Raw genomic sequence first — 120,270 nt, forward strand, 5'->3', positions numbered from 1 at the left:
GCCATTTAATTCTGGGATTTTAAAATCCTCAAAAACCCCCAAATTGAAACACTTGCAAAACACAGAATGATGATGTACTACTCTAATCACAGAGGTCCCAAGCAATAGGTTCCAAGTACAGCTCATTATGATCACAGACATCGATCTGTTTGAACTCTGCATCTAATCTGATGTACACGTCCTTTCAAAACGACAAAAACATTCTGATTTCACAGCCATGACGTTTGAGTCAGCTTTTAAAAAATAATTAAATGGAAAATGGGCATCTGCTAACAAATAATGGCTAAATCTTATCCCATACCAATGCGAGGCTTTCAGATGCTGCTTTTTTTTTTTTCAGACAAATACTGAGATAAATTTTCCTAGCTCCTTATGCGTCTTGCTATTGGTTGTCATCTCTAATATAAGCCTATTCTCTACCCAGTTACCAACTATGTATTAGAGAATTAACCACGACTGCTAAGGTCACACCAGGTCAACTTTAAAGTGATAAAACCTTAATGGAGTAAGGGATCAAGAATGTCACAAAATCTCTTCTTTCTGTTTTCTGCATCTCTGGAGAAATACTTTAAATTTCACTAAGAAATACTTATGTAAACACACTAATCTTTTCATAGTATTTTAAATATAGATAGTTGAATTCTAAATCCAGTTGATACAATACTTCAATAAAATAAATAACATTAAATAATGATGTTGTGCATCTTAGAAAAATTGTACAAATCTACTATCCTAATATGTATGTATGCTATTATTCTCAGAGAGCTCTAAGCAAAAAGAATGTTGCATTGCTGTGTTTGTTAACATATTTAATCATTTATCATACAATAAATTACCCCTCTTTTGTTTATTAAGATTTATCTAAAAGCTGGCTAGAAAACCAGTGGCTCTAATCTCTCTAATCTCAACCAGTGATTTTGTTGCCTTGGTATCTAACTAGCAGAGATCCTGTAGCTAATACTTTTGGCATTTTTAAGGTATGATTTATAGCTATATTGGACGAGAACTTTAAAGACAGTAAGAATTTTACTAAGATATTTTAGTTCTGCGAAAAGAGTGCTTTTTTTTGGAAAGAAAAAAAAAAAAAGTTGCTGTTTGGAAAGAGCATGTTTCTCCTTGTAGCTTTCAACCTGCCAGCCTTGTTTCCCTTCTCTAGCTCCTCTCTTTGGCTTAAAATCGCCCAGAACCTCACTAAACCTCACCAGGGAGGTTTCTAAAACCTTGGTTCGGTTATGATGCCTTAATCTCTCATGGAATCTACAATTGATTTCTTAACAAAATCTGTCTTTCCCATTGTGGAGGTTTGGTTTCTACTACAGACCTTGCCCTGTCTTTTTTCTCCAAATCAAAAGCATAGCTAATGGAGTTAAATTATGCATATCTTTTTTTGAAAGGCCACCATTAACATCGTGATGTTCTTACTAGTAAAAAAAAAAAAAAAAAAAAAAAAAAAAAATTATTTTAATGGACTGACTTCTTGGCTGACAGTTTTTTCAAAAGCTCCGTAACTTTTTTCATAGGCTCACTCTTTTCTCCCTTTGTGTCAATATATTTGTACCAACATTACTGTTAAGCACTTTCATTTTCTGTATTGATATTTCTATTTTTTGCCTTTGACTGTCTTTGTCCTGTCTTTCATTTAACTTCCATTTATCCCATTACACCGCCTGTCTCAGTGCTCACAGTTCATCTCCTCCAACCATTTCTTCTGTTTTGCAACTACTACTTCTGCAGAAATCCTTCAACTACGCATCGACCTTCTACTTCCAGTCAACCAAACTCTTCTGATTTCCCCTGTGCAAGTCTCTTCATTAAAATCATATACAGTCTATGTAACTCAAGGTGTAGAACTATCTTATTGTTGCCATAGTGCTGTAAACATGTTAAACACTGAAATGAAGGGATGGTGGCAAGACAACACATAGCAAGGCCAAGAGGCTTGAACAGAAGGGTTGTAGTAAGTATTTATTACAATAATAAGTGTAGCGCCACCTCAGACCTTATCACTTCCCCCTCAGCTGACCCCATGGCAGCCCGTGCCCACGCCAGGAGCCGGCTGTCCCCGTGCCCTGGGGCCGCACTGGGGTCACCGGGCCCTGACACGTGTCACCCCGGCACCGAACGGTGCGCGGGAACGGGGCCGAAGCGGTTCTGCTGCCTAGGGCCTGGCAGCAAGGGCTGAAACGTGGCTGCCCCTGTCCCTGCCCCCGTACCCAGCAGCGCCGGGAGGCTGGGCCAGGGCTAAGGCCGCGGGGGTGAACCAAACTGCGACGGCGGCCGCTTCCCGGCCCCACGGCAGAGCCGGGCGGGCGGCTGAGCCGCAGCCCCGGGCGGCAGCCGGTTGCCCGGGCGAAGGCGACGCCACGCAGAAGCGAACAAAATGGCGGCGGGCGGCGGGGCTCGGCGGGGCGGGGGGCTGCCCGGGGTAAGGCGGCGGCTCGGGCACCGGGAGGCGAGCTGGGCAGGGTGGTCCTGCCCGCCCCCACACATCACTTGTCCTCGCTGCAGGTGCGGAGGGCGCCCGGCGGCCCCGTGCCGCCCGCTGCCGGGCCCGGCCTGCCGAGCGGGGAGCTGCCGAGCGGGGAGCTGCCGAGCGGGGAGCTGCTGGCCAAGGAGGCGGAGTACAAGTAAGGGGGGCGGGCGGGCCTGGGCACCTCAGCGTCAGCCCTGACGGAGTTTGCAGTTCGTCCCCAGGGTCTTGAGTCCCTCAACCAGCTTCCCCAAAGCGGGCAGCCGAGAGCACCGAAAAGCGCGGTTTTAACTTTAAGCGCCGTGCTCAGGCCCCGCGGGCGGGCTGTGTGCTGCGCTGGGCCTCGCTGCTCACACTGCATGGAAAGCTGAACAGTGAAACAGGCAAGAACACAAGCTTATTTTAACCTGTACACACAGGTAGCCACACATTTTAGTTATCTGATTAAGTAGCATAATCATATATGACACCTTCCCCAGCCCCTGCTACTAAGTATACTGAAGGTAAGGACTGTGTTAACGACTGAAAGCACTGAGGAAATAAACATGTAAAATGTATATTAAGCAGTGACATGATAAAAAACAAGGACACCCTTTACCTCTCAGATTTATAGTCTAAACCTTACTATTTAATGGGTATAGGTGATTTATTACTGTTGATTTGACAGAAGCCCAGGAAACTGTAGAAACATAACTTTGTTAATACACTGAAGTATATTTCAGTGTTCCTTTGTAGGATTTATTAAAATTTCACCTAGTTCAGAGAGAGATACTGTCAAGCTTACATTGATTTCTTTAAAATCTTTCAAAAAACTCAGTGACAAGCATTCTTATGCTTTCAGGCGACTGAATGCAGAATTAGAAGCAAAAACAGAAAAACTGATGCGTCAGGCTGAAGAAGTAATGGTGAGTATACAGACTGGTACATAACTCAGCCTTGGTTCACATGCATAGTGTCAAGTTTCAAAAGAAATTATCTAGACTATGACAACTAAAAGTATTTTGGTTTCAAATCTAAGCTTTTAATTATTTATTTTTTTTCAAAATTGTAAACACATCCCAAAGTAGTTTTTGTGTAATTCATCAGGTAAGTAGATGTTCACATAGATGCATAGAGCATTTGTGCAGATATATACATAAAATCACATAAAAAAATTGTTTATGATGTTTAAGAAAAGTGTCTGTAGAGGGTTCTATGTCTTAAATACTAAAAGTGTTTTGAAACTAGGTACTGTTGCAATAACATCTTAGTGAAATAGGATCTACATTATTCAAGCTGAAAGAAATACAAAAGAATAAGCAACATGAATAGAAAATATGTAGTTAGTAAGAAGGAAACAGAAAATTTTCCTGTTTATTGTCAGTATTATCTTTTAACATTGGTGTGGCTGTGTACCAGATAGAGTCAAGTTTTTATATGAAAATTGGACAAATTAGGGAATGGGACCGGTATGGTTTATATGCAAAACAGTCGGGGGAAGGTGTTTTGCATACTGGATACATTCATTGTAAGTGCACCCACTCACATAAATAAGGCTTAAAAAGCAAATTATTAAGTCTTCTGGAAAGCTATACTTACATGCACTTTTTCTCTTGTTGAAACTTAGTTTTTATGCCCTCTGAAAACATTCTCTTGAGCTGTGGTAAGCTGGGGCTAACTGCCTGGCATTTGCACAGGAGCAGATGAAGCATCCAAAATAACATCTAGTCCCTTTCCTTTAATAAACAGCAACAACAAAACCGCTTTATTTTTTTTCCTTCTCTAAATACAGCAGAAGATCAAATATTCTTAGGACACTTAATATACCACATGGCACTGCCAGATCACACAGATTTTTAACAAAAGCAAAGCAGTCTAAGTTAAAAAAAAGTGCCAAACAGGACAACTGCATTTTGTTCTGGATTATGCTTTCTAAGTGTAACTTAGCAACATAGGAGCTGTCTGAACATTCAGGCTGAATTGTTCTCTAAAGCACATACAACATATCAGTGTCCAATTATGGTCATATTGCATTAATAAAGATTTATTTTTAAGGTTTATTGCACAATATGGAAAAATGAAAATTTGTTCCACCTGCTGTGCATTTACTATTCTTATATTTCCAAGAAAAAGAAGGGAGGGTAACAGCATCTCAGATGATGTTAAGCTGGCCAAAAGTTTTACAGGCAAAAGACAATTACATGTTGTGGAGCAGAAGTAAATGGTGGGGGATAGCAATGGCATTTTAATTTTTAGCCATCTTTTCATGTGTTTGAGAAGTTCTTTTCCACGGTAGACTATGGTTTCCATTCTATTCCATAGTACACTATAGTTGTGACCTGTGATTTATGAATATGTAATTCATCTTTAATTGATTATATTCCCACAGAAGTGACTACTTTTTTAATTTTTTTTTTTTTTTTTAATAAAGAAAAGCCAACGGGAGATGCTATCTAGACCAGTTTCAGTACAGAGTAAGTCACATGAAGACAACAGACAGAGGTACGTGCTTTACAACTGCTGCATGTAATTCATGGGGATTCTTTCACGCTGATCCTGCACACCCTCACTTGCGCTCTCGTCATGCTCCTGTTTGATTTATCTTTGCAGCATACTAGAGTGGTAGAGTCTAAATTTTTTCATTTATTCAAAACAATTGATACTAAGTGTTTTTCCTTGTTATTTTAAGGAGGTCCTTATTTTGCTGAAAAGTTCTATTTATCATGCTAAGTAGTGCTGACATCTGTAAAAAAGCAAGGTAAGGTAACAGGTTTCTTTGTAGTGCACAACAGTAGACACTCAGCAGTAGATGGTAGATGGTTTTTAACCAGTTCAGCTGACAAAGTGAAGAAATACATGTTCGCTCATGTATAACTTGGCCTAAATATTCCTGGGACAGGAAGAGCTTGATAAAAAAAACAAACACAAAAACCAGACAGACAAACATTCAGCTGCCACCCTCTGGAACCTGGATATCATTACATGTTCCAGGCTGACACCTTTGGTCTGGCTGAACAGACGGACAGCTGTGGGTTTGGGCCTGGATGTTCAAACCCGCTCTAGAGTGGATACACAGCCCTCTTTACTTAGTTGCTCAGAGGCATTATGATTTGCTTACTTGTTAAAGATTTGTGTATTGATAGTACAGGAAGGGGATGAATTTAAGATAGACTAATACACATTTTATCAAGGATCTGGTCTGGTAGAGTCCTAAATTTATGATGCCACTAATCTGGATAACAAAGATACAGGGGCACACTACAATGTGCTTCAAATGTTAAGCTGCTGTTGGGGAACTATTTTGAAATAGTATAAATGAAAGGCTGCTAGAGATGATAAAATAATTACTTTTGTGGAGAGTATAATTGAAAATAAAAAGGTTTTTTATGAACTGAAAGAGTTTTTCAGTACACAGAAAGGTGCGACAGGAAGTCTCTGACAAAAGCCTGGCTATACCAGGAAAAGTTTGCTACTATAGTTAGAGTTATTCCTAAGCTATTTTAAAGCCATATCTGTCAGGTGTAGAGAGGAAAAAAAAAAAGAAACTCCATGTATTATCAGTATAATCATACTTTGCAAGCAAATTCTGGATCTTACTTTAGTTTTATGTTTTGTCAGATGCATTTTGAACAGTAAACAGAAGGTTTTTAAGCACTTCAAACTGGAGTTCAGTTGTGGGGCTGTTTTATGAAGTAATGTGATCAGAGGATTCAGCCCTGCAAAGGGAGTTTACAGCTTTGATGATTTATATTTGAAATAAACAGGAGTGCTGGAAGAATTAACAAATATATTGGCAATCAGCATGTCAGAGTAGCAGCTGATTTACCAATTACCTACATAAATTAAAACACCTCAAAAAAAAAAGCAGACTGTGTTCTGGTAAACATTTGTGTGAGAGAATTAAAATCCCATGCTGTAGTGAAAAAAGTCAGAAATGTGTGCTAGGAATTAGGCACACTGATTATCCATGAGTGAACATTGAGGCCATTCAATTAGATTAGTTCCAAGTATTTAATTAAATTTTTTTTCTTTCAAAATTGCACAAGCAGATAGGCTATAAATCTAAAGGAAGCACTTGAGATGTTTTTGAAATATCTGTTTGAAATTTCCATTGATTCCTTTAAGAAGAATTAACACTAAAGCAAATTAAAAGAGGGGGAGAAATGGAAGCAAATAGGTCGTATCGGGGCGGGGGGGGCGGAAAAGACAGGTTAAGAGAAAAAGGATGAGTAAGCAAAGTAAAAAAACAACAAAAAAATCTAAGTTGCTCTCCCAATCAGTGTATATTTTAAAATGAGTTGTTCTGAAGCTTTATAGTATAATTTTTGCAAAGGAGCTTGAATCAGATAGAGACAAAGCAGCTCCAGCGACACTGCATTGAAGTCAGCTTTTGTTTACACTTTCCCTCTCCGAGCAGCGCCAGGCTCATGGCGATGAGAGCTGCATGCGCATGGGCAAGCGCTATAGGCTTCCAATAGGATTAGCAAACACAAAGGGTTTGCTCATGCACATGCATCTCGTGTTTACACGCAGATATGGAATTGTTAAACGTTAGCTTCTGTTTCAGTGTTGTCACAGTCCTCTAGCTACTTATTTCTATACCTTTCCGGGATTTACACATTAATTTCACTTACCAAACAACTATAGAATTGTATTATGAGGTTTTAAAAATGAGTTGTAATGCATGGGGAAGAGGAAAGAAACCATTAAGGTTAAATAAGTTTGAGGAATTTAGTGAACAATGAGGTTTGGGATTTTTATGCTTTGCTTTGTTTTTTTTTTAAAAAGAAGGCCTAGAGACAACAGAGTGGTAACAAATTAGTCTATTGATGGAAAGAACATTATTGTTTTCTCGACTATAGAAAGTGTTGTATTTTCATATTTTTCAGAAGAGCTGCTATTTCTGTGGCAGCAAATCCTCACCTTCTGCGTGCTCCTAAAGCGAGCCAATAGGAAGGACGAATGAGGAAAATAGGGTAGATAGACAAAAACTAATCATACTATTCTTGAAGTCTGTTGCCAACCGCACACAGACAATTTCTCCAGGTTTTTTTTGGATTAATAAAACCTGGAGCTTTGTGCAGATAATTCTTGCTGATGAATGGATGTCTGTGAAATTTTTAAAGGCAGGATCTAAACATTTGCTCAAATCAGCTTGGCAAAAAAATGAGGTCACTTGATGTGCCTGAAATTTAATGTTTTGGTTTTGTTTTTTTTTTTTCAAATCTTATATAAGCCAGCATTTTAATTGAAGTTAAAAATTATAAAGGGTAGTAAAAAAGTCACCTTTCAGTGCAATAACACCAATTCACATAACTCATTCTGAAAGCAAAAAAGTTATACATATGACAAGAAACTCGACCTGAATAGTACACAGCATGCTAAAACTTTCTGCTTGTTTCCAGCAGATTTAAAAAATAATAATTTAACCTGAAGTTCAGTTACTAAGCAGCATGGTTTTCAGCCAAATAAGCAGATAAAAAGCTGCCTATTTATTCCTGGGTTTTTTTTTTTTAATCACCTGTAAAATGGATACGATATTTGAAACATGTATTTCAGATAAAATTCTGTGAGGCTTAATTTACGAATTGCTCCCACCTCATATTCACTTGGTAGTCCGTGTCAATTGACTTGATAATAGTCAATCTGAGCACACCGTTTCTCTTACGATGTAGAGGACACTGGTTTATAACTTCATTTTCTTTGTATTAATTCAGGGATTTGTATGTCAGGCAGGTGTATTAACCAGTGAGCTGTTGGTGATCTTTGGTGACTGTCAGCCTCTCTCGTTGAAGCTGATAACCCTCTGCATACTGGCTGAGTACTCCCTGCTACAGAGAACCACTGATCAAATCAGCTCGTAGTTGCAACAATCGCCTGCATTGCAAGAGTCGAGATTCAGGTTCTGGTACAGAAGTGAACTGTTGTATTAGACATCTTGGACTCACCAGGTGACTTAGACAGCAAATTAAGTAGAATGGAAAGGACAGAGAATGAGACTGAATCTATGGCTGGACTTAGTGTATGTTTGCACCTTAGCTATATTGTTTATTCTAGACATTTAAAATGTTATTGTCCTGATTCTGAAAGAGGGCTTTGAATTTTTATTGTAAAATGTTTATTTTGTTATATGTGTTCACTGAATTTTTATTTTTATTTTCTGCAGGGTTCCACTCTGTCCTGAAGTTTCCTCTACACACTCACATGCTGAGGTATCAAAGTCAAAACTATCCTGGTTAATTTATCTTCTAGTATGATTTCCACGTATTACTTCTGGTTTTGAGGCTGTGCTACACTGGGGACTTAGATGGGTGGGAAGCCAAAAGGAAATGATGTTCCAAGCAGCTCTACAGGGACAGTGTTACCAGGGTTTCTCAGCGCCACTGGTAGTTAAGTGGACTTACATCATGTTTAATTTTTGTGTTCTGAGTTTCCTCATCTGTAAAGCACTGACAGAAGTGTTCAGTGTTTTGAACATCAAATCAAAAATTCCAGGTGCCAAATATTAGAACAAAATTTATTTATTCCTTTCTCCCCTTCCCTCCCCCCCCAATATAATACTACAGGCAGTACTACTGTCTTCTAGATGTAATAGTAAACAACTAGTCAAAATAACTGAATACAGGAAGGGAAATATAACAGAGAAAGGAGATTAAGATTAGGAACAAACACAATAGTCTCTTATTCCAATTACATTGAATCTTTTAGGAGGTGAGCTAAAGCTTTGAAAAGATTATGTTCAGTTATTTATCAGAATACAGCCCAATTTTTGAATAATATTTGAGTGAAGGTAACAAAAATATTGATAGATCTTTCTACAGGGAATTTATAAGATTAAAGTAATGCGTAAAAATAGCATGTTTTGGAATGTATGCTAAACATTTTTCAAAGAAATGCAATAGTTAATATCTTCATAAAAGCTGAGAGCCTTGCTTATGCATGAATTTATTATGAGTGTGTGTTCAAAAGCTCCTACAAGCAAATGACTACTGCATGTATTATAATTCAGGCATATGGACATGAAAGTTGCAAGATAAAGACAAGTGCAAATAAAACTGAAAAACTGTGCTTTTGAAAGTTTGAAAAGCATACTTTCCTTGAGTCTGAATATATGAAAAATAAAAACTAAATAACCCACAAAAAGCACTAGAAAAAAGTAATTCCTAACTTATTAAAAAGAAAAATAAATCACTTCTTTCTGAAAAAAATTTGTAGGTAGCAAACATGAAGAAATGTGCTTCCATGCCCACGGCTCAGAACAGACCATACTCTGGAAGTAAGGGGAAAAGAACAACTTCAAGGTATCTTATACACATCTGTCTGTTTGTAATAAAATATTTTAGTCCTATTTTTGTCTATCGGGTTAATTTTATTCATGTACACTTCTACGTTTATATATATTTGTATAAAGGTATTAAACTTTTGGGGCCCTCCTGAGCCAGCTCCACCATGTAGCTGTCTCTTTACTTGCATAGAGCACCAAAAAGTATTAGTGAACATGTGTGATTAATATTACAACAATGAAACTGTTGCTTTTGGCTCAAGCACTTCTCCAGGCTGGCAGTTAATCTCTGTTAACTCCTTCAGTGAAAGGATGCCTAGTGAGTGCAGTGTGGGAAATAGATCATCGGAGGCAGCAGGAGAGAGCGCACCGAGGTGGTGCAGACTGATTTGTGATCAGACTTGGGAACCATGCGGACCTCAAGGGTCTCCCCTGTTTGGGTGAATCTTGGGCTCACAGGACAAGAGAGAGTCAGTAATAGCATCACAGCTTTCAAGGGTTTCAAGCTGAAAAGTTTCAACTCCGTACATAGCAAATTGAAGGTTGTAAAAGAAACGGAGATCTGGACAAGACAAAAGTAGAGAAATGCATAAAATCCTTGGAGCGAATTAAAACTGCCACAGGATATGAACTAATACCAAACTAGGATGAAAACTGTCTGCGAGGTGGCAGAATCTGGAATTGACACAGGCCGAGGTGTCTTTTGGGACTTGGGAGTCACTTGTGGCCCCTTTGGACCTCCCTTGGGCAGTTCAGGGGGGGTGTTGTGCTGGTACCATATAATGAGATTTAGAAGTGCAGGTACAGGAGCTACAGGGTGAACCCAAAGTTGTGGGAGAAAGTAGCTAGAGCAACTTTGGAGGCTGCATTAGGATGAGGATATATTGGAATAAAAACTTAAAGAGCTTCAGATCCTGTGGGAAACAATGTCATCTTTTTATAAAAGAAAAAAAAAAAAAGCTGAGGAGACACCCTGCATAGTAACTGTGTCACACACCTTGTGTTTGGTTTTTTGAAAACTTCGGTATGCAACTTCTAGGATCACTGAAGTTTCCTTCCTAGGCCAGGCAAAGTGATACAGAAATTGTGGTAGTAAGGTGGGATTATAGCTAGAGAGGACAGAGTTCTAGAACAGTTAATACGCAGGGGAAAAGACAGAATTTAGAACAGAGGATAGTAGCTAAAGCTAAGAGAATATTCCTTTGTTTTTTTGTTTTACTCTGATATAGTTATGAAGTTGTTGGATGGAAAGACAATGCCAAAGTCTTCTCAGTAGAAAATAGTACTCTGCCTCCTATCTTATAATGTGTAAAATCCTGTAATTGTTTATGTGGAATACAGTAAAGCTGTCTCACATAATGAAAATAAGAAACTGCCATCAGTGCATCTTTCAGACAAATGTGAGCAATGGAGTTGCATTAGGTAAATAACTCTGTATACCTTTAAAAATAGCAAATACGCTATATTTTTGTAATTTTTTTGTTTTATAAATTTAAAATCTAGGCTTTGCTCTTTTTTAGTTCAAATATAAGAAACCTGGATGTACAAAGTGCTGATGATGTTGCAGTACTGGACGACTGCATAGATTTTTCTTTAGCAAAAACAATAAGCAAAACAGAAGAAAAACTAGAGAGAGAAGGCTTACCAGATTGTCTAGATGATGATATTATTCCAAATGCTGGAAATGAAATCAGAGCAGGTAGGTTTCTTTCCATGCTTAAGTACTTTTATGCTTACTTCCTGACTGTTAGAAATGGGTTCTCCTGGGGAAAAAAATGACAGTTCTAGAGCTCTTAAGTTAAAGGAAAAGGAAAAGGCGGCTTTTATTCTTTATGTAGTCCTAGAGGAAGATCCAGTCACATACCAATAATCATTGGAAAAAATTAATTCTTACATTGATTTCCACCTTTGTAGGAAGACATACGGCTGGTTACATAGGCTGAATACGTGCATAACATTTGATTCATTTGCACAGGGAAATAGAAATACGTGATGCTAAGCTTGTATTTCCAAAAAAATGAACTTCAGTCCTTTGCACAGACTCTGCCTTTAGAGGAAACAGCCTTTTCTCAGATCAATGCTGTAGTAATCTTAGTAGGATCTTAGTAAATGGAGTAATGTTTCAGCTACAGTGCTTGAATGAGAATCCTCCAGATACTGTCCCCCTCCTAATGCTGTGTTTATGTTTGTGCTAGAAATATAGGGTGTTTCAAAAAGATTGACCCAATTTGAAATCCCTATATCTTTAAAACAGGGTCCAGCTCTTTGAAATATGCTATAGAGTATGAAAGGGGATCGCAGCCTTTGCCAGGGAAGCCAAAGGCATGATGCACATCTGTCTTCTTGGCTCTGGTGTGGTAACAGTGGGTTTGTGCAGTTTCTTTACAATGCTAAAGCAAGCATGAAGTCAGAGATTCACTGCAATAGTATGAAATACCCAAAACGTCTTGTAATCTAACAGCTTGATGTCAACAAGCATGCCAGCACAAAAATAGCTTGATTCTAACCTCATATGATTCTGTGCAAGTCTTCCATTAGTAAGTCTCCCAAAACAGAACCTCAGATACCTTTTTTTATAGTTCTTGTTCCTGAACTAAAAAGAAATTGCTTTGGACTGCAATGGAAGCTTACACCAAAATAATCCAAGTTAACTCAAGGAGAGTTATTACTGATATCTAGCAATCAGGTCTTGTAGACCAAGAGCATGTATTTGAGTATTGATAATTGTTTCTGTAATGTTAATGAAAATATTCTGGATATATTTTTGCTTTATAAATTTCATATTGACTATTTAGGACACTCTGAATTCCTCCTTAATGTGCTAAATAAGTTATTGCAGAGTATGCTAGGAGCGTCAAATTCCCAGAACAGTTAGAGTTTACACAAGGAAGTAGAGGCAGCTACTTCCTAAGAGGGGCAGCTAATAGGGCCTGTTACAGAGTGGGCTGATCCCTTCATGGGAATCATCTCCTAGGAAGGGATTCCTGAGGCTTATGTGCCTGTGCTGGACTTTATAGGCCAACACGCTGAGAAGGTTCCATAACATTGTTCTTTCCCTGAGCCTCTTGAACTGCACTTCCTGGACTTGAGTTCCATATCTTAATTTCACATTCACAGGTTATCACAGTGCAGCCATTTTTCTGCCAACACAGGAGCTTACACATTACTTTTCTCAGGAGCCTGTTCTGTGGGTTATAACTCAACTCTGCAGTAGCAAGCAATGATCATAGCACACAGACACATAGAAGGCTGAAGATGAAGCTCTATTTATATCTAATATACCCTCACACACATGAACAAAATACCTGAATGCGTTGTCACACAGGAGTTCAAGACACCTTTTCTTTCTTGTAAGGTATCAGAGCCTCCCCAATGTCCTCTTCTCAGTCACCAAACTGTTGCTTACTGTATAACCTAAGACCATCCTAGGAAGTGATACCCCTCCCCCTTCTCAGCCTCATCAGGTGATTAAAATTGACCAATTAGGAAGATAATTGTGTAATTATCTTTACCTCTTGTGAGAATTCAAAGTGATTTTGGATCATAGAGACCTCTCTAGGCTGGTGTGGTTTTATTTGTGCTCTTGGATTTTCAGTAAGGTTTACTGCTAAGCACTGTCTGAGAAGATAAATTGTCTGAGGACTAGTAACTAGAGTAAAAGAGGAAACAAAATAGTAAAAAGAAACAACCAGTTTTTGTATGTAGTGGTGTAGTCCTAGAGTGACCTGTCACAGAGCTGGCATTGTGCAATATACAGAAAAAGAATCTGGAAAAAAAGAATGATAGCTGTTAAAGAAATGTGTGTCTGAAGCAATGATTTTAGGATAGTTAAAACTGACATTGAAGGGTTGTAGAACAATCTCATGGCACTGAGTAAGGTGATAGAATGGAGGTTTATAATCAGCATTAAAGAGTGCAGAGCAATGCTGATAGAAAAAACAACTCTAATCACACCTACTTCTGAGTTGGACTTTGTTTAGTTATCACTAATTAGGATGTCTCTAAAAGCTTAAACTTATTGCTTGTTCATGGTGGAAAAGGCAATTTGATTGTTAGAAATCCTTTGGAAGATAACAGAAAGCAAAATACTGCACTGTTGTCATAATGCTATTATATAATTGATGCTACCCCATCTCGAGTATGAAACACAGTTCTGCACACCTCAAAACAAGGATGTAGAACTATGAAAGATAAAGGAAAGGGTATATATATATATATATATATATACATATATATATATTAGCAATTAAAAGTGTGGAACAACTTGAATTTGAATCTTCAATTTGAAAACAGAAGAATTGAGGGCAATGTGAAAGATTCTGTAATGAAAGCAGTAACGGCAAAGGGAAAGCTGTCTTTTTGTAATGCAGACACTAGTAAATGCCACATTAAGTTGGATTTAAAACAAGCTATACAATACATAATTAAATTAGCCAATTCATTGCCACAGGATATTTAAATGCCAAATTACAATATGTTTTATGAAGAAAATCAAACAATAGTGCAGCAGTACATGAAAGAGTATTAAACTTGATGGCTTCAGTGTGGTCTCCATGTCAGGATAGCCACTAGTTCCCAGAAGCTGGCAAAGATGGAACAGGAGGGAAAAGGTAGATCTGACTTATTATTGGCCTCTGCAGAGTTACAACTTATGCTGCAGCTGACAGTTGATAAGAGAAGGTGGGTGAAATAAAAATCATTCCTGTTACTGCAAATGTACACGTCCCCACCCATCCCCTCACATTCAGCTCCAGGTACTCCTTCTGCACTTTTTGCTTTTCCCCTCATACCTGCTGTGGATAACGGTTGTTCCTGTGTTGCTCAACTTAATGCTCAGAACTGCTCCTGTGCTCTGTGCCTCGGGAAGCTCAGGGGGAGCTCCTGGTGAATGACCTGGGGAAAGGGTGGGGGACAGGGAGAAAATGAACACACTGTTCACAGCTTGTTCTGTCATGACAACAGCATCTTTCTTAGCTGTCCAAGAGCAAGGAAGTACTTCATTTGGAAAAAAAAAATCTGGTTAAGTTGGCTTAATTTTAAACTATTATTTGAATAATGTTAGGAGGGGTATTTACCTATTAGGAAGGGGTTGCAGTTTACATTGAATTCCTTCTTGTGAGCAGTTTAAAACTACTTTGGGTGTAACTACACAAATTGCAGCTACCAATTGATTGCAATGTAGACAGACCCTACAAGATAGTTTTCTTGACTTCAGTCTCAAGGAATGCTGCAGTGTATAGCGTAGTATGGTGAAAGTTTCCAACAAGATTCAATTTTGAGAATTGTGATTCTTTTTAAAGATGTTGAGTTCATTCATTAGAAGGAAAAATCTATAATAGCTTTGCCTAAGAATGAGAAACTTGCAAATTTATTTAGAAATCTTAATTTTTATTTGACTATTTCTCTTTAATAATTATAAACAGCATCATGTGTTTTTAAAAACAAGATGGAAGTGGGTTCTTACCTCAGTCTTGCTTCTCTTCTGCATTGAATAATGAATACTTGTGATATGAAATGTAACTTTTTATGTTCACAGAACCTCAAATCAGATTTCTTAAGGCAAAGTTACGTGCCATGCAGGAAGAGCTGGACAGTGTACTGTGTGAATGCAGGAAGAAGGTAGGAGCTGAGTTTTCTTATCTATAGAAACAGCGTAGGTTTCCCTTTAACACAACCACAACGGAGTTTCCTCACCTTTCTTTTTCAAGTATGAAGAGCAAAAGTTTTATTTTTTAAAATTTCCTAAGAATTTAGAGGCAAGAATGGTAATTTCTGTATAAATGTGATCTTGGGCTAAAAGCTTATGGAATATACTTAATGAAAAAGAATTTGAGGTAGGAAAGAGCCACGGGGAATGAAGATGTGCCCTGGTGTAGGGACACTGGTGCTGCAGGGTGCCCTCGCCAGCACGGCTGGGGAGAAGGAGAGCCTGTCCAGAGCCTGGGAAGAAGGCGGAGGATGTGGTAACAGTCAAATACAGACTTCAGCATACAGAGAGAACATGAGTGGTGCCCAGAGCTGGGTGATGGGAAGAGAGGGATGTTTAGGGCAGAATGAGAAATAAAAATGCTTGAGAAATTTATTTAGGGGTTTGGGGTATCCTTGGTGGAAAAAAGTGTAGAAACCACTGATCCATGATCCACTTTAAGTAGAATATCATAATCAAATCAGAAATCAGATTTTCTCCATTCTCAAGATCACACTTGCTGCAAAGGAATTATATATTTGGGCAGGTCAGATGGAAGTGAAGGCAGCGTAAAGCTGCACTGATACTGTACTGTTAGAGCGCACTACAGGTGAGTTGTGTCATCTGCACTGTCTGGCAATATGTTTTCAGGTGAGGCTCAAACATCTCTTGAACTGTAAAACCTGAAATAGTCTGTGTCTGTGTGCCAGAGGGATCACCTGTTTTTCAGGCATTTGTAGTCAAGCAAGGTTTTTGAACTAACTTTCAGTTTTGCACAATTAGATAATTCTTAGTTGTGATCTCTTAACTTCAGAATGCTTTTTTCCCCTGTTCCCCAGGCCCACATGTGATGATGACATTCAGAACATGTGGCAAACCACCTATATGTTTTGTGTCAAGCTTTTATTTTAGAGTTAAGTAGTAGGGTGATATTAAATAAGATTTTTGAGACATGTACATGAAGATAAATTTTTAGAAGGAATTAGATTTTGATATTCTGTATCCATACTTTATACTTTATTTATTTTTTTATCAATATAGTTACTTCTACATTTCAATATTTCTATGCTGTGATCAGGAGAAAGTTGTTACGTTAGATTTTAAAGTGATTTTCATTTTCAAGTCAAATATGATTTTGTCAGTAGCTATTGAACTTAATAATTCCATGCCAAAAATACTATGAAATTCAATTACTGTAGCAGATGACAGAAGACAACCCTGTACCTGCTCTTCTATCATTTCGAGCACTAGTTTCTCCTGTGTGAAAATAACTTTACTACATTCAGAACGTGACAAGTATTTCACATCAGCAAAGCCTTGAGGTAGAGTCTGGGTTTTGTCCAACTCACAGTTCAATTAGTATAATGAAGCAGTAAATCTGGTTTAGATATAAAGCAGTGGGAGTTCCTGGGGTGCGTGTGGTCACGGGCACCTTGGGGTAAGGCACAGAGATCTCCCAGGTGAGAAGCACGTTCTCCTGGGGCCGAGTGGACAGGAGAGAGACTTGTTTTCATAGAAACCCCATTTCTGTATGTGCCTTGATTTCTTTTTCTTAAAGAAATTACGGCATAATCTTTCTCTGAACTAACCTACATTAATATTCACTTATAATGTTTAAAAGGCCATAAAATATAAAGGCCTTGAAATTATAGTGCTTAATGTGAGACGTAATTGGCAGTAGGTCATGAAGTTAATACAGGACTCACTTGATGTTAAGAGAATCCTGAATTTGAATACCTGATGTATCCTGGATCATGAGCTTGCTTTTAAGTCACAACCGGATAATCTCCTAAAACATAATGGATTGATTTATCAGTAATTACATTATCTTCTTTTCCCCTGAATTTTTCCTAATATGTGCATTTATCTATTCTCAGTGTCACAGAATATCTACATGCCACTGTTATTCATATTATTCTACAACATTTTGAGACTTAATTCTCAAAACCTTTGAACTATGAGAAATAAAATGTTTTACATATGAGACAGTTCCAAGTAAGAGACTGCAGAAGATTAAATGAGAAAAATGTTACTGTTTTCTGAAGTATGGACCTGGGAAATTGGTGTTCTGTTTTCTTAGTTAGTCCTAAGTGTTTCCTGTCTTAAAATTGTTGTGAAATCCATGACGAAGGATCTAAACATTTAAAAATAACATAATTTAAAAAAACATTATCTCTGCATCTACAATATGTATATTTTAACTGCCTTTTATTTACAAAACATTACAATTGTATTATGCTACTGCTTTCTCACAATAATTTAGTTGGGTTTTTTGTTAATTACTGTCAAACAGGATGATGAAAATCAGAGTTTAAAATCTCGGCTTAAAGATACTGAAGAAGAAAATACCAGACTGCAACGAACAATCAATATGCAACATTCGCAGACTGAAAAGTACAAAATGTTGTCACAAGAAGCAAAGAAAAAATGTGAAGGGTTACAACAAGAAGTCATTTCGCTAGAAAAGGTACCGCAGATGTTAGTCTCATTTATCTCATAAAAAAAAAAAAAACAAACCCTCATCAAATCACCCTCTATACCTGAGTTTGATGGATTCATATCCAATGATCCCATTAGTGTTTCAATCTCTGATAGCAGTTTTAGAAATTGTATTTTTTAAATGGTCTGATCACCTTTTTAAAGGATGAAATAATATATTTTGCTAATTGCTTTTCTTCTGCTCCTACAATCAGTTATTTCTCTATTTGAGAATTAAATTCTTGTGTGAAAGACCTGGAAGAGACAAAACAACCTTTTCAGAGGTCAAATTCACAAAGGAATCTTGAAGAATACAGGGAAATTTCATTTTTCCAGTTTTTACTATGAATGTTATAAATTACTTCTGGTAATAAGCATTTTATTGTAAACTGTAGAACCTGGTGAACATTTTGAAAAGAACCACCTGCAGCTTATACTGGTATCTTCTGCAGGCTGAGGCAAGGGAGCGTCTCTGTTCTGGAAAGCGCACTGTTTGGAAACCAGCCGCTCCAGCGCAGGCAAATGCAGCGGAGCAGCATGTGTTTTCCTTTAATGACTTGAAGTGAGAGAGGTCGCCTTCAAAATAGTGTAATGCATATAGTATTGTGTAATACGTGTACTGTAACCAGGAGAATGTGTCACTTGAAAATTTGGGGAAAAACACAACTTGGCCTAACCGAGTCTCATGATAGTGCCATTAAATAATACTATGCATTTGTATAGGCACGCTTTCATCTTAGCGTTCCGTAGTTCTGGCTTTTTAAAACTAAGATGTTCTAAGTTTGTGTGGTTTTTTTGTGCAGCTACTTGGAGGTTTTAAGTTCCCTTAAATAAGTACCCTCGTTGTTGATTCTGTCAGGAAAAACGTTCAATAGCAGTACTAATACTCCCCACTGGCTCACAGTAAACAGGGCTGAGAGACTTACCAAGTCATGTATTCCATTCTCTTAAACCAAGACAGGGCAGATGATACCTAAACTATCCTGCACATACATTTGTTTAACCTCTACATAAAGCCACCGTGGTGGCAATTGCCACCAGTACTTTGGACAATCTGTGCTGACTCTCGTACAGTCACAGTTAGGAAGTTTATCCCAGTGTTTAGGAGATGTCTGTTGTGGTGAGAAGTTTATTCACTTGTCCTGTACAGCCACCATAGCCAAAATATGGTCCCTTTCCTCACTTGTCTTTGCTCTGGATCTACCATCCTTGGTCACTTCAGTTATTCCTAATAGGTTGTGTTCTCTAGAATTTCTCAAGGTTACTGATCAAACACGTTAATGACACATAGTGGTAATTCTTTAAAATACTGAGGAGGCAAAACAAGGCAGGTATATGTAATGAGCAGTTCTCTGCTAATTCAGAAGTTATTTTGCATATCTTCTAGTGACATTCATCTTACTCTCCTCTTTTCATCATCTGTTTTGGAGAAGATTCAAAGCTTCCCCAAAATACCTGTTCCAGTCATAAAATTACCATAACTCTTTGCTGCACACACTTGTCAGGTAGCGTGTGTTTCTTGGATAAGTGATGCAGAAATTAGCAGTAACCACCACAAGAGCTGGTGTGGAATTGAGGAAATGGAACACTTACTCACTCAGAAATAAGGCTGAGTGTGAAAAGTTAACAAGCCCCTTCTCTACCCTGATTTGGTTAAAAGAATCTTTCTGCACCCATTACTAAAAATTTGATACTATTTTTTTCAAGTGTCTGTTTCTTTTTTACAAATTACAAGATGTGCTCTTTATGCCAGAATTGTTTATTTCTTCTACTTTGCCTTTTACTTATATTCCCTGATCTTTAAAAATCTCACTATTCTGTTCCTCATCCTGCTCTTTTTCATGTCCCCACTTAGAGCACTGTGAGATACCATCACCCGAGACAGGAGGGAACTGGTTTGATTGTTGCCATAAACACTTGTTGAACTGTTTCCTGCTGGATGAAATAGTTGCTGCCCTCAGCCATCTGCAGGAGGCTGTTGTAACTGTTTGTTGTAATTGCATGTAGTAGTCTCTGGGGAAAAGAGGTAAAATGAGTAGGGGGGAAGAGGCAGCAGGGAATACCAGACACCCTTCCCAAGTCTGCAACAGCGTGGACATACCAGCACTTAAAAATCTTTGTTCTGACTGAGCGTGCAAGGTTTTCAGTCACTCCTGTCGTCTGACATGATAACTCCATAATTATTCTAAGAGAAGTTTAAAACAAAGGTGAGAAAGATCCATTTTCAAGATTCCAAAGGAGAAGGGAATGTTACAACAGTGGAATTAATGGTCTTTGAGGCAGAGCTTATCTGCAAGCCAAAGAAGTCCACAGACTCTTAAGTTTTCAAGGGTGGGCCTTGCTGTAAATCTGTTGTCTATTCAGAATTCATTAAAATACCATTAGTCATAATGTATGTTTTTATCTTTTGCTTCTGAAATAGGAACTGGAGACTCTAAAGCGTGTCCAAAAGCAGGCCGCCAGCAGCCAGAGTGCAACAGAGGTTCGCTTAAACAGGGCCCTGGAAGAAGCAGAGAAGTATAAAGTGGAGCTGAATAGACTTAAACAAAGTGCCAAGGTACAGTGGCTTAGGAAAACCAGTTCCAACTGTAAACACTCTATAATGATAGAATGAGACAAAAGGCTTGATCAGCTTTGTAAGTATTGTGTCTCTTACAGACAGTTCCAAAATTAACTTAGAACAAGTCACCAAAGGGCTTGAGAAGTTCGCTTGGGACCACACAATTGGAACCTATGCAGGAGGAAGAAACATACAGAATAAAGTTAGAGGCATTCTGGTTTTCCCCATTTGTGTGAAAATTAGCGTTTAGAAAAAGGGCAAAGTACACATACACACCTAATACATACACAGTCAAACCGTGGCAGTTCTCTTTGAGTTTTTACTTTATTTTTAAAGTTTTGATGTGGAAATATTTTGATTAATCCCATTTCTTTTCAGAAATGTCATGTATGGCTACTGTTTGTCATTTTGTTATGCAACGTCAAGTTTCTTTGGTTAAAGCACCACTGTTAGAAATAATCCATTTCTCCTCTCTTCCCACGGTAGGATATAGCTAGCCAAGAACTCAAAACCATTGAAGAATTAAAAGCAGAAAACAAGAAACTGCAGAAACAAAAAGGAGAGCTAATGACAGGTTTTAAAAAGCAGTTGAAGTTAATTGATATTTTAAAGAGACAAAAGGTAAGGACCAGAGTGTTTCTGTATTTCAGTTAACGACCTCTAGGTAAATGTGGCTGTTGCCAAGTGAGGTAATTGTGTCAGCCAGAGCCCCAGGGCTGGCAGGTTTCAGTGCAAGGGAGCAGCAGCCTCACTCCTATTTGTGCATCTTGCCAACGTGTTGCTTTATAGTGAGGGCTGATCTTCTTTTGAAGTGACTCCATCCCTAACTGGGAACATGCCCTGTGTGGTGAAGGATTGCTGACAAGCTCTAGGACTGAGAGAATCTACTTGTTCAGGAACAAAATACTGTTGAGGTCATGACGGCAACTCCCTGTGGTGCTGTGTCAGCAGAATCCATTTTAGCATGCAAGATATTTTTTGGCTATTTTTTTTTCCTCCCAACATATTAGTTGTCATATCAGCAGCTCTAACAGGTGCCCTCTCAGGAGTGAGCCATTACACTTGAGACCTACATTTGCAAAGTGTGTCCTTCTCTATTAACATTGCTTATTTTTATTTCTGTTCTGAGGTGTTCTGTACGTGTTCAGCTCTGCCAAAGTGCGGATCTCTTCATCTGCAAGCCAAAACAACAAAAAAAATCCAGCACCTATCCTAGGTGTGAATTTACCAGATTGAAGGAGGGGAGTTGATCTCCATCCATTTATAATTCCTGGAATAACAAGATGCAGAGTTGATCTTGGGGATCTACCCAACAGAAAGAGCGCAAGCGCAGGCTTGGACTGGCCTTTCTAGCCCTTACAGTTTATTTTGAGAATGAAAAAAATACAGCATTCACTTGAAATAGACTCTCTACAGAAGGTAGCTCATTGTCCTCTGGAACAGGAATTCACTGAAATGGGTGTCAAAGAGCAATATTTCTGTTTGAACCAAAACCATAGTCTCAGATAAACTTCCCTAAATACGTTTTAGAAAAAAATATGAATACTGTATCAGAGCTGCAGATAGTAGAGGAAGCCACTTACCTTATTAAAAAAGTGATTTACTCTCAGAAGGAGGATGCTGTTAGTTCTCCTTTCAGAACAGATGATCAGAAGCAGTTGAGAGAGAAAGGTGCTCAGCTGCCTGTTATAAGTGCAGCAGCAGGGCTGGGGGGGGCAGCCAGAGCTCCCCTGTGCTCAGTGCCCCCCAGCACCCGCACAGCTTCCCCCTGCTTTACACAAGCCTGTTGTGGAATGAATGAGGAAAACCTGATTTGGCCCGTTAGTGTAGTGCCCAAAGGTATTAAATATCAGTAGGAGGACAAGTTGCAGCTGGCAGCAAATGGTGCTGGTGTTCCAGCTGGTCTCTTCTGACCATTCTCCGCTGCCTTCAGAGAATTTAATATACAATCTTAGTTTTAAAAGGGACTAAGGGAAGTTACTCCAAGCTTTACGGAGCTGGAGGGTACAATATACTTTGTTGTCTTGAAATTACAACATGTCTATATATAAAACAAACCCACAAGACTCCTTGTAGGTGTGAATTGTTTCCTGTTCTTCAAAGCATAACCATTTTATTAAAACTTGCAGTAAAAAGTATTTAGCTGGGACACCTTCCTTTCCACTTGGCATAGTGACGAGTAAAGAAATGATACTGCAGTGAGGGCATGAGGACATGTGGCACAGCTGTGACCTTTGCTGTGACATCAGCTGGAAGCAGGGAGTTTTCATTGGTAGTTCTCTGCAGATACACTCACCATTTCTTTAGTACTTGTTTTCTCATCAAACCTTGATAACCCTGATGACACTTTTCCAAGCAGTTGCATCATTTGAACAGAAAATAGCCTTGTTATACCTCAAAGTTCTTTGTTCCTTTCAGTGTTCCATTTAAAATAATGTGCTATATCCTCTATGATGAAAATACAAATTCAGACTACTGTATGACTTTTAAACATATACTTATGTACAGGGGCTGTATGTGTATATATGTGCCATTACGGACCATAGATGTATGGTGTGATACATGGCAACACAGCTACTACCCCTGGTCAGGTCCAGGTATTTCTCATTAAGCTGTAGTACAGTTACTCTTTATCTTACGCTAATTATTAATTTAATTAACACCATGGTGTTATATTCTTTCATTAAAATGCTCATTTAACATCACACATATTAGAGGCTCTACCATGCTCAGCCTTAATGATGTATTTGATTTGTAATAGCTTTAAATTGAAGCTGTATATTGATCAGCTCAAACGAACGTAAACCAGTTTTCTTATACACGTTCTTTGGAGGTCACAAGAGTCATCACACGTTCAACAATTTCCATGCCTCATTAAAACTGACTTTTTCTTTTTTTAAGCAATATAAGAGGAACTAAGAAAAGCTGTTGGTCCTGTTTAGCATAATGCTTGGCATAAAATTTATCACATTATCCCTACACTATAAATTTTTGCAGAAAAATATGAAGAGCAGCTTCAGCTTAACCAGGTGAACATCCATCAAAACCACACTGCAAAAAAGAATGAGAGATTTGAAGCCTCTTTCAGCTACCGCAGTTATAAAGAATGTTGTATTGGTCATTCACGCTATTTTACCTTCTGCTCCTAATTTTTCTTTTTTTTTTTTCTTTGTTTTTAAGCTGCATATTGAAGCTGCTAAGATGCTTTCTTTTACAGAAGAGGAATTCATGAAGGCTCTTGAGTGGGGAAATTGATTCCATAAAAACCCAATTTGTTTGAAAAACGAGTCAGCTGGTACATTATTTTGGTCTATTTATTATTTACATCAGCTGGTACATTATTTTGTATATGAAGGCTTGTTAACAACAACTGCATGTCCCAGTGAATTTTGTTGATTTGGCTTATATTTGTTTAAGTTGTTTAACTTTTATAAGTCTATGGTGTGTGTTGTGGTATCATATGAAATACAAATTTCTAGTGAAGTTTCAGGCCAAACTGTCCATTCTGTAATGAGCAGAGAAGCACAGACTGTGCAAGGAATGTTCCAACAAGTGAACTGTGTTACCGCTTGGCTCTGTTTTAGCATTTAAAACTATACGTTATCTAATGTAATATTCAGTCCAAAGAAATTGGGGTTTAGTCTCAGAAGATTCCTTGTTGCAACAGAAATAAATTAACCACTGATGCAGTTGAGAAGAAAATGCGGTATCTTTTTTAAACCACATGGTTGGAAAACCGACCTTGTCTGTTCTCAGTAAGAGATCTCCCGTCAGAGCCAGTTGGTCTAGCGTCTAATATAGGGACCAACAGTTCTTTCATAGAGATGACCATGACTTGTTTCAGCTGTTACCTCTTACACCCTTGGGGACAAACACATACATGAGACTTGCCCCTCACTATCCAGACAGACTCCATGATCTGATATAGTTGTATTCTTTAAAACTGGTACTTTAGTCAAGGTGAAAATATTAAATCTTTCCTCGGCCATCAGCTGCTACTTTGGGAGTAGCCACTCTGGAGTGATGGCTCCGCAAGCATTACATCCTTAAAGATTGCATTTTCTCAGCATTATAATTGAGAAGTTTGCGTGTGGATGAGCTGAGCACATCACATGTACATTAATGAACGGGAGGAATAAAAGCCTGTGCTGCTTGCCTGAACCTCTGTCAAACTTCAGTGTTCAATGGATTCCTCCCTCAGAGTAACCGAATAGGAACACAGCACATAAATAGTAAGTTTATGCACTGGAAGGTGTAAACAGTGATTCTGACCTCAAAATGGGAAAATGTCTCTGCTTAAATCCTTCTGGCCAAGTCACATGAACTAACAGTGAAACAGGTAACGCAGACCTGCCCCTTTGAGATGAGACCAACTACCTTTAGATTAGTATTTTGATTGTGTAACGCCAATGCAGATCAATCTTTAAAATTAAACCAGAAAGACTGCATTAAGAGAATCTTGCAGTCCGCACTGAAATACACATGTGAATTTACAGGAGCTTAGTTTTCTGCAGAGTTGCTGGAGAAAGCATTTCTGATGTTGCTACGTCACTAACCGAGAATAACAGCGAAATCCATAGCAGTTTATTGTTTATAGCAGTTTATTGTTGCAAGTGCAACATGTATGTTACATAAAACAGGCTGCCCATCAGTTTAGAACTCAGTCTTAAAATGGAGACCTTTTATGACAGGAAAAAGCAGTTCCTCACTGGTAACAGCAAATGGAGCTTTTCATTGGAAATCAGATGACACCTAGTGGCAAAGCAGGAGCTGAAATGGGAAAGTTTGAGCTCTCTCCTGCAAATTCATTACCTCTTCTGGTAAGCCAATTTGAATTCCTCTCCAAGCATGTTAATGTCTTCTTCATCTTTGATTATTCCCTGCAACAAGGGGAAGGAAACACGTGTCAGAAGGTAAAACAAAGTAGAGAGATCATTATGGATCTCAGAAATGTTCTGTGGAAGAGAATATAGTTTCTTGTGTCCATGGCACTGGTGTTACCTTTAAAACAAATGGCTCTGAAAACGGTCACAAAAGGTCAGCGGATGAGTTTCTAATTGGAGCTGCCTCTTGTTCTGTATGCAAATGACGCTGAGAACCCCGTGAAGATTCTAACGTGAGCGCTATACAAAAGACAACACTTACCTGCATTCTCTTTCTAATCAAAGTGATTCTGGTCAGCACAGCACAGACGCAGGTTTAATAAAATCAAGCAACTGCATTGAGAAGATGCAGTGGCCGGGGTGGGGCTCTGTCTCTACCTCCAGGTCTTTTGAAATGAGCCCATACAAATAAATTATTCTGGAAATCAAGTGATACCGAACAACTTTGTAAACAACTATGTTTTGGGGAAGTAGAGGAACCCAGAAATCTAAATCTCTAACTAAATCTAAATTAATTTTAGGGCTGAAAGTGTGTATGACCCACAGAACATATCTTGCAGCATTTAGAAAAAAAATACAAATTACATTTACATTAGAGATTTCAGAATTAGGTGTCACTTTTCTATTGAGCCATTTTGAGTGAAGTAACATGAGGTATGACCACACGATTGAGACACAGAGTTGAAGGAGTGAAAAAAACAAACTAGAACATCAATATGATGGAACAGGTATGAGCCTTGGAGACACTGAAATAGCTAAGACTTCCTAGAACAGTAAATTCAAACCAAAAAACCATCAAAATATTGCCAATTTGAGTTATCCTTTAATTAAGTCACTCCAAATTTTACAAACCCATGCAGCAAATTAGTATATTATTTGAATAAAAATTATACTCTGCTATATTTACAATGTTTTCCAGTATTGCAGAAAATAATTTTGTTAAGAGTTGGATAATTCCCTCCCTATTGTAAATGCGCTTTTACATCCCTAGAGCAGCTCTCTGTTCATTTCCATACCATGAGGTGATCTTTCTGATTATGAAGTACAATACAAAATAAATTGTAGTTTATTGCTATTACAATAATTGTTCCCATCTTTTTAACTTTTAAAAACACGAGGATGAACAGAGAGAGCTTTGAAATGCTTCTGTAAGCACTGCAACAGAGAGCGTCCATGGTAACAGCAGATGTGGAAAACAGCCAACACTGTCAGAAACTGGTCCCAAAAGCCCACCTGAGACATCTGGTGGAAACAGGGCTCAAGAGATGGTGGAGCCCTTCCTAGCCAGAAAAGCCCTGCTGTGGAACTGGTATTCCATGTGCCAAAAACTGGATGTGCACAGCGCTGGGGAAGTTCAGCATTGCATTGCCGGAGAGCCCAAAGTCCCTCATACAGAACAAATGTGTTTGTAAATTGCTTCCCAACTCAGAAAGAAAAAAAAAGGAAGAAGAAAAAGGTGAGCCCAGGAGGGCAGACGCAGTAAGGACACCCACTGACCCCAGGAACTTATACAGTTCTGCAGCTTCACCTTCAGCTACCCAAGAGCACACTGATTTATAGGGTAAACATTTAAAGCATCTAAAACACAATTAACTTACTCGAGGAAGATAACCCAATAATTTAGACGCATGCTCTTTCAGGAGTTTCTGTCTCTCTTCCTCAACAACTGCACGGATGCTTGCTTGTCTTCTCTCCTCTAACTGTCTTTCTTCAAGTTCACGCTCCTACAATAAACAAGCAAGTTTTCGTAACTGTTCAGGTTCAGCTCTGTTAACATTCGTTTCCACCAATATCCCCCACAGTATAAAGAGAAAAGTTTTTTTAACGGAGTTCGATTCTGAACTTCCACTTACTAACTCCTGGTCGCAAGAAGTTAATTTGAGAGAGATGGAAAAGTGTATGTAAAAGCCCACAGAGCACTGTTTAAACAATACGTGTTTGGTAACTAGAAAAAAAGTCTCAAACCAAAGAGAAAATGGAATGGCAAGACATGGGGCTGCTCTGCTATGTGTGTTTAGTCTCGCACTAGGAGCCCTTTTAAAGATGTTACAGTTAAGTGAAGTTCTGGTTCCTTCCTGGCTCTCAGATAAGAGTGTCTGTTCCTGCCCCACTATGTAAGCCAGTGAAAGAGAAACAGGTGTGCACTGACGTGCTGATGGCCAGAAATGGCAATGCATGTTATGTGTGATTTATACCCTATAAACAGGTCCAAAAGCTGCAGTGTAGCAACCCATGACTTGTTTTCAGTTTATGGCTTTTCTTCCTCACGTGATAATTGAGACACTCAATCTGAATCAAGGCTAGGACTTTCCCTTCTCACACATCATCAACGTCAGTGCTGCTGATCATCAGGGACACTGAACTGGACGACAGTTGTGTTGCTGATTCCATGAAGAGGTCCTTGCAGAGCACGCTGAGTACACCAGGGTCTAGGGACGCTGCTGACCTGAACCTCTTAAGCTACAAAGAAGTTACTTCTAAAAAGACTTTTTCTTGTCCTCAAACCAAAGCAAGGGCCTGCTTCCCCCTGCACATTTCTCTGCAGCTCCCCTGTCACCTTTTCCCTGGTAACAACAGCCTTGTCACTTAGGAGAGCAGCTGTATTCTCCTGTTGAAATGCTTTGGCTCAAACCAAAAGCAAAAGTGAAAACTCTTACTTTATCTGCAATAAACTGTTTGCGACGGTCTTCAAGCAGTTTTTCCACAGCCCTTCTGTGTTCAAGCTGTTTCATCCTTCGTTTCTGAGCATTCATCTGTTCAATGCGATCATCCTCTGCAAACTTGGCCAACATCTGTTTTCTGAAAGTGTCTTCCTCCTCTTGCATAGCTTGTTGCGCAATCTTCTTGAAAGCGAGCTGCTCTTCAAATGCTTGCCGTAAGTCCAGGCGTTGCTTTATTCTCTTTTCAATTTCTGCCTATAAAAGAAAGTCAATAAAATGCTGTACTACTGAACATACTATGGAAAATTTTGACCAATTATCAGCCAACCTAAGTGATTTATCTTGGAATAAAATTACTGCAACGGTTACCTTCTAGCATAAAAATCTGGAGCAAACGCTCCATGTCTGACAGTAGTCTCCTGTATTAACCAGTTTGGCAGATCTCTTAAGATTCTCAAAATTAAAACCAAAACAAAGGGAGATTATTTTATTCCACTATCATAAAGTGAATCAACATGACAGTCATCCTGGAAAACTCTCTCAAAATAACAGTATTACGTATCTCAGCCTTTGTTACATTTTGTTTGTCACCCATAGCAAGGTAAGACAGAGTGTGGGTAGGCACATAGGAGGGAGCAAATGTACATGCAAGAAGCAAGCAGTGAATTAATGTTTAAATTAGATTAGCTTACCCATAGCTACAAGTGCTCCATAAATGATATGTTTTTCTGCATATACAGTACTTCTATTTTATGCAAGTTTCATCCAGACCAGCTCCACTGACCTGAATGTTCTGCAGGAATTACAACAGTTACAATACTGCACTTGCATCCTCCTTTACCAGTTTCTGCACAGGTACACGTAACATACATATGACACATGAAAGAACTGGTATCTGCCAAGTACCAAAATACCCACAGATGTATCTACAAAAGAAATATTTCCCCCAATACACAGGTGCTGCTTCAACCACTTGCCACCACTTACCATCTCCTTCTTCCTTTCGGCCTCTGCTTGTTCTTCCAGATACAGCTCCTGTCGTATTTGTTCCATATCTTCTCGCTTCTGTTGTTCTCTTTCCAGATTTTGGGCAATCTATTACAAGGAGGAAGGATTTCTAAATGACAGACAAAAACAAACAGTATTTCTTTCTACAGTTTCAGTTTTTGATACCATGCTTTGAAGTCTTTGTTTCTTCTCCTCAGCATCTCGAACTTTAGCCATCCGATCTTCTTCTCTTTGTCGCTGAATGCTGGCAAACTCCATAATTTTCCTGTTTTCTTCTTCCATCTCTTCCTGTTTCTTTCTCCTCCAGATAGCTTGCTCTTTTTTAAATTCTTCAATATATGTCTGAGTTGCTTTCATTTTGTCTAACTTCAGCTGTTTTTCCCTGTAGAAGATGAAGAAAAGTGTTTAAAAAGTTATTTAACATACTGCAGAATAACATTAAACAGACCATTAACAATATATCCCAGAGACTAAGATTTAAATGACTCTCCTTATCCATTCAGCTAAAAACCAGATGCCTAGGTTGAGAATACTTAATATTGAATTGCCCCACAAGGGAACCTCAGGTCAAACACCTTTCTTCAGGAGGACATGTAAGTACTCACTACTCCTCCATTTCCTATGGGCTCCAAAACAGAAAGGAGAAAGCAGCTCAATAGCACAGAATCTCCTAAGCTTTATTTAAACTAAACTCCTCCCCCAACACCCCCAGCCTATCGCCGTCCGTAAGACGGGCAGACACCACGTGTCTCCTGGAGAGCCAGGATGGGGTGCTCAGCAGAAACCTGCGCAATGCAGCTGGTTCCAGTGGGATGGGCCCAGCCGCAGCGCTCCTTCAAATAAGCTGGATTTTCTATTTGGGGAACAAGGACGTGAGACTGATCGGAATGACAAGAGCATTCTGATGTTTAAGCAGCATAATCCACACAAGTCAATCTCCTGTTAGTAAAACATGACCAAGGAAAACTAAAGTGGGCCTTAGTCTATGAAATAAACATGTACGAATTAATTTTCTATACAGTGCTTTTCTATATCAGTTGCTTTGTTTTAAATTAATAAATATTAAAAACTCAAAGTAACTAACATTTCGTCTTCCTCATAGATCTTTCTTACAATTTCATCAATCATGAGTTTCTCTTTTAGGAACTCCTCATAAGCATCCTGCTTCTTCCTCTCTCGTTCCTCAAGCTGCTTCTCCAGCTCTTGCTGGTACATTATTTTCTCCTTGTTTCGCTTCAGTTCTGCAGAACTTTCTTCTTTTATTACCCTTTCATGCTCTTCCTTCATCTTTTGGGCTATTTCAGCTTCACGTTTCTATAGAGGGAAAAAAAGTGATGCAAGATGCTTTTTTACTCCCACTAATGCAACTTACAGCGAAAAATTACACAGGATCAAAAGGAATCATACTGCACTTCAAAAACGGAATGTTTTCCACCTCAGTCTCCAAGTGTAAGTGCCTTAACACACGTCATGGTTCATCCAGTAAACGGGACCCTCAGAGAGAACCCTCAATATCTGAACAACTTGAGGAGAACTAACAGCACTTGTAGGAAGTTACATATTAAAGGAAGACACAGTAGAGCATTCAGCATGAGCGAAACCAGCTCGTGTCACCTTAACGACTGGAATGTGGTTTAACTACATAGAACATCCTCAATAAATGTGGTATCTTTACAGCAATTTGTGTAAACTGAATTTTGTATACAACATTAACATAATCAGAATCATCTGCCTGTTCACCAATATTATTCCATACATAAGTAAAAGTTCACAATTCTTTCTGAACTTATTAAGATATATGTTTAATAATAGTAATAACATTTTCAACAGTCTGCTTCTGAGGTAAAGATTCACCACAATAAACACTTATGGACGAAGTGTTTCATAGTTTTAACATGGAGAAATATTACAAACCAGTAAAATAAAAACTATATCCTCTCATACAGTTTAATTCACTACAACTTCGATTGCAACAGCAAAGTAAGCCTTTTTCTTATGGGTACTTATTGCAGGCTGATCAGTCTTTGATAACACACAACATATTTTCAATAAACACTGAATGCCTAAACTAACAACATTGCAGAAAAAAGGCCAGTTTCAAAGCAAAAATTTTCAGCACAATCCATACAAAGAGTTCCAGCACACAGGTGCTGGGAGACGCTATGAAGCCAGTTACCATTTTCTCATACTGTATTGCTTCTTTTTCAGCTATCTGTGCAGCTCGCTCTTTATTCATATAAGCAGATTTTAGCTTTTTTTCTAACTCGCGAAGTTCAAGACTGGGAAAAAAGAAAAAAACAAGGAAATTTATACTATTACAAGGAGGTCAGTGCCTAAAGGAAAAACTGAATTTTCCATCACTATTTAAACAGAATTTTAAAAAGATATTTTTAAAGGGAAAAGCCTGATTTTAGATTAAAAATAACTGCTCTAGTAAAACAGCAGAAAAAGAAAAACCTGTCTCAAACCAAGAGCTATCCATATCTGTACATATGCTATCAATAGTTTTGTACCTTTACCTCTAACTATATAGATATATAAATTTGTACACTTAAAAAATGACACTTTTGTTGTTCAGAGATTTTTTTTCTCTTACTGACAAAATTTGCTTTGCTTAGAAGTAATTTTTTGTCATATCTAGGCCTTAAGTTTCCTTTCCAGGGCAGATTCATTTCCACTTCTGCTACAACTGTCACAAAGTCTGTCCCGTCTCCACTGAACCTCCAGCACCTCACCCCTTCCTCCCTCCCCTCTGCCCTGCATTCACCCCACGCTCTTTCTGACACCATTTACTGAATCTGCAGCAACCCCCGGTGCCACAGCCTCCTCTCTTAGACTCTCCTCAATCTACCTTTTCCTCTGTTTTTTTCCAGTTATGATCTTCTCTGTTGCCCAATTTCAAAAAGTTAAAGCCTATTCTAAAAAACCATGATATGTCTCTGATTTTGGCATGCTTAAATTTCCTCTCCGTTGCTTGAAAACACCTTACGCTATAGTCTCAGGGCATCTAAGGTTCAGACGAAAATGTGACTGAGAAAAATAGAGTAGGAGGGTATGCAACTGACCGAATGCTTCTATAAATATGGTTTTCAGGGCTAACACTGATTTAAAATAACAGGTAGTTAAATGAAGTAGTGAGATTTTTGAAGCGTTACCTGTTCTCTCTTACTTGTTGCCTCATCTTCTCATCTTTAAGTTTCTCGTGTTTCAGCCTGGCCAGCTCGGCTGCCAGCTTCTCTTCCCGCTCCAGCTGCAGCTCACGCTGTTTTTTGTTCTCTTCTGCCTGATGGGAACAAGCCATTGCCGAGGCAGCTCTCCCGCCCCGCTGGGAAGCAGCCGGGCTGCAAGGCCCGCGGTCAGTGAGTGGCTTCCCAAGGAGCAGGTTTTGGAAGGGGTGACCCCGGCAGCACGGCGGGGTCGCCGCCTCCCCCGCCCGCCATCAGGCCCCCGGGGCTGTGTCCGCGCACGCCCGCAGTTCAGCAGGACCTGCAGCAGGGCCTCCTCCAGCCGCCGCTCCTGCTCCGCCGCGGCCCAGAGCCTGGCTGCCCGCCGCCGCCCGCCTCGCTCCTCCGCGGCCGCCCCCAGCCCCTCGTTCCGCTGCACGGACACCTGCGGGCGACAAGAGAGGGGCAGTGCGGCGGGCAGGGCCGAGGGCAGGGCCCGGGGCAGCGGCGGCCCCGCTCCCCGCTCACCATCTCGTCCGCCCGCCCCGCAGCCGCCGCGCTGTCATGGCAACGCGCGGGGCAGCCGGGCGGAAGGGAACTGGTTTCGTTTCCGGGAGAAATCCGCCGCGATGATTGGCCGGAGGGGCCACCCGAGCCTCACACGTGACTGGGATGGGCGAGGCCCAGCCTGTCACAGCCCCAGAGCGGTGGCCGCTCCGCCTCGCAAACTAAACTAAACAAAAACAATCGATTTCAAGAGCATTTCTTGAATGATTACTTCAAGTTAACGCAGTTATCTACAGGCACAAAGCCTAGGTGGCAGCATTTAATTAAGAACTTACCTCCTTCATACTTAATATGACAGTCAGGGAGTCAACAGGCAGAACGTTCACCATGAACATCACTAAAATCTGTAATTCTACGTAATTCCACAGCCCACCCGCCCCCTTCCACACCCTTCTTTTCCTTTCTACATACTTATGTGAAACTAAAGACATTTCAGCTTATTGAAAGCAGTATGTAAAATTCATTCACGTCACATGCTTTATAAAATCATTAAAATGAATAAAGCTCAAGAGAAGAACACCTCAGAATTCGGTAAGAATAAGTCTGCATGTTTCTATTGATTCTCTGCTAGATAGGCCTGTATCTATATATTTATGCCATGGGTACACTCATAATTTTAAATCTGTCAAATCCTTCACAAAATATCCCAAACTAGCGGATTTGCTCCTCAAGCTTTGATTTGTCTCTGTCCTTTTCATGAGAAACGTGTTTTCCCACAATGTTTGGGGGGGAAAAGAAGTAAACTGTAGCACACAATGTCTTCAACTGAGTTGATAAAAGCAGAGATGAAACAGAGAAGATCATGACATTTCCCTACTTCTTCATTCCAAGTGGAGTTAGCAGTACACCTCTCTTTAAAATAACGACCAGTTTCTTCAACAGTAGGCAAGGAAACAAGTAAATGTCAAAAAAATCTGTCCCCCGGTGATTCCAAGGTCTTGACTTCGAAGGAAGCCTTTAACTGTCAGTGCCCAAGATTTGGAGGTGCTGGGGCATGGGGGGATAAAGGTTCAAATGATACTTCTGCTGTCCCTTCTCCTCAGTAAATGACTATTTGCCTCACTAGAAATGAACGTAAGTTTCTTTCTTAGCAAACAAAACAACAAAATCAGGTTCCCTCACCTCACTTCTGGAAATAACAGCAAATAACCTTCAGATGTAGAATTCCATCTTTGCTCACGTGATGTCCTTAACTTGGAGCAGCAGCACTCTAAAATGAGAACATAGGAATACCTTGATTCAGTCTCCAGGACAGCAAGGTATTCACACAGAAAAGTGGGAGTAAAAATGCTCGAAGAAACACACACATATCAGAGACCAACAAGTCAGTTGACAAAGTTATTTTTCAAATTAAGAGGTGGCTTGTGTTTGCAGGTGAACAGTGTTTGCGAGCAGTGTATCTTTCACAGAAGGGACAACACAGCACGAATATCCAGTAAGATCCCAAAGGGAATATATTTTGAGGTTTCCAGTCCTCTGTGCCTCATTGTTCTTTTATGTTCCATATATTTCAGATTTGCTGCAATGTGTTTAAAATGCAAAGAAGAAAAAAATGCAGCCAGATAATGCTTTTATCGGTGATAACTTAGGGCAGTTTGTGCTCAAAAGTTCTTACTTTCAATGCCATGTTAGTTTTCCTCAACGTAAATTAAGCCAGAGGGACCAGTTCAGTAAGCATGCCGTGTGTGCCGATCTCCAAAGGAAGGTAAGTAACCTTTCAGCATGTTCAGTCACCCCACGAGAGAACAGGGAGGAGAAAACACTCCAGAAACTCCACAGAAACACCCATTATACCCTCGCCCTGCTCCTTTCATCAAACTGAATACTTAAAGGATGGAAAACAACCATTTCCCCTAGTTTAAATACAACTGCTGGTCTCATACCTTCTTCAGAGCTCCCCCAATGAATGCAAGCTCCTGTCCTAAAGCTTGGTCATCTTAACTCTTTTTTTCCCCCTTAGGTCCAGCCAGAACTTCCCCTTTTTCAGTGTGTGACCACTGGCCTCTCAGACGCCCACTGAGCTTCTCGGCAGAGCCTGGTTCAGTCTTCTTGGTGCACTCCCCACACAACCAGGGGCTGTGGCGCTGTCCCCCAGGGGCACCACCTGCACCTCCCTGCTCGGATCACCCGCAAACTGGCTGGGGATGCAGCGCACGGGTCACACACCTGCACGTGGACAAGCGTTTCTGTCCTGCGCCTTCCTGGCACATCCCGCTCTCCTCACCAAGGTCACCTTCGCTGGACCACCCACCTCCACTTGCAGGGGAAGCATCTGCTTTTGCTGCTCCTGCCAGCTGTGCGGTCACAGCAACTCACTGCTCCATGGAGGAGCCTCCCTCATACATTCTTATTTGGGAGGAAATCAAGCTGTGTGTTGAAAACAGACCTACCTTTTCCTCATGTCAAAAAGCAGATCTCCTTGATGGCACCAGCTAATGCCTCAGTTAAAGACCTAAGAATTTAACAGGTATGGAACAGAGTTCAGTCCAGGCATTACTCAGTCCAGAGTTACTCAGCTCTTCTGAAGGAACAGAATAAAAACGTACTGTTTTTGCCACCAACTGACTCCTTAAAAGTCAAGTGTGTTTCTTTCCATAATATAATTTATGAGGTTTTAGAATAACAGATAAAGAAACATCTACTATAGTTTGGAAAGGAACAAGTCCCAGCTGCATAGTTGCTATCAAACTCTTGCTTCATACAGCATTTCTTCTTGCAGCAGCCTGGTTACAGTGACCCGCTTCTCACTGCTTCTCCTAACAGCATTAAACGCTCCCAGGGCCTGAAAAGTTCTGGGTAACCAGCAGCACGTGGTACAAAGGCAGAGTTAAACTCAGCAGTTCTTTCTCAGGGTTAACAACGGCATATTAATAAATGATTCAGTTCTCTGTCTCAATACCATTACCTAGTGATCAACTCATGACAGCAGAAATGAAGACTGCTGAGGACTGGAAATTTTGCTAATGATAAAAATTATCAAACGGAGCACTAAAGGAAAAAAGAAAGTTCCCTTTATTTTAGCAGCTTAAATTGAAGGTGATGCAGGAGCACATAGCAGAAAAGGTCATTAAATGAAAATGGTGAAGCCATTTTACAGGTTTACCTCTTTTCTAGGGCGTTTTACCAGATGATCATAACATGAGACAGTGACAAATGCGCTCCAGCTGAGATAAGATATGTGGGTCATGCTGACTTGGCAACATTATAAACCGCTATTGGGGATAACAGCTTCTCTGTGAGGTAATTTACCTTCTTTGGATGAAAAGATAAATGTGAATTAACAGGGAAGAGTCTGAAACATCTGAGCTGTGCTATTGATCTACTAAAGACCTAGATAAGTCACAGAGAAACTAATGCTTGCTTTGCTTGAGATTAGTGATGGATGGGGGAGAGCAGATTGAGGAGCTAAGGGGCTATCACTGTCAAGAAAATCTTAGCACTATTTTCATTTTTATTTTAAATTACCCTGCAGTAGTAGGGGAAATATGTCTCATGGCAGCAATAGGCAGAACTGATATTTTACTTATGACATTATGGACTGTAAACAAAAATATTACTAGGAACAAAAATACTTTGTGCTTCAAATGTGTTCAACAAAAGTGCACCTGTTCCTGATGAGAAAAATATGGTTTTAATAAATATTTAAGCTGTAGTATTGAGTTTTCTAAGAATAAGGAGAATAAATAGAGTGTCTCAGGCCAGAAGGGATGTTTGTGGAACAGACTCTGCTCTGTCTGACCGCTCAAGAGTAAAAGCTGTGAGTTGTGTGTCTAAAGACTGATGGGACTAGAACTATTAGAATTCATTTACATCCATACCATCACATAGAATGCATTTCTTGGTAAACTCAGAGTTCTTAACATTCCTCATTAATATTTATTACTGATTTATTCAAGTTTATAAAGCACCCACCTACTCTTCTGAGGAGACACACTGTTTTTAACAACTGAATACATAAATTCCAAAGACCACAGATGAATTATACTCCACAATGACATTACACTCTAATGTTTCTTACAGCGGGTATTTTTGCTGGTTGAACACTAAATAATTGTTATTCTGGTTAAAAGGGCAAGATAACACCAAAACAAACTCCTTAGATAGTTTGTAGAGAAGATCTTTAAAAATAAAAATTGTAGTGTAGCACAACTAGATGAGGTTCTGCTTCCATGCAGGCTTATGTGTTTACGAAATAATTTTTCATCCCACAATTTCTTACCTCCACACAATCCTTGTCATTTCTTTGTTCCCACATTAGCAATGCCAGAAAACAAGCGCTTCTTGAAACGTGCAGCCCAAACCCATTTGATGCTGTAAAACAAAAGTAGGGAATTAGGACACTATTTCATAACTCATTTTCAAGTGGCTCTCCAGCCAGCATTCAGCCTTTCACAAGTTGTCCAGGCTCAGGATGGGAAGAGTACCTTGGGCTCTCACTGTTTCTTTCACGTTTTCTTTGGGTGCTTGTTTCTCTGCAGTTTCTGTCCCATTCCTATTACTCCAACTAATACCAAGGTTTGTGGCTTTCTGCATCTCTCCCTTCCATCAACTTTATTTACACATTGTTTAGTAGTTTGTAGTTTGTATATTCCATAGTTTTTTTTTATTATTTCCCTGCTTTAATCTATATTGCAGTTCAATTGCGTCTTATAGGTAACCTGAAAAAAGGCAGCAATTACACCATCAACATCATCCAGGTTTTGTACAACATCCAACATCCATTCAGTGAGCTGGGAAATGAGCTTTTGTAGCAGAACAGCAAAGTCTAGGCTTTCTTGCCAACTGGCTGCCTGGCTAGTAGATCTGTTTGGGTTATGGAATAGGGCATTTCTCCCGTGCAGGTGGCACAATTTTGCTAGCTTTCGATGATTAAAAAACAATTAGAGAGCCCTGCTCTTTTTAATCCAGCTAGCAAACACTGGGGACAATACAAGTTGCACCTACCAGGCGTTCTGCTTTACCTGGGATCATTTGTTTTAAGCAAATGTTCTAGGCAGAGCAAATATAGTTCTTCTGTGTAAAGAATGTAAAAGCACTGCTATGACACCACTTCTGGTTCATGCAGCAAGAGCTTTATCCACTTACCTATCATAATCAGAATCCTGTCTCCTGTGAAAAAAGAATAGAGATCACAAGTTCAAGCAAAAGAACTGAGTTCTTTATTAAGAAAATGAACAGTGATGATTTTTTAGATGAGAATTTAAATGTTTATGGGTATGAAAGTTCTGTTTGTAAAAGCCTTTCAAAATATGTATATCTAGTTTAATCAGATTTTTACGTGTGAGCTCTGATTCAATTATTTATCAAAAAGTCATCTTCAAGATAACAAGCTCCATTTGTAGGTTTTAATTTGAAAGCAGAAAGATTAAATACCCAACTTTGATTTTTCCTACTCTATCCCATCCTTGTCTTTCCATGCGGGGTTTAGAGGAGGCTGCAACGAGCTCATCTGCCAAAGCGCCCAACTGAACGGGGCAAAGGAAGTGTCTCGGGGGGAATCCAGCAATCATCGTCACCTCAGCTGATTTTGGCCATTATTTAAGCACTTAACCAGGTCATGGTTTCCTTTTCAGTGTTTGGTATGCAATGCCATCAGAATGCACACTCTGGAAGGAAGATTCCTAATTCCAAGGCTGAATGAGATATTGAGAAAAAGCTGTTAAGCACTAAGCTTTAGTCTTCTTCTCCCCATAGCAACAACCATAGAAAAGTATAGACCAAGTAACAGGGTGAGCTGGCATATGCTTCCTGGACTCCCCACTCCCTGGGAAGCACCAAGTCCAGGTGTTGGAATATTTTCTGATGTGAGTGCAAAAGAGAGCACCAAGAAACACGCTAAGAAAGCAGACCCCTTTCATTCCTGCAAGATACCAAACACAATTAATTCCAGAGAGTTCAGTTTAACATTTGTGAATAATTAAAAAACTGAGGAGCTCCAAAGGGAAGCTTAGCAAAGAGCGGAAAACTAAGAAGAAAAATGCCACTTGCAAACAACATAGTATTTAACAAACTAATCCGTAACCATAACCTTAAGCTAGCCAACTGAAAGGGCAACTGAAGGGCAATAACAGAAAACAAACATCAGTCCCAGAAAGGGCTAAGAGCAATGTGAAAGTAATTCTGCTGCCCACAGCCATCTCTTACGCTGGCACTTCATCCCGCGCGACAGCCTCGGCAGAGCACTGTGACGAGCCCTGAGCTGGTGACGGCCCTGCTGCCCTGCCCGCCACGGGCATGTGTCTGGAGGAGTCCTGAGGCGTTCTTAGTGAAATCCCTGATGTTTTATTCAAGAGCCTTTAGAGAGGAAAAGCGCACACAGGGCTTAATGATACACTTCACTGCTGATCAAACACCAATATTGTGCTCCCCCAAAAAAATTCACCATCAAAGTGGTGAATTCCCTCTGTATTTCCATGGACTAGACAAAACCCACAGATTTCTGCCTGTGAGGTGTTCTCTCACCTCTCAGCATGATTCATTTGCTGGGACCCGTGCAAGCCAGCTCTCTCGAAAGGGCACACTGATGTGGGGCATGGCCCAGCTGGGGGGATCGCAGCACTGCCAGCAGCTGTGGAGAGGGCTCACGAGGCCGTCCTGGGTGGCTGCAGCTCGCGCCCGCACTCCTGCCTCACACCATGCAGCTCTGCACACTGTGGATCTGCTGCCCAAAAGTGGGGCTCACCTAACACCCAAAGCTGTGTTTACTCTGCCACCCAGCAGCTTCTCACAATCAAAGGCTTTCGCTCTGAGCAGCACCCAACTGTAACTCACCTGTGCAGGAAACTTTGGCAACTTTTCCCCACAGCAGCACGTGCTCCTGCTCACACCTGCTGCTCAGCACTTGCTCTTGAGCAGCAAGTGGAGCCAAAGTGTTTCCCCAAGCAGAGGACAAGCAGGCAGTTCACTCATCTGACCTCCCTCAAATCTGATGACACCATAACTACTGTTTTGCTTGGAAGGAGATAGGAGGATGAGGGAGAAAGTCATCTTGTTTCACTAAGAGAATTTCAGGTCATGATATAGACCTATAAAAAGTAAAAAAGACAAGATTATAAAAAGACTTCCACCAGTAAGCAACATGAACTTCCCATTTGATATTTTCAGACAAGTTGCTTACTTAAAATCAGAAAACAACGTACATCATGTACTGTAACAATCAACTGTAGAGTTCAGTTGTGTGTTTATGCCTTGCACAATAAACAAACTTAGTTTTGAAATAAACAGTTACACTGAAATGATATTTCTACAGTTTAGAAATCAAACCTAATCTAATTTACTACAGTTGGACACCACCTGCAGAGTACTGTTTAAGTACTCTGAACATGACGCACTTATCTTTTAAATATTGATAATGCCATTTTTCATTTATGTGACATCAAGTCCCACAGGGAATAATTATGCTAATAAGCCTTAATGATTCTTGCAAATAAATGATCAAACAAAATTGCTACTGTTGATTTATATTAATGGATGCCTTTAGGAGGAGATTTGTCAGGATGTGCTGCTTCTTGAATCTCAATTCATCTTATTTAGCAGAAGAATGTACATAGTTTGTAAAACAGATTAAGTGTTTAAAGCATAATGTGTTCATAGAGTTTCTGCAGTTCATAACGTTCAAGCATTATTATCTTGCCCTATGGCAAATCTGCATTAAATGGCTGATTTGTATACAACTTTCTTCAGTCCTTTTTCCTTCCCTCCTTTTGTCCCGCATGGCTAAAAAAGTCCTCTGTTTGAAGATCTTTAACTTGGCGTTTCTGTTCGTCATGTAGGAATCGGTGATCATTTTGCTGTCCTGATAGATGAACACTGCTGTCAGAAAACTCTGCTTCCACTGCAAAGAGTCTAGAAACATTCTTGGTGCTTTAATAAGGGCATATCACCTGAAGCTGGTGACCTACAGAATTCTATAGGTTAAGATAAGCAGTTTCTACTTTTCTTCTGCTCTTGGGTATGCTGGAAATTCCCACTCTTCATCCATCTATACTTTTGAAATTTTAACCAAGTTCATTTGGAAAATGATTTACATGGGCTTGCCTTTTAAATAATATGGAAGTTTGAAAGCAATATCAATGTGCTTTTACTCCTGATTATAGAGCATGACATATTTAAAAAATGTCACAGGAGAGGAAGCCAAAGAAAGAAGGAACTTCAGGTTTATGAATTTAAACTTTAGCGGAGCTAGAAGAATAAGCACATGCTTTGTCTGTTCAGCAAAACACATGCATACGAGTGCAAGGTGGTGGTGGTGGCTCAGGGTCATACCCAGGCAGGCAAGGGAAGCAGAAATGTGCTTGCTCTGCTTCTGCAGTACTCAGTGCTCCGTGGTGAGGGTTATACAAGAAAGCTTAATTCTTTGCTTCAACAGCTTCATTAAATTGATTGACTCCAGCGGGATAACAGCAGAACAAAGGCACAGGATGTTTTTGCCTTTGAGACAAATAATAGGGTTAAATAATAAGTAATTTGCTGAAGCCTCCACCCATCCAGAGATTTTTCAGGATTTTTTTCCCTTTTTACCCCCTCCTTCTTGTCCAAAAGTTCAGTTTCAAAGAACAGCTAAATAGCCTACTATGCAAACATTTTCTTTCTCTCATAATGTAAACAGCTCCCATGAAACATGACATTGCATCCACAACAGGTTGGTATTTCAAAGAGGTGACATGAATGGATTTTACTACTGACTGGATAATACCATCATGAAATCCAGCTGAAACATGGCACTAATTCACTCCATGCGCAAGGAAACCAAGAACTGCAGCACAGGGATGACGGTCTCTAATAATGCTCTAGAATGAACTGGTGGTTTCAATTATTTCTTCAAAGAGGATCATTCCTCAAAAGCCTGTCAGGTGAGGCTTTTTCTTCACAAACTGGGGGGTAATCTGGCAGACCCTGAAAGCAATACAAGTTCCAAACGCTGAAGGGCTGCAACATTCACATTACTTTTCTTACAGTCTGTGGATTGATAATCTTCAGATTAGTCAATTCCACTTTAAACACTGCTACAGCAGTCTTTCTTCTGCAATTCAGAGCACCAATCCTGTATGTGATGGGGGAGTTTGCCAGTCCTGCATTTCTGCTGAACAATGAGAAACTTACAGTCTCATTCTGTTCGTTCCTCACACGTGGGTTCTTTAGTAGCTCTCTGAGCAACTAGTGGAGGGAACGTTTTCAAATATGTAATTACCTTTTGTATATGACAACAGCAAAGAGACTTTGAGCCATTAGGATTGGGCACAGACTGAGGACTACGTGCACCTGAATTTCTGGCTTTGTCTGTAGTTTGCTGCATAGCATTCAAAAAACGATTTTATCTTACTGCCTTTTTGCATGCCTGCAACAATGCTTGTCATACTTGCACAGGAGGAGCATTATACAGATTAGTACTTTTATACCTGTACTGCATCTGAATGCATACATCACTACCTGTTAACGGCTACCACTGCGCTGTCAGGACTTGCACTTCCCCAGATGTGTGACTGCCATTCCCATCAGCCTCTCTGCTCAATGCAAACTGTAAAGCAGAGCTGGTCTCACGCTCTGACTGATACAAGCTTTCTAGGAACGGGTGAGGGCCCATTTTCCCAGGGGGTCCCTAGGGCAGTCTGGGCTCTCAGGGACACCCAGAGCAGGGGGAAGCACCCTGCTCCCAGCTACAAATAGCCATGCTGCCATTCAGGAGCCTTAGTCCTGTTCTCCAGCTCTCTCTGCCTCAGTTTTTCCAACAACAAAACGGCAGTCAGCTCTGCACAATTCGGTGCACAAAACATACGGCATTTGCACACAACTGAGGGCCAAATACTGACTTCTGACACTGAGGCAGTACTAACGTGACATGGTGAGGAGTGACCAGGAACTGTGAGTAAAAAGCCTTGATTGTGAATTGAAGTCAAAGGCATTTTACCAGTCTTAAAAGGTCATGATCTCACACTGTTTTATGCATGTCACTTACTGTTTAAAAAAAAAAAATTAACATCCCATTTTCACTTTAGCTTATAAATGACTGTTTCCTGTCTGTATATCTGTTCAGACATGTACTACAGAGATACAACTATGGGTAAATAAACTAACTTCAGAGTGATTATCTCTACTCTCTTTCTCGTCTCCATTACCTGTTCGGCATTTTCCTACCATCCTAAAGGTGCTTGCTCTCCAAAGTGCTATTTCGGGCACTCCTAGTTCCTGGCCTCAATTTTTCTCTTGTTGTGAAGCATTTTTCTGGCCTTGCCTCACTTCATTTACAATATGAGGACTATTACTCCTCTTCCTATCTGTGGGGTGACTTCTTTCTGTCAGTGGGTTTGGAACGACATCTCTCAACAGGCTTCTGCAGAATCCAAGAGCTCTGTTGGGACCTGACTTCTGCAGACAGAATAAGCAAAACATTTGAATAACAGTATCTCTGTTAAATGAGACACTCTAATTTCCCCTTCAACATAGAGACACCTCTCTGTTTGGTTTCATTTGGCCATGGGTGCTTGATCTGAGATAATTTTTGAATGATCACTTACAGCCTCAAAAAAGCCTATGATGTCTAGCAGAGTAAATTGCCTGAATCAGTCTGTCTCTTATGTGTTGCCATTGCTAGTACAGATTTTTTTTCCTCTACCTTGAAAAGGCATTAGAATCTTCTCTCTACCAGTTGCACATGGAAAGCAGTCACTCCTAAACTGTCTCATCTCTTCATTCCAGGTGGTTTTAAAATATGGTGGCCGGTTGAATCCCTCTGCTCCTTGACTGACCTCGCATGAATTCTAGGTGCTGGTTATTTATTTGAAACACAGTCAATTCTTCTCACACCATCTGGCCAGACATATCTGGTTTTATATACTGTAGATGCTCTAAAGATACTTGATCCTTAACAGTTAGTTGATGCAATTTAGTTAAAGTTTATCTATAATTTATTTACATTTTGATAATGAAACATTCACTTACACTTCTTATGTGTGTTAACTGAGATTCCAAATGGATGTCACTATCAATTTGCTAGGAATGCATGCACATTTCTTAGTGCTTATACAGTGGATTGATTCTATTGTAATACTTGCCCATTTTAATATTGTGTCTGCTAAATAATTAATGTTTATTGATTACCAGTTACAAGTACTACAGCATTTTGACACCAAACTCTTCACTGGCAGCTACATAAAACAAAAATCACTGTTATCCCGACTGCAAGATGGACTTTCTAAATATTCTCCTCTTTTAAAAACTGACTTGAACAATTCATTCTTACCTACTTCTAATGTGCCAGTTTCCTGAAGGGGTAAGAGACAAGCCCTTTCTTCTTATGAATTTCAATATTTGAAAAAATGATACTCATTGCCTTCCAGGCAGCCTGTCAGCAAATACTCACCTTGCTTGGCTCCCAAACTGGATTAGCAAGTCATGGTGAAACCTCTTGCTACTCTACACACACAGAGAACAGTGTCTAACCAGTCCAGACCTAAGGTGTAGAAGGGTGTCCCCATGCACAAGTCCTTCTCTGTACACCTTGAGCACAGAAGCTTGAGTCCTTGTAGCAGCTTGTCCCCAACTGAAAGCAAGAAAACAAACAATACTTCAAATGTGCTTTTAAAGAGAGACATGAAAGCTGAGACTATGAAGTCAGATATATCTTAAATAATATATCATTCTAAATACCCAGTAGTCTTAGACATAGAAGATCCACCCTTCATGCCCTCAACTACATCAGATAGAGAATTTGCTCTTTTTCCTCAAGAAGCAGTGAAAAAAATTGAGATATTTTAATCACAAAATGCATAAAGGCCCCCCCAATATGGATTTTCTGGCCAGTCCTAGTCAGTGCTCTACCTACATCCCAAAGATGTTTACTGTGAATTCAGTTTATGCTATGTAGATTTCATTTAAACAAAGCTTTGAACCTGTTCTAGTTGGTAATCTTCTAACTGTAAGTAGATGCAGTAATTAAGATGCTTAAACATAGAGCCATTAAATAACATGACATTCATGACATGCATCTAAGCTTTTCTGTAGGTCTTTTTCAGGTATTATTTTTATTGTTGATACCCTGGAAACAGTGACATTTTAAAAATAGGTTAAGTAAGTCTTAACCTTAATAAATTAAAGATTTAATGTATTTGTAGCATGCCATAATGTTGTTCAGGTGGAGGAGCTGACTTGCACCTCGACAGGACTAACAGAGGAAATGGGGGGGTATCCCCAGGCCCCCCAGGCTTGCAGGAAGCTTTAGTACCATTCGCACAGGAGCCACATGGAGCTGCCACATTTTTGCTGCAGTTTGCCCAGGGACTGGAAGCCACACCACTCAAACACTGACTTACCAAGGGACAGAAAGGGAAAATGAGTTTTTGCACCTGTTTGCATCAGACCCTGTCCAGCCCTGGGAGACGACCTCAGCGCGGGGAGGGCAACTTCCATTGATACAAACCAGGACCTGCAGAAGTGCATGTAGAGCACAATGCCATTTCTGGAGATCACGCCCAAGACCACAATTGTGTATTATGACCTGGTCCCAGACTTGGTAACCACCTGCTTTTCTAACAATAACATGATGTGCCCTTACAGGCACTTGCCATTCACAGATCTGAAGGCAGAAAGCTGCAATGATTATAACTGTCTGAATTCAGTACTGCTTGGGTCGGCCTGAAGATGACAAAAGCGAGTACTTTCCTACATAGTTCATTCTTAAAAGATGACTTTATATATACTGTTATATATACTGTTAGAAGACACTAAGATACATTACACACCCTGGCTTATTTTAAGAGTTTGCTATGCCCTGTTCTTCCTTTAACTTAAAAATATCAGATGTGCCTTGTTTTCTGGGACAAGTTTCTGTATGACTCACCATTTCTGTAACTTCAGTCGTACATTCATGAATCCTCCAAGGCTACCAAATATGTATCAGATTTTGGACTATTTTTATTTTTGTGGCTAAAAGATTTGCATTTAAATAATTAACATCAAAAGAAGGAGCTGAAAAGATTCTTTCAGAACTTCCCTTCCCCTACATTACCTCTTTCAATTTCTGTACCATCATTGCATTCTTTGTCTATCAAATCTTCCCAGGCAGACAGAGAATATATTACTGCTGCAAATACCAAGATGCAGTTTAGGAACAATAACTGCATGTGATTACATGAGTTTACAACATGAATGTTGTTATGATACTTGTAGCTTTTTATTACTATTATTAAAAAGTCTACAGTATTTGCTCAGTCCTTCATTAAAACTAATGTTAAATTTGCTGTTTATTACCTTTATGTTATTTGATTTCTTTTCCTGGAAGATGCTCTACCAGAAAATGTGAATTTATCTTCTTTTAATTAATTTAAAATTAGCTTCTCTCAGCACAATCTTTTTCTATCCTCTCCCTGGGCCATAACCACTCTTCACACAAGAGTCTTCTGGCAGCATTCCCTCCCCATTTTGGTACAAATGCCACCAGTGAGGATCTGCCGCCCTCCTTGCTGCCAACAGAACCGAGATGTTTCTGTTGAACTGGCTCCAACAAAGGTGAAAATCAGGCCTTTTGCATGTTAGTTCCTGCAAGCAACACAAAACAAGCACCAAGATCTCCTCTGCCTGCTCTTTGCATAGTCTTTCCCACAGGCATCCCTGCTACACCACAGACATCCCCAGAACAGTGAATACACTAAAGACCAGAGAAACAGAGATTTTTGCTGCTAACGGAAATGGCTGCTCAGGGCACACAGTTGTGGGGAAAAGCTCTGAATCAGTTTTCCCTTCATCCCCACTCACTAATGCAGAGAAAGGAAATATGCAAATACACTGAAGGAAAAAACCAAGTGTGGTGGCTTTTTTGGTTGGTTGGTTGCTTGCTTTTATTGTTTGTTTTAAAAAAAAGTAGCAGCAACCATGGGAGCTTGAAGCTGCTTCTGAGGGTCTGCAGAACAAAGCCAATCTCTGCTAAATGTCCATTAACCTCAGAAACAACTGAGCAGTGGCAAGTGCAAATGCTGAGAGTTTTCCCTTTATAAATTTGCTAGAACTAATCAGTACCTTTCTAAACTCAGAGCAATTTCCTGCCCTGAGGAAAAAGTGTCTTCTCATTCTAAATCCGCTTTAACGATCATGCCTAGCCCATTGCACTGAAACTGTTCAGAAGGAAGAGACTCTAATCTATTTAGCTTCACGGAAGGTTTCTCTCTGACATGTGCTCTCCTAATAGACCATTTATCAGGATGAAGGGTGCTCCCCAGAGAGTGCAGACAGCAGGACAGGCCTAGCCTGAGTGACAGTCTGTCCAGCAGAGACTGACTTTAATGAAGCACAGAATAAACAGGAAGATTAAGAGAGTGCAAAAATCAATGACAAGTTTTGAGTTCACCTGGGCAGCTTACTGTGCAGCACAAATCTGTCACTGAGTTACAAAAGTTATGCGTATGTTTGGTTGCTAAGGATCACTTATAACACACAGAAATCCTGCACACATTATAAGAGAAAGCTTTCCCCTTGATTCTCACCCTTGAGAGAGGGTACCTGCTTGAATCCCCAAAACACTCCCAAATTGTAGGTGGATGGGACTGTGGCAGCTGTCTGATCTGACCCCCTGCTCAGAGCTGGGCCAGTTTCCCATGTGTTGCTCTGGGTTTCATAGCTCTGAGATTTTCTAAGCAGTTCCTTTTCAGATGACAAGCTGTTGCAGATATAATCATGGAGCTTCTTTCTCTGCAACAGAGAAAGACAGTGTGGATATATCGTATGGGATCTGCCTTGGCAAAGTGCAGACTGCAGCATTTCCAGTTTGAGGTCCTGTCACTGCCAGGGGCTAGAAGCAGGTGCGCCTGCAAGTTATAAACATCTGCCTCAGGCTGAGATCATGTCCCCGTCTCTCTCCACTGGCTGTTGATGGAAAAAGATCAACTCAGATGCAGACAACTTTGGACAATGACTTTCACCCACAAACATCAGGCACTTAGAGGCCCTGAGGTGTAGCCAAGTCTCGTTCTTCATTCTGACGAGGGTGACTGGCTCCAGACATCTCTCCAACTTCTTCATACTTATTTCTTTTGCTGGACTCTGATAGAAACTGATAAACAGAGGCTGAGATTGAGGCTATGAATAACTGTGATAACGAGCTACAAATGTGGGAAGGAACCTTACTTCTACAACACCTCACACCTAGAAAAGCCTAATTACAGGACAGGCATCCACTACCCGCAAGCAAGACTCATGTTAAAGCTTCTTGTGTCTGGATGGTCTGCTGAATTTAAATACACCATTTTGGTAAAGCAAATAAACCAATCATTATTCTTTCTGCAGATGCTAGTATTGAAGACAACACAGAATACTGGCTGGATACTTTATTCCCAGAAAAGTGAATGGGAGATCTAGGTCTAGTTTCTAAAGCAGCAGAATTAAGTCAGTGTTAACTATTTTCAAATAGCTTTGTTCATGCAGGTCAGACAAGCTCTTTACCAAAACAAAGAGCATAAGTTTCCAAATAGAATAACAACTAGAACACACACTCTTGCTGCAAAACCTTAGGAGCACCTGTAATTTTTGATATAAAGAGGCTACATAAAATCACCTTTATAGATGCTGTTCTAGACTTCACACTGTCTAGTTTATGTCCCTGTAAAATTTCTTCATCTGTGCTAGTACTCACATATGACATCCAACCCAACAGACAACAGCTCCTCCACTGTATAGACTTTTTTCTTTAAAGCAGCATATATAAGGTCTTTCTGTGAGTGCAACAACTGAAGTTATATGTGAAACAAGAAATACAAAATTATAATTGTAGATGGTTTAGGATCCCGATCTGTCCATGTTGCAATTATACAATGTCAACAGATGATGGCACCAAAATTCAATCTGTAAGCAAATGCTACTAGATAACTGACAGATTGTTTGGACAAATCCATTAAAACAAATGTACTGAAATTTAGTTAATTTAAAGTGTATAAAATAGCCACTAACTAAGTAAAGTCTGGAATGTGCCTTTTAAAATAAACAATCACCTTTCCCCTGCTTCCTCTTCCCCCTTTGCCCCCAACTCCCCATCTCAGACTTCAATCCTTACCCCATAAACAAAGATTTCGCATTTCAAAGTGTACACAGCAAAACGAGGCACTGAGCCAGAGTCTTCCTGTTGAGGGATGCTGTGGATAGATATTCATGTTACTGGGCGAGTTATACTTTCAGCCTGTTCTTGCGCTATATACAGCAGTAAGCGTCCTCTTAAAAGCACAGGCTAACTACAGGATCAACATTAGCATCAAGAATGATTTGGCTGTTAGAACTCGCAAATGTACTACCCCTCCATAGATATTTTCATGACTTTCTTGCTTAAATCTTTGTCAAATGCTCTGATTTAAAGACAGTCAGTTTTGGCTAGCACTTGGAAAACCATCTGGTATATAAATATTCATCAATTAATTTATGAAAAATATAGTCTCCTTTCACTGCTTCTCAGGTAAAGATCTTGTACAGATTAAAATAGCAGAAGCAGTATATAGGAGTTCAGATTTGGCAACCTGATTAGTAATAGTATTTCCAACACAGATTATTCCTTAAAGCAGGAAGGAAGAAGGTGTTAAATAATTCAACAGAAAGTACCACAAATGAACACTTAGGTGGTTCACAATTTACTCTTCTTTAGTCCTTGCAGAGGCTTTACTGGAAGCTATGTTGTTGAATCTATGAAAAGTGTATTCTATTTGCCATGTTAGCATCATTAAAACTGTAATTTCTTAGTGGAATGAGCCTCAAAATATTACATAGCAACATCATGTCCTGGAACCAATGGTCAGGTCAGCGTTTTGTTCATGGTATTATGCCCTGATATGCCTCAAGCAAAACAAAGAATTCCTTTAATTCTGAAAGGCCACAACTGACACAACTATACTTGTTAGAAGTGTAATTAGTAGGTTGAATTCTACAGTCCAGAATAATGCTAGTGGCTAAAATACTTTTAAAGGATAGAACACACTAATATTTCACAAAAGATATTTAAAACTAAAAAATACTCCAAAACCTAACAATGGAATTTAAAGAGTAAAACATTCTTGACACCTAACACATTCATGTTGCTTTTGCCAAAATGACTGCGTTGAAATTTGAAGGCTTAAAATGGCATCTTCTCTGTTCAGAGATCGCTCTGAAAGTAATTTCTGTAAGCTGTCCATGTATTCCTTCTAGCTCACTCATTTAGTGATAGGACTGTCATTTTTTGACAGACAGTAACAAAGGTATTAGTAGCTGTTTTACCCTGCTTTGTACACTTCATGTACCTTTCCTCATTAAAGAATATTTTTATGCAATATAACAAGACATTATTTGATGCACAGGTAACCTCTTTATATTAGTATGTGTCTTATAAAAGAGTAAAGGTTTTTATTATTAGAAACTGTACACTCTCTTTTAAGGTATGACAGGAAAAGGCTTTATATGAGACACCAACATCTTCCTATTCAAATATGCAAATATGATTGAGTTTTACACCATCAAAAATAAAAACAAGATTCAAAACATACCTTCAGTCTTCATACAAAGTATGTTGCAGGATTATTTTTTTGGTAACGCTGAAGTTATCAGTATTGTTCCAAAATAAATCAAAGTTGCTTATTCTCCTTATTTCTGACTTTGATTCATTAAAATCCTTCCTTTCTCCAACCTCCCTCTACAAACATTTTACAGGACTTTCTGTAAGCTAGGTAACAAAAATAATATATACTATATTTATACCATATATACCAAAACTATAAATCTGGGTTGGGCTTCTGCACAGCTATAGTAGAAGTGAAAAAAAACAATAAGGGCTGGAGTTAAAAGGCTAACGTTGCACAGTTAAAATAGCAGCATGTTATTTCTACTTCAATAAGTAGCTAAAACGAAAATTCAAGGCAGAGTAGAATTGATTTTGTTCAAATTAAGTATTTTACATCTTTTATTTGCATTACTGTTTTTCCTCACAAAAGCACTAGACCAGTTACTAAATTACCAAAGTCTAAACTCCATCCTTGTCAACAGCTACAAGGACCACAGCTTCATTTAAGTGCTTAAGTATCAGTTCATCTTGAAAAGCCACCCCTGACTGATGAGCAAACCACCCACCAGACTCATACGCAGGCTGCAAAAGCAAATACGGTACCCAGAGTCATCACGTGAGCAGGCCTTTCTTCAAGCCAAGTGGGCAGCACTGCTGTCACGGGAAGAGTATTCGCAGAGAGAGGCAAGTAACACTGACCCATCTCGATTAAGTTATTCTTTTCCTCCCTGCTCACCGAGGAAGGGAATTAAATAAGATACATAAAAGCCTGACTTCCTACGAGAATTTAATTTGACCAGCATTGCAGCATGCATCTTCTGCAGATTAGATTCTTAATGACTGCATCTCAGCTAATCTCGTACTTTTAATTCGTGTGCTAGATCTATTCTGCAATGATCCCTGTTGGGATCACAGTACAGTGGACACTCACCGAGACTTCAAAGGGTCCAAGTGAGGTGTCGCAAGGAACATGGTTATGGCAGCAGAAAACTTTGTATGGCTTAACAGCTCTGCCTCAGACTGTTCAGCCACCCTCCCTCAGCTTTACCACCCACTGTAACCCTAAGCTATTTTTGAGTAAATTTGAGGGCAAATACAATGCTGGCATCCAGAGTTGCCTGCACGGTAGATGAACCAAGGTAGACAAGACTGATTCAGTAGGAATCTGAATCAAACATCAGGTTAAAACACCCATTCACACATCCCCAGTAACACATCATTTGCAGAACAAAAGCCCTGGAAATTAATAATCCCTGAAGCAATACAGTACCCACCTGATATCAGGCTAACCCTTCCCAGGAAAAAAAATAGCAAAGCCAGGAGTCCAGCTAATATAAATCAGAAGAGATGGACTGGAGGGGCAGGGATGGATCCTGGGACTGGTAGTAAACCACCAGAACTATAAATGCAATGAGTTCCTCCACTCCTGGAACATCACTCAATGATGAGGTGATAGGGAAGATGAAAAATCTCCAAAGGAGCTTCAAAAGCCACACCTTATTATCCACATAATAATAAAAAAAAGTATTTTGTTTTAAAGAAAGGCATGAGGATTATAGTACTGTATTTATCTTTGGCCAGCTTTATATTCAAAAGCAAAATCCCATGCTCTTTTTTTCTGAGACAAATGTGTATGTGTATGTATCTGTGCATTTTAGTAATTTATATAGAAGTTAATGCAGTGGTGTGATGAAAAATGCACTTTACATTTAAATGAGCAGAGGGAATAACAAAGAAAACAGAGGAATCCCATTACAGGTGTCTGTGAGGAAGAAAATATGGATGTGAAGTTGCAGTCTGAGAATTATAACAGCTGCCAACATTAAAAAACCCCACTGGGAATTAGAAGAGTAAAGCCTTTAACAAATCTTGCAGGTTACTGATGCTTTGGCCTGTGCATCCACAGAGGGTTGAAATTAATGGAGCAAAGTTTATACTCAGCCAACGTGTTGAGGATAATTTTGTGTTTTGGTGAATGTTGTCTTCATCATGCAGAACGGATTTCTGTCTTTTACTAATAGAAATCTAGTAAATGTAATGGTTTTAACCTTCTGGATGTTCAGACCAATATACGCAACCAGAGGACTAAAAGTACCATCTCTCTTAAAGGTAGCACAAGCAAGACTTAAATTGTAAGCTATTTAAAGAAGCTACATAAAGTGGCAGCTTGCTCCTCACTTGCTTTTAGTAACAGCACTAGAAAGGTGAGCTATGTTCAATAAAAGTGCATAGAATGAAGTGAAATCAACTTAATTTCTGTTAATTGCAAAAAAATTTAGATGCCCCCATAAGAAACAGATATTTGCCTTGTTTACAGAAATTCTTCCCACTACTATGAAAGCAGCAGTCTTTTTGCTATGATTACTAGAACCAAAATTCTGACACCTGCAGCAGGATGGGTGTAAGTCACTCCTAGTGGAGGGGTGCAAAGGGGAGCCTGGCAGATGCACTCTGCTCCCACAACGCACTCAAGCACAAGGGAGTCGAGAACAACAGTTAACCACCTATTACCTCAGTAACCTGTCTTCTACATCCAGTCTTCTACCTTTGACAGAGACACACAACTTTAGTTCTATCAAGTTATAAAATTAAGCAAAACATTCTGCAAAGAAATCTTACAAAACACCAGCCAGAAATATACACATTATCTGCCAACTTCCTATGTTATAGGGACATTATAGACTAGTATAATGTAGTATATGGTTGCCTTTTGATTGGCCTAAGGGCCTAGTTATTGTACATCTGTGTTCACATAACTCTTTACTCAAAGCTTAGGGTAAATAGGGAGTTTCTTGTCCTCCCCAACAAGAAAGGCAAGGTTGACATAAAGAATCATAAAGTGTATACCTAGCCATCACTACCTATATAAAGATAACAAAATTAATAGAAACCCCATAGGCACAGCAGCATACCACAGCCCTATATATTGTCTATATTAATTTTTACTCTTCAACAGATCATAGTCCCAAGACAATAAAAATGAGCAGTTCTGCTGCCACAGTATCCGGTGTCCTCCCAGCATGACCCGTCCAACTGCTGCTGCACAAACAAAGTAAAATACTGGAAAAATATCAGAAATAAAAGAAGCAAAATAAGTCTGTAAGAGAGATGTAGCTTATTTAGCACATCCCCTACAAACAGCAGTAACACACAAAATCAATGATGGGCAGAGATGCTTCCCCAGTGGTCTGTAAAAACCACAGATACATGGATTACTTGTGTCAAACCAGAAGACATTGAGGATTATGATGAGCCTATAATCAACAAAAGAACCCTCCTCTATTTTCAACCTACTTGTCGAAGATAAGTAGAATGTGAGAATCCATTATTGTTCTAAAATTTACTACTAGATATTTAGCATAACCCAGACCGCTTTTTCATGGAGATGATTAACGATATTTGAAAATCAGGAATCCATGAAGTATGCAAAGTAACGGTTCACCCTACTTTAATGCAAGACCCTTTAGGTCCAAACATATTATGTAGCATTTCTTCTAGAAGCTCTTCAGAAAAGCCAAACTTATTCCGTCTTGCCACAAAAAAGAACAAGCTACTGACAGGGGTACGATGCTTCTTTCAAAGCACTCCAGCATAAATGGAGTCACTATAATTTGTTTTGTTAAGTCAGATACTAGCTCTTGATCTACATAAAGATTATTTTCAGTGAGAACCATGTTGTCTTACCTTATCACAATAAGTCTTTAAAAGTCCCAGAATTTTGGACAATGGCTTTCTGCAATATGCAGCACTATGCTTAACATTTCAAAAGAAAATAAATATTACAGGATTCTAACTACATTGGAATTTGGTTTTCAAGATTTAGAGGTGCTTGAATTTTAATGCTTGTTTAACTTACTTCAGTATTTGAATCTTTATTTAGACATGATTCCCAAATCTTCTACAAATAATGGACAGTTCAGACTGGGGGTTGCCATTGGCTCCGGTAACAAAGAATTAATTAAAAAAAAGTTTTTCTAGTCACCTGGTAAAATAGGATTTTGGTATTCTGCTCTTCTCCCATACGTTGATCTATCCGGGGAATTTTAAATCAGCAAAGCAAATAATTACAGGTTCCTAGAAGACATAATGCTTATTTAAAGTTTTGCAAGCTACTAGACTACTAACTTCAAACCCAAATATGCACCTTTTATGCTTATTGTTGTTAAAAAAAACTCCATAAATAAAATTCAGAATTAAAAATTAATTTTAAAACAGAAGACGTTACTGTGTTTGTGAGAGAAGGAAAGAACAGCTCTAGTTTTCCATGCCAAAGGTGAGAAGAGAGTACTCCACTCAAAGTCAAGCCTCTTAATTGTTATTTGGAAGGTTATTCATACCAACTGCAAATGTAAGGCCATTTTCAATCTTTTGCATTAAATGAGATGTCCAAAACACACATCCAGAAGCAGGCTAAGAAAAAAGAGTACTTACATCACACAAATGAAGGGTAATTTGCACATACAAAAGCCCCTCATATTTACATCCAGAAATATCAGTATTGTACTACTGTGTTAAAAATTCAGTATGTTTAAAACACAATAGAACTTTGGTAAAATAACATGTCCTTCCAACTGTCAATCATCTTAGTGAGCAAGAAAGATTGGGTCCAAGAGACACTTTTCCTAGAGACTGCATCCTTTTGCAATGAAACCTAAACTATGGTTAAAACCAGCTTTTTAGCCTGAGCCTGCAGTCAGTCCAAACCCATAACCTCCAGGGATTATTAACCCTTTGCTAGTAAATTTAACCTTTAAATTAATTTATTGCACACTGAGGAAACCAGAAAAGAAAGCAGCTGGATTGAAGATCAAGGGTGAATAGAGCACTGCTCTGGTTTCTTAAATGAGTCAAACCTGTATAGTGGCTGGAGTGCAGGGAACGTGTTGCTTGTCTCAGAGCTGCCTGAAGGTTATGTGAAAACTGGCTACATCTTGCAGCACTATCTCATCAACTGCCATGGGGAATCTGCTTAAGTACAGACTGCAGAGTATGGTTTGCCGTATGTGCTTCTCAGAATGCTGCTAGAGAAACGAGGCAGTTATGAGCATACTTGAAAGAGAAAGGACCTGACTGTAATTAGGGAATAAGTGTGCATTAGAGGCTTTTAAAATTTAATTTGGATACCAAATTACATCTCGGCTTTCTTTCCTTAACAAACAACAACAAAAAACTTCTGACCTAAAATAAGCTTCCTTAAAACGGAATACAGCAGCTATTACTGAGCCTTTATACTGTACTATCACGCCGAAAACACCACGCAGTGAGGTCTTTTTGTATTTGTCCTACAAATATACGACACAATCTCTGCCCCAAAGAGTGTGCAGTCTACATGTTATAAAGTCTAATTATAGTGAGTGTCAACCAGAAACTCTCTTACAAGTGGCAAAATTCTGAAAAATCAAGGTAATTACAACCCTAGCTCATCCTGATTTATGAGGCTATTTTTAGAACAGGATAGGCTGATGTGCTCTGAGCTTTTTTATATTTGCATTAAGTCCTCTGTGATTCCTCCTCTGAAATGTGTGCATATGCTGAGTCCATGTGAGATGCTACCACTGGCGCTTGTCATAAGAATTAAATCCCTCTCAAGCTTGTTTACAGCTCAGCACTTGTCATACTGCTCCCCTGAGCTTCATGGCTGGTTGGTTTTTTTCTCTCTCTTTGGCTCTGTGAAAGATTTAATTTCTTTTTTGTTTATGTGTGTACTTACACTTGCAGGTGCAGAAAAGAAAAAAATTGCCGTACCCAGATGTTTTGAAGCTGCAGTAGCATACATACAGCTGAAATTAAGGAGAAAAACTGAAGCAGATAAAACCAACTTTCTCATACAGTGTTCTACAGCATATTTAATAAACCTATCATGTTTCATTGACAAGAAGACTCTTGAATTTCATTTTAGGAAGACCAGAATATTTTACAGTTGCTGTCTCTGCTCTTTAGCAAAGAGGTTTTTTAAGTATGAAGGTGGTCCAATTACTCCTATTTTTAATTTCACCCATACCTTCTTGTAGACTCAATCATCAGTACAGCTACTGCATACAAAGCTGTCTTAGCTCTTATTGAATTTGTTGAACCTAAGAGAGTTTTATCCAGATTTTCACAAATACTTTGAAAACTATATTGTATTGTTAAAAAAAATTACCCTCTTGCTTCTGTAATAATAGAAGAAATCGTTGCCTGGATTGCCTGTAGAGACTCTAGTTCTAGTATCTCAAATCCCATCTAGTTAAGCATGTCTTCATTTCACAACTGCAGCTGGTTAACCTTGCAATTCATTTACCCCCACCACATACTCTAACGGTCCATAAAAGGGTGCAAAGATTAATGAGCTCTGGTTTCATAGGCAACTACTGTAGCTATCCATCTACAAACACAGTAATGGCTTGTTTGCTTCACCGTAACAGCATGTGCAGGCAGAGCCTTTCCACAATCAGTAGGACTGCTAATTTCTTTGTTCAAGCTCAGCACATGCTTTTCCTTAGATATGCATGTTCCTAGTCAATTAAGTTTATTCACACAACTACATGCAGAACAAAATAGTTAACTTTCTTTGACCAACCTTTACCTTTTAACTTTTCTAGTCATGCACAATCTGTAACACAGAACTTGCTGATGATGGGAATAGTAAAAATACAAGCATCTGATGCAGAACCCACCGGAATTTTAAAGGACACTCTTGTGAACATAAACTGATGAATCTGCTTTTCTTTTTGCTGTTTTCAGCTTCAGCAACTTCCTCTAGAGCTTCCACTGGGCACTGTGTGGAAGAGCCTGATCAGTGGCTCCGTGATGTGACCTCTACAATCAGTGTTCTGTCTGCTGTCACAGTGGGGAAGACAAATCTTTTTTTTATATCTATATCTTTGTTGGTTTTCTCTGGATTTCCAGTTATCACCAAAATAAATTAAACCAAAAAAATGTCTTTCTTCAGTGATGCTCTTTATGTCCCTGATCCTAGAACTGATCTGGCATAGTATCCAAAAGTTTAGGATGTTTGAGAGGCACCATGGAATTGGTGAATATTAGATCTAGAAATACATAGAACTATGACTTCTTTTTAAACACTTTGATATCTCAGCATTACTAATGTCACAATGCACAACTAAAATATACACTGTCAAGCCAATAGCACAGCAGTAAAGGTATGTTTGTGTAAAAAAATACAGGAGGAAAAGTCCATTTACTATGCTAAAAGGAAGAATACGAGGACAGGTAATCTGAAACTGTTTTTACAGCATCCCCAAAATGCGAGGTGTTGCACAAAAAGACACTACTGACTTAACATGGTCTCCAGCAAGCATAAATATTTCCTACTCTGTGCATGTTCTTTTCAGCAGATTAAATAAAAGAGACCCTAGTAGATAAAATAGGTGAGGTGCAGAAAGCACTTTTCACCTCCCTCGAACCAGATATGGCAGGGAAATATATTTAGCTTGATGGACAGGAACTATTACCCAAGTTTGGACTTAGTGATCTTTGTGAATTATTGACCTTTATCTAATTGGTATACATCACAATCAAGCATGACAGTTTACAGTCAGATCAAATGTCTTTGCACTGTTAAGTGACTATACTGGAGAGAATCTCATGTTTCTTGATAGAGGCCTCTATTATCATTAACTAAAAGACTGAAAGCAGAAGCATTTTGCCTGTACACGTTCTATATCCCACTCACAGGAAAGTTCTCATTTGCTGCAGCTTCTTATTGATCTTTTATTGCAACGAGGCATCTTGACAATCCAACGACACTCTTCATTTGCTGCTTTGTGTTTTCTCTGGAGATTCTGTTCAGCAGAATTCCTACCAACTTTAGCATCACCTATAAGGAAGAGAATATGGATGTTATTGCAGAGTCAGAAGTTCAGGGTGGATATATTTTGCCCGCTTTAATTAGGCATAAGCAAGAGACTGACCTTTACAACATTTTTTCATAGTTCCCTCCCTCTGCTTCTCCGATTTATTTTATGCAGGGTCACATACAAAATCATATAAATAAGACGTGATCAAGAAACTCTCAGAAAAGTGCAAGTGGATTGTAAGCTCTCTCACAATACATTTTATTTTGATGGGAAGAACCAATGTATTTGTAAAAACTGTGTAAACACAGCAAACAAAGAATAAATTAATATAAGCCACATATGATGCGAGAAGACAACAGATCTATTTTTATTACTGCTAAAATACAAATGGCAATAAGAACTAACAGCATGTAAAAAGCTTCCAAGATACCACTGCTGAACAGCAGTTCCCTAATGCAGTTGAATCACCCTGTGAAAACTCAGTCAGGAAAAGAGGCCCATTTTCATGCAGAATATTTTGTTTGCTTCATTTCAACAATGAATAAACTTTCCCATACATAATAATGCCGATGAATCAACTGTATTAGGAAGGGTCAACTTTAGCCTGGTGGAAACGAACAAGTTTGAAAGGCAGAGCTGTCCTGGACAGGAACAACGCTTCCCAGAACCCTCAGGGAGCCTGGCTTCCTTACCACAATCTGTCTGAATGCACGTCTCACCTACTCCCATTTCCCTTCACTGAGTAGCTCACCTAGTCGGAAGCGTGCCTGGATTAGCAAGACGCTCTCATTCAAGTGTATTAGCAATTTTACAACAATCTGTTTAGACAACCTTGTGCTCAAGAGAGCATAAGGATTGTTGCTGAACTCTACCCTCTGTTTAACATGGTAAAAAATGACATCCTTTCTGTTCCTTATTAGCCTTTTCATGTACATCAGGGAAAATAAAACCAAGCTATGTTTTCCATATCATCGCACGTAAACAATCATGCACGTGTGTGTACAAGGAAAAATAACAGGAATGCAGTCCAACGTAGTTAAGAATTCACCTGACTTCTATACTGCCACCACTTACCTTCTTATCAAGTCCAGTTTTTCTAAAGCTTTCCTTTTCAGGCTGAATTCATCCTAATTACTCACAGCACTGGGCTTCATTTTGAGTACCTCCATTCTGTCCCAGGTTTACTTAATAATAAGATTCCATTTATAAATTAAAGTGTGAGTGCTGAATGTCTTCCTGGGTTTTCTACTTTCTAAAATCCTACACAGTAACATTTGAATTTTCAGAATTTATATTGAAAATTAGTCTTCTCCAACTGCAATAGGGTGCCCCCATCGCAATGTGCTTGCTTGGATGAACCGAATACGTTGCATTTGCATAGATCTAAAAACATCACGTGCACAGGAATTATGCAAGTTGTATTAAAACCTCTAAGCCTTTACACTGAAAGATGTATAGGTCATACTCAAAAAGGGCTCTGCCTTCAGGAGCAGCAGTTAATTGAACCATACACAACTAGTAACATCTCTGGAGATCCAGCCATAATAAGCAGACAGTTTCCAAAGGAACTGATCCAATAGCTTCATTACTTGCAGCTGTTTGGTACACTGAAAGCTCACTGTGTTTATTCCTCTTATGGAAATGCCTTCCCCCTGACAAAGTAGGAATTTGTCTACAATTCCCTACAGACTACTCCAAAAGCTGTATTTCTTAGGCTGTGGTTTCCCATTCAGCAGTAACAGAATGGCCTAAACCGGCCATGCTGTTCTCTGCTGCTGCTTGTTGCTGCCAGGGGTGTTTTTTCAGCCTGATCAGCTCTGTGATTTAGCTCAGCATGTATCTGCAAAAATTGGCTGAAGTGAGATTTAGCAGCTACAGAGGAAAAGGGCTGCTTCAATCACTGAAAACCTTCTTGGTTTAGCAAATTTATGAGATTAAACTTGGACTCCTCTTGTAAAACTCAGCTACCTTCACCTAAAAAAATTGTAATGACTAAGTAAAAGAAATTATTTATAAAGCAAAATTCACTTAACTCTATTTGTAGTATGATAGTCCAAAGGGTGTTGGTGATACAGGTTTACAAGGGAAGAGAATAATCTTTTTTCTCCCCTCAACCGTATCTGTGGCTGTAAACAGAAAGATAAACTTTGAGGTACACAGCCCTTCTTGGGGTTGTGAAACTGGAGCAACAAACTGCAGCAAAGTGCAAGATGGGAGTAACTATTTTGAATTCCGTTATGTTCATTAATTTACTAATTTGGGAGAAAAAGCAGATGAAACAAATAAAGAGCAAAAGGCTATCTAGCGGAGAAACTAGGAGGGTTTTAAAACCCTGCAGGATGGACAAAGAAATCTCTATGAAACAGCCAGGGGTCAACAAGAAGAATGATGCCAAAATTCTAACTGCCCTAAGTTTTAGTATGTTTTAGTTTTATGCTGTGCTCAGTTCATTAGTTTTAATATAGATTAAAGGTTTGAATTTTAGTTCCCAGGCTCATCTTTCATGATAACGTTGCTTCTGGTATTTAAAGACCACAAAAAAGTAAAATCTGATTTAATATTAACACTACACACTCACTAGTATTTTACGCTACGGGAAACAACTGCAAAGGGAAGGGAGAAATCTTTATCTTTCACTGCACTGAATAAAAGTGAGAAGAGGAGTTCTGGACAGAGTGGATTATTATACATTCCCATCCACAAGTAACTTGCATTACTTTGGCTAGGAAAAAACTTTGGTATGTTTACTGTATTTTAAATACAGGTTGTACTTTCATCTCCTTTTACATCATCAAGACTGCCTTCTGAGGAACCCAGAGGACAACAGAATTCTTTAATAAAACAGAAATAAGTTTAGGGTATTAAAAATACATTCTGCTTTAATAAGTTTACTAATTTAAATTGTATCAATATTAAGTTCCAAGCAGGTTTATGAACAATAGAAGTTCTGTACATTGAAGTCTCTCTTCTAACAAACGAAGAAACTTCCTAGGTTATTCTCCAGAAAGGCCAAGTCATTATCAGCCCTAAAACAGAGGATGGCACAGCCTGCCTTGCTACTGTTCTGCTGGTACTTACTAGACTGTTATTTCAGACAAAGACCACTGAAAAGCAGCAAGCTATAGTTAAAACAATGTTTATTTTAAACACTATTAAGAGACTCTTCCAAAGAAGGAAGATTTAGCAAAGATTAATAAAATGCCACTGTTCAACACCGAGTCACATCTTACCCTATTAATATAAAACAGCATACATGCTACATGTTAAGAGCTTCTTTTTGGTTCCATCAAGGAAGATACAAGCACTCGTCTCCTCTAGGATAACTGGCCTTCTGTGGTCTCTAAGGGGCACCCAGTATACGGTATCTAGGAAAGAAAACAGTGGAAAGTCACACAAGTGGCATAAGAGCTTCCATAGTATGAACACATTGCTTCAGGCTCCTTTTAGGAATTCTGATCCAATACAGATCTCTAAAGCTCTTTGCTAGCTTTCAGAGCCATTTAAGTTGGATTTGCCCAACTGCTCTGGTTTCTCAAGCTGCAATTTTAGGAATCAGTAAAAAGGATTCACTTTATCAGATTAAGCAGGTTAACTGACCTGCCATGCATGTTGCACACTAATAGTCATGATCAAAATTCTGAACTCACTTTTGCTTCTGCCCTGTAGAGGTGTCTTTTGCTTGCCATCATCAGCCAACAACTCGGAAGTTGATCATACACCATCTATCAAGAGAAGGAGATGTTCCAAGAAACAAAGGATTGCAACAGGGAAGAAGAAGCCACTTAAATGATATCTAACAAATACAAATACACTAAATATCCTGGGAAAATTACACCATGTGGCACTGACTTCCTAGGTCAAAGAGGAAGGGAGGTCTTTCCAAGAAGACAAAATCGAAAGACACGAATTTCAGCTGAAAACCTGAGAGAGCAGTACACAAGGTTTAATCCTCATTTCAGGCAGCAAATATCTGGGTAATTCAAATACATTCAGTTCAAAAACTATCAAGTATTCATGTTGCACTTCCTTTACAGCCTTAAAAGGGAGGAAAGTAAGGACTTCAATTTGTTGCTAGAATGTCATCACAAGATCAGAATGAGAAAGTCACAATAGGGTGTAAGAAACAGAACTGCATGTTACTTGCCTTTAGTCAAAATGATTAATTATTGATTATTCTATTTATAAGCAAAACATATGAAGGTTCTGTTTTCAAGGCTACTACATTATCAGTATGAGACAAATTTCTTTATAAATATACCACGATATGCTACCCCATTCACTGAAATTTTTAGAGACAACAGCTATTTTGAATTAAATGCCTAACATTGAGAATATAGTGAACTAAAAATAGGAAACAAAGTTTATTTACATTAATTCATAACATACTGGATTTCTTTAGCAATGCTACTTAAAAAATCCTTAAAGAATGGAGAATTGGTTGCTGACAACCTAACACTTCCTGATAATGGAATTAATCTTATTTTACATAGTGTGATTCAGCCCATACATGCAATTTGAGCATTTAATTTTCTTAATACTAAGTTAAATTTGCCCAAACTTATACGTATATATATTTATATGTTTAAGAGCACACTTATCCTTGTGGTTGTCACAAAAACCTCAGCCCCTCTGAAATAACGGTTTCAACAGTAAAAAAAACCTCAACAAAACCAAGCACATTTTTATATCAATAAACACATGAGCTTTACAGCACCTTGCAGGCATAACAACGTTAATCTCCCTCAAAATGAGGTGTTTCACAGATAAATATTTTCCACATTTTAAAAAAATCTGGTGCAATACAGGAAATATCAACTTAATATGGTTACTCTGGGCAAACGAAATGACAGAATAAAAAATTTTAATTAAGTGTCTTAGAGCTAGAACAGTGATCCAAAACTCAAATGAACTTAAGAACTTTCTGCGTAGAGTTTGTAAGTTAATATGAAATGCCAGTCAACGTACTTTCCCTTTTAATACTGAATTAATGGAGAAAAAATAGAGTCAAAATTATTCACAAAAACGTAATGTTCAAAGGAAAACACCTGCTGGGCTTCATCTAAGAACTGTCCTTTTGAGCTACATTTAAATGGTAGCAAAGGTTTTATTAACAGCAAAAATAATTTAAGCAATCATACGACATACTTACCTTTTTTATTAGGTGCATATTAAGCATACATCAAAAAAAATACAGGATGCCACTAGACAAAATAAGCTCACAGGCCTCAAAAATCAAACACTAATGAAAACAAAATGAAAACAATCATGTATAAGATTTGCCCCACACAAGAATTTCTAAAGTCTCAAAACTCTACTGTGACAGCATACGGACACAGTCTTTGGTGGAATATTAGTATATCCTACAGCATAAAAAAATGACTGCTTTCTACATGCCAGCATATAAATAACAATGCTAAATGCCTGCAGAAAAGCTTTGATATCTTTTATTTAAGGTTTTGCAGAATACCAAGTGTTACTCAAGATTCTTTACCCTGACCTTCAGTTTCTAATGCCTTCTGGCAGTAAAGCACCACAGAATCTGATTTAACACCTATTGGCCAAGGCTCTTCTCTTCTCTCTGTCCCCATTTCCAGGAAAAGAAACGTGGACGTGCTTTTGCTCTAATATATCACCCAATACTTAGAACTCACTATGTTCTATGATGCGATGTGATTTTTTCCCCCCGAGTTTACTCATCCACTCTGTTAAAAAAAAAGCTAAACCGCAGGTAAGCCAAAGTTTCATTCCCAAACTGCACAAGGGAAACAGATGCTGCCTGCACTTGAGGAAGCTCCAAGTGACCGAACACTCACTGACCATAAGCCAATAATAACAGCAGTTTTCTATTAAATACAAATAATGAAGATAGCATACATGTAGCATATGATTTCCTTAAAAATAAACATAAACGATCTGAAATGATTATTCAAGCAAATATAGTAAATGTCTTTAGATGATGGGAAATGGTGATTCTAGTACAGATACCAATATCTAACTGCAAGTTACTGGTTTTTTTCATAAGGCTTTGAAAACTGGAGGCAAAATGTCTTCCTAAGTAAAAAAAGAGAGAGGACACAGAATAAGAATCACTGATGGCTAGATGGAGAAAAACACTTTTAGATGACTCAAACAAAAAACTGAACCAGGTGCAGTTACATTCAAACAACTCAAAATGCATTCGGTGTAACTCAATCTTCTGGAGCGATTTCAGCCAAAAGTACCAATTTAATTTATCTCTAGGAAACCTCCCAAAGAACATGATAGAGATTAATCTTAATAATTATACAGTCTTTAAAGTGTTCATTCAGCAAATGAATTACTTTGCATGGGAGAGAAGTTCATTACTTCATTGTAATGAATTGTAGTTTTTTTCCTTCACAAAAATACCATGCCCATCTTTCCACGATTCACCTTCGTTGCCTAAAGCTGTCTGATGGTCTCGGTAGAACAATCTAGTTCTCTCCCACCCCCACCTTTGGAAGAGCTACTAGAGATGTGGGTGTTTTATACCTAACATTACCTTATATAAGCATTCTCTACGTGGTTTGAAACAAACAATGCTTTACATATGAAGTATCTGAGAATATATATACATCTGCCAAATACGCAGATTTTTCAATTAGAGTTTTATTTTCCACCTTTTCTTGACAGTACGTGGCCAAGTTCTTCCAAATTTTTCTTATTAAAATAGTGAATGTTTTAAAAAGTTAATTGCATAACAGAAGACAAATGTGAAGAATTCACAAGCAAGTATCATACAACTGGCTCCAATTGCACTTAATCTTTTCCTACACTGCATATCAGAGCATTATTCAAAATATATACTTTACATTGAAGATCATCAACCAGATTAAAAATACTATAGAGATTTCTCTGGGATTAAACACAGCTGCATTCAGGAACTCCTTCAGCAACATACACATCAAGTTCCATAGCTAATTAAGTCCTTTAAATTGTCCGTGTGTACATGCATGAAGACATCAGACTGCTTAATCATACCTGAATTACTGATTTCACTATAATCTTTAAAGAACAAAAGAATACTGCAACTTATTGCTCTCAGCATTTTCATGTCTTGTTATCTGAAGTTCTTAAAGTGGCAGATCTCAAAGAGCTGTGACTACGTAAACCGTTCCACTTTTCTTTCTACAAGTCTTCTAAACCTGCATGGATGAAAATTTTGAATTGCATCTTAATTTAAGTCGTATAACTCTTCAGGAGTTTGAAGTGATTTTTGAGATGTTGAGATTGATGTGGTTTATTTAGAGACTCCAACAATAAGCTGGGTGATCTCTAAATTTTAATAGTGTTGCTGATTAGATTAATTCAGCAGCTGAGCCCAGTTAACCTAGGAGGACAAAGCAGCCTTCAGCTGCATGCTGATGGCCCAGAAAACTCTCTCTATATAACCTGGATAGTTAGCACATTTTACCATAATACTAATACACAGCTACAAAATATGTTTATGCATAGGCACTTGCTCATTTAATTCTTAAAAAAAAAAAAGGCAACCCAAACCAACCAAAAACCCCATGAAAGTCTAAAATTCAATTCACAATTTTAAAATTAATGGTTTTTGGGAATGGTCACTAAATCTTTACAAAAAATGTGGGAAGACTATGCCCAAAGTTTCAACCTGAGCATAAAATTATGCACAAAGACAACATCTTGTTGCAAATATTTACTTAAAAAGTAATAATTTACAGCAGTTCTTTAACAGCTGTTCAAAACATTTAACATTCATTAGAAACAAAATAGTAAGTCAGAAGCACATTCTGAATGTTTCAAATGGAGCAATCAAGTCATAAGAGCAAGCTAATGTTAATCATATGCATTCCTACATCTAGTTGCTAACTAGAAGACAAAATAAAAAGCAAATTAAAAACAAAACCAAAACCAGCAGCCATCTTTCTGTACAGAATTTAGACTACAAAGAGTCCTGAAATTGAACTGTACACTGTACTTTATATGCCCTTGTGTCCTTTTTGTAACAGTTAGCCAGTAGCAGCTGCAGAATGCATGCCAGTTGGTGTTTCCAGTTGGGGGGTTTCCTTCTTTTTGCTTAAAAGAGTTTTTACACTAAACCATACTTTGGTGTGACTTCCAGACCATTCCTACAGGTCTACAGCTAAGAATAATTAAAATAATGGTAAAAGCCTAACAGCTACAGTATTTTCAGCAGTATGTTCTACTTTATACAATTATGTTCGGTATTGCTGCACAGCCTGCACACTGAAAACCCCACAAATATATATTTTTATTGTAATAATTCCACTTTCACTGAAAGTTTATTAAGGTAAGCTTACAGCCTGGCAGGATTACACCTGTACAGAGGTGCATAGATTCATATAATTCCATTTACATGCTCTTACAGACAGGAATGTGACACCAAGTCCAAAGGGTTATGTTTACCCAAGTTATCAGCAGACCAATAACCATCATTACAAGTGTGCTCCGTTACAGCATCAGAAGGGAATTAATACTAAATTCCACTGTTGAAAGATATTCACACTGAGGATTTATAAAAATATTTTCTTGGCAAACAAATCACCTTATCCCCAGCTAGTTAACTACAAAAATTATAATTTGTTCCTCCTTTGAAATGTCAATCTAATAAGATATATCACATCCAAGAGAAAGGAAAATATACCTGAAGGTGGTATCTCTTGTGAGTTTAATTAATTCAGTTGTGCATGCTACCTTCATATGCAAAACTTTCCTCTAGTGTCTCTTTCTCTCTTCCTTCCCCCCTGCCTTTTTTATTTTTTATAATTAGCATCAGTGAGCACACTCCTCAAGAATGGTCCATGGTGTTCTTACCATTGTTCATAATAAACAATAAAATTAACATAATTTCAGCTTGTTTCATTTTCATCTGTCTTGCTTACAGTTGTTTCCATTCTGTTGGGACTGCTTTCTTTAGAAGTCTCATCTGCTTGTTCAGAGAGTTTTCCAGCTTTCTTTGATGAAGCTGCAACATTACCTTTTTGAAGAATTTCAGTAGCTTCATGCTCTAGTACCTCTGATGGAGTCAAAGGCTCCAAATGAATACTGCCTTGTTCGCTGATGTCTGAACTAACGGAGTCAGGTTCATCTCTTTTTCTCAAGAACTGCTCAAAACTAACATCTTCACCCAATGTTAGCTTTAAGTCCCTTGCGTTCATTGCTGAGAGGGTAGTTTCATCCAAGCTACGTACTTTAGTCTCCTCATTCAAGACAACATTATCTGAACTTCTGCAAGTTTTTAATTCACTTGCATCATGAATACATTTTTGTTGCTCATCTGCTAGTTGTTTGTTATTATCTGAATCACAACATGCTCCTTTCTCATGCAAAGAATTCTTTGAGCTGTTGTCAGGGAGTTCCAAACTAGGAACATTTTCTGTATTTGACGATGATGAGTTTTCTTCATTCTTTTCAACTGATGCAACTTTTTCAGTTTGATTTTGATGGCATTCTTTTGTTTTGTCTGAAGAGTCACGCTCTTGTTTGCTGAAAAACAAAACAAAGCAAGTTATTTTTGTAGCAAATGAAATAAAGCAACACACGGATGTACTCTGCAAAATGACACTAAGAAAGTGGTACTGTAGCTTTCCTGTTCAGTATTGTCACAAATTTTCATAGCAAGATGGGCTGAATTTAATTAACAGCTGCATTTTTCGTACCTATTTACAAACTCAGCTTTGTATTTACCAATCAGTTAGTGCTCTTTAGTTCACGCATTTCACCTCCAGAAAGGAAGATTAGTTTGCCCCATTTGTGTGGCACATGGAATTTTGGAAACCACAATGTTAAGTTCCTCTGCCTGCACAGCCTCTTCGACACAGATGCAGATACAACTACTCGGAAACTTTTGTTGATGATGTGCAAGAAAAAGAAGCCCATTCATTCCTTTATACCGCTAAATTGATTCCACAATACTAACAAGAGTAAAGTGAGGAAAAAAGCTACCGGTTGGAAATCTATAACTTAGATTTAAAATTGTGTTGAGTAACTACAAATTTGGATTGACTAAAAAATGGAATCTGTAAAGTAGTTTTTTTAGTCACTTTTCAGAGTAAAACTCTATGTTTATAAAAAGGATTATAGCTCAGTATTGAATTATGTAAGTAAAAATTAGAATCCTACTGTATAATAAAATCTAAAACACAGCATATGAACTTCATAGGCAAACTGTTTAAACCTTGTATTATTTCAATAAAACCACATGCATGCACTTTAGGGTGACAAAGAAAAATAAATCAGAATGCTGCAAAGAAACACTTAACTGTATACTTAAAATGCCATCTGTACCCACAAAAATACAAAAGTCTTGTCATAATGCTATATGCAACTTGCTCATATGTTCATATTCTAACAGTCAAAATCCTAAATACTAGTTTCTAATATTTCTCTTCATTATAGCAACACCAGTTTCTCGCATTCATTCATTGATGGAGCTCCTTTTTTGCTCTGAAGATTTAAATTGGGTAGAAGTTTAATATTATTTCTAACTCATTAAAAATTTTTCAGAATGAGAAGTAGCTCGAATTACTTGAAATGGTGATAGTGACAGACAAAATAAAGCAGAGGGGGAAGATGGAAGAACAACAGCTGGTCTGATTTCAGATATGAATTCTATATAGGAAGTGAAATTAGGAGCAAAAAGGTCTCCCAAATTAATATAATTTGCCTATGCGCTAAAAGATATTGAGTTCTACAGAAAATGGTTATTCTGGAATATGTGCTACATATTACAAACATTCAGAAATCTGTTTTCAGGTTTTACTTTCACTTAAACTAATCCAAGAACAATACATTTCCTACTGCGAATTCAAGTCAGAGGAATATTTTGAGTAGTGATAAGAGACTGCTGAAATATCCTGAAGTGATGAAATCCTACCTGTCACCGAGGTAGTCATAAGAACACTTTCATCCTGTTATATCGATTTTTCATTCATAATAAGGAATTAACTGGGATAGACTAAACTCTTTTCCAAATTACGACCTACATTTGCTACTTGTGTCGAAGATTTTTTTTTTTTCATTTATCGGACTATGGAAACCAGTAAATTACATTCTCATATATATGAACAGACTTTATGTACAAGTTCTTCTCTCTCTCAGACTTCCAGGAAAAAAGGGAAAACAGGTAATATTTGAAAGAAAACTCAAGACTGAATTCCAGCACAAAAGCCAACACCCAGAACCACCCATCAGCCGTGGATGACATAACTGGTCTTGCCATAACTGGTCCTTCTATTCCAGAGAAATACTTAAGCTACACAGAGCCATATGAATGTACGTAAATATTTAGAATTCTTTTCACAGGAAGATGCATTCAACTCTTTATGAAACAATGTATATACATGACCTTTAGCTACCAGTTTTTCAACAAGCAGCTTGAGAGTCAAGTGTAGGTGCAGAGTTAACAAGCACACCCTTACACTTTATGCGGTAAGTTCTGAACAGGGATATGCAAAAAAAAATCCAAACAATCGAACAAAACTGCAAGAGTTTAAATAAAGGTATGACTAATGCCTCATTAGCTCACACAGAGTAGTGTTCCCACACTGGAAATCCCAGATGGATCACATATACATGTACACACACAATTTGCATTAAGAAACTCTTCAAAGGACAAATCTGCCCTTAATGTATAAAAAAAACCCCATCACAATCTCCCTCACCTTCTAGTAACCAAAATCCCAGCTTCATCCAAACCCAGCCTCTCATTCTCGTTAATTTTTGGCAAAACAGAGGAAGGGAAGGATAGGAAATGGGGAGGAAGAAAAGAAAAGTCTCTATATATTCACTTCTCATGCAGAAACACACTGTCTCTCATCAGCATACCTTCCTGCGAGTCATTTATACCAAGAAAACAGAGTATAAAAACAAAATTGAACAAGATTTTGTACAACAAACCCTATCACAAAACAGTTATCCACAAAGAACAGTAGTCTTTTAAATCGCTAAGCATGACATTAAGTTCATTTAGATAGAACAGTTCTCCAACAAAATCATGTACCTCTGCTGTGAACTGCAGAAGAATAAACAAAATCTAACAATTGTGACACACTAAAATCCCACAATAGAAAGAAAAATCATATAGGATTGCAAGAAATCATTCTGTTAGTAAGTCAGTAGCTGAAAAAGAATAGTCTTCCATCCAGTATTAGGAATGAAACATACTCTTACTTTTGCAGGCTTACTGGTTACAGCGTAAGGAAGCTAAAAATCCAGACATTAAAAAGACTAGAAAATGCAAGAATGATAATAACTGCATTATATAGAAAGAAGGACTTCAGTGAATAGTTATAATGTAAAATCTGACTTTTATTTAATTAAAACAATGAACCCATCTTCTAAAGCACTATACAAACCATGGCCAGACTATCAAATATGGGCTATACTAATGAACTAGCTGCCATATCACCTATATGAAGTCAGGTTTTAGGATGAGACTACTCAAGGGAGTAGCATAAGACAATTTTGAATCGAAGAGATAAGTCTACCAGGTGCAAACATACACCCATTGTAAGCTACAGAAAGGGATTTTTTTTTTCTTTTTCTCATTGCATAAAAAATGTACGATTTGGGTCCCAAGTGAGGCTGAGGCTCTGAATATTTGTTGTTTTAAAATACTACTACTCCATCTTTTTTTGCTGCTCTTTGCAATGCATATTCACTTTTAGAGTATTGTATTCTTTTATATTGGTATTTTATATTAAAATTTTAAAAATCATTCCGGGGAAAAAAAAATCTACAGCAATCTGGAAACCTACAACAAGCAGGAAAAAAAATATCCTACAACTCTACAACAGAACTATAAACAAGTGACATTCACACATCTGCATACAGAGTAGCTGCAAAATATGTGCAAACACACCTTGAGTCTGTGGAAAAGTATCTGCATGTGATAAAACCTGTATTACAGCTGCACTTCCATTAACAGTTTGGTGTGAAACACCCCCATGGTTTTGAAGCACACTCCTGGATTGTTCCTACATACTCGTTTTGTTCACAGAGCAGTCCCGGGGTTTGGAAACTAGATTGTCTCTTGAGGAAAATGAACTGGAAGCTCTGATCTAATGGGGCTGGGTCCCCTAGAATCCAAACCAAGAAGGGCTGTTCCACACAGCTCTCACTAAGTGCACAGTATGGGCATTCTGTCCAGGAAACACACGCCTGCTCTAAGTGACACCCTGAACCACAGCGCAGCAAAGATGCAGAATTCTCAGAATCGAGTGCTTTGATCTCCTGATCTGCTCCTGCAGCACTAATGACTTGCTAATATCAACATAACTACCTTGGCCTAATAACAGAGAAAAGTGTCTGAAGACTGAGAATCTCTGGTGCTAAAACTACAACACTCCAGATGTCTGTCTTAAAGCCCCTAAAATAGTACCAAAGTTTTAACAGAAAACATAGTACAGATTTATTTATTTTTGTCTATTTAAACACAAGGATAGGGAAAAGTAGTACATCATATTCAACTAGAATTAGAGTGACTGTTTACTAATTTGTAGCTTAAAGACACAGCTTCTAATGTCTGAACCATTTGGTCTCAAGTCTTAAGCAGCTATTTTAAGTGAAAGTAAAATTTTGAATGATTTGGCTCAGGCTGCATATGACTAGAATCAAGAGAGACAGAGCAGAACTAAGAAGAAAAGTAACCTACAGAGAGACTCTGCAAGCAGTTTGCATTTTTTTTTTCCAAAGGCACTATAAATGCATATATAGCAAGTAACTGCAATTATGTTTTGACTAAGCTTTTAAAGGTTCAATTTGCACCAACAATTATGAAAGCTCACTAACTGGAATAAGCTATTTCAGGCTGTGGGATCTGGAGTAATAATTTAGATAAAGCAAGTGACTGAAAACTGCCATTTCGAAACAGCCACACCAGTCTTCTAAAAGCATCTCCTGTGCATGCTTACAGGGCTTCTTGCCCATATACTCTCATTCTCATTTAGGAAATTCTATGTGTCTAAGTGACCAAATCAAGAAATCTAACCTTTTTTTTTTTTTTCCCCTGTCTGAATACAACAGTAAGTTAATTTTGGTTTTAAAATAGAAAATTTCACTGTACATAAAGATGAATATTTTAAATGATCATTTGTATCTCAACCCCTTAAATATTTAAAACTGTGTAAACAATGTTACATACTTCTAGCATTGTATTTTTTTCCCTCACAGAGGTAGTATATTTTGTTTCAATGAGACCAAGTTATGCAGCAAGTATTTTAAAATTGTATGGTAAAGTCAAGCTTATTCTATCTTCCAAAACACCCTTTGCTATACTTCTATCATACTTTGTTATATTTCTGTCCTACAAAACCCACAGATGTATGAGCCATGCTAAGAAACACTTTCCAACTTATCTCTCAGTTTCAAATGCTATGCTCTTAAACACCCTGATTCATCAAGTTCTGGTTTTGGTTCTTCAGCACCCTAGGAATCTGTCCTTGAACCTCCTGCTGTGTGTTTGAACAAACAGCCAAAATGTCAAGCACCTGCTGCAGTGAATAACAGGCACTTCATGGCACTTTGAAAAAAAACACAGGAGATTCCCCACGGTCCCCAAGGCACTGATGCGCAGCTCACTGTTTGCAAGGTCTTGGTTCAGACATCCTGGAAGCTCAAGCAGCCAACACCGAAGTAGCCTGTTCTGTCAGTATTCTCCATCTTCTCCAACCTTAGGGGCTAGTACGTGTGGGCTGGTCTTTGTTTTGGTTTTTGCTTGGGTGGGATGTTGCCATTTTTGATTTATTTTAAAATTAAAGCCATTATTATGGAATACAATTTTGTGGAGCAAAAAATACAAATGCCACATCTTCTATAATGCTGGAACACAATATGGGATGAAAAATTATGAAAACTAAGAGAAAACACATCAGAAGTGGTAATGGAGTCTATGGAAAGAAAAGGTGTTACTGTGTATGTTTGAGAATCTTGCTTAATGCTGTGGAATGAAGGTGAACAGTCTTCTCACATTTCTACAAAATCATTGCTTCTGTCAAAGTGATCTCACCAACCCCTTTGCATTTTGGAAAGCAGACAAGCAGTGTCACAAGAAAAGTCCTTACTAGATCTGAGGACTTCTCCCACTCTCTTAGCAGCTTGGATTTCTGTAACAGATTGCCCTTTTGGATGGGCAGTAGAAAAATAACTTGTCATAGAAGAAAATTCTATAAAACCAGAATCCAAAGATGGTATGTTTAAAAAGAGCTACTGTGTACTGTGAGATCATTTAGATGCCTAATAGGCAGAAACCACGGGAAAATTTGTACACATGCCTAGAAAAACATAATTTGGACCTGAAGAGGCATTTGCAAAGAATTTCCTCTTAAATAAGTACAAATAAAACAAAAACCTCAAAAAGTTACAGTTCAGAGCCAATATTTACCCAGATCTCACATTATATTTCAGGCCAATTTCCAGGTTCCCTGAAGATGAAGTTTTAGAAGGCAACTAAACTATTCCTTCATTGGAGCCTGGTGTACAGATCAACCAGAACGGACTGACTGCAAACTGGAAATCTTTGGGTGTGGCAGGCATACTAACGGTGCCCCTCCAACACCGCCACATCTTTTTGTATTCAAATACAGAAAGCTAGATTTTTTTTGCACTGTGCATTATCTTCTAAACACCATGACCCACTAGTATATGTATAGTTAAAAAAAAAAAATAATGCACTTCAGGGTTCCAGAAGAGCATTTCAGAATTTTATGATATTTTCTTGGGTACACAGAAACTATACAATAAACTTATTTCATGTAACATGTTCCAGTTTTCTCACCTCAAGAAAGACAAGAACCAACAGTCTTAAGATGGCTAGCAATGCTTTTATTCTGGTTCTTACTGCAATTCTACATGAGGCACAATCTCCTCACCATAAAGGCCTTTTGAACCATGACTGAAGTATTTAAGATCCGAAATGACAAATTCACTGAAATTTACTTTTAAAAAGTGCATAAAGCTACATCATGACTGAACAAAAACATTCTGCAAAACAAGTTCAGTTTTCATTGTCTGCCATAACTGGAATACCCAGAACACAGCTGTAGTTTACTTCAGGGCAACTATAGAACATTGCAGCTGACCTCCAGCTGCTATTTGGAGGAGATACTTCCTTCAAAATACCTGCACAGGCACAGTCCATACATTAGATTAGCTATAAATTATTTAAATGTATTGAATTTAAAAACCACATTAATTAAACCACTTATCTCAACATCACTAACATTGATTTTCTGTGTTTATATAAGAAAATGCTACCGCAGAGATAGCAAGAAGTATGTCTCCTACAAAACCTTGTTAAGTCATCAGTTCTAATATAAAATCTAACCTTTCAAAGGCTTGCTTTTAAAAAAAAGAAAAAAAAAACCAAACCCCTCAAAATTGCTTATGCTTGTATCTTCTTTGTTGATGCTGCATTAAAGGCAAATTTAATCTGCTGAAGTATGGTGCTGCCTCTGTTATATTTAAATAATGTTATTAATCATAAATTTAATGATTCATGACCTCAGCAAGTCTTAATGGCTGTCTACAAGGTACAAAATATTTGACAGAAGAAACCGCTTTATCAACTTAAATTTTACAAAAAATGTATACTACTATTAGATTGATATCTACCACATGTGTTTTCCCAATCCAGGAAAGCAGTTAACAAAAAAAAGACCTTTTAAAGAATTTTAGCACATACTTTCAGCACACCATAAACACCTTAAAACACTAATCTTCTAGCAGGTAACCAACAACTTCAACCATAGTATAAACAATCATTTATAACTATTTTAATTATTACATCTTAATTTGCAATAAAATATGGAAAAAATAACTAAAAAAAAAAAGGTTGTTTTAAAATAACATTGCTATATTGTCTATTTTAACAGTACGGAAAATGATCAGGGTATATCAAATGACAACACGATTTTTGGGTCAGGGACTTGAAACACTCTGAAATATTTAGTCATATGTAGCAACAGCAGCAAAACATGATGCAACACCAAACATGTAGCTTAGAAATCATTAAAGCAGTGAAGCTATGTAAGAACTTAAACAAATTAGCAGAAGTTTAATAAATGAATACTAAACCAGAGAAGACTATCACCTGTGATGATGCCGACACTTTCGTGATATAAGAAACCTTAAATCCCATAGTTTTCAATGAACAACTAAAGCAATGTACTTTCTTTCATCTGTGGAGCTACAGTGCTTCTGGAAAGAACATTATGAAAAGAAAACAAAGATCTTGACCATCTCTGGTAAGTACAGCCTGCTAGTCCACAAATTTGAGCAACTTTGAAACCTCTCTAGAACTCTCCAAAGATTCTTTATTCTACATAAAAATAAACTTCTAGTTAAGAACAACGAAAAAATGGCCCTTAATCGTTAATCCCTTAAAAAAATGTCCCCAAAATGTAGCAGCTGCGCACTACGTTTCAGCTCGAGATACTCAATAGAATGGATTGGCCATAAAACCAAAGAGACTCACAATAAAATCTAGGTAAGCAAGAACACTAATTTAGGCACCTTAAAGTTCAGGTTGATCTGAAACTTTATTTGATACGTGAGGAGTCATCTAGGACTAATGGAAGAGTTTTGGAGTCAGTGAAACACGTAGACTCTAAAATGCACAGTCCAAGCAAAGATGGGAGTATTCCCGTTTCTGAAATTCATCCAGCCTCATTGCTTCCCCTGCTCTCACATAATACAATTATGTATATCTGCACACACACACAGAGCTCAAATAATGAACAGTTGTCTTCCCAGCAATCTGTCATGTTTTCTTACAACCAAAGAGTTCTTTGAGTAAGCAGTACTGAAACTTGGCTGGAATGATTTGCCAACCATCCCTTTTTTGTTCAGCCCTAACCAAAAGTAACCTTTGATAGGGCGACTGTAGCTTCAAGAATTTCTAGAAGAGAACTTTATGTAATTTAAGTGGCTCAAAAGGTACCTTCCAGCCACTCAACTGAACCACACCCGGCATTAAAAATATAAATTTAGTTTTACAAGCAAGAGAATGGAAAGGTCTTTTTGTTTTGTTTTGTTTTTTTAAGAGCCCCAGCTTCTAGCAGAAATTCCCCATTTTGAAAAATGTAACTCTAAGTAGAAATTATAACTCATAAAGCACAATTCTCCCCCAATATCTGATTGTGTGAGCATTTGCTAGGAGGGTACATGTCAATGCATAGTTAGAGAGGAGAAAAATGTGCCACTACGCTCTGCTGGTTTTAAAATGTTAATGACTGAATGTGAAAGTAAAGATGGTGACATTCACGTTACTTGACACTGTCTCCAGTTTCTCACCTGTAAAATGGGGTTAACAATGAAAACAGCTACATACTGTTATTATCATGAGTAGTAAAGTGTTATTACCCTCAAAGCTGAAGTTACAGTCATTTAACAGAATAACAGGAATACTTTCAAGTCAGAAAGACTTTCAAAACAAAGGTAGTACAGAATTAATACATTCAAGTGAGGTTGCCCTGCAACTACATGTCTTTTAAGAGCCCATAATGCAGTGACATCCAACATCCTAAAAATAACAAAAAAAAAGACAGATTAAGGTACAAACAAATGAAATTTTAGTTCTTTGACCATAAATTAAACTGGTTATACCACGCATATTCATGCTCTGTCCTTGCAGATGTGCTCCAATATGTTGCATTATTCACATAACTTGGTAGTTGTTGGGACGTTCATGGATATTTAATATTGAGTCCGGCAGGTTTACTTGCATGGTTTAGTACCAGTTTTATGTTTTGAGTTTTCCACATGAGTAACTTTTCTGAGATCCTCGCACAAATAAACAGAACAGGATGCCACGGTGCCAGTTGTTTCTATATGAACCATTTACACAAAGCTGGCAGTTCTTAGTGTGGCTTACAAGTGTTTTAACTGCAAGTCTGAAATTTCAAAAAAATTCTGTAGTAAAGCTGTAAAAGAACCAAATGACAATATTCAAAATGAGCAGACGTACAATTTACATAACTTTAAATTGAAATGTCAATCTAGTGTAATTTCTGAGAAATTCTTAGAGAACCTTGCTGAAAGCCATGAAAATCTGCAATCATATTCCAGTTTCGTTGCTGCTGGAAACCTGAATGAAAGTGAAATATCACAAATTCAACTTTCTTTGAAATGCAACAGCATGTTCACAATGAAAACACAAATCCACTATGCTTTTTTGAATGCTGCTGTGTCAAAACAGAAGTAAGTCCTGCAAGAAAAACCTGGAGTAGGTAACTGATGCTTTAAGTTGAACAGCAGCATTCAAGATGGAACATAGCTTCTGTCAGAAGAAAAAAAAGTAGCAAAAAGAACAACGAGATTTTAGAGTACTGAGTAAGCGTGCAGATGCTCAATCACAAAATATGCATAAGAGACAATGGATGACAGGATCGTTGTTATTATTAGCAATACCACAGTGGTTGGAGAAGCTCGCTATCACCAAAACTGTTACTGTTTGAATACTAAAGGTGAAGAGGACAAAAATACTGGTAAAAATTAATTTTCTCAGAGAATTTGATTATGCAGGAAAAGAAAGTGCTGCAAATCAAGAACAGCTTGCATTCATCAGAAATAATCTCTTATAACTCGAAGGTTATAACGGGGACTGATCTCAAAGTAAGATTAGCTCTATTAGGTTGCTTGGAAGCTAGTAAATTAGAGATTAAACCAAGACACATATCCACTGTAAGCAGTGGGCTGAGTTTGGAGGAACACTAGATGTTCATCATGACAAAAGGAAAGCTCATCATACATCCAGACCACCTGTTGATGGATAAACTTGCCACAGAACATCTAGAACTAAAGATGAAGTCAGAAGCAGTGAAATCAAAAGCAGCAGATGTCTCAGCAGCTTGAGTAGAGCATCCTTGAAGATGAGAAATGATACCAAAAGAATAAAGTGCGAATGAACTGTGGCTGCTCCACCCTTAGAATCAAGGCTCAATAAATGTATCTGCTTCCATCACATGCTCTCCTCCTACAGTACTGAGGAGTAAAAAGAAGCTTAGCTACCAGAGCAAAGCAGCTAATAAATTCCTTTGGTCAAGATTCACTTTACGCAGTTACATGCAACAGAAGTAATTCAAAGCATATTTTGCTACTATATACTGTAAAGTCATTGGCAGACAAAAATGCAACTTACTTGAATATTAAATAGATCAGGACTTGTACATTTTAGTGAACACCCAAAGAGAATGACAAAGCCATTTAGTTTCAGAAGCTAGGATCAAGTTCAGAATAAAATGGGCTTTGATGTCAACACATACGTCATCATTTATATACTAGTCTGGCTTGGGATGATATTGAGAGACTTGAGCAGCAAAGAAACACTGCTATGAGCAGCAAAGGAACACTGCATCATATACGTCAAACTCCTGGTAAGCCTCTCTTCAAAGGAATATAGCCCCCAAAAAGCTGCAAGTCAATGCTGCAAAGCAGAGAACATTATCACAGAAGGGGCCTTTGCCAGACTACAGTATTTGGAGAACGACCAGACCTGCTACCTAAAAGATGCAAGAAGAGAATACCACAGCTTCAATGTATGAAGAAAAAGGAAAAGGTCTGGTCAGATCCTTGTTCACTTACATACCAAAATAATCCCAAGCTGGACTGGGTTGAATTTTCTGGTCCACAATGATGTATCAGTGAGCCAAGGCAGTATAGGATACCTGCTCACTTTCAACTCCCCTGCAACAAAAATGTCTGCTGTCAGTTCATTTAAAAATATGTTAATTGTTGCGCAAAGCAGAGAGTTGAGCATTAGAAGAGTACTGGCATAGTTACTAAGCCTTATTCCCTCAACACTAAACAAACAAGGCAACTTTACGTAGAGTAACAATTTAAAAAGCAATTGCTGCTGGAACTTCTCCAGCCATGTTTTCTGTATTACTAATTGCAGGATTCTGGTCCAAAGACAGTCCCATCAACACTACACAGAGCTCACAGAACATGTCTGGTCATTAGCAATAAAGATGAGTTTTACAACACACAGAGACAGGCTGATGCATAATAAAAGATACCAAAAGACACCATCTGAGAGATGCAAGAGAAGATCCAAAGGCATTCAAGATTGTAACTGTGAGTCATTGTTTCTGATGATGAAGTGGTTCTCAAGAGCCCCACAAACAAGTCATACCTCATTGAATTATGGGTGAAAGAATGGGAAGAAACATTCATAGATCATTGAGAAACTACACAGCAGAAGTTATGAATATTGTCTACAAGTTCCTCTTCTTCCAAAGCAAACCACAGAGTACCATGAAGAACAGTCCCGCAAAAAGATGAACATTTTTGTGTGCACTCTGTACTGTAGATAATGAATCAAAAAATGTGCTGCACAGGTATATTTATGCTCTTAGGTTTAGCAATGTTATATTCTTGTCCAAAGTATCAGAAAATTAGTATACAGAACAGGACAAGATTTACTGAAATTAATGAAGTCTATAAGCATGACAGTTTCAAAAAGCACCATCACAGATTCTATCACCTCCTGTGGTACCCGTAACTAATCTTATGTCAACATCAGAGCTCTCAAAAACAATGGTTATCTGCATCTGTCCTAATCTAACATATTGCAGAAACAAACCTGCACATATTCTTGACTCCAGACCTTTTCAGCGCTCACCCATCTGTTTCTGAGTAATATATACTTTGTCTATTCAACATTCTTAAATATATATTACAGAGATGTCATATGAAAATACTATTCAAGACAGCTAGATCCTTGTGCAGTACTGACAACAGCCTGCCACAACAGTACCTCTTCCTCTCTGTTCAATATTATCTATAACCTTTCCTTACATGTAGTTCAGCAAGTATTAATTCCCAAACACTTACTACCAGGCCAAGTAGAAAAGCTAAGGGTGTATCACAGCTCAACACTTTTTTTTTCCCCATTGCTTGAGTTTTGCTGAAATCTAAACTGTTAAAGGACACAAGCCAGCCTGGATTAATGACGGGAATGTAGCTCACCCTCCTAGATGACTCTTACCAGTGTTTTGTCCAATTTCAATATTCTGTGCTCCAAAATCAAAAATTTCATTTTTCAAATGGCTTTTTGGAATGCTTTCCCAAATTAACTTCCTTCTCCTGTTCATTCCTGCCAGAATATCTTCAATTCTTTTTAATAATGTCTATTAGTTATCTCAGACCGCCAATTCAACTGCATCACATGCTAAACAGTAGAGTTTTGAAGTTTATAGCATTTATCTTGCTCTACTATTACTCATAGCCAAAGAGAAGTATGTCCAAGTTTGGATCAGATAACAGGTTATTCCAGTATCCCCTCTTATTGGCCAATTTATGGAAACTAAGAAAGAAAATACTTAATTGTTATGAAATAACCCATTGGGAATATTTCCAACACTGAGTAAGGGCTGATTTATGCTTAGAGGTCTAAGAACTTCTCACTCTGTGGAAGAGTTCACATCATGCATGAGAATGTGTAATCCCTTTTACAATCCTGCAATAAACTAGACGGACTCAACAGCACCTTGTTGCTAAATCAAGGTTAAACATTCTCTTCCGTCTTTTAAAATACCTTCTTTGCAGTCAAATTGACATTTTTGTTTCTGTGTTCTGAAACAGTTTAGAGAGAACTCAAACGTTTGATTGAACTGGCACACTAATTAAGGCATGAGTAGGCTAAGAAGCTACATTGTAAAGCTTCAGGTAGCGTTCCAGGATAACCAGAGATGGCTTGGCAAGTCTCATTCTTCTAAAGTTAAAAGAAGCCCCAAGTAAACACTGCAACACAATCTCCACAATCCTGCAGGTTCTTTTTCAATTCCTTAAAAAAACCTGAAAGCCAAAATCCTGTTAACTTTTCTTTGGAAGTCAGAATTAACAAGTTACTACAAAACAGGATACCTTTGTCATATAAGTAATGTAATTTTGAAAATAATTTGTAAATATTTAAAAAAGGTTAAGTCTGAATCTGTCTTACTGCAATGAAGGTAAGGGTTTTTTTCCATTCATATTAATATTATGTAAAGAATATAAACCACTCATTTAATAAAGCTAGTACTAAAGCAAGTTGAAATAACAGTCTCACTATGTCTAGACTTTGAAGTCAGCATTGAGAAGTTCTAATATTGCAAAACCTATTGCTGTCTCTTTGGCCAAACTGACCAAAATCCTGGTTTTGATTTTGGCTGCAGCAGGTGATCATTTTATCTCCCCATTCTTGTAATTGTCGACATGCAAAAAGCACAAGTAAGGGTCTATGTTAATCCATACTTTTCAAATTCTATGACATTCAAAAGAAATCTAAATTCAAAGTGCAAATTTTGGCCATCTGTCACTAAACTAATAGAAATAAACATGGAGCAGTAAAACAAAACTTACTCAGATACTTGTTCAGCAGTTGGGATATCTACAGAAACTGAAAATAAAAATAAAGGATTTAATTAAAAATATTTTAAAATGTGGAAATACAGAAGCATTCACTTTCAAATTCAAGTACATAGAAATAATGACAATGCAACTGAAAAAAAAAAGACTGCAATAACACAAAGACTCCATGTGTAAGTATTTATACAAGTATACTATATAGAAAAGACACTGTATGTACTCACCTTTCTCTATAATAACTTGGCAAGTATGAGTGTGGCTTTCACTCAGATGTGTGGCCATGCTATCTAAGCCAGAAACATCAGTCAGGAAATCACAGTTAAGACATACTACAGTAACACCTCTAGAGAAGAGAAAGCAAAAAGGAAGTATAAATACGATTGTGAAAACAGTTTAATTAATTTATGGCAACTGGACAGACTATAAAGAAAGAAAGAAAATTTCCTGTAACTTTAGATAAGATGACTCACAAAAACATATTCTTACTTTTTACACTGTAGCTAGCACCTGGAAATCCCAGTCAATGACCAGGGCATCTCCATGCGCAATGTGACACAAAGAACATCACTTTAGACAGATATTTATCTGTAAAGCATGAGTTTCTCAGTTTTGGTTGGTTGTTTGGGTTTGTTTCTCTCCCCACCCCCAATTTTTTACATTATGTACAACTGGAAAATAAAGAAATAGAAATAAGGAAATAGAAATTTTTTTAAACTGCTCAGCACTAGGAAAGAAGTCAATAAATGTCAACAAATAACAAATATTTGTCACTGAGCAGAACAGACAGTGGAAGAGTTAATGTTTTTATTTCTCTGCTCTTTCTAAATTGTGGAAGCCTAGAAAGTCAAGAGGTTCTAATCTCATTTAACCAATCAATTCACTATCAGAAATTAAAATCATAATGACTTGTAACTGAAAAAAGGTGAATTACCGTAGCTCTTCCGAATGCCTCTTATAGATCCAAAATCTTTTACTTTGACGAGCACTGTGAAAACTAAATATAAGAGAGAATTACTACTTAGACTGGTTTTCTAGAGTATATTACTCTACATATACTCTAAACTGAACACGGTACCGTGATTTGCTTATGAGAAGGCATGAAAATAGAAGACTCAGCTACTAACCTGAATTATTCTAAAACACAAAATTGCTGAAAGCTTATGGGTTTGTGAACCTCAGTTCCAGCTTATAACACTGGCTCTCTTATAAATAACGAGTTTGGGAGGGGCAAGGCTTAACTTTGTTGGCACAGTCTTGCAAGAACATTAGCTACATTGCGTCCATCAGCAGTTTAGCCCTTGAAGCATTGTGGCTGTAGCTGTACACTGCTCCAGGAAAGAAACGAAGCTTTGCTGAACTCACACTTCCTAAAGAGAAGACTTTAAAGGAGATAAATCACTTTTTCAGACAACCCATAATTTATCTCATAGTGCCAACACGGTACTCCCATATGAAACAAAAAGTGAGCAGCTGAGTATGGAAGCTGCTACTGCAAAAACACCTTCCCTCTAACAACCTTCCTCCTCACCACCCCTTGTTCCTTACACTCACCAAAAAAGTCAATGATAGGTGCTGCAAGGGGTCAAAGTAGGGGGAGCATGAGTGCACCAAGGAGACAGCGGACAAAAGACTGGCTGTTCTACTGCGTAGTTGAATTTGACAACACTGAAAACAGGGGCAACAGTAGGAACAGTTTACCTTAGATTCTCCCTGTCCCCTTCTGGAGTAAACATTCTCTTGTACAAGCACAGCAGTTTTTATTCTTTTTTAAAGCATGCAACCAATAGGTCATATGCATAAAAGCATGTAAAATATTTCAGCCTAGGACTTACATGAGCATCGAAATTAATGGGAACTGATCAACATATAAAATATATACAAAAGCTTTTAAAGACCTGGGTAATGAATTCAAGAATTCTAGCACTCAAAAATGCCAAGACATTTTATACATACATGTGTTTGAAAAAAAAACCTGCATTGTGTATTTTCTGCAATACATTTGGCTTGTTCAGGGCACAGGATTAAAAAGTGAGTTCTCAAAATTTTGCTTTACCATTACTGCTAAATGATCTGTGCCTAATTATTGAACAGTATAACTCTACTGCTCTGAAAACTAATTCATGTTTTCTTAACAGGCTTTTTTAACAGCTGTCATGACTAATACCCTACACTGCTTCATAATCAGTGTCAAACTTCCTGCAAAATGACATGTTATTTTTACAGATGACCAGAAGTAGAATAAGAAAAAGTATCCATTTGAGTATGCAATAGCTGTGGCTGTATGCATTCAGCACTTGCAAAATCAGGTGGGGTATTCAATCCGAAACCCAGAGAACATATAACAATTAGTCATTATTTTTTAAGTCTGGTTGAAAAGATTAAGGAAGATCCCACAGAAATTCTAAAGCAAAGACAGAACACCGCCTGAACCAGCGGACTTTGAAGTCAAAACAAGAACACAGGGTTTATGCCCTCATTACAAAAGAAAAATTCAACCTTACACATTTCCCTGCTAGTCCTATGACCCAGCTCAAAATTCAGCTAATAGAAACACTTGACACACCTTACATGAAAGTATTTGATAACCCAATACAATTTTTTTAAGAGTACTTACCTCATCATGTGATTCACGTAGGCTTTGCTACAGCTAGTGTTGTATCTGCATAAGCTACAGTGGACATAAGCAGGAAAATGGCTTGCAAAATCTTTTATTTCCGAGTAACACTCAATGCATTTGTGAGCTCCCAAACGACACCTAACAGTAATATGAAAGAGTTAACGGTTAATATCAATGCTTTAGGATAACTATTTCAAACTTGTTGCTTTCAGTTCGCAGCAAGGTTGTCTACATTAGGGAAAAAGCGAGCCTTTGGCTTTCCTGTCACCCTTGATAATCCCCACAAGCTCTGAAATATCTGCAAAGGAAGAATGTAATCCCGCTCTTGCCCAGTTTTGCTGGCTGGTTTTCGATGTCTCAGCTACACACTGTGAGTATTAGCACCTTATTGAAAGGGAGACATCTACAATCTTCGACAAAGAAAACTGCTAACTCAGCCAATGAAATTATATTCTAGTCCATAAAACACTCATTAAATTATTAATGTAAGGATAGCAAAACTCAGTAAATTTTAAATATAAGCACCACATTCCCCCAACAGCTTGTTTTTTAATTATCTTTCAATATCAAGAAAGTAATGATCAGTTACTTATATCCAAATTATACTGAAATATATTTTAAAGATAATATTTTACCTTAGATTATGCAATGCTGTATTTGTAACTTTTTTTTTTTTGCTGTTGGTCCATGCATTCTGCTTCTTTGCTGTAGCTGGTTTTGATTTTTCTTTTGACTTATTTGCATTAGATTTATTATGATTTCTAGTGCTTTTATTTTTAGCTTTAGGTGATAACTGAAACATGGAAATACTTGTACTAACAGAAGATGTAGCTGATGATCCTGATTGAAGAGATCCAACAGATGCTCGAATAGTCACCTACAAGTATGAAATTAAAAATTTTTCTATTTAGATTTAAGCTTGCTAAACTCCCATTTACGTTTGTCTCAAAGTTTAAGTCACTTCAGGAAAAAAATCATAGCATAAGAAACACTCCTCAGTAAAGACCGCTTTGAAAAATATGAAATACTGTTGACTAGAGTAAACCTAACCTCAGCAGATGCTTAAAAGGCTGTTGTTTTGGTGGAAGTAGTTAGCCATGAAAAAACACCCTGCTCTCTTCAGACCTGCAACTTGCTACATCCTGCTTTCTTAAAACAAAAAAAGTGTAGCTGTGGAGAAGAAACAAAAATGTGAGGCCATTTAGGCCTGCTAAGAAGAATATCAAACAATCCCATTGGTGCCTGGATTTAACAAAAGCCTTGTGTCTTGTTGCCTCACGATTAGTCAATGTGATTCCTTCAGATATTTTCGCTCCTCATCCCAGATTCCCCTAAGGACTAATTCTAGTTCCTGACCTCTCATCTGGCATTATCACACTCCCTCATCTTGCCTGTAAATTTGGTTCTCCAGTTTTCACTTGCAGCATGACTCCTCTAATTATAAGCACCTTGCCTTCTAAATCTGCTTCCAAGCTCTTCGGTCTCATAATCTACATCCTGTCAAGGTCTACGAATAACAAATTTTAACCTAATCTAAGCTTTTTTTTTAAATCAAGAAGACTCTGAACTCTTTAGAAAAATTGAGGTATTTGCCACAGAATAGAGAATCAGTGCTTTACATTCTGCCAAGCAACACAAACAACATCAACTTCAGTCATTTTCTCTTCCTGATTCTACGGCAAACGAACTGTAAGGAGTTGATCAAAATGTTAATTTTCTTCTTTCTTTCAACCGAAAGAAGATATATCTTCACACTACATTAAAAAACTACAGCAAAAAGTCCTGAAATCTACAGGAAAATCCTAGTTTAAGAGGCTCCTTCTTGAGAAATGGAATAATGATTTAAAGATAGCCTAACTGTTCTTACGGGACCCAAGTTTACTTCATAAAATGCTTAGTAGAAAATTACATGCTTTTTTTTCCTACTTCAAATGCTGGAGCTACAAAAGACCTAGTGAACTGAGTTTTAGGCACATACTGTCTATAGAGAAGCAGGTCTCGGACTCTATATGATTTTTTGCCACCACCTTCCACAGGCTGAAAATCTTTCACAAGAATCGATGCAGACCCCTCAGACCAACATCCAGACTATCTCCTTTTCTCCTAGCACAAGAAAGGATAAATGGGAGGGGGTAAATTAACCAACAGCTCAAGAAAGCAACAGCACTGACTGGACTACTGATATACGCATATACGGAAGAATGGGACAGAGAATAACACCTAAAGATCACCAGAATAAACCATAAACTGTACCTTGCAATTCTTGCAAAGAATAGTATTTTTTAGAGTTTTAGTTTTAGAGGTGGGAAAAAAAAAAAGCCTTTGGTTTGGAAAAGAAAGGAGAAAAGCACTTCTGTCTATTCTACCCTGTCCTCTATCATTTTTTGCCTCTGTCCCCTTTAGTTTTCCTGTATGAACTCTTACCTTTGTTCCAGGAGGCAATCCTTCTAACTGTCTGGGTTTCCTAAATGTTCGGTGATGCTGAGTCTTGTGATCCATTTTTTCTTTGCACGTCAAAAATTGCAGTCTGCACTTAGTGCAACGGTAGATCCCTTTTTTCTTTTAAAAATGGAAGACAATCTATAGTAAGCATGAATGTCTTAATAAACAAAACTGCAACCCTAGACTGTCTCACATAATGGTAATTCAGTTTCTAAAACATTAACTGGACAAAGTCCTAATACTGTACAAAGCCAAGACACTGTGTAGGAATTACAGAGAGTATATTTAAACACTTGAAAATGCAAGTGTTTACGAAGAGAAGGAGGAATCAGGTTACCAGTTACAAGAAGGTACCATACTTCACAATCTTTTTCTCTACCTGAACTAGTGAAAGGTTTGCCAGAAACTTCAAGAAAAGCAGAACGCATCACTACAACTTACTGAAGAAACCATGTAGCAGAGATATTCTTTCAATTATATTTAGAGAATTTTTTAAACAGGGAGCTGCTGCCACCCAAAACCATGAAAAATTCTAACAGTTCTCTTAAAGACTTTTTAAAAGATGCAGTCATAATACTTCTACCATATTTTATTAACTATTCTTATCCAGTAACAATCATACAAGTTTGATAGAGATTCATGATATATATTTAACATTTTTCTAGCATTAAGGATTGAAAGTATCTGCTTACCTGATGCCTCATGTAATGATGCATATACGGTGCTCCAATTTTAATTACTTTGAGGCAAAATGGGCATAGCAAATGCTTTGTATTTTCATGAACTGTTCTAAAATGTGTTTCTACATCTGAAAAAGCTGAGGATCTGTAGTTACATACCTAAAAAAAAAAAGTTTGACTTTCTTGTTAAAAGTTTATTGACACTATAGACAGGGTGGTGGTGTAATCTAAATACAAAACAGTCGCTCTGAGATACCTGGCAAACATACGGCATTTCACCTGGCTTATGATTGTCCTTCATATGTTGCAAAAGAACTTGCTCTGTTTCAAAGGATAACTCACAGATTTTACAAATTGCTAGAAAAAAGTGAAAAACAAGAAAAACAACAAGTAAAAATTCATTTGGGGTCATACGTAGATAAACTATAATATGTAAGTATACGTGAACTGTATAAATCTATAAGGGAAAGCGATCTAATGATTATTTTACTCTTCAGAGGAAATTCCCTGTACAATTACAAGGAGGCAGGAGTGCAAGGCCCTTGACATGAATTCTTACAGTCCAGCTTTCAATTAAAAAAACCCACAAAATTATTTTTTTTCCTATACACATTGCTCTAACATAAATCGAACGAGTGCTCAGCTCCCATATTAAATTGCAAGATTATTACACTTAAAGTACAATAGGTTTATTCTGAAGTTACAAACCAACAAAGTAAAGAAAATCTCCAAAAAATTTAGGTCACAAAAAGATTTAATGTGATACAATCCAACTTACTAGATGACTCATAAAGCGTGTGTGTACTTTCAATGTGGCACTGCAGCTGGAATGGGGTGGGAAACTGGCGGTAACAGTGCTGGCAGGTGGTGTGGCTTTCCCAACTTTCACTGCTCTGCTTCTCAAGCTCCAAGTGATGTTTCATGTGGTTCATAAACCTTTAAATGATACCGAACAGGTGGAAAAAACTACATTTTAACATTTAGTATACAGGACATATCACATGCAAGATGTATAGCATTCTTTAGAAACTTTACACTATAAGGACTTCTCAATTTCAAAAAATTCTAAGGAATAAGTGTTCATTAAAAAAATAATAACAAAAAGGCAACAGAGACTAGGCCAGAAATAATCTTTCTAAACTTAGAAATCTTGACTGTTATAAGGAACACATCACACACTTGAAACATGTTCCAAGACTAAGCAATTTATTGCATTTTTCATGTTTGCTTAGACAAAGTCCTTGCCTCGAAATAAAGGGAAATTAGCAAAGGCAACAACAAAACAGGTCAGCTGTTCGCACTCAACCACCACCAGAGTCTCAAAGCTACAAGTATAACTTTAGCTCTGCTGAAAACAATGAAGTAACAAGAACATATCTGTAATTAGGATGTTATTGCTTTTTCTGACACAACTTCCATTAAAAACTGGCAGGGTTCCAGGAGCTTTCTTTGTATAAAGCATTTATGACTGAAGGTGAATTATGAAGGACAGTTATCAAAGAATGCCAACGTGCAGCTGACAACCAAAAGAGTATCAGAAAATTATTGGTATGTCACTACTGCAATTTACCATCTTTTCTGCATTAACAGGTCCACCTATCTGTAGCAGGAACCTATTCTGGCTGAGTAGTCTAGGCAGCCATGACAATGTTGGCAGGTGAGTTACTGGTGTAGCAGCACCAGGACAGGTTAGCTGCACAATCCACTACTGCTAAACTTCAAAAACTGTTCTACTTTGAATGTGCTTCATTTCAGAACAGCCACTCACAAAAGGAATGTAGTTACAGAAGTGGTGACCTCGGAACTGGAAAAAACAAATGAGCAAGGAGAACGGTCTTTCGAGCTCAAGCTTCTAACACGCGGTTGCTTGCTTAAGAAAAAAAAAAAAAAAAAAAGAAGAAAAAAGCCATAGAAAGCTAACTGAAGATATTCAGTTAGCAGAAGAAAGGATTTGACACTAGTACTGCATATTACCTTAACAGAACATCACTTCAATAGAGTGTTCAACCACAGATCTTTGAAAGGAAGCAGGGGATTACCCTGATCAAACACTTTGTGCTTTTCTGAAGTGAAGTCCAGAAAACTTCCACTACAGATAGACAGGGAGTATGTGTTTATTTTGTCCACTATAAATGCTTAAAGGTGTAAAATGTGCTTTGGAATAAAAATTCTGAAGATATAGAACTACAGAATACAGCTACAAAGTTAAAGTAAAAATTAATACGGCTGAAGGTCGACTCTAGAGAAATTCAAAGAAAAAAATAAGAGCTCATTTTCAATAACTTGCTGTGGAACACATGGGCCCCATAGCACCAAGAGCTTCCAATAAAATGCAGAGAGAAAAAAATATTTTTTAAAATGAAACCATTATCTTAACATAGTATTCTTTCTGCAGAAAACTTTTCATGATACTGCAAGAATTAATTGCATAATTTAAGAGCTTATTTGAAAAGTACTATGTATACAAAGACAAAAACCTTCTCAACCCGTATCAAACATTGGTTATTGCTCTTAAAAAGACAAATTACAAGGCAATAAACACCATAATTAACTGGAACTATAAAATCATGAGAGTAAACTCTTTTCAAGTCTAACTACATACAACATTTTCAAGCTGCTTAAGAGAAATTACCGACACTTTTACTTAGGATTTACACATACTGAGTGATTAATAGCAAATTTAATGTTTGTAATCACATGAAACTTTTGTTTTGTTCAATAATATGGGTCTAATGTTAGCATAAAGATGTTTCATTTTAATTTGCAGACTGTGTCCTTTGAAGGAATAGTCCGTTTTTCAGTTTTACATTCTGCTACTTCAGCTTCCTTGTAGAACGCGTGTATAAAAGTTCAATGACCTTAACTTCCAAAGTAACAATGGCAGGAACTCATCCACATATTAAAACAGCTTACTGAAGTTTTTTGCAGCATTTGGAAGTAAAATTATTCCATCAAAGTAACAGATGTTACATAAGTAAAGCACCAACTATTAGTCATTGTGCATCCCTAAAGGGAATTTAACACACGCATCTACTGATATCACCATCAATCCAGATAGCAAATTGTAAAATACCTTCTGTTGCCCTTTCTAACCTTGGAGTCCTACAACTGTTCTAATTAAAACTCTAAACCATTAAAATTTGTACTCTTATCTGTGAAGAGTTTAAATTATGGCCATATATGCACAATAAAAATTAATTCAAGCTCTGCTCAGTCACCCAATATTATCAGTTTTCAGTAAGAAAAAAAATCTATTCCAGAGAGACAAATCTTTAAGGCATAGGACTAAGTGCTATGGGCTGTAAGTGATTAACAAACAATTAAAGAATTGAGTTCAAATACCTTATGTTATTTTTGAGAACTTTCCTACAACTGAAGCACTTAAATGTCGTATGAGTCTTCTGTTCCTGTTGTACCTGCTGCGTGTCACCTTCATGTTTCCCATAATAAAAGTCATTAACTAACATAATCAATTTTCCTTTCTCAGATTCAGCAGTCTTGCTTGTTGTGCTTGAACATTCTGTTATGGTTGTTCCCGGGCAAAGGTTATTTACCAAATCTGGACAACAATACTGGATGGAAAGTTGGAGGAGAAGAGACAGAGACAAAGGTATCAGTCTCTCTTGCCAAACTGCACTGATGACAACAGCATTTTAAAAACTGAAGCCACTCACTAACTTGAGTTAGACACAAAGCTCAATTCTCTGACACAGACTTTATTCATATTCACACATGGATTTTGAACAACAATTAATCTTTAGGTACTGTTTAAGACACTACATATTATAAAACCTGAAAAGGGATGATTCGCATAGGCTCACCTAAGACAAATTTAAGCTAGAAGTTAGAATACCAGTGTTGCCTTACTCATTAGAAAAATGTCTACTTCATTTATAACAAGAAAGAGTAAAGCAGCTTTTATGCAAGCCTTCTCCTGACAAGCATAAGTTTACTGAGAACTTGGATGTTTCAGAGGACAGATATTTCTCTTGCTGAATAATGGTTCTTATTGGGCAGGACTACTTTCTATAAGCCTACTAGTAAAGAGTTCATTTCCTACTGTGGAAGTGTAACTCAGTATATTTACCCCATATAGTGTAACTAAAAATTTAATTGAATAATACTAAGTAAATCCACCTCTTCAATGCTTCCTTCATTTGGTTGGTGTACTCCATGCAAAAGCTATTCTCTACAAATAACAATTAGAGAAAGATAAAACTCTTGTTTTGTTTTGTTTTCCACTATTATGTATGTTTCTTAATTGTGTTTTGAAGCTGAAGAGGACAGTAGCTACCATTTACAGTATCTTAAGCCCAGTAAATAAGAACGATCTGTGTTAACTCAGAGCCTCACAGATATCTATTACACAGTAGTTCATACCCTTTTTTTTTTTTTTTTTTTTTTTTTGCAAGGGTTATTCACACTCTGTATAGAGCACAAAGCCATCTTTCTGCCCCTGAAATGGAATATGTATGCCTAAGAATTGCAAGAATCTTTGCCAAATAACAATAAATATTTTCCAGGAAACAATGTTTCCAGACACAATAACAAGTAGTTTCACAAGTAGTCTGAGTGATGCTTAGTTTTGAAAGCTTTGTTTCTCCCAGTTCTTAAGTATGAACTACAAATTAAGTTTCACCCCTCAGCTTAACAACTTTTTCAGATATCAAATGACATATCAACATAAAAAGATAAGTCTACACTGTCATCCTTGTTTCAGTAGTGATCTAGCAAAGATGTGGGTCAAGTGGCTCTCTATTATGAAAGGCACTTCAAATTCACCTGAGTCTGGCCAATGGTTCAAGAAGTCACAGCTGTCGCTGAGACAAATCATACAGAGACAGTAAATATGCCTCAACTCATTGTAAAAATAAGGCAAAAAGTGGCAAGATGTAGAGCTCCCTTACTCCATTCTTCCTCTCCATGACTGCAAGACATTGAGCATATGGGCTCTGGCTGATCATAGCCAGCAGCCAGACTATCTTCACACCAAAACATAGCAGTCTTTCATAAACAAACAAAAGCCCACATAACTTTGTTATAAGGTTTACCAGCCCCAAAATATTTTACCTTCATATGATTTTTTAGAGGATCCATAAGATTGAAATGAATATTACACTTTGGACAGGCTCGTGGAAAAGGTCCTCCATTTTTAATGGTGCTTGATGCAGCATTTGAACCTGTGAAATATAAAATATGTTAAGATTCAGCATTCACAAGCAAAATACTCAATTTATTATTATTTACTATTCTGGCAAAATATGCTATTTCAAATGAAAATATTATAATTGATGTAACTGTAGTAACCATAAGCAAGGTTTTACAACCATTTTTAACTACCCTTCCTTTTCTCTAAACTGAGTTTGAGTTTGTTCTGTTTGATATAGACCTATAAACAACTTTTATAAAATCTTAGCAACAAATAAGGAAAAAATGGGAGGGGGTTAAGGCAGCAGGGTAGAGACAAAGGTTTAATTCTGTTGCACCATGCCCCACACCAGCCCCCAGATACGATAGATTTTTGATGCTTCTGTTTGAAGAATTCTAATTCTCAAATAAAGATGTAAAGCTTGTTTTATGCCAGGACCCGATCATCATCACAAAAGGGTTCAGATAACTGATTTTGGAAAGGAATTTCACCATCTGGTTCTCAGTGATGAGAATATTTGCCTCTGGACAGTTGCTGGAACTGAGGCCTATTCAGATGCATCATTCCTGTTGAGTAAAGATGTATTTGGAGAACCTGGACAATAAATCCTCTCAATAATTTCTCCCAGTAATGAAAGGCAATAGTATTTCTCTTATCAACATAAAATTATTATTACCTTTTGAGCAAAACAAAAAAACCCTTCACATTAAGTTAAACTTTAATGAATGAACCCAGGCTTCCAGTTTTCTCCCAACTGCCAAAAACCATCAGAGCAAAAACTACTTTCCCAGATGAAGTTCTCTTGCATTCTTAAGTCATTCACAGATCTGAAGGGGTCCATGCTGAGTAAGTAGTTTAGAAGAAGAGGTTAAACACAGGAATAGTTTTAAGTAATGTCTCAACTACAGAGTCAACTGTACCCTGCTAGGGCTATGAAAAAATGTCACAAACACACAAATACACCCACCTTTTAACAAGGGGATGAGCGTGTGAGTTAAGAGATGACCATGCGTTATACATTTTTTCACAAAAATAGTCTTGCAAAGTCCATGAGGTAGACATGGAACAAATAGTATTTTTCCTTGAAGATAACAGTACTGCTAAGAATCATAATTAAGCAGAAAGTCCTCCACATGAGTGGACAGCCAAGGGAGAGAAGTATTGCAGAAGAGTGCTGCAAGTCTTCACTATTACTGTTTGTAAGACATTTTGACACACCACAGCAAAGTGCAAACTGAGCTGAAAGAAAACGGGTTCTGCAGCAAGATCTAATATCCTGCAGTGCTTCAGTGCTGGATTCAGTGACAGGTTAGAAATCACTGTGCTAGCATGGGACAGCTTAGAAACAAACTCATAAAAATAAGGTTCTCAGTGAATATGATCTACTCCTTTGTTACTGTATTTAGTAAGTTATCTTTTGTATGTTATATGGTTGAAGCACAGTATCTGTTCTACCAACACAAGGGTAAGGAAAATTTTTTGCTGCAATATTCCATGTTATAGCCACTTCCTTCTGGTTGCTGGGGAAGAGTCTGATAGCAAACCAGCTGCAAACAGGATATGCAAAAAACCCAAACATGAAATTATTCCAAACAACAGAATCACACTGCACTTAGCTCCTCATTTTAACATTACAGGAGAAAATACGTGTTTGGAAATATCTTAAAGTCAGAAATAAATCCTCATCCATTACAATCAGCTGGAAAGCACTCTTTGGCTCAATAGGAAAAAGCACCTAATTATTAATACACTGAAACAGCCAGACTACCTCTTCTTGTAGGGACAGAAAGGTCTTTCAAAGAACATGCTCTCTTTGTAACTTAGATCCCTCTCCTCGTTTCCCACTACTATTTTAAACAGCATCAAAAATACTGCTGCAGAAGAAAGGGGGGAAACTGTGAAACACTTTGTGATAGTTGAGTACAGAATCACATAATTTAGGTTGTGCCTGTGGAGGTGTTTTTGTTCAACTTGTGAATGTCTCCACAACCTGAGTCCCTGCTGCTTTGCCTGGCATTCCTACAATGATTTTTTTTTTTTTCCCCCCTTCCTTTTACCTAATTAGTTGATAAATTCAGCAGTCACAGAATTTTTTCAACCTTGATTTTCTGGTTTGTTGTTTTATAAAGTTTCAACTCTTTATTCAGTTCTTTGACATAGAAAATCTGAACTAAGGGTATAAGGTCATTTGTTTTGATCATCTGTCTTCACAGCCACTAAAAAACTTAATTAATTATTGCTTTACAGAATTCAAACATACCTACTAAACAATAGAAGTCTAAAATTTGTATAGGTAGTAACCTAGAGTGTATTAATTTGTAAAAGCATAGAAATCCCTGCATAGAGAGGTTTTTCTTATTTTAAGGCATAAGAACAGATTTTACTTATGTACACTGCCTTAACAGGCTTAATAATGCTGACCAACTTAAACACTACAAGTGCTAGCTTTTTCCATGAAACAGATACATGGATTGACAGCTAGACCATTTGATCTACCCTACCTTTTAATTTATGATGGTGTTACTTTTGGAGAGTTAACTGTATGTGAAACATTGAAACTGCTTCCAGCACCAACCTCATTAGGGCTGGCTTTTTTTCCTGAGTTATACTGTTGCCCTCAAAAGTAGCAGGATGCCTAGATACAAAACCACTCATTCACACCTAGGGTGGTTTAATTTAAAGAACCTATCTTTTTTTTTTCCCCACAGTACATTAATAACACATTATTCATACCTAAACTTTAATGGATAGGTAAGCCTACATAAAGCAGTTAAGATTTCCCTAAAAGAATAAGCCATACAGAAGTCAAAAAAATAATATCCAACTCAGACTAACTAAGTCTAAGGCCATTGCAGAAGGACAGGGTAAATGCAAAAAGATACAGCCCCATACCTGAAATCCAGTAAATCATACTATGAGCACCTGAATTTATTTGGCCTGCTTTTCACATCTTGACCCACACTAATCTGAGACCAGGTGAGTTCACAGTAATAAAGTTAAACTAAGCAGCTGGTTTCTGCAACACCCACTATTTGGAACAACCTGGATGAAGGATCATTTTGCTGACAGCTTTCTAAACACACATTACAACGCTACTGTAAAAGCCTCAACACTTACGTGCATCTGTGCCTGCTAGGCCTGATTTCATAAATGATGGCAAAAGACAATAAAAATGGTGACCTAGAATAAAAACACTAAATGTACCACGGTAACAGTCTGATCAAATTAACAGAATAGGGACATGAAAGCCAAATTATTTCAGTGCACTGTCCCTCACCAACATCTTCCATCATTCTACTGCTACAAATGCACATACACAGTCCAGTCATCTCCTAAATATCACAGAAGAGTTCTTCTGTTGGTTATAGCCTTTTCTGGTTCCTCCAAGTGGGTACAGTTTGTGGGAGAATGATCCCAAAATGTTCTCAGAAAGCAAACTACAGTTCTACATACACCCTCAATGCTCATCCAACCTGCAGATAAGGGTTATCAATGTTGTTTTCCTTAACACTAACACCTATTTAGCAGCCTAACAAAATGGCTGGTTAGCATCCATTAGCAGCTTTGTCATTTCCCTGCTTAGACTTCAGAAATATATATTTATGCTATATTAATCTAAAAAAATGTCTTTAATGATCCATGTACAGAAGTTAAGTTGTCCTGCAGAGTATCACAGGCCAGTTCCCAAAAGGCTTCTGCTTTTAAATACCATATTTCAGAATGTTTTGTGCCCATAGTGCTGCACATGAATTAGAGGACACAGAGCACCAACACAGGCAAGTAGGCTCTGGCACATATCAACAACATGAACGTAAGTGCATTATGTGACATCCCCATGCAAGCAAAAACACAAAATACACAGACACTTCCTTGTTGTGAAGTGTACCTTAAATTTGCCTTCTGAATCATAAAGATACTTGTGTTTCAACCCACAATTATAAATCTTTTATTATCTAAATGCTATTGCCATTTTACAGAAATAAACATAGGCTCAGTATAGTATATTTAAGACACTCGGAATTACAATCCTTGATGCTTTAAAGTATTTAATTTTGCTGCGTAAGAGACTAAAACAAGTAATTTTAAATATACAAGCAGTTCTCCTAAATTAAAACAAAACAAAACCTCAAACCCATAAGCAATTAAACTTTATTACCTGTTGTTTGAAGAACAAGGGCTGAAATACTGAACTATTTGCAGGAAATAAAACCTTTGCTTACTTTACAAAAAGCTATTTAACCCAGTAAGACAAAAATGAGATCACACAACAGTTGGACACATGCAAGGAAATATGCTATGAACCCTTCATTGATAAGTATCTGGAGTGAATGCCTACACTAGAGATGCAAAATCATCACATCAGGCAGAATAAACTAGCAGTCACTCTGCTCTACATAACTCATTGGTATGACTGGTCAAGCCTTTCATTGTACAGAACCTGCAACTTCATGGAACAATCAGAAGTGACTGCCACCTGTAACTTACAGACTGAATTACAAGGTTCTAGTCAGTTATTACAATAGTGCAATCCTTCACAAAATAAGGGAAGTCCCAAGTCACAGCCTGTTTAAGACTGAATACACTGCACACTTCAAACCTGCTCATCTGCTGTAACACAAAAAAGGCATTTGTTTTTAAGTAGGTTAGATAGCTTCAGCTGAAACACTATTTAGCTAGTTAAAAATATATATATATATTGGTTGTCAAACTACATACTTTCTCCTCTTCCCCTCTTTTTCAGACAGGATCCTTCTGAACCCATCCACTCCAACTCCTATATATAGCAGTCAAAAAAAAAGATCATAATCACAGGGAAGCCACTCAGCAGACTGAGGAAGTTCTTATGATACTGTTCACGGCCCCTCCCTTGTTAACAGCCATTCCTGTTCATGCTAATCAAAGGGTGCTGGATATACTGAATAAGAGCCTTTATCGGTCAAAAAAAATTACAGTGGATCTGGCAATATTTTGTTCCATCTAAATGTGCATTATAAGAAAATAACAGTTGACATTAGAGTCAGTCTAATGCGCTGAAAAGCAAAGTCTGACAACACAAAACTCCAAAGTTTATTTCATTAAACATTACACAGAGTTATACACCGGGGAAGAAAAAAGTAGCTATACTATGTCCTAGAAAGCCTATTTAGTTATAACCCAAAAATCTGCACTAGAGTTAAATGACATTAGGCTGTTTCTTTCTCTTCTCAACTACTACTGTTATACACACCTGTTACAATCACTGCTGGCCCAGTCTGGTACTCTGGAACTCCGACGTCCTGTCTCACACCAAACAGTATACCAGATGTATTATCGGGTGCAGCTGGTGGAGAATCCATAATATAATCCTAATAAGATATTTTCAAGAGGGAAAAGAAATTTGAGGTTTAACTTTTTTTTTTTTTTAACTTGCAGGCTTTCCAAGGGTTTAATTTAAAATCATATGATTGCTTAAAAGTACTCATAAGTACTCAGCTGTAAATCAAGTTAATGACAATCTCCCCAAAACAGTTTCTTTTTGACATTTTGCTAAGTTTGCAACTCTTACCAGTGGCTGTTAATTTATCCATAACTGTGTATCAGAATAGTAAAAATGACCATAAGACCTGGGAAAGTCCGTTTTCTGAAATATTACTAAACCTGTTTGAATTGCCAATTGTAACTGGTTTTGTGCAAAAGTCTGATGATGTTTCAAATTATACTTGAATTGTTTTTCAAAAGCTTCTAATACTTTCTCCTTCAACCCAAACTCAAGCATTTGCCCATTACTCTTGAGTGACAGCTAGCCGCATTTAAAAGACCAGAAAATAGAATTCAAAAGCACAAATTGGCAGCAAGCAGAAGCTTCTCAAAGCAAGATGGTATTAAATCAATCAAATTCTACTAAGTAGTCAAGCTTTAATGAAAGTACAAGTGTATCTATATCACGTTGACCAGGAATGGCACTCAGATTCATTATCTCAAATAAGTATTTTTTTTTCTTTTTTGTAGAGTAATTTTGTAAGGACTTCTAGAAATAATAGAATTAAATGCTCTTTTCAAAGTACAGCTAACCTAAAAGTCAGTTCACATTTATTAGCGGCTTGTCACACTAAGTTTTGAGCATCATCAAGTACAGGTATCCTCTTACCCTTCAGTTTCAAAGGTTTGCACTTTGGTACTACACATAACCTAAAAAATGAAATAGTCCACATTTCTTGGCTCCGACACTGAAAACTGTTAAAACTTAACACCTTCACTGGTCACTCAATAGGTAAAATTTGGAGAAAAAAGAAACATGAAATTTAGTTCTCTTTACAGATACTCAAAGTTGGGGGGGTAAGGTAGGAGAAATATGCTTTCCAAGACTCATCAATAATGCTGAAATCTTAATTAGCCATTCATCCTAACACAAACAATCTGGAACGTGAAATATTTTTAGCAATAACAATAAGGAACTAAGAAAAACGTTATTATGTAGTTAGGTTTAATTTCAGCGTTAAGGTATGAACAGCAAAATATTGGCACTTGATCGTTCTACTCTGAAATAATTCAACTGGTTACACTTCATCAAGCTGTACTGTGAAACAAAAAAACACCCAAACACGCAATACGCAGATTTTGTCATCAGTATATCCATGAGACAAAGCCAAAATACTTCTTGCTGCAAAGATCAAGCTCACAAATGCTTCCCATTCGCAACTGTGCTACGTCCATCCCTGTGGAAGTTACCACACTTTTAACTACCACCATGTTGACTGAACTTGATGGAAAAAAGTCTAAACAAGTCCACAAGTCCACGTACAGATATGATAACCTATTTTAGGACTCCTAAGTACCAGAAAATATTTGAACAAAAAGGAAGATGCTTCTCCTTATCCTGTCTTTTTGTTGTACTTCTCTTAAATGAAGACCCTGCATGACCTTAATTATAATGAAGAGCCATTCTTTCTTTTGGTGAGTGACCTAATGCAATCTAACCAAATCAAATATAGACGTTCAGGAGTAGTTACCAGATTTCTCTGCTCTATTTGTTATGAGTAATAGCTACATGATCTGAAGTACTACCCGTACTGGAGAGCATTCTGAACCCTGAATAATACAAAAACTTCACCAGTAAGTACAAATTCTTCCATAAAGAGGAAGATAGCACTATGCTATCATATATGACAACAGCAGCTCTGACAAAATTAGAATTCCTGTAAACAGTAAGACTGAAGCCAAATTCACCTCAGAATTTTTGGAACTGCATTAATGTAGTGTGGTAACAACACAAAACCTAGACTTTTGCAGGAAGTCAGTGAATCAAGCCTGGGATTGGAAAGGGGTATTTCAATGATAAAACTGGAATACCAGATACTGACAAAAGGTAAATTATAGACACACATTAGGAAATTTGTGTTTCAACCCAGGTAATGATCAAAAGCAAGCAGTTCCCACAGGAAAAAAAAAAAAAAAAAAAAAACAACAAACTTTGACATCCTGAGATTAAAAAATATTGCACCAGATCAAGAATGTAAAGGCACTCTGAGGGATGTTCAGCCAAACAGGAGTCATGCTACAGTGTCTAGTTGTACCTTACAGTCATCTTCATGTCACAGAATTTTAACTTCAAAGTTAAGTACCCGCCCAGATATCCCACCTATATCTGGACTTTTGATTGTATCTTTTTTTTAGGCCTTTTGAGATACAGTGACAGACAATTGAGCTAACCTGCTTCACCAGACATGCCCACAATTTTTCTCTGCAAGCTATCAATCAACTGCTGAAGATTCAAAATTGGAAAGTACAAGTTGTTTCTTACTGAATTTGCCAGATTCAGCTACCCAGCTGACAGGCAACGACTCCATTGCATTTTTTCTTAAAATACAACCCCTCATCAGCACTGATTTAGCCACAAGTCTTAAGAAGAACACCTAATTCTCATGTTATAATGGCCTTATTAACTATGTTCATTCAGACCAACACCCCATTAAGCAAATGTAGAATACATCAGGCTGCATGATTTTTATTTATACCATAAGACCGACAGCTAGGACAACTGCAGGTGTATATTTTTGTGGGGATGGTGTCTACTGTCAGGCTTCATTTTAACCTGACAATAGCTAGTATTATAGGCACATTGTCTAAAGAGTTGCAGCTTAAATGATTTTCAATCAAGGTATCATAGTTTACCTTATACAGATATGAAATTTTAACCTTCACTTTATCTTTCTCACAGATATCCAAGAGCCAAGACAACAAAACCAGCATCTAACCTGAGTCCCTAACGTTATCATTTTGAGGTTCTGCGGCAATCCAGGAAGATCTATGATACATGATCTATATGCATAATTCACCTGGGCTTTTCAAACAAAACAAGTATGTTGCAGAATTGGTTAATCTACTGACCCTGCAATGTCTTGTTATTGAAGTCCTCCTTGCCACACTAGTGCTTCATTACAACTGACACATGAATCAAAAAGCAAAAACATCTAAGGAACTACCAATATGGCATTCTCTTAAGAAACAAAAATCCCAAAAGATGCATTGTAAAAATCAGGTGGGAAAACCACAGTTACTTTAAACACCAAATACAAGGTACTTAAAAATGAAATTATCAATACAGAAGATTCATCTTGAAGTAGAGAAATCTGTAAAATTCAGTGAATAAGATTTTCCACTATTTCTCCACACAACCCAAACAAAGTAACCTAAACAGTACTGATTTCTCTTATGCCTAAGGTTTTCATTTAATGCAATTCCACTGTTACTAAAACTATCATCTCTGACTCTTGCAAATCAGTATTTTCAAATATATATTTTAATTTGCCAGTGCAATCTTATGATCCTATAATCTTTACAGTTTATATAATGCCAGTCTATAATCTAGTCTGGGTCTTCAAATTACTAGACTGAGTCAGTATGTTCCCCATTCATTATTCAAAAGCAATTGCACTTGAGTATTTTACAGTTCAAGGTAATAAAAATTTACCTGATTGAGCACCACAGGCTGTGCTGTTACAGTAGTCACTGGCCTGGATATAGGTTGGGCCGCTACAGGAACCGTGATATTTCTTGATACTGGCTGTGCCATCGCTGGAACGGTTACAGGTCTGCTAACAGGCTGCGATATTCCAGAACCTGACCCAGGCATCTGCTGTGTTGATAAACATCCAGCCACTGGTCTCTGCAGTGTTTGTGAAGTTCCTGAAACATTCACTGGTACAGACAATGGCTGAACCGCTACAGAGCTAGATGTAAGTCTGGATACAGAATGAAAGACTGATGAAACAGGCATGGCACTAGGGCTGGAGGCAGGTGTCGCATAATGGTGACTTTCAGTCTTGAATGAAGTAACTGTACCTGTTGCAAAGGATTCCAAAGTTATCTTTATATAATTTTGCAGTCAGATGTTTCATAAGTGTTGTGGATTTTTTGGTTTTAATTACCATATTAGGACAATAAAGTACCTCTACTGGGTGCACCATTCTGTATCCCCCTTCGTGATGAGCTGAGGTTGACTCTGTTCAATATATCTGTCAAAAGTTACATTTATCTTAATTGCAGTTAAATTAATAGCTTAATTGCTTTTCAAATTAAAAGTTGCATTCATATCCACTAATTAAGCCAATGAGGATTTGACTTACAAATTAGAATATTATTTCTTAAATAAATACCTGGAAAAACAAAGCGTTATATGTACAAATTAAGATGCATTATTCTGCTTCTCTTAGGCTAAACTATTTCATCCAAGAATCTCAGTTTTTATTTTATTGCAGATAGGTGAACACACAAATAAGAGTACAAACAAAAAAACAGCATTTAATAAATACTTAGCTTTGCTGATATAATGCATCCACTCACTTCTGTTTCTCATGCACATAATAAGTTTCCCAAATATAATAATTGCTCTACATTAAAGGAAGCATTTTCTCTAAACTAGTAACTACACAATTTTACTCTGTGTTACTGGAAAATACAGAACTTACAAACTTGTTTTTAGACTTCACGATCTCCATTTTCCAATGTGAAAGGAAAAAAAAAAAACAACAGACGAGCAATGAAAGGAGTTGTGTTGGAATTGCATTACAAGAGGACTGATTTTTCTTACATATCCTATGTGATAGTCTGTGACCAGAACTCTAGCTCACTAGAAACACATGGAATCTCTTAGATTTGATGTTTACTCCCTAACTAATGCCACCAACATTCCCTGACTTTTTATGTCTTAGTTTGGGTTTTTTGATCATTCCAGAATGTTACAAAAATATTCATCGAATATTTTTCTAACACCCGACTCTCAATTCAGTTAATGTTGCTGTCAAGTTTCTTGCTCTGACACGTGAAAATATGCATATGAAATTAGATTGATCGTCCAATACCTAACAAACAAGGTTTAAAGTACCTTCTTGAACTAGGGTCAAATTACATCAGGATCTCAAACAATAGATCTTAGCGTATCTACACATGGTGTTTGACAACCTTAAGGCTGTTTCCACCAGCAATGGCTCATTAGTTTACACTACTCAGGTTGATAAATAAATCTAGTTGCAGTAGAGCTCAGAATATCACAGCTTTCAACCTGTCACCTGCATTTAGATCATGCTAATAAAAAAGCAGCTGCAACCAACAGATCCAAACAGGTCTGCATTTTTTAAGATATGACAAAATTTCGTCCTGTAACAGCAATATTATTTTTCCTCCAACACAATACTAACTATGAGCAAGGATTAACTTAATTCAGAATTGAGCTGAACACATACTTTTGTGTGGTTTTTAATAAATCTATACCTCACATTGGAATTCCAGAGTGAAATGAAACTAAAGCCTTAACCTACCTACAAAAAAAACCCCAAAATACAACAACCTATCCTAAAAGTTATGTCTCACAAAGCAAGTTCAGCTTCAGACAGTCCAATGTGCACACGCAATTCACACCCTAAAACACAAAGGTGGATTTTATTGTTTTTAAAAATAACATTTAAGAAGTCAGTTATTTGAAATTATAAACTAGATTTACATGACTCAACTGATTCATCAAAGACTTGATATGCCCCTTCCCCTGCCCCATCAAAGTGTTGTCTTATTCAGGTAAAGCACCACTAAAGTATAAGAAAGCTAACATGCAGAACAACATTTTAAAGTAGCAACAAATTACAGGTTTGTGTCACTATGAAAAAGGAAGCAAGAAAAATTAGCAGTAACTGCAGGAAAAATTAGCAGTTGCAGGAAATGGTAAAGGGCACAAAGGGTGAAATACTTTTAATCCCAGTCAAACTAATCCTCCAGTACATCAGAAGATGCACTTTATTGTACATGACACTGTGCCAGCAGGTCGAAGGTGGTTTTCTTAACTATTTCCATCATGTTTTCCACACCAGCCTGTATAAAAACTGGTAATTGCATTGTTAGGAAAAGGTTAAAAAACCTGCTCTGCTATGTATTGCAGAAAATGTACCTTTCAGAAAAACAGAGAACTACATGTGAGTCTCTATTTGTCATCGAATTTTCCATCTGATCAGACAGGAATTTTCTCAGGTAAAAACTAAACAATGGTGATAAGGAAAGTCGAGTTCACTGTGTCTTGCCTATCAGCAATAACAAACTGAAGCCTGACTACTGCCAGGTAGTACTACTTACAAGCCAGAGAAGAACTGAGGTCATTCTTCCATAGCTGTTTTTGATAGTGAAGTAGAAGATTACAAAGAGAAAAGTTGAGAAAAAGGAAGGAAAAGAGATAAAGTAAAAAGTTATACCATAAACGATTTTACTTGTGTCAGGAGCGAGTATGGACAGCACTAGAATAAGATGCATACATTGTTAAGTCTCCATCTTTAACCAAATTTCTTGAAGTTGCTGAATCATATCAAAATTATAGTTTTCACCTGAACTATTTCTATCTTCTATGACTACAAAAAGTCTAGAGACTACTGCAACAACTGCAATGAAATTTGGCATATTTGTTGATCTAACATATGCCTAGTGCCTTAAGAGTTGTTCTATGTCATGATCTATTGCCAATGACCAAAAGCAACCCAGAAGTCTGTGGACCTTCCAGAAAACAGTAAGGCTATTTTTCAGTCCTTCTAGAAGTTTGTAACTGCAAGAAACTTAAGAGTAATTTCAAAATATTCTTCAAATTTTCAAGAGGATCTAGAATACTTTTTAACTATTCAAAAATACTAGCCCTTAATAACTATTGTCAGGTGAGAGAACTTTAAGAGCAGCTTCAGTAATTCTTAAAGATTTAAACCACAATTTCTCACTTCCTTAAGCTAGTGTAAGAAGCACTAGATTTACTGTCCCAGTGAGTAACAAAGTAATAATAGAGTTCAGATGCAAGATGCGAGTATTGTGAACTAAAATGAACAGCTAATAATAGCTACAAAGTCCATTCAGCAGTGTGACAGAGAACCCAGCTCAACATTTTGCCTTGAGATCCTTCACTGCAAACTACACACCTTCAGAAAACCATGAAAAGTCAGAAGACTATGGAAATCTTGGATACAAGCATAACAGAGATGAGACAGAGACTGAAAGCACTAAACCTCACCAGGCAAAATCTTGTGTATTTGGTAGCTCGAGAAACCTTAGGTCAAACCTCTTAACAATTGACTGCAAGATGCTGAACAAAGAAATCAAAAAGTTTCATTGCAAAAATTAATTTAAGTAATAAAAATAATGTTCTCCTTTACTTACCTGCTAAAGCCCAAGCACAGGACAAACATGGAATCCTTACACATCTGCTGTCATCACAACCACCTAACCTCACTCCCTGCACTGCCTGCATTAGGAAAAAACTACAGAACTTGATGAAAAAAACTCTTTTATTTTACAGGGTACTAATGAATTAGTTTTAAAAAAATCTCTTACTTAACAGAGGCTTCTACTATTTTCACATTATTCACTTTTCTTGATCGTGCATTTATAGATATTCAGTTACCCTGGGTTTGTGAGAATAATTTCCAACCAATTAAGACTGTCCACCAACACAGGAAATGTGGGGTGGAGAAAAAAAGAAAGATCGTAACATGAAGACTTAAATTCATGCATATTCTTTTAGTAGGGAGACAACTTCCAAGTATCTAACTAAATATCAACTATATTAAGAGCAATTGCATGCATAGTTTCAGCACTGCATAGATTGGATTTTTAACGCTAAAACCTTCAAATGTCCTTGTTTTGACTTCAGAGATTTTAGGTAGACGAAGATGTGCATAGCCTGGGTTTTAGGACATAATTCCTTAAGAATTCAAATTTTCAGTATGACAACTAGGGAACAGCTTTAAGATGTAGAATTTCTTATGTCTTACTGTTAAAAATTCTATATTTTCAAAGTATGTTTAAAGTTTTACACCTTCAAATATCTGTTTTAAATTACAGAAAATGTTATCTTACATGTACTAGCTGGTTTTGAGCTTGAGATTTCCCCAACAAAGATTGGCTCATCATCATCATCTTCCTCCACTTCTTTCACTCTCTTTTGCCATGGTTCTAGCTCCTCTTCTTCACATTCCATAAATAATTCTGCCATCTTGAGACTAGACAGTAAAAAACAAAAACCATTACCAATACTTCTCTAATTCTGGTGCTGATGAAACACTTACCTGACAAAGCAAACTACTTAAGGAAGCCCGACTTGTCACTATTATGCACTGATAGTTCTCTCGATAGTTTAACTCCTAATAGCCACAGCATCAGACCAGCACAAATGTGTATGATTATGTCCTTAAAGACTAGGAAACCTGACACACAAGGTGACAAAATCAAGATTAGATTCATAATCATAAACTGATATTTATTGAACTAAACAATTTATCTTGCAAGATGAAGAGGGTGTTTATTCAACACATTTCTCTGTACAATTTCCCACAACCTCCTCTTTTCCAAAAATATTTCAAGAGCAAAATACATATTAAACATTGGGTCAAATTTCATTTTTGAAAGTATAATTATGCAAAACTAAAAATACCCCTCATTATCACAGAAATACACATACACAGCAGGAAACTAATATCTAATAAGAGAAGACAATTTCAGGAATAACGAGCTGCTAGATTTGGTGATGAACCGTAGAAATATTTAGTCTGTCATAACCTGTCACAGGGGAGCAGACAGAATCACGTCCCTACTTGCACTGAAATGCATGAGAACAGGGCTGCTGGTGTTACATGTGAAGTCTTGGGGATAATGTAAAGTCGCAAAGTCAGACTTCCTTCCTTCCTCCTTCCATCATTCTAGCATGCTGAAGTTAAACATGGTGGCAGGAAAGAAAAGAATAAGACACTAAACTCGATTCTTGTCACAGGAAAAGAGGAAGAGTATGAAATTTGTTTCCACTCAACAGAGGTCATGTGCTGAGCCTTGGAAAGAAACTAAAGTCTGACTCTCCTCTGTAAAAGGACATTGTTTAGAACACCCTTACTAACACAGAAGCAGAGTTCATTAGACTTCAAGGCAAAATGAAAAACTATTTTCAGAGACTTTTCTCACAGAACAACACAAATATGAGGGGTTTTCTTAAACTAAAAAAAGAAAAACCAAAACCCACAGTAATCAATTATAAAATGTGCTCAGAGAATGCAAATGAGAGCACATGCAACTTATATTAATAACACAAAACAGACACAAGCAATCTATATATTAGCAGAATTCTAGCAAGATGTATGTGATAATCGCAGCTACACTATAATGCAGCTGTTTTTTTAATATGCAGTTAAAAGTAATTTAATAACACAGGCAGGAACTTTTAGAAAGTTACACCAACTGGTGGCACCTCTTATGGACATTTCATTTTATGAATCAGAATGAATGTGCTAAGGCATTCTCAAAAGGTGACTCAAAATCTATGGCAGCTTTTAAAAGGCAAGTATCAAAACTATTTCAGATGTTTTAAACTAATTTTTTAATCTCAATGCTATGATTTGAAGCCAAGATTTCACTGACTTTTTTTTTCTGGCAACAAAGTCAGCCTAATGAGTTCCCATCCTGGTCTTGCGCTGCTCCCTCAGTTGTGCTAGTACAGCTTTTCATGGAACTCTGACGTGAACCAGTTCAGATTAAAAATAACCTGGCCCACTAACAGTTTCACCAGCACAACCGAGAGGTCAAAAAAAATCCGTGGCCTGAGCAATCAAAGCTGCAGTACAGGGGAATAGATTTGATTACAGGAGGTGTGCAGGAACTGCTCAAATAGTCTCCATTGCCAAAGGAAACATCTACTTCCATTTTTAGAGCACAACTAGCTTCCAAGTTTTCAGCTTCTTTAACTACACTAATGTAGAAAATGCATTCCAGGAATCCTGCTAGTGGTTGCTCTTAAACCCAAAACAAACAGTGAATCCTTTCCCCACTCTTCCCAGATATTTTCCAGTGGAGGCACAGATGCCAGTATAAGAAAGGTAAACCTATTGACAACAGACCTTATTTTCCTCATTTTTTTCATATGTATAAACATATATATGCATTCACACACACATCTCCTTAAAGGTAGTCAATGCAGCTGAGAGGTCCAAAACTCCAATGATATGCTATATATATATAACCAAAGAAAGCATTTAAATCATTGTCGTAAGTTAAAATTCTCAAAAATGTGAACAAGTTCTTTAAAACATTTAAAAAATATCATCAGAGTATATCAAGCTATTGCTTTAAAAGGCAACTGCCCAGCAAAAAATAAGGCTAGTCATGAAAGTTCATTGCACAGGCAGAGATAATCAACAACCTGCAAAGACAGAAGTCCATGGAACTCTATTATAGTTACTAGACAAGCAATGAACTAAAATCTTGATACATGACAGAACAAAAAAATGAATTCATTGCACAAAAGAGCAATAAGCTTCTGACAAAATGTGTTTTAAAAGAACTAGTTTGGACATCTTTATCATGGCAATTACGTTTAAAGATACCTAACTTTATTAAAAGCCAGTTGTATTTACAGACTATTTTTACTGTTAGGATTTAAAAGCATTCCCACAGAAACAACAAAAAAAGATACAAACATTAGTAAATGTAACAAGAATGTAACAGCTGTAGTGAAAACAGCAGGAAGTGATCTGTAGAAGTGCAACTTAAGGATACACAGAAATCAGTACTACAGAAAATCATGGCAAATGCAGCCATAATAAGCTTTAGAGTTACTGAAAAACCATGTAGTACTTTAGATGCAACTCATCTGTTCCACTCTTAAGGTCAAGTAAGTCTTCCAATATGCAATACTGCTTTGCATTGGGTCACAATAACTGAAACCAAATCACTAGTATGAAAATGGTAGTGAGCTTGAAGAGTGAGGACACCTACATTAACCAGAAAGTTCTCAGACTAGCCTTTTTTGTCATCTTTCCATACTATAAGTTCATTATTCAAACAGATTTTTCTTCTGCAGTTTAATAGCTGCACTTCGAATGATCAGAGAATTTACATTATTTACATCACAGATTATGCGGCAAGCACCCACATTGTATTTTTCAGATGACTTCCCATACAGGACATAACTTTTCATCATGTTAGTTGCAGAAAAGTGCACAACCCACAGCTTCATCAAGACTGTGAGCAACTGTGTTTTTATTGACTGTTGCACTGGTTTCAGCAGCAAAGAAATGATGATCGAGCTGAAATGGAAAGTTTTAAAAAGCCGAAGTACAAACAAACTTTCCCTCAAAACCAAACCAAAGAGCCAACGCTACCCTCTCCGCCACGAGACAGAATAAGCTCCGCCTAGGGAAGGGCAATATTGCCTTTGCAATTCAGTCACAAGTTCACACCCCCGCGCTGCGGCGGGTGCGAGGCCGCGGGAAGGAGCCAAGTGCCCGAGGGCAGCTGAGCAGCCGCCGCTCCGCCCGCAGCGCCTCTGGCGCCGCCGTCTGTGGCGCAGCCTGACCGCCCTGCGTCCCGCCTCCCCGGGGCCGGGTCACCGCAAGGACTCGACGGAGGCTGCAGGCTCGGGTTTGGACGAGGCCCGCACACCACGGCCCGGCGGGAGGGGAGGAGGCCCCGCACCCGCCGCTCATGGCCGGAGGCCCTGGCCGCTGCCAGGCCCTGGCCAGCGAAGGCAGCACGGAGCGAGTCCCACCCGAGGCAGCCCAGCGGTCAGGCCCCTGGCTCCCAGCTGGGCCCGCCAGGCGGCCCGAACAAGCCCTCGCGGCGCGGGGTCCTCTCTCCACACACGCGAGGGGGCTGCAAGGCCGCGCTCCGACCTAAGATGGCGTCGGTCTCACAGGCGACAATCCCCCCGCGGCCCGCCCGCCGCCGCGCTGCGGCTCCCTCCGCCCGGGGAGGCAGCAGGCCGCCCCAGCACGGAGGGCGGAGGGGAAGGAGCGGCCTAGCTTACCGTGCTGCGCGTCCGGAGAGGCCGCGGCAGGCCGCCCCGCTGCCTGGCTGGGGGATGGGAAGCGGCCGCGCTGGCGGAGCCGCCTCACATCTCCGGGCCGCGCCGCCCCACCTCAGCGCGGCCGGGGGCGGAGGGCGGGCGAGGGAGGCGGGGGTGGCCGCGCGGCGCCCGGCGCGCTGCCTGACGGGTAGCGCGGGTCAGCCCCAGAGCGGCGCCTGCTTCCCGGCAGCCGCGGGGCGGGGCCGGGCCGGGGCCGCGCGGGGGCGGGGCCACGCGCCATGTGCCGGGCCTCACACCCCGCGGCGGGCGGCCTGGCGCGCGCCTCTCGCCTCGCGCCCCCGTAGCCGTCGGCGCCGTCGTTTGCGGCGCCAGCGGCTCGGCCTGGCCCAGCCCAGCCCGCCTTCCGCCGCCATGGGCGGGAGCGCACCCGCGAGCAGCGTTCACCTCAGCGGTGCCCCGTAAGTAGGTCCCGCTTGCCCAGCGAGCGAACTCGGGGGTAGCGGCTAGGCCAGGACAGGCGGCCAGGCCTTTCCCTTGCGGTAGACTCGATCACAAGCACCAGTAACCACAAAGCCATGTGGCCAGAGAAAAGCTAGAGAAAACTCTGCCCGGAGTTAACATTAAATACGAACTACTGAGAATATAACACGAGTATGTTGCTGGAATCGGTGGTGCATAAAATACTAAGCTGAACACTGTTCACACTGGAGGTTCATAGTGGTTTTCCATAGTTATTTACCCAGTGGGTTAAATACCAAATATACAATCCACTGTTCCAGACTTTCACTGAATAAAATATTGCTGTTAATTTCAGCAAAACTGCTAGGCAAGGCCTTTAACTGGCAGGGAAGCCACCGTCACTAGAGAAAACAGTCCTGGAGCACAGTACCACAAAGAGTTGTGTTTCCACTCACCTCACGATTTGCATATGAAAATATCTGAATCAAAAGGTGATGAAGTTTCATTTTTCCCAGGCCTTTTTGTCTATAGTGCTCTCTCACCCTGGCCAGCATCTAAGACTGCTTCCGAGTTTAGATTTTCTCCTCAGTTTTGCTGTCTATTCTACCCTAATTTAAAAGAGAAAAAGTGGGTATTGACTTGAGTAAAATATGAAAATGTTTGTGGTGAATTTCGAAGATAATGGGAGAGTACTTAACCAAATGTAACCAGCCTACCAGCACTTTACCAGCTTTTACAGCCCATACTTCTCACAACTTACTGTTGGTGATATCTGCCATAGCTGTCTTCACACATCCTATACTTAGTGTAAATTCTCTCTCAAATATAAGTATATTTCAGAAGAATAAGTGAACTGTCCTTCTTGTGAGCTTAAGCTCTAAAGATTTGACTAGTGTGTTTAGTCTGGAAAATATTCTGTTCATTTTCACTATTACCTTTAGCCTTAAGATGCTTCCAGGGTACTTTGGAATCTCAGGGAAGAAAAAAAACCACACAACATTGGTAATTAAATAATTGCTGCTTAGTGATTATGCCATTAAATCATTTGGTTATTACAGTTTAGTAATTAAATAATTATTAGAGTATGCCATTCTGCTATAGTAGAAGGAAAAAAGGAAGAGAGAAAGAAATGTTCTTGATATTTGGCAGAAAATGGAAAAAAGTATGGGAACTAGAGAAGGAAACTTATTTTAGACAGAAGTCACTGGCAAGAAAGAGGCCAGTTATTTGAAATGCGTGTTTTCAACTACTCATCTACCTATTGAGAAATCATTGCAGTTTATGGTCTTTATAAAGCAAGATAACTATAAAGAGAACATTAAGATTACAAGGTAAAATATGGAAAAAGTGTGAAATAACAGATTAAGGTCAACTTTGAAACTCACAAATGAATGAAGGGTAGTAAATAGCCCTCATAATTACAAAAAAAATAGTTCTTTCCAAGGCTCCCTGGGTTTATAAATGAGCATCTTGACTAGGCTTAGTAGATAATGAGGAAGCCCTAAAATTTTGTGTTACAACAAATAATTGGTGACTAACTAAAGAAAAAAGTAAACATTTTAATGATACCAGAAAAAGCTCGTTATAAAGAAGAGACTGGAAACTCAGCATACTGTGACATAGGTGAGCTGTGTCTCCTTGACATTAAGATGTGAGACTTCATAGATGCTTCAATGAGGTGCCCTTCTAATGTTCCTCATGAGCCATAGAAATTACATAGGAGGTGCTGGGCAGGGGCAGAAATAGAAGCAGGGATTCCTACCCTTCACATTTAGTAATAGCCCTTGGCAGTTATCATTGCAGTGAGCCAGCAGATCCAGGCAATTTAAGAATATACTTCCCCGTGATGCATGGTACTGCAAGTACTGGAGATACTAGCCAGAATTAAGTACCACGAAGCAAGGCTGCATCATATGTAAGAGAAGGTACTGATAAGGTGTAACGAGGTTTCAGCAGAACCATGCCTGAAAACTGCAAACATATGATAGACTCCAAAAAAGAAACTTGGCAGAGGCTGATTACAGAGAACAATTGTATTTCATGCGGTTGGGCAGCATGCATGCGTTGTTGGCTATAGTAGTTAAGCTGAGCTTGAAAGCCTAACTCGTCTGAATTACTTCATCTTAGACCTACTGGCCTGTGACTTAATTACTAAAGAGACAGTCCCTCCCCTTCTGAGAGTTACTGACAGTAATCTTTCATCAGTTTCTGGCTTTTATTTCAAAAAACATTGTCTGCCAAAGAAATGAATTTATTGCAATACCCCTCAATGGTCCAAAATGCTTCTATTGCTTGCTGCAAGTTAAAAACACAAAAACAAACAAACAAAGCCCACCACAAACCAACCAAAAAAATCCACAACACAAAAGCAGGTTGCATTTGTAAAAGACATTTGCTAACATGGACTAACATGGATGCAGGCAACCAGACACATTGGTACTGTCAACTCTGGCAGCTGTTAGATCTTAGTCTGTTAGCTGCTTGTATTTTGCTTCTCCACTGCCATTTTGCTTTTTCCACAGCAAAAAGATGTTGCAGTGATAGATTCGTAGACTGATTCCAAGTGTAGATTCTCTGGGTTGTTACTGTGATCCACCCCTTCTGGTCTGCAGGTCTTTTACTTCTGGTTCTCAGTTGTAAATTGCCCACTAAACTATCATTTGGTCTGTCTCAGGCATGTGTTCCCACACATCAACCACTGATGAGTTAGCAGACCATGGTCTCATTTTGACAAGGCATACAGAAGTTTGTTAAGAAAGAACAGAAATGAGTAGCTGTATTGCTCACAGCACCAGAGGGTATAATTTAATGTCTTGACTCCTCTGACTTTATGCTGGTAGAGTGACAAGAAATTATGAACACAGCTATCAACTTTATTCTGGATATCAACCAGTAGTTGCTCATATTGTTGCTATTTTGATTATTAAGTTCAGGCAGTGTGAGGCAAGAGTGTCCATCAGGTAAGCATGAGGATTTTGCAGTGAGATAGGCAAATGGGGGGCAAATTAGAAACCAAAGCATGTCATCTTAATTAGTAATTAATAGCTAGAGACAAGCAAGTTGCAAGACTTTCAATTGCTTCAGCTCAAATGTTTAAAAAAAAATATCCTCATATGGATTCATAGAGACTAGAAAATAATTAAGCACGCAAATATCTGTCATTGATTTCTGCAACTAAAAGGCCCAGTATAATAATTCTGAAGGTAGTCATCCATTTTCCTCTTATGGAAAAAAAATGCTTCAGACTGGGAGAAATAATCCTCATACTCCTTATATCAGTTAGCAGATCTTTAAACAATGCATCAATGCCTGCAAAAGCTGCTTGATTACTTTTCACCTTGGCACCATACTTTTTAAACCTTTTGATTTCTAGTCATAGCCATCCCACCCATATGTAGCTAAAAGGCAAAAATTCCATCAAGGTTTTTAGCAGCACAAATAGTTTGGTTGAACTGCTTTATATTTCCAGCTTGAGACCAAAGAGCTAGGTATTGGTAAACCAGGAAATGTAGTTGATACTGTAGAAACCTTGCTATGCAAGAACAGCAAAATATGTGCTTAAAGCATATAAACCACCTTACCTCTTACCATGAAATAATGAGACAAGGTAGTGTTTTATTCATCCGTAGTTACAGGCTGATTTGGAAAAACCTTTAACCATGCCATTAAATATTCAGAAGATCAGATATACATTATGAATTATGTTATCTTTGGATTAAGAATTTATAAATAAATTCTTAGCACTATTGCGATTGACATCCATTTTAGTAACAAAATGGATTCCCTATGATGACCTAATGAATTTCACTAGATTGAAAGGTACTTCACTTCCCCAATTATCTCCTCAAACAAAGGAGGCAAGTGGGAGATAGCATCCAAAAAAACGGAATTTACATTTCTTAACTGAAACAGTGACAGACATCACCATAAACTATTTGTGCAAGCATCTTACAAGTTTATAGATGACAAATGTGGGGATCAATTAAGCTACCATCAGTGTGCAGATACCTCTATCATAGAACTTTGAGGTCAGTGTAACAGTGCCAGTAGTGTTCCAATTGAAGGAGGGAGCCATATAAAAAAAAAGTTACAGGGAATGTAAACAGGCATCATGAATTTACTTATGCAGAAGTACAAGCAGAGTACTAGGAAAACATGAAGTTATCAAACTTTTTAGGAAAACAGAACTTTTACAGGTTAAAACTTTGCAGTACATTTGATCAGACATCCCCTTCTGCTCTGCTGATATGAAAATATGTCTTATGTATTTTTCAGTCTCAGGTTGATAATTAAAAATGAACTTTGAGTATTTTCTTCACGATCAATTTAGTAAACAAAATTCATGTGAGAGTGGTTGAAGAGTAAAGAAGCTTACAGTATGTTCTGAAAAGTCTTCCCTGAATCCTGAAAAACAAATTTTAGGTGTGGCTTGAGTTTAACATAATGCTGCCGTATTATTAACATCAAAGTCTACTTTATCTAAGTTATCTATGGAGACTATGAAGTCCCCATCAGCAAAGATTTCTAGAGTAAGTTAAAACACGCCAGAGGCAGACTTGGTACACTAAGTGCTACTAAGCTACTGAGGGAAGTGCTACTAAACTGGAGTGATAAATATACCTCATGATTTATTTTTTTTTAAACCATGTTGTGTCTGATCATCACTATTTGAATGTAATCTGGGAATCAGAGTGCAATTGTCTAGTTCTGATTTTGTATGTCAGTAAAAAACCTACAACAGAGTGAGGAAATCTTGCTCATTAGCATTGAAGTTACTGGTTTAATATTATTTGTTATTCTTTGAGGCACTGCACACGCACAGCAAGTACCAACCTGCATGACATTATAATTGGAGCTGCTGCCAAAATTTTATTAGAATGTATATGTTCAGATGGGAAGCCTGTAACTATGAATGCACAAACAGATACTAAATGAACATCTGCAAAAACAAACACTATTCAACACATGTATGGTTTACTCAACTATTCAAGTATTCCATAAGGTATGCTTGTAAAATTGATTGCATTTAGTCTGCTGCGGTTTGTTTTTACAGTATCATACCTTCAGGAATTTGGCACAAGTATAAACACTAATGGGTGATCTAATCTGTTTATAACATTATTTTATAATGTTTGTGAGGAATATCTAACATGTTTATACTTTCCTTTTTGAGACAATATGAAAAGTCTAACATGCAACCCTGAAGAAAGCATAAGCTTCCAGTCTTTTAAACTTCAAAAGCAGGCTTCTGTAAATTAAGGAAAAAACCCAACCCAAACCATGAATTGTCTTTTTAAACACTTCCAACAGACCATCATGCATCATCATCATCATAAACACATCTAGGAGAGTCAGTGTCTCCTCAGTGTGCACGTATTTCTCCTGTCAGCAGTACTTAAACTCCTCAGATGAGAACACATTCTAAACTGCTTGAAGTTACAAGAAATGTTTGAACTGAATGAGCTCTATCAGAGTGAAAATGGCTATGAACAGAGCCATTGCTATTACAAATCTAGTTTGTTTATTTGAATGTAAAGAAAAATACTTAAAATTTTTGTTTCCAGAAGCTTTTTCATGGTGACTTTAGGTTAAAATAAAATTTGTAGATTAACATTAATAAATAAGCTTTCAAATAATTTACATTTCATTTGAAAAACAGATTTTATGTGTACATCCATTAATCTATTGCAATATCTATTGCAACTGCTTGTTGCAGTCCTCAGATGAGAGACACAGAGCATACACCTTGTCTATTAGATTAATTTTTGTCATTCACCTTAGAACAAATTCAATTCTATATGTCTACTACTATATGTACTTCACATAGTAAAGAAACTCCAAGCAAATAACTGGTTTGTTTAGACTTTGCATCCACTTCTACTCAATTAATTCAGTAGTAAAGAACATTGTTCCACTGGGTTGATGCCAGACATTGTTGTAATACTTGGCAGTAGTCTTAAATAGCATGAAAAGTGACATAATGCCAACTCAACATATGCCCCAGAGACTCTTGTTGAAAAGTGACACTGGTGGTTAAAGTTTACAGTCATTTTCTGCTTTAAAAAAAAAAAAAAGTGTATTTATTGGAGAAGTTATCCTATTGACAACAATTGCCAGATTGTACTGACAACTGCTATACTGCAAGAATCCTACTGCTAGATTGGGTTTTCTCTCACAACCCTTGTCAGAGAAAGAAAGGGTGTTGTACGTTACTTTGCCATGATACTCTAGTTCATTAGAATATTGTAATAACAGATATTCAGCAGCATGTGCACTTGTTAACAGGAAGTGAAAATTTCTCCTATGATGCTTCTTTTTGTTGTGATTTGTAAAAAATGATTAACTTATTATGCAAATATTAGCCATTCTTAATATAGGATCTTACAAGCAAATCACATAGTGTCGGGCAGACAAAAAGAGGAGAATTCATTCCAAAACAGTGAGTTACAACTTAGAGAAGTACAATGCTCCAATGCAGCTTTTAAACTATTGCAGATAGTACTGAAAGTGAAAAATTATGCTTCTGCTTTGAAATAATAAAATAACTTACACAGCATCACAATGAGTTGCTATTAGGAAGATGTTTAAAGAATAAACATAGAAACATATCAGTTCCTAAGCAATAAGTATTTTCGCATCATCCAAAAGAAACAAACTAATAATATAGAACTAAAAGAAATCTGTTAAAGGTATTATTCTTTTAGTAGGATATTATTCAGAATGCTGAGATATCAGCAACTCTAGGCAAATCACTGTAAGGAAAAAGTGACATTTTAGATTGTTAGATTTCTTGATATTATTTATAAGTAATCATGTATTTGCCTAGCAGTTTCTGTTCGTAAAACTAGAACTGAAGTTGATTTCTTGACACTATCATCACATCTGTGAAATGTGTCCATGAATTCTGAGAAAGTTTGTGCCAGTAAGTGATTTTTATTTATCAAGTTGCCTGCCAAAGTGAAAGTATTAGGATAACAAAACAGAAAATAATGAGAATTGCTGTCTTATCCACTAGCCAGTTAATTTACAGTCTGTAAGGGGAGACCCCTTGTTAGTCCTGGAATCAACAGTTCCCATGGGTCTGATCTAATCAGAGTTCTGCAGGGTATTTGGGGTGCTCTTCTCTGATTTAGCTATTCCACTTTAGGAACATTAAATGTCTGTCTGAACAGGGATTAAGCCAAGAGTGCCCCACCTCCCCAGTTCCTGGTTTACACATCAGGCTTGAGTCATTCTGACTCAGTGAATACTTACATGAAACAAAACAAGAAGGTTTATTCCAAAATCCCTACTAGTTAGAGTGAGCAGATCTCCTCAAACAGGAGAGGTCTTCTCTGCCTAGTGCATTCTCGCAGATGAATGCACTAGTGCCTGGACTTTTGGATGAAAGGCAGCATCACTTCCACCTTCCTTTTCTTGCTTATAAATCTAGCCAGTCATCTCCCAGGGTTTTGCATTCACACTGCTTTATGAGGTTTAGGAACCACTAGAAGAAAGTGTTTGCCTCTAAAATACTCTGTTTATTTCATGTGAATACTGTATCATTGCCTTCCCTTAAAACTGCATTTTTGCCAGGTTCTATTGAGAACTGTCTCTAGAAGATTAACATTTTATTTTCAGTTTTAAAAGGTTCCTCTGTAACATAGAGGATAACTTTAAAATGGTAGAATTGTATATTTTTAAAAACTTTGTTTAAAAAAAAATGATCATGCTGGGTTATTTTTGTCATAAGTTTTCTGATCCACTGCCTGCTACTTTTAAAGTCGGAAGCTGTCCCACAGTCTTCATATCTGCACAACTATTTCCTTTTTACCTCAATATTCAGCAGAGTCAACTTGTTTATCTTTCCTTTGGGCTCCCTCATGTCAGGCATATAGTGTTCTTAGCAGGAATTACTGTACTCCTTGAAGAAAACTTAAGAAACAAAGTTGTGAGCAGCAACTCTAAAACAGAGTTAATATTGTCAAGGCTCTCCATCGTCTCCAGATTCTTGAATATTTGGTCCTTGACTAAAATTTAGCCAGTTTGTGGTTCCCTTACCAAATTACAGACCAGAACGCATGGTCTGGGCTACATGTGTCTGGCAGCCTGGATATGTTTGTACTTCAATCAAAATGCAAAGTCCGCCTGAATACCATGGTGATGCATACCTCATTGGTGTTAATATTGACTTAGCGCAGAAGCAGACAAGGCAATTGTTTCCTGTACATCTCACATATTCGAAACAGCTTGACTGAAAACATAGAAATGTGAAGGAGGGATGAAAAATTCATATAAATAATATAATTTCTTACTTATTCCTGTACATTTGAATATTAGTATTAACATGACATTAAATTTGGTAGGAACATCTATAAGAAATAGATATAAAAATGTCATTTCTTAAAGATTAAACTTTCATTTGGCTTCTTAGAGGTATTTAGCCTAGTTTACTAATGAAAAGAGATTTGTGCAGTCATGGCGCACATGCCCCATTAATAGGTTTTGAGCACATATGCTGATTGGAGACAAATTTGCTAGAAGAGTAGATACACCTTTAAAGTAATTAAGAGCTTCAAATTTTTGTAAAATTAACTGCTAGGTAGAGAGTACCCATGCTGAGAGTTAGGATGAAGAAGCACTCGTTCTGTGCAGGGGACCGATCTGAGAAATGCCACAGCTGTGGCTTCCACCAGTTTACCAGCAAGAGCCAGGCTTCATTTGTTGTGATTCTCACAGACCAGAGTTCACAAAGGGAAAGCACCATTATTGTCCCAGTAACTTCTGAACTCTGGGGGCAAGGATGGCACATGAGCAGAGTCCGAGTTGCTCCCAAAGCACAGCTGGACTCCAAGTGACAGTCTGTGTCATGCCACCTCTAACATTTATTAGCTGTTTATCACAAACAGAATTAATCTGCTGACTTATGTATTACTTTTCTGCATCCTACAATTATTCTTAATAAGTCTTAAGTCTCAAAGTGGAACTTACAGCTTTTTTTTTTTTTCATTACACAGCATATGAAAGGGGGGAAGATACCATTTCTGTGCTAACCACACTTCAATTTGATTGTCTTTGTTCTCTTTCCTTTTTCTCAACACCCCATAGTGCTCCATTTCCTCCCAATGTGCCCTTTTATTATCCCAGCTTCCGGTGTTGCATAAATGCATAAAACTAGTGAAAATAGCCTTTAATTTCTCTCTTCAAATTCTGTGTCTGGCCAATGTTACATTTCATGCCAAGTACAGTAAAGATGATTGTTCTGTGTTGTAGAATCAGAGCCTGTAGCAATGAAGGATTGTAGAGCTAAACCTTCAACAAAAAAGTTACAGGAGAGTGAAGTTTGATGGATACTTTTTTGATCTTTGAGTGATTTACAGAGAGAAATTGGAATTTTCTTGACATTGCAATTAACAGTATGGCATTGGTACCAGCTGAACATTGTTGCAGCCTGGGGCAACAGAAATGCCATTCCGGTGTTGCAACAGCTAAAAAATAACTTCTAATTATATGAAGAAACAGTATTATATCACAAAACGCTATGGCGATGAAATTTATCCTAACAAACAAGATACAGATAAGCAGAGGCTTTAAGGGATCTCAATCATAACACTCCACAGCCCACAGATTTCTAACAATTTTTTTAATGTGCTTGCAACAGACATTTGCAGGGTGATTTCCTTAATTGTGCTGATATATTAGTACAAATCTATGTGCAGTAAAAATTAATTTTTCCAGACCCTAAAAATCTAGCAAAGCACTGAAGCCCTAAACAATTTGTGGTTTGTAGTTGATTTCATTGTCACAAACAAAAAAATGTCAAACCAGTAGTATTCTCCAGTGTCCCACTTCTAATACATTGTTTCATTGGAAAGCATTAACAATGAATCCTCTGCTTTTATTTAGACTGGTGGGTACAGATATTAAACTTCTACAATAAACAGATGCCTATCTGAATTTGACAGCATTTTAAAAAATGGTATTTTTTCATGTTTCCTAAGCTAATGTGATCACTTTACATATCCTTTATTACAAGCCAGGATTTACTCACCAGATCTGCCAAGTCCACAAAAGCAGTTTTTTAAAAGGCCACGTACAAGTCAGTAAAAAACAGCTCATCCCTTTGAAGGTTTGAGACATGCTAATATTTTACTTTTCAGGAAAGAGAAGGATGAAATATCTGGAAGTAGCAGTATATATAGAGCAGTGATACTTGAAGGCAGCCTTCTGTTCAGAATTATTATTCTGGAGAAGACATAGTGCTGC

At 38.0% G+C, this 120,270-nt stretch overlaps 3 protein-coding genes and 1 long non-coding RNA gene across 11 annotated transcripts; 1 reads left to right on the forward strand and 3 right to left on the reverse strand.

Annotated features, from left to right (window-relative positions):
• The first annotated feature begins 2,039 nt into the window (after positions 1-2,039).
• Positions 2,040-23,860, forward strand: TEX9 (testis expressed 9). The gene is made up of 12 exons (XM_082061529.1): positions 2,040-2,425; positions 2,509-2,627; positions 3,312-3,375; positions 4,881-4,951; positions 8,616-8,661; positions 9,665-9,750; positions 11,252-11,430; positions 15,268-15,350; positions 17,711-17,884; positions 20,318-20,452; positions 20,942-21,076; positions 23,636-23,860. Exons 1-12 carry the CDS (start codon positions 2,381-2,383, stop codon positions 23,708-23,710), a joined length of 1,212 nt encoding a protein of 403 aa, XP_081917655.1. The 5' UTR covers positions 2,040-2,380; the 3' UTR covers positions 23,711-23,860.
• A 141-nt stretch (positions 23,861-24,001) lies between these two features.
• Positions 24,002-37,045, reverse strand: MNS1 (meiosis specific nuclear structural 1). 4 transcript variants are annotated; one of them, XM_082061526.1, is made up of 12 exons: positions 36,957-37,045; positions 35,128-35,189; positions 33,860-33,947; positions 32,493-32,615; positions 32,162-32,289; positions 31,183-31,285; positions 30,091-30,320; positions 29,172-29,388; positions 28,986-29,093; positions 27,996-28,253; positions 26,937-27,062; positions 24,002-25,335 (listed from the first exon to the last, which is right to left on the reverse strand). In XM_082061526.1, exons 5-12 carry the CDS (start codon positions 32,185-32,187, stop codon positions 25,264-25,266), a joined length of 1,140 nt encoding a protein of 379 aa, XP_081917652.1. In that variant the 5' UTR covers positions 32,188-32,289; positions 32,493-32,615; positions 33,860-33,947; positions 35,128-35,189; positions 36,957-37,045; the 3' UTR covers positions 24,002-25,263. The 4 variants fall into 4 exon arrangements, with proteins under 4 accessions (XP_081917652.1, XP_081917653.1, XP_081917654.1 ...); XM_082061527.1 differs by lacking the exon at positions 35,128-35,189 and having other exon boundaries at positions 36,957-36,972; XM_082061528.1 differs by lacking the exon at positions 36,957-37,045 and having other exon boundaries at positions 32,162-32,285; positions 35,128-35,225.
• Positions 37,046-37,548: 503 nt separating this feature from the next.
• Positions 37,549-63,740, reverse strand: LOC309444028. Its single transcript, XR_014184906.1, has 5 exons — positions 61,270-63,740; positions 57,916-58,059; positions 44,097-44,276; positions 39,509-39,762; positions 37,549-37,846 (listed from the first exon to the last, which is right to left on the reverse strand). It is a non-coding gene; the product is annotated as an uncharacterized lncRNA (long non-coding RNA).
• A 1,965-nt stretch (positions 63,741-65,705) lies between these two features.
• ZNF280D (zinc finger protein 280D) lies at positions 65,706-109,724 on the reverse strand. Of its 5 annotated transcripts, XR_014184905.1 has the most exons (18): positions 109,567-109,724; positions 105,636-105,778; positions 101,708-101,773; positions 101,230-101,600; positions 97,507-97,624; positions 92,201-92,310; positions 90,473-90,702; positions 87,909-88,066; positions 87,387-87,487; positions 87,143-87,289; positions 86,433-86,567; positions 84,644-84,885; positions 84,006-84,146; positions 82,323-82,385; positions 81,616-81,734; positions 81,386-81,422; positions 78,630-78,727; positions 67,395-67,531 (listed from the first exon to the last, which is right to left on the reverse strand). XR_014184905.1 is itself a non-coding variant. In XM_082061521.1 (17 exons), exons 2-17 carry the CDS (start codon positions 105,769-105,771, stop codon positions 66,895-66,897), a joined length of 2,811 nt encoding a protein of 936 aa, XP_081917647.1. In that variant the 5' UTR covers positions 105,772-105,778; positions 109,567-109,724; the 3' UTR covers positions 65,706-66,894. The 5 variants fall into 5 exon arrangements, 4 of the variants coding, with proteins under 4 accessions (XP_081917647.1, XP_081917650.1, XP_081917648.1 ...); XM_082061521.1 differs by lacking the exon at positions 78,630-78,727 and having other exon boundaries at positions 65,706-67,531; XM_082061524.1 differs by lacking the exons at positions 78,630-78,727; positions 101,708-101,773 and having other exon boundaries at positions 65,706-67,531; positions 101,230-101,394.
• Positions 109,725-120,270: the final 10,546 nt, after the last annotated feature.

Source organism: Streptopelia decaocto (assembly GCF_964273445.1).
Source record: "Streptopelia decaocto genome assembly, chromosome: 9".
NCBI lineage: Eukaryota > Metazoa > Chordata > Aves > Columbiformes > Columbidae > Streptopelia > Streptopelia decaocto.

Bases quoted from the DNA above. Each gene is read 5' to 3' on its own strand.
- TEX9 (XM_082061529.1), top strand. From the start codon at position 2,381: ATGGCGGCGGGCGGCGGGGCTCGGCGGGGCGGGGGGCTGCCCGGG. The intron at 3,376-4,880 runs GTGAGTATACAG...TTTTTAATAAAG, and splicing joins GTCAGGCTGAAGAAGTAATG to AAAAGCCAACGGGAGATGCT. The intron at 21,077-23,635 runs GTAAGGACCAGA...TTTGTTTTTAAG, and splicing joins ATATTTTAAAGAGACAAAAG to CTGCATATTGAAGCTGCTAA.
- MNS1 (XM_082061525.1), bottom strand. The intron at 28,254-28,985 runs GTAAGTGGTGGC...TTTCTTTTATAG, and splicing joins CCGAAAGGAAGAAGGAGATG to GCAGAAATTGAAAAGAGAAT. The intron at 25,336-26,936 runs GTAAGTTAATTG...CCCTTGTTGCAG, and splicing joins TATTGGGTTATCTTCCTCGA to GGAATAATCAAAGATGAAGA.
- ZNF280D (XM_082061521.1), bottom strand. From the start codon at position 105,771: ATGGCAGAATTATTTATGGAATGTGAAGAAGAGGAGCTAGAACCATGG. The intron at 87,488-87,908 runs GTAAGTTGGATT...ACTTTTTTCTAG, and splicing joins CACGCTTTATGAGTCATCTA to CAATTTGTAAAATCTGTGAG. The intron at 67,532-81,385 runs GTAAGTTTTGTT...TTTGTTTTTCAG, and splicing joins ACTGCTGAACAAGTATCTGA to CAAACAAGAGCGTGACTCTT.